We start from the raw sequence: 138,986 nt of genomic DNA, 5'->3' as shown, positions 1-138,986 counted from the left end.
TGAAGAGGGCTCAGATGATCTGCAAACACGGGATGGAAACTCAACAGTCCGTGCCCACCTTAAAGTCCACCGTCACTTATACTATCTGCCCTAGGAAAGAAATGTCCCTAAAATAACCTCTTACTCTGTCAACCAACCAACCGAGTAGAGGATTTCCTCATTGACTGAGAACCATGATCCTCCTCTGCCCTAAAAGCGGAGCTTCTGAATCGGTTCTGAGCCTTTGAAGAATGAAAATCAAGAAGAGCGGAGCTTGGCCAGTCCTTGCCCAGCCGCCCGTTTCTTGCCAGAATGCCAGCAAAAGGTGGAGACGATGGACGATGGCCCTGCGTTTGAGTCTCTGCCAGGCAGTTTTCATTCCATGCTGCCACCCCTTCTAGTTGGGTCAGCCTCCTTCTTCCCCTGTACAGGACCAGCAGAGCTTTTGGGGTGCTCATCATGCGCCGTGTGGGTGGAGGCTGAAGACAAGGGTGAAATGGGAGCCAGAGGGCCCAAGGCTCCAGGGGTTCACCTCTCCCCACTCCCAAACATTTGCTGGACTCTTCTCAGGCCGACCCCGTTTGTTCTCCCCTCCACTCCCACAACCTTCCTTTGGAAACAAAAATATGCCAAATAAATTCTGGACGCTTTTGCTTTGCTGCACTAACTCAAATTATTTTTATAAATGATTTTCTGAGCAGCGGTTCAGGCCTTTGATAAGGCTGAAGAGGATGAGCGCTTGGTTTCTGGTCTTTATTTTAAGGCTGTTCATGTTCATGTTTTACATCTATGCCTTTGTCAGCCAACCAGAATCACTTCGGATAGCATATAAATTGCATAAACCAATCCACAAGAGCTGTACCTGGTGCGATTCATCGACAGATCCCCAGCCAGAACAGGAACCGGCCGTCACTCTAAAGTGGCCCACCCGTCACCTTCTTCGGAATCTGCCCAAATCCTCGTGCAGGAAGAGAGATCTGCGGGTGCCTCTGAGGAAGGAGCCTGGGCCGCATCAGGACCAACTGGAGCTCCGTGCCCAAGAAGAGCAGGGTCCCCTCATCCTTCTGCTCTCGCTCGCCTTGCCGCCCTCTGCCCCATCGCTCTCTCTGTGTGTGTGTTGTCACTTGCACCCCCAGCACCACGGCTTTGTTCCAAGAATACACGAAAACAAAGGAGAGGAAACAGCTCCCCATTGTTTGGCCTGGCAAACAGGGCAACACCCAGCAAACAAGCCTGCCTTTATGGAAGAAGAATTCAGACGAACCATCAACACCCTTCTGATGCTGGGTTGGGGACCTACAAGGACCAAGGACCAGTGCAGGGATGCTGAAAGCCCTAGAGAGTTTCCCATAATGCACCAGCTTCAGCCACTTTCAGCCCCCAGCTACAGAAGCTGTTTTCCTTGAAGCCTCCGCATTCAGGCACCTGATGCCGCAGCCTCTGGCCCTTCTCCGTTGCCCAGTGTCCACCATTTGGGTGTGGGGTTTCAAAACCAACCTTTGGGCCCTTCTCCAGTTCTCGGATTCAAACCCCCTTTAGAGGTTTCTCTCTTCCCTTTTGCAAACCAAGCACCCCCTCCCCCCGCTTGGAGCCCCCTTCCAAGGCTCACTTTCCATGATTTCTGTGCTCCTGGGAGGCGGGTCTCCTCACGCCAGTTTCTCCCTTCTGCCCCTGTTCAAGTGTGGTGCTTAAAATGATGCGTGACTCCAAGGGTGATTTGAATCCCTGGCATCCAATGGAAGGTTCCTCTAATGTGGACCCAACTCACCTCTTGGTGCAGCCAGAACTTCTGGCCTTTTAAAACTCTCCCTGTTTAGGTAGCCAGTTGCCAGGAGTTGCAAGCTGTGAGTGAGAAAGGAAAGTCAAGAACGTTTGTTTCTCAGATCTCCAGAAAGCTTCTAAAATATATCTGGAACTCAGCAATAGGTGGCTTCTCTCTCCTCCTCCTCCTGATCCTCTTAGCCCGGCCCTCGGCCTCCTTGGCCAGATAACAGGAGGGGACCACCTAATCTGACTCCAGCCAAAGCCCATCGTAACCCAACATTTGGTTCCTAGTAGTGGCCAAGAAGATGGTCCTGGGCGTATTTGCGCATATGAAAACCAATTCATCTTTATACCTTGTTCCTCTAGTTTTTGCATAGATCCCATAGATTTTTGCATAGATTCATTCAATATTTCCCCATATCTAACTGTTTGTTCCTTCTTGTATATTATAGGATAGGAAAATGCTTCAATAGTCGATAGCCAGACTGGAATTTTCAAATAACATTGTCTTTTAATCTTCTCCCAATTTAACCACAAAGACTCCCGTATATGATGTCTTCTAAAATACCTCTGTATTTTAGTTCCCTTGTACCATAAAAAAGCGTGCCACCCCAACTATAAGTCATGTCCTTCTAATGTCAACAATCTAGTATTTCTTAATGTTATCCATTCCTTGACCCACATCAAGTTTGTGGCTTGGTAGTACAGCTCCCAATTAGGCAAACCAAATCCTCCTCTAATTCTAGCATCTTGCAAAAGTTTTAACTTTATTCTCGCTTTCTTACCTTGCCATATATATTTCAACACAATTTTATTTAAATCTTCAAAATAGTCTTTTCCGAGCCTAATTGGGATTGTTTGGGACAAATATAAAACCAGGCAGGGGCAATTGGAGATGCAACGGTCTGTGGGAATATCCTTGGGGGATAGGATGAGGGAGCCACAACCGGGCAACGGTCAGCTTAGAGGCACCTCAGTCCACAGATGAATGGCGGTGGGGAGCGTCTCAGAAGGAAACACGCACACACACACACACACACGTACGGTTCCTAAAAGCAAGTTGGGGGAGAGAAGCTTTCAGCCTTGCAAGGTTCAGTTACTGTGTTTGAATCATCCAGCAAAGGCAGCGATGGCCTTTGTTGTTTGGTTCCTCGTCTGTCGAAGGGCTGGCAGTGCCCAGCAGGAGAAAGAGGGCTGGTGAAATGGTGCCCATCCAATGCAGGGCTCCAAATGCCCCTTCAGACCAGGCTGCATCCTCTGTGGCTGGAGTCCGGCAGGAAAGGGAGCAAAATCCCTGGGTCTAAAGGCCTCCGCTCCCTTCACTGCTCCGGATCAGAAAAAGCCACAAGGGACAGCCAGGGAGCTGGTGGGTTAGGGTCCCTTGCAAAGGGGGCAAGGGAGGAAGGATGCCACCCCCTCTATGTGGGGCCAGGAGAATCGGGCCATTGTTTCACAGTCCTGGCTGCATGTGATGAGGCACCAAAGCCCAGAACGCTTTGTTCTCTCCAGCGCAAACAAACCACTGTTTGTGTGAGAGTCCATCATCTGCTGCTGTGCATCTGATGGGTTCCTGCTCTGCAAAAGGCAGCCTCATGGTCTCCGTAGTGACTGCCACATGATGGGCCTCTCTTTCCTGCTCATTTTGGCCCAGGTTTGCCATGGGGAATACCTGGCTAAAAGATGGCTTGTTGCCCCGGACCAGAGGTCTCCAAACTTGGCCACTTTAAGGCTTGTGGACTTCAACTCCCAGAATTCTCCAGCCAGCTGGCTAGAGAATTCTGGGAGTTGAAGTCCACAAGTCGACAAGTCCTAAAGCGGCCAAGTTTGGGGGGCCCTGCCCTGGACTTTCCAAGGACACTCGTGTCAACCCACTTGCCAGCTCTTTGCTCGTTCCCTTCCCGCTGGACCTTGCCCAGGTCAGAAGCCCTGGCGAAAGCCTCAGAGCTTAGGAGCATTGGGAGAAGAACCAGGAGGTCCGAAGAAGCCACCCCTTCCCCATCGTGGGGGTTGTGGGACAGTCACACTCTTGGCAAGGGGCCCCAGTCGGCAAAGGCAGGGGTAGCTCAGGCATCGTGGGGCCAGAAAGGAGACCCTCATGCCCTCATGCCCACTTCCGTCGAATCTCCTCTTTTCTCAAGAATAGCCCAGTCCAGAAAGCAGCGGATTCTTTTCGCAACATCTTGCTGGGACGTCCTCTTCCTAAACTCTTAAACAGCACTTGGCCACTTAGTGAGAAGCCGTTGTTCAACAGCCACGGAGGTTACCGCTGAATTAACCTCCCCTTTTTCCTCTTCTGCCTGGGCCTCTTTCTCAGCTCAGCTGCACTGAAAATCTTGAATCTGAAGAAAGTAGGGAAGAAGTTAAACTTTACGGACTCTTTTTAAATAGAATTTGATGTATGTAATTGTGATTGCAGTAAACACAGGTGGCATTTTCTCCCACCTTTTTACATCTACCTGGGCCTGTCACATGCCTTTCTTCGTCCTGTTCAACTCTCTGCCCTCAAATACGTGGTGTCAGCTGCCCCCAAGCAGAAATGGGGCCAGGGAGCTTTAGACTACTCCAAGGAAGCCTTTCAAAGGTTTCAACCTCAAGAGTTGGGAGGTTAAATAGGAAGAAACCCACCTGCCACATTCGAGAAGCAGAAGGAAACTTCCTCTGACTTTGGGACTCTGCAAAGACTTTATTTGGAAGGTTCCTGAGCTTTCGAGGTGGCTTCTCAGTTGTTTCCGCTCTGGTGAGGAGAAAGGTCAGTCCTGTTGTTGGAAATTGAAGGAGGTGACAGCGCCACAAAGTTGGAGAATCTCCGTCTTTTTCATGTGGTTGGGATTCGTTCTGTTGTTTTTAATCCCTGTTGAACTAGGACAAGTTTCTTAAAAGATACTTGGTGCTTTGTGCTTATCAACTGCTTGGACTGAAGAGCTAACACAATGAAATGGGACTTTCTTGCCCTGAGAAATCCTGGCTCCAAACTCTGGGAGGGGCCAGTTGACTTGGGGGGGGGGGCAAAGATGGCGGTTCTGCAAACATTCAACAACCACTGAAAGTCCCAGCAAAACTTCCCTTAATTGGCAGGAAGGGCAGCAGGTTTAAGCCAACGTGGACGTAGTGCAATTATCAATACTGGGCCCTTGGCCTCCTCCCCCCCAAGGTGGCCTGAGTATCCCTGGACTCTAGGACTGCAGAGATGGCCTCCTCTGCCAGATCTCCCCCCCCCAATCTCCCCATGAGTGGAACCCCTACGGGGAGGGACGTGGCTTCTTCCATGCAGTGCATCCATGGGGCACAGCTTAGCCCTGCCACGCTCGGCCCGGGGGCCCAGGCTCAGGAAGGGGGGAGGGAGGACCTGCTAAGGGCCTCAGGCAGGGCCTCCCAGGAGCAGAGCAGAGACCACCGCAAGGAGAGGTTGCAAAACCTTGAAACAACCTGTCCCAGATGAGGAGTAAAGATAAACAGACCCCAGCGGCAGGCTTAATGGTTAACCAAGTAACGCACTTCATCTGCTTGGATGCCCTTTGCTTCCCAATCGGGGCAAAAGGCGGCACCTGCCTGCTGTGGGAGCAAGGAGAAAGGCTGCGGGGGAGGCAGCGGTGAGGGAGCCAAGGGGGCAGCGTCCCCAGGGCCCTCTCTGCCCTGCGAAGGGGCCACCCACAGGACCTGACCTGCCCAGCAAAGCGGGAGAGGCTGCTGGGGGCGTGAAGGAGCCCCGCAGGTGGCAGTTGGAGCCCAAATCTGGGCTGGCTCCGGCTGCTTTTGCCCCCTCGGAGGAGGAGGAGGGGGCACCGTGGCTGCTGACCTGGCTGGCACTGCTGGAGATTGGCAGAGCCTCATTGGAGCAGCGCCTGCCCACCTGGTGGAAACGGTGGTCGTTGTGGGGACCAGAACCCCCACTGGCATCAGAAACGGAGGCACGGGGGCTGTTGTGGGTGGGGGGCAGCGAAGGGAGGGCTCCTTGGCCTGCCCGCTGCTCTTCTCCCCAAGAAGACAACCCTTTGTGGCTGTTTTCTCTCCGTGGACAAGCCGGGGCTGGTTTTTGGGGAAAGGCTCCCGGCCTCCTTATCTCTTGGCAGCTTCCTGCCTTGCCCCTCCCTGACAAACCCCAGGGGAGGGAAGCCATGGGGAGCCCTTGGCACCATCCCGATTGGGGAGGGGCCACCTTCCTTCGAGACCACTTGGGTTGAGAGCGGGGGGCCCCCATCAGACACTCCTGGGATGCCAAGGTGAGCCTGCTTCCTTCGCCCTTTGGCAGACGGGAAGGCCCCTCACCTGGCTGGGGCGCTCCAGTGACTCCCCTCCCTGCCCGCCCGCCCCACCCTCCCCAGCCGGCCCGCCCCAGAGCAGGTGGCTCCCGGCCAGGCTGAGCAGTGAGCAAACAGCCCAGGAGGATGCCTCCCCCTCCTCCTCCAGGAAAGCGGGACATTCGCTGGCTCTTCCTGCTGCTGCCCTCCCGGCTGGCTCTCCTCGGCGCGGCTCTCCCACCATGTCAGGCCACGCCACCAACCTGAGGGTGAAGCTGCCCCTGCTCTGCGCCCTCCTGCAGCTGGCTACGGTCCTCCTGTTCGCCTTTTTCGTCCAGTATGACAGCCAGACCAGCCCCGGCTGTGGCACGAAGAGGAGATGCAGCTGCACAGCAAAGGCCCCTGGACCACGACTTCTACCCACGCTACCCAAGTGAGTATCTCCGGTGCAGGAAATGCCCTCCTGCCAGGGTGCCCAGGTCCTGCCAGGGAGGCCCCCGGGAGCACAGGAGGAACGAGGGCCCAGGAAAAACGCCCCTCTTTCCGAAATCGGTGCCCCTTCCACCTGCTCTCGAGACTTCTTGCTTCACTGGTTTGGTTTCTGGAGGGGGGGGGGAGGAAATGGAAGCTTTGGAAATTCCCCGAGGATCCCTCCTGATTCCCTCTGAGGGCCAAGCGGCACCTGTAACCCCGAGGCAGGTTGCCATAGCCTCCATATGCTTTTGGAATGGTGTTTTTGAGTGCAGAACCCAGTTAAGTCCTGGCTTCTTGTTTGCCTTTGATTTCCTCCAGATGCCCTCCACAACTACTTCCCACCTGGTGGTCTCTTGGTGGCTTAACTCAGTCTTAACCCAAGACCGGCTACTGCCTCCACCTGGCAAACCACCATTTATGGATTTAATTTATGTACTCTTCAAAAAACAGCTCAATCTTGATTGGGTCGCATCGTTTCTGTAAAGGGCGTTTTTTTTAAAGGCCCTGCAGGAAGGAAAGGCTGAGACAGAAAAGCTGCCATAGGATCTCTGGCATTAACGAGCAACAAGATCCCCAAAGTTAGGCCAACAGAGCCATGATTTGATCAGGTCACGAGCACATTCACAAAATGGCTGCCCGAGAAGCCAATTCCCCCCCCCAAAAAAAAATCCTTTGCCTTTTGGGGTCCAGCTGGGTCCATTCTTCCTAGCTGGGAACCCCTCCCAAAAGGATACGACACCCCCTTCCCTTCCCAGTCTGTCCCTGAGGCTCCAGGTGCCCCAGGAGGCCAAAGAGCCCCGTTGGCTGCAGCTTCCGCCGTCCGTCCGTCCGTCCGTCCGTCCGTCTGGTGGGAGGTTTTGCTTCCCCTGGTGGGCAGCGAGGGCCCAAGAGAAGCTGCCCCTTCCCCAGGCTGTGCCAGCGGATCTTGTGGGGGGGAAAAACCCCAGGGCTGATGAGCTGCTGGTTCAGCAAAATGTTTGCTTGACAACTTTTTTTGGGAGGCAGCAAAGGAATTCTCTCCCTGCCCTTCCTTCTTCCCGTTGCTCTGTTCTTCAGGCTCCAGAGCCCCCGGATGGACCTCCTTGAGCCCCCTGGCCATTTGGGTCGTCCCTTTTGCAGCCATCAGCCCTTTTCTTTCTGACCCGCAGCTCCTGCCCTCCTCACCAGCATCTCCTCGGAATGGTCCTTGGGACCCCCAGCTCTTCCCCCGGAAGGCAGCCCACCCTGAGATGTAGCCGAGATGCAACGTGGTTGGGGAGCCAGGCCAGGTTTCTTAGCCTTCGCAACGTCAAGATCTTCTTCTTCGGCTGCGGAATTCCCCAGCCAGCCATGTTGCCTGGGGAATTCTGGGAGCTGAAGTCCACCCAAGGTTGAGAAACGCTGCCCTGCCCTGACCTAAGCAAAACCTGGTTGCTTTCACGCCATTGATAGTTTGGCCTCAGCCACTGCGGATTCCTGAGTGGATCCGGAACTCTAGAGCCTGACTGCGTGTCAGCCGCCGGCCTCGGGGTTCAGTGGAGGAGGAGCTGGCCATCCCACAGGCCATCATCCCTCCCAGCGCCCACTCAGCCGGCCGAGAGCGGCCGCAGCACAACCTCACTTGCCGAGCCGTTGACGGGCTCTGCCCTGCAGCTGCTACACACATTCGCTCTTATCAGCCGCATCTAATGAGGTCACTTTTTGAACCCAATTCTGCAGCTGCCTCCGTGTCCAACCTTGGAGCCCGGCTGATTAGCTGGAAGCCAGGGAGAAGTTTGACTAGCCAGGCCAGGCTCAGCGGGGCCACCACAGAGCCTATCTACTCGTGCCCTGCTGACCCGGCCCCTCGCTCTCCTGCAGGCTTCCAAGATGTCCACGTCATGGTTTTCCTTGGCTTTGGCTTCCTGATGACCTTCCTGAAACGCTACAGCTTCGGTGGGGTGGCTTTCAATTTCCTGATCGCTGCCTTCGCCCTCCAGTGGTCTATCCTCATCCAGGGATTTTTCCACACCTTTCGCAATGGCAAAATCCACGTGGGCATAGAAAGGTGAGCAAGCCAGGCCTGGCCTCCTTGAGCCTTAGCTTCAGCAGGGGCAGCGGAAGGACCGGAAGGTGGAGCCGGGCGGGGGCTGGCACGGCCCTGGGCATTTGAGATCACTCAACTGAACCTCAGCCTCCAAATATCCCATCGCCTTTTCTTGCCGACTTGGAGAAACCTCCCTCCTCCAGACAGAGGAAGGCAGGGAGGATCTGCAGGGTGTGGTTAAAAGCAAAAGATGAGGCCTGCCACTAAAGCGCCACCTCTGGATTGTTCTGACCACCCCCGCAGACCCCAAGGCAATGAAGGGGTGGCCCTGGCAATGGACGTCCAAATCAAGCAAGCAAGAGGCGTGGAGGCCGTCAGCCCTCTTGATCTCGGAGCTGCCCCTGACTGGACTCACTGGAGAGCAGTGAGGGGCTTTGGGGATGCGGGGAGGGGTGCTGTGCCACCAACCGTCTCTCCGAGCATCCCCGACCCTCCTGCTGGGTGGTCCTGCTCCTCCCCACAGGACCCCAAGCCAGCACAGCCCACCTGGCTTCAGCCTGTCCTATCGGCGCCTTCATCTCCAGCTCAGCCTGGGCAGCCTTGGGTGCCTTGTGCATAGGAAGGGGGCCTTCCTCCTGCAGGGAGGCTGGGGGGCAGGAAGGCTGGGGGAGCCTCTCTCCACTTCAGCCCCCGCAAACTCCCCATAAAGGGGAGGGGAGGTCAAGCATTTGAAGGGCAGGCTCTTTGGAAAGCCTTACTTAAACACAACCGAGATGAATGTGAAGGGAAAATCTCCCGCTAGCTTTTTCTCTCCCACTCACCCCCTCCCCCTCCCCCCCAGCATGATCAACGCGGACTTCTGTGCCGGCTCCGTCCTCATCTCCTTCGGGGCGCTGCTGGGCAAGACGAGCCCCGTTCAGTTGCTGCTGATGGCCGGGCTGGAAGTCACCCTCTTTGGCATCAACGAGTACATCCTGCTCAGCCTCCTTCAGGTGAATTGCTTGGGATGGGATGGGATGATGGGTGCAGGGCGAGAGATTGTAACCCAAAGCCGCTCAGAAGCTGCGTTCGCACAACCATTTAGACCCAGGATATGTGATATGTCTGGCACGGGAAACCAAGAAGGACGCCTAGAAATTCTAAAAGTGGTTTCTTGACTGCTTTGGGGCAAGATAGACCGAACCTTGCTGGACTAAAGCACCCTCTGCGTAATTCGCTGATAGATGCTGCGAAGAATTAGGGAGGGCCATTCTGCGCCACAGGACCGATTCGAGGCTGATGTGACTCTTTACTCCTCCATCTTGCAACTCAGCGCCGGATCCCACCCCCTGAATCCAGTTACATAAAGTGTGCAAAGTCCCTGGTTCCCAATCCTTTTGAGGGGGTGTGAGGGAGGGGCTAACCCATTCCTAATTTCACGATTGGCAGAACTCTGGCTTCCTGTCCTTGACTTCTGACCATGACGCTCGGCCCCAAAGAACGTCCCCCTCTCCCCCACCCACCCATGTTGCCCATTTCTCAGGGGGTGTCTTGGGACCACATTGGGTCTTCGCTCTGGCCCCCGTTTCCCTGTGCATGGGGCCCCGGAGGGCCTCCCGCCAAGCACCAGTCAGACCCCAGTCTTTACCCATGTCTGCCCCCTCGCGATGCCCCTTCATCAGACCTTAGCCTGGAGCCTTTCTTTTGCCCCGGCATTTGGGTCAAGGGGGTTGGTGAGCTCTGGGGGGCTTTCGGCTTCTGAGGAGTTTCCTTCACTGGGGGAACATGGGTTGCACTGAGAGCCACTTCCATGAGATGGACAGCTCCATAAACAATTGGAATCAACAATTAAAATTAACCCATCTCCAAATAGGGAATGGTGGGGGATAAAGCAGGCCTGGCAGGGGATTTCAAAGGACTTTGAAAAGTTGTTGGGGCTGAAAACGATATGCTGCCCCCCGTGGAAGCCGCCCCTCCTGCAGGCCTCGTTTCCTCCCGTCTGGCCCAGGTGAAAGACGCCGGGGGCTCTATGACCATCCACACTTTCGGGGCCTACTTCGGGCTGGTGGTGTCCCGGGTCCTTTTCCGGCCCCACCTGGACAAGAGCCGGCAGCGGGAAGGCTCCACCTACCACTCGGACCTCTTTGCTATGATTGGTGAGGCTCCCCAAAGGGGCGGCTGGCTCTGCACCTTTAGGAGAGAAGCTGAGGCGGGAGGGGCGCTGGTGGGCGGGGCAAGGGTGCCAAGGGGCGGGGCTAAGCGACAGGAGTTTCCTAGCTTTGCCTAGAATGATCTTCAGCCTCACTCGGTGGTTGCAGTGGCTACGTATAGAACAGGGGTGTCCAACCTTGGCCACTTTAAGACTCGTGGACTTCAACTCCCAGAATTCCACAAGTCTTAAAGTGGCCAAGGTTGGACACCCCTGGATAAAAAGGTTGCTGGTTTTTAGCGATTGTCCAAGATAGGCCTGAGGGAGGCCGAGGGTCTGCAGGGAAGGGTCTGGGGATGGACATGGCCTTGGTTCAGGAATGAGGGAGGGTTTCTTTATTGGTTTCTGGTGCATTATGGCTGCCCACGACCATCCCTGCTGCCCCAACAGGCAGTCTAAGCCTCTTGGAAACCGGCGGTGGGGAGGGGGCGGGCTTTCTAGCTTTTGAAAGGAGGGAGGACCACAGAAATTCTGCCCCCCCCCACCCGGTCTGTGTCCCTGGCAGGCACGCTCTTCCTGTGGGTCTTCTGGCCCAGCTTCAACTCAGCAGTGACCGCCCACGGGGATGACCAGCAACGGACGGTGATGAACACCTACTTCTCCTTGGCATCCAGCACCCTCGCCACCTTCGCCATCTCCGCCCTGGTGAACCGAGGAGGCCAGCTGGACATGGTGAGGCAGCCCCAGGCAGCTTTCAGAGGGAGGATCTGGTTTGTCACCCCCAGATGTTGGGGGGGCAGGGCTGGAAATCACGGAAGCCAGGGATCTGTGGGCCTCACTTTGCCAGATTCTGCAGCGGCTCCTCTGGTTTAAAAGCTGGCAGTTGGAGGGGGGGAATCTCTTCCATTACACCAACCGATGTTTTCTGTGGGTCACTCAAAGGAGCCCCTGCAGGGACCCTCGGCCAGGCTGGGCTCCTGGGCCCCTCCAGATGTTGCCTCCAAATCACAATTGAGGCAGGGGGCCATTAACGACAGGGAGCCTCATCCTTATTTTATTCTACCTTTTTATAAATATAAAACTCCAGGTAGTGAACACACCTAGTAATCCTGTCCCCCACTTTCCCATTTTATTTTTTTTTAAATGCTGTATTTCCATTGCATTAACTGAACGGAATTTCATTTTAAGTTAAACGCATGCAAAGTGAAATTCACTTCTAGCTCCAGACTCCAATTCCTGGGTCCTTTTCTTCTCTCGGCCCCCTTCCCCACCCCCCATCATCCTCCAGGTTCACATCCAGAATGCCGCCCTGGCTGGCGGAGTGATCGTTGGCACTTCGGCCGAGATGGCACTGACTCCCTTTGGGGCCCTGATCGCTGGATGCGTGGCTGGCCTGGTGGCCACCCTTGGCTTCCGGTTCCTCACGGTAGGCCAAGCTTCGCCTGCAGCCCGCTGGGGCCTCCTGCAGGAGCCTTTTTCCTTCCAAAGGAGGCGATTCGGCAGCAGAGCCCCAAAGGGGGTGGGTGGCCAGGGTGCCAGCCATGCAAGGACCCTCTCCCTCCTCTCTCTTGCCCAGCCCATCCTGGCTGCCAGGCTGAAAATCCAGGACACCTGCGGAATACACAACCTGCATGGGTTGCCCGGCGTGCTCGGTGCCCTCCTTGGCGCCCTGGTGGCCGCTCTGGCAACCCCAGATGCCTACGGAGAGGGGTAAGTTGTGACACGGGGGGAAGGGGGAGAGACAGAGGGTCAGGACTGGGAGTTCCTCCCTCTCTGGGCCCCCTCCCCAAAGAAGCTCTGCCAAGGGAGGCAGTTGGGGTCTCTCACTGGGGCCGCCTTGCTCCTGCAGGATGGCGGACGTCTTCCCCCTGGTGGCCTCTGGGCAGCGGAGCTCCACCCGGCAGAGTCTCTTCCAGCTGCTGGGCCTGCTGGTGTCGCTGGGCATGGCCATGGTCGGTGGCATCCTGGTGGGTGAGTGGAGGGCAGGGGGCAGACAAGCATTCCTGCAGTTCTTCCCACGCCTTTCACCTATGCAGGGGAGGTTTCTCCGCTTGGGTGCAACCTCGGGAGGGAGGGAGATGCCCTGCAGCCCTGGCATTTTTATTTATTTTTGAAGCGTCTCTGTCACCCATCTCACCAACTCTGGGAGGCTTACATCATCATAAAAAGAAGAAAATAAAAACCACAAACCCCTTAACATTAAACAAAAATTGGGTAAAGTAGGAGGCCATACCCAGATGGGATGGAGGTGAGATCTTCCCCTTCGTCCACTAGCCATGGCTCCCTCCCAGGAGGGCCAATCGGCAGAGGCCGAGCAGGTGGGGTGCATCTCACCTTGAGCGACCTGATGCTCCAGATGACAGAAGCCAAAGGGCTCTTCCTCTGAACCCCCCCCCCCCCCGCCAAGTGCCTGGGCTGACAGGGTCTGTAGTGGGCCCTGTTGGCATGGATGGGTGGGCCAATCCCATTTGGAAGTGGGACTCCCAGGAAAGGCCCCCCGGCTCCCACTGCGGTGCAGATCCCGCACTCCTCCTGGCTGGTCTCTCTTTCCTTTTTTTAGGGGCCATCCTGAAGATGCGATGCCTTGCGATGCCCCCAGACGGTCTGTGCTTCGAGGATGAAATCTATTGGGAGGTATTTGAAGGCTTCCTTGGGGTCAAAGCCGGCTGCCGTTTAACCTGCATCAGATGCCGCGGATTCCCCTGAGACCGGAGGATGATTGATTGATTGATTGATTGAGCTTTATAGCCTGCCTTTCCTCTGGGACCTCAGGGGAAGGAAATCCACCCCCCAATCCCAGCCCAAGTAGCTTAGCTAGCACCAGCTGCCCCAGAATGAAACCCAGGAGCTCGGGTCATACAAGAGGCTAGACTGAGCTAGGAAATGAGGCTGGGAAAATGGTGGTTCTGTTCGTAGTCTGAGCTCCTGGCGGGAAACGAAGGTGACTAAGCTTTGCTTAGACCTATTAGTTGGGTGCCGACACGACCACATGATTCAAGTCAGTAGAGAAAGGGCAAAAGGGTGCATGGGCAGAATGGCTCCGGGGGGGGGGGGAGACCTCTGGTCCTGCTGAGGCTGTGGGCCACATTAGGTCAATGTGGGCTGGAAGGGTCAGCTCAACCTCTGGAAGGCCAAAGACATCCTGGTTTCGGCAACCTTTCCTTTGGGAAGTACCAAAGGCCGGAAGAGGCTTTGAACTGGAATGCTTGCCTGACAGCATTGTGCGCCAGCATGGAGGACCCTTTTCTCAGTCCCCCTCCTCTTGGCCTCGCATAGGTGCCTGAGGAACACCATGATGGCTTCCAGGTGGTGGAAGCTCTGAGCACGGAGGAGGCAGGCAAGGCCACCCAGGCCTGACAGGCTCCACCGCGGATGCTGACCTCACCCTCACCATCCGTCCGTTTTGCCTGGGAGGAAGCGAGGAGGAACCTGTTGCGGGAGGAGCAGCTCCTGACCCTAACCCTGACCCCGCCAGGAATGGAGCCTGCCTGGAAGGTGGTTTGCAATGACCCAGGTGCACAAGTTCAAAAGCCCTGTTTCCCACGTGACTCTTTCAGGGGTCCCAGAGTTGGGCCATCATAAAAAACATCCCAGGGCCAACAGCAGCCAATGCTCTTTTTAAAGTAAGCGTGTTTTCTTTCACAACCACCCTTCCATTTACAGAATCCTATCTGCTTTTCGACATCAATCCCATAGTGCAAATCAGAAAGACAACCAAATGTCGGTGGTCCTCAAGTTACCACCACAACTGAGCCCAACGTTCCTGTTGCTAAGTGAAACGTTTGTTAAGTGAGTTTTGCCCCATTTTTCTTGGCACAGTTCTTAAGTGGATCACTGCATTGGTGACGTTAATAACCCTGTCGTTCAGTGAATCTGGCTTCCCTGTGTACTTTGCTCGTCACAGGAGTGGATCCCGTGACCTCAGGATCCTGCCACCGTCATAAATAGGAGCCGGTTGCCAAGCATCTGAATTTGGGTCGGTCTAGTGACCCTGGAGATGCTACAATGGTCGTGTGAAAAATGTTCACAAGTCACATTTTTCAGTGCCGTTATAACTTTGAATGGTCACTAAATGAACTCTTGTAAGTCGAGGACTACCTGGAACGGAGAGTGTGCAACAAGCTGCAACCTAGTAAAAGATGGTGACTAACAAGGCAGTCAAGCCCGACTGTTTAACCGGAGTTTTTCTGAATGTTGCAGTCAAGAGGTGGTTCTCCAACTCTACTGGCCCCATGAAAAGCCTCCCACAATGTCCCCAGCTTGGTTCTCTGGGGGAACGTGGGCCTGGTTTGGTTTTTTTTGCAAGTTTTCACTATTTCACATTATTGACAACATAAATAAAGTCAACTCAGGAAAAGTGATGGGATTTGGGAATAAAGTAGCTGTAGGACAAGATAAACGTGTTGCATCTTAAGATATATCTTTCTTTCCAAAACTGGCACCTTCAGCTGAAAAATTCTTTTATCATGTCTCCAATACATTTTGAAAAATTTGGAGCCATTTTAACAATTATAACTGAAGTAATAAAGCAATGAAAAATATTTACACCAAAAATTTAAGCATGCTATTTGAAGTAAAGTTAATATTACTTTAATATTGAGATTCTCATTGTTGGATATCAGTAGTATCCATTTTATGCATTTGTTTAATCACACAAACTTCAGCTTCAGAATCAAATTTTATCAATAGTTTATAATTAAATTCTAATAAATATTTAGACTCTTGTATTAAAATATTCTGAGTTCTATTAAGATTATTCTATTAAGAGTCCACTGGCTAATTCAAATGACAAAATACATTCAAATTAATAATAATAAGCATTTCATTAAGTGCTGCCATGCTGGTGTGTGAATGCTGAAGTCAGTCCATTCTTGAGTCATCTTCTCATTTCATTCTGATTTTATTGACCCCCAAATCTTGAAATCCATACAAATTACGAAGCATCCATTGATTAATCTTATTCTTTAAAGTGTTGCAGCCAATTGTGACAATCCAGGATTAAATCTGTTCCTAGGCTTTCCCCAAATTTTCATTAAACCATTTATAATAACGTAGTTTTTTAATCTCTTCCCATTGTTTCCACCCATAATATAAATACAGTATTTCATCTGCTGCATCTATTTTTATATATTTGTGAATGTATTTTTTTGATATACACTGAGAGCTTATGCACCAAAGACAAATTTTGTTGTGTTCCATTCACACTTGGCCAATAAAGAATTCTATCTTCTCCTTCCAGAGAAGTATTTCAAACTTTCAAAGCATTTGCACCATGAGGAATGTTCCTCCTCCTCCTCCTCCTCCTCCTCCTCCTCCTCCTCCTCCTCCTCCTCCTCCTCCCCCCCATCATTTATTCCAATAGCTATAAACTGAAATAGAAGATAGAAGATCTGGACGTCTCTGCCTAGACCAGGGGTGTCCAACCTTGCACTTTAAGACTTGTGGACTTCAACTCCCAGAAATCCTCAGCCAGCAAAGCTGGCTGAGGAATTCTGGGAGTTGAAGTCCACAAGTCTTAAAGTGGCCAAGGTTGGACACCCCTGGCCTAGACGGAACCACCGGAGCCGTTTCCCATTCTTGGCATGGGCGCCACCCAATGCGAGTTTGACCACTAGGTGGCATTGCTCTGCTTTTCTTCTCTGCCCAGCAGGTCCGCCTGGCGTTCAGTTGAGGATTGGGGGGGCGGGGGGGCTGGTTTGGGTTGCTGATTCGGCAGCAGCGAAGCTTCCAGGGAGGCTGCTAGACTGCAGCTTTGGGCCGCTCCCCTTGGAGGCCGCTCAGCAGCCGCCCTGGCTACACGGTTCACAGCCAAGACCCCCCCAACCATCTCCAGGTGGGTTCTCTCGGATGAAAACCGCCATTCTGGCCAAGGGTCTCTGGCGATGCTCCGTCCTCCTGGTTGTCCCCAAGGGGCAACTGGACTTTCTGGTTTTTCTTGAAGACGTTTCGCTTCTCATCCCAGGAGCTTCTTCGGCTCTGACGGGATGGTGGGGAAGAGAAGGGCTGATACCTCTTGAATATACATTTCTGTATGTCCTTCCATTCCCCACCATCCCGTCAGAGCTGAAGAAGCTTCTTGGATGAGAAGCGAAACGCCTTCAAAGAAACCAGAAAGTCCAGTTGCCTCTTGAAAAAGCCCCTTTGGGACCACCAACCCTCAGGTTCTATCCGCTCTGGTGCCACTCACTTGCACAGCCCGCACAGGTCCACTTTTGGATGGACTTTTTGGGGGGTGGGTGGGGAGGTCCTCCTCTTCCATGGAAGAACCTGCCAAGGCAGGAAGTGGGGGAGGGGGGGGAGCGGCGGGAGAGCCCAAGGCAGGAAGGGGGGAGGGGAGACTCAAGTTTAAGGCTAGGCGGCCTAGAGGGTGCCTGGCAGCCGCTTTTCTGCCCTGCTGCCACTGACTGCGGGGGGGGGGGGGGGGAGAAGCAAAGCTGCCTGGTCTGTGCGCATCTCCCTCCCTTCTCCTCGTTTGAAGAGAAATGCGCCTTCCATCCCTCCAAGCACCGCCGCCGCTTTGTCTGCGCTGGGTCCCAATGGGGCCCCTGAGCCTTTCGGGTTAGCAACAGGTGGCAGGTGAAACTGGGCTAGGCCGCTTCTGCTTCGGACAAGCCTCGAGCCGCTACACCCGCTTGGGCTTCAGGAAGCCTCCGAGCGCCGTCCGGATCGAGGCGATGAAGGGGCCTCTGGAAAAAGCGGGGAAAGGGCCCCGAAAGAGACCCCAGGCCCTTCTCAGGGAACAGAAGGGGGAGTCCGCAGGAGCAGCAGCCCAGCAAGGGTGGGACTGTCGACTGGGTGGAGCAGCAGGGTGGAGGGGAGCGGGGGAGAGAGACGGGGGCTTTTCCTCCCGGGAGCCTTTCTGGGCCGAGTGTTTTGGGGGTGCCGACTGAGACCCCCCAAGGGCAAGGGGGTCCATTGCACGCCGGAGCAGCGTCCCCATCCACGGGCCTCTCTTGCTCGCGCGCCCCGAGATGCCTGCAGGTGCTTCGGCGAGACGAAGACGCCTAATTAGCATTAAAGGCCGAGGCGCTTCCCGGCTAAGGAGCCCCGAGGGGGCGGGGGAGCCCCGAGAAAGGGCAGCCCACGCGGTCGCCGCCTCGGCCCTGACAAAGCGGGGAGCCGCCTTGGGTTGCTGGACACATCCGAGGCAGACGCGGAGCCCGAAGGAAGCGGGGAGAAAGGCCCGGCCGTCTCTTTCCCAAGCAGGAGGGGCGGCGGGGCGAAGAAGAGGAGGCGGGCGGGCGGGCGGGCGGGGCCGGCCTGGGAAGGGAAAGCCTCGCCCCGAGAAGGGCCGCCCCAGAAGAGCTGTCCGGAACCCCGGGCTGCGGGGGTCTGCCGGGGACGGCCGGGGCTTCTGCTAGAGGCGGCGGGGCGTATTGGTTCCAGAGCTCGCCTGCCGGCAGCCGCGAGGGTCGGCTCGCGCGTCCCGTGTCCGAAGGGCGCAAGAAGGGCGGGCAGGCTGGGTCGCCCTGCGCCCCTCGCTGGGGGTTGGGGAGCTGCGTTCCCAGACCTCGCTTCGGGCGGGGGTCCTAAATGACCTCGGAAGAGGGAGAGGCAGGTGGACCTGGGTTGGAGGAGCGCGGGGGGGTGGATGGGGGGTGGTCTTCTGGCGCCTTCTTTTGCTCCCGAGGCCCCTTCGGTCTCCTCCTCCGGAGAAAGGGAGCGCCCGGAGGCCCAGCCTGGAGCCCAGAGCCCGCGTCGGCCGCCTCCTTCCCCAAGGCTGCAAAGGGAGGCTGGGATGAACCGAGCCAGCCGTTTCCCACCTCCAGGAGGACTCTGATGCTTGGGGTGGTCGTCGGTTGTCAAGACACGCGTCTCCTTCCCGTCGAGGTTGGAACGCGCATCTTCTCCCTTCTCAGTCGAGGTTGACTTCCCTCCCCACGTTTGGCTCCCCTCAAAGCCAACCCGTCGGTTCTCCCGCTTTCCCGTTGGGGGAACTCCTCAGGCGACGGAGCCCTCGAGGGTCGCGTGTCTAACAGTGGGGCGAGTCGTCGGGGCTTCACCGCTCCAGGCGAAGGGAAGGGACGCCGAGCCGCCCCACGGCCACCGCCTCAGCCCGCAGGCGGGTCTTGCCGGGGCTTCCCGAGACCGGCTCCCCGAGGGCCAGCATGGCAGGCCGGGAGGGGAGGAAGGCGGGCAGCGCTTCGTCTCCAGGAAGGGCTTGGGCGGTGCCGCCTCCCTGCTGCTGCCTCGGTCGTCGGGGGATTGGCGGAGGGGGCGAATTCTGTGGAAGGGCTCCAAGGGGTCTCCCTTCCCCCAGGGGCGGGGTGGGGGGAGGACGCCTTGCGGGGGCGGGCCTCCGTCTGAGAGCAGCGCTGCCGGCGACGTCACCCCGCGCCGCCCCGGCTCTTCAAGAGGCGCGGAGGCGGCGCGGAGGCTTCACTCCCGGCTCCTCTTGGCGGCGGCGGCGGCGGCGGCGGCGCTACGGAGGCGGGCGAGGGGCTCCAGCGCGGATCTCCGAGGCGGGTAAGAAAGTCTCTCCGTTCCCCGCGAGGCCTGCATCCCCCGCGCGCCCCTCCGACGCCGCATCTCCCTTGGCTGCCCCCTGCCTGCTGCTGCGGCCACCGCGTCCGGGCTTGCCGGGCTGCACGGGAAAGGCGTGTCGAGCGGGTTTCTGACGAAGGTGGCCCGGGAAGCTCCTGGGAGCCGCGAGGGTTTGGGCGCTCTGAAGGGCGAGGGTTTGGGCGCTCCCCCCCGAGCTTTCCAGGGGCTTTGGGGCTGTTTGGCCGCCTTCAGCTCTGGGCACGCCGCTTGTGCCCGCCGAAAAGACCAAGCGAGGCCGGTCTGTGGTTCCAGGGGTTGTTGGCTGTTCCCGGGCAACCCCGCTCAGCGTTCGGGGGCCCAGTCCTGCTCCGAGGAGCCTTTGGTTGGGAGACCCCGGCCCGTCCGCTTCGGTGTCCCCGGGAGTTGCTTCCCGCCCCCTCCGCCCCTTCAAGGCTGGTCCGGTCGGCCAAGCTGGGCGCGGGGAGATCCCACTGCCCAAAACGCAGGGAGGAGGACTTCAGTTTAGTACCGGACCTGCGTCAAACAAAACCTATTGCGGCTTTCTGGAACTCGGTACGTTTCGATGTTTCGCAGCCCGAAACGAGGCGCTCGAGACGATTTCGAAGGCGTCTCGTGGCTCCTGATCGTTTCTTTCAGAGGCATTTTCCGGACTCCTAGGACAGATACGTTTGGCACCAGGAATCGATCTGGTTTGTTGGTTTGTTTTTTCATATTTTCCCCAGGATCTTCAATGCGACGGTTGTAACTTTGGGTGACTTTTTGGAAGTGTTTTCACGATTTCTTTTTAATTTCTTAGAGCTATTAAGGGAGTGGGCGGTAACAATATTAAACAGAATAAACCGTTCTCAGTTCAGTATTAAAGCAGCGTCGAACTTCATTTCTATGTGGCTTTAGATTTTTTTCATCTAATTATTATATCGTGTATACTTTGAAATGTAAGAAAGAAAGAATTTAAAGGAAAGAATTCAGACAGTGTGGGATTATTGGTGATTCTCCACCGATCCTGTACCCCGAATCTGAAATGCCACCCCAGGGCGAGGGCTGGGGGCAAGCGATATCAAAGGCGGGGGGGGGGGAGGAAAACGGGACCCCCGCGGAAAGATGACCATTCACTCGCCCGGCCTTCGGGGAGGATTCATGCCGGTCCCAGGCGGGGACCCTCGACCTTATATCATAGCCGGGCTCCGCGTTTAGGCCCCTCAGTGCGATTTATAGGTGTTTTCCTGGAGAAATTTTGCTCCGGAAAAATATGTTAACCAACAGATGGTTATTTTAATCAACTGAACTCCCAGCGTGTTTTTTTTCCCTTTAATGCATGGACTTTAAAAAAATAAACCGGGCTTGTCCACAATGGCACAGGCCGCCTGGGATCACCTTAGAGCAGGGGTCTCCAACCTTGGCCACTTTAAGCCTGGAGGACTTCAACTCCCAGAATTCCCCAGCCAGCTGGCTGGGGAATTCTGGGAGTTGAAGTCCTCCAGGCTTAAAGTGGCCAAGGTTGGAGACCCCTGCCTTAGAGGAAAGGCACAAAAATGGAATAAACAAAAAACTCCTTCTCGCCAAACCAAAGGGCCCGCCACCCCCCAATGCCCCTTCCGTGCTTAAACCAAACCCGCGCTCCTCCGGACCAAGACTCCATCCTAGGCCGGACCCGAGCCCGGAGCCCGGAAGGGACGGTTGGGAGCGCGAGGCCTCCAAAGCGTCCTTTGGCCCAGCAGCAGGAGCAGAAAGGCTTCCCTCGATGTGAAGGTGCCCCAGGAGGAGGGGAGGGGGGCCGGGCTGGCATCCCGACTGGCAGAGGGAGCGAGGAGGGGGTCTGCTGCCAGGCCAACAGGTCGGTCTCCCGCTGTGTTCAGGCCGAACTCTGCTTGAACCTGCATTGCAAAGGAGGCTCCGCTCTTGGGGTGCGCGCACTCCAGGGCTCCTTTTGGAGACACACACACCCCTTTCTACAGTTGGCGGGGGCACCTTTCTTGGTGTGCCGTGGCCCCTTCGCCTCTTCCTGCGCACGGGTGGGGGAAAAAACACACCTCAGGGCGCGGATCCATCTTTCCCAACAGCCGCTCCCCAAGCGGCGGCGCTCTCGGAGGACGGGGCTTTGCCCAGCCTGGAAATTGCTTCCAAAGCGCGGGGAGCAAAATGCTGGCGGGAGGCGGGGTCCCAGCCCACAAGGCCCCCCACTCCTCGGCCCCGGCAGCAGGAGAGGCCCAATAGGCGCGGAGCTTCTCTTGGCTCGGCTCCAGGCCAAAGAACCGGCGGTTGGCCGGTCGCGAAGCCATCCTGTCCGGTGGGGCCGGCCGTTGCGCGCCTTTCCAGCTCGCTCCCTTGTTCCGCTTGTCAGCCGCAGCCACGCAGCGCCTCCGCCATCGACTCCGGGCAGGAGCTTCTCTGGAGTCCCCGGGGCCAGACGGGCAAGCGAGCAAATCCAGAAGATTTGGCGCAACGGCGGCACGCAAAATCAAGAGGCGCGCGACCTCCTGGAGCAAACCTTCCGCCCCGCGAATCCCAGGTCCGCAGGGAGCTGACACGCCGAGCTTCCCCGGCTGCCCTTCCGACCCGGCCCGCCATTCGATTCGCCTGTTCCTGCCCGGCATCTTGAGGTTCAGCCATCGCGTTAAGCCTCTGGGCTGTGTGAATCCAGCCGCCCCTTTTTTGTGCTGTTTTATGCCTCTGATTGATTCTGTTCTGAGCCTCCTTGATTAGCCCGCTTGGACAGGAAAAGGTCTATGAGATTCAGGGAGGGAGAAATGTTTCAGGCGAGCTAAGAATTTGATGAATCAACAGATTAATTGTGGCTGGATCTTCAATGGATGCTGGTCAGTTTATAAAGGCCCCCGCCAGTGGCACAGCGTTAGCTGTGGACACGAGGGAGGCCATTACGCTAAACCTCTGCGGAAGGAGGTCTGTATCCGTCCTACTTGGGTTGGGAATAAAATGTCCCCCTAAAAGCAAAGGAGTTTCCACAGTGGGTGAAATTAGGAGGATACACCTCATCTTGTGCACATCTGAATTGTTTTGCCTGTGTATGAAACGTCCTGGTAGAGCCCAAAGCAGGCTCCCTGCTCAGCCCAGAGCTTGGGGGTTCCCCCGTCCAGCACAGGAGAAATAACCCCCCTCTGAGAAACCCAGGTGGGGGAGGGGCTCAGAAATGGCTGATAGTTTGATTGGGGGAATATGGAATTAAATGCCACCTCTGGGTAGATCTCATAATTTGCAAGTGATCTTGTGGGCAGAAATGAGGAGGGTCACCCATTGGTTTAAGGCTGTTGCCCCTCAAGGAAGAAGATATCAGTGAGGCCAAGAAAAAGGAGGAAAGAATGGGACACTCGGTTCAATTTTGAAGAATCGCCTTTGCATATGAAGCTACTGCAGTCACTCGTTGTATAACAGGTCCCGTTTTGTCCCCACGGTCTTTAAGCATGTCAGGGTCATTTGTCTAGCCAAGACCAACCTTCAGCAGGGGCGACATCTTCTGGTTCCCTGCAGGAGGCCCAGGCCAAGCCCCATTTATTCCCTGCCCACTTCAAGCTCCCCCATTTCTTCCCATGAGTCTGGAGTCTTCCTCCAAGCAGGATGTTCCAGGCCGGCCTAGAATGATCTGCATGCAGAATTCAGAGAGGCTGGCAGCCAACACCCACCAGCGCCCCTTCTCTGCCAGGTTCCTCCATTGTCTCCCCCACCCCAAACGGCCAGGGGGATCCATACTTCCTCAAGGGCGCAAAACCAGATGGGATCCAGGCAAAAACTATCCAGACAAAAACAAACATTGCCGAAAGACGCACTCAAAGATGTTTAGGATGAAGGCATTATTGACCAAGGATAACAATTATAAGTACTCTGTAATGGAGCAGAAAAACACCCATGGCTTCTGACGTGCTAAAGAACTTTATTATCATGATCAGCTTCCATGGTTCTTATGACTGCATTCCCCACTTTTAGAGAAACACTGACTCACAGGGGCTTTTCGTGGGGTTAGGCTTGACTCATCTTTCAGGAACATGAAAACGAGGGACGCTCCTGGCCTCTTAAAACTGAGGAATGTCCCCAGTGGCTCAAATCATCGGCTTCAGATTGGGGGCAAAATCTTGCTGTGGGCAGGCGGTTGCAGGACGGCTGAGGGCTCTGCTTGGGGACCGTGGGAAGGCCTGTCTTTGAAGTCAGCAGGCGCCCCCTCTGCAAAACCTCCCCCTCCTTTCCTATTGGTTTACGCCGTTACCATATAAACATGGCAACTAGGAGTAACCAATAAACCAAGTACATTTAACCAAGTACATTTTAATTCATTTCAAGCACCACATTTTCATCTGTGGGCACTGTGGATCTCAGGCATGGCTGCTCCCCCGCCCAGCTTATAATGCTTTGAAGGCGGAGGGGTTGTTAGTGAGAAGAACAAGAAGGAACAAAGTTGGAGAGAGCCGCTAAAATGGGCAGAGTCTGTGATGGCTCAGCGGGGCAAGGAATGCAAAAACTGGCTTTGGGGGCGGAAAAGTGGGGGGGAGCCCAAAGAGAATCTTACTTGGTGTTTATCCGTTTTTATCTGACTTCTTCCCTCCTACAAACCCACATACGCAGACTGCAAGGTAGACTAAAAGGGTGCAACTATCCATTGGTTGATCGCTGAAATGATGCCCCCTCCCTTTCCCCACCCCCACCCCCACCCCCACCCCTCCCCGGAATTGTAGACTACTTCGGGAGAGTAATCGGGCCTACTCTGCCGCCTGACTTTTACCACTTTAGGTTGTAGTCAGTTGTGAGCCTTCAGATAGTTCCTGTTTCCTTGCCGTGTTTTCATCATTCAGGACTGACCATCCCAGGTAACTGGGAGGCAGCCAACAGTTCCTGCAAGCCACCGATTGGCCAGGCTGCACATCTGCTGAGAATTTAGAGGGCAGTGAAAAAGTTGAGGATAAAATTTGTCAGATGTTGGTAGAAGATTAGGTGTGATTTGCATCGGCTGCAAAATGTGAGCTACTGGAGGTTGTTGTGTGTAAAACAGTTGTGAAATGGGGTGGGGTGGGGGGGTGGGGTTGGCCTGGCTGAAGAATGGCGGCAAGATTTTGTTCCCAGTGAACAGAAGAACCCTTGAGAGAGGGGGGCAGTCCAGGGAGAAATAAGTATGTATGGCACCCAAAATTGTTCCCAAACTATCATTTTTTTAATGATAGGGGAGATAATTAAATTCATAGAAAGTGACTCTATGAAACAAAAGGTCTGTGAAATCAAAATTTGTCTTTACTTTTATGCCAGCCTCAAGTACCTATTTTGGGGGAGGGAGCATCAGACCTAGATCAGCCATCCAAGTGTGACCCTTGCAGACAAATAACCGCACGTTCTTCTCATCCCATAAATTGAAACCAGTTATTTGGGTTTGTCTCCTGGTTTGAGAAGGAAAGAGAAAGGGGGAGGGGGGGCTATTGGCTAGACAGCTGTGGTGCAAAAAGGCGCCTTTGAGGACCTGAGGCCTGCTGGTCTTCAAAACACCTGTAGGACTGTTGTTATCCAGGTGGGTCTGCCCAAAAGGGCCGCCCTGAATGGCGATCCAAATGATGATCCAATCCTTCATTAGGCTATTGGTGGTGATGAATGGCAGGCTTGGTCTCAGGTTCCGGATTGGGGCCTTTGGATTCCCTCCGCGCTATTAGAAGATGTTGTGGGAGGTGAGGGAAGTCCCTTAATCCATTTTTCCTTTTGGCTAAATCGGGAAGATTAAATATTCCTATTCCAGGAGATTGCTTTAAGAGCAAATCAGTTCTTAAAATATCGAAAGTCTGGAAAGAAGAGGTCAGGCTCAAATTAATCAATTGTTGCAAAAGGAAAGAAAGGGATTTGTAAATAGAAGCATTTTTCCCCCGGTTATAAACCAAAGAAAGGCGCTGAATTAGTGCAAAACCCACCTGGAATCGGGAGCTTGTAGGGGAAGCAGCACCAAACCCATTGGATCAAATCAAAGCAAGAAAGGCAGCGGCAGCTCGAAATAGACGGACGAACAGACTGGTTTAAAAAAGATTTCGAAAATCTTGTCATCCATTTCCAGTAGGAAAACCTGCTGCCAAAAGACGGGAGCGAGAGGGGGGTGTTTTCGGCGTTTTCCCTCTTAAGCCAACGGCCCTGGTGGGTCAAGCCAAGGGAGTTCTCTGCTGTAAGCCGGATAGATTTCGCTCCAATCTTAAAAGAGAGGCGTATTTTTGAGACCCGGTTCAGGTTGCGCACAACGAATGTCCCGGAATCATTTGGACTCCAAAAGTGACCCGGGACCGGGGTGCTCACCCGCGCCTGCTCAGCTGCCTTTGGGGGGGGGGGCAACGGTCTGAGATGCCCCCGCTGAAATTCCCCCAAGAGTGGCCGGGCGCGAAGGAAAACGGGGCTTGGGCGTTGCTGGTTCTCCCGCCGAGCCGCCTGGCGTCTCCTCCGTTCCTGGGCAGCAACGCTCCCTCCGCAGGGCACCAGCGCCGGCTGACTCCCTTTCGAGGCCGCCTGGTGCCCTCGAAGGCCGGATTCCCTTCAAGCCCCTCATTCGCCCGTCTCTGGGAGCGCCTCCTTCGCTCGCCGCTTGGGCCTCAGTTGAGGCTTCTTGGAAAGCAGACCGGGGGCGGGGGGCGGTAAGTTGCCTTCGAGGAGACTCCACGGGGCAAGAAGCCTCGCAGAGGAGGAGGGAGGAGGAGGAGGCGGCCTCGCTCGGGAGCCAACCCAGCCCCTCCTCGCTTGAACAGGAGAAAAGGGAACCCCAGAAATTGGGCGGAGAGGAACCGGCGCCCTCCTCTCCGCCCATCCTAAAGCGGGGGGAGGTCTCGCCCGGTGCTTAGTCCAAAGGTGAGAAAAGCGGCGAGGGCGGCGAGGGCCCCGGAGCCCCGGGCGGCGCCTCCTCTCCCGGCGCTGGAGAGAAAGAACTCCAGCGGGCGGGTGGCAGAAGCGATCGGAGGGGATCCGTTGGCTCCTCCTTCGCGCCCGATCCCCCTCCAGGACCTTCCCGACCGGCTCAGCTCATCCTAGCCAGGCAGCGCTGCCCCCGGGCTGAAGCGGGACGTGGGAACAGACACCGGAATAGACGCTTCCCCCCACCGGCAGCGCTCGCTCGACTCCCGGGTCGGAGCGGGAAGGGCCGGCTCCGGAGCGCTGACTGGGCCCGGCCTCGGCTCCCGTCCTCGAGCCCCGGGAGAGCCAGAGCCGCCCGCCGCCCGTCCCTCGGGAAGGAAGCTGCGGGCGGCGGAGCGGAGCGCATCGGGGAGGTGACGTCAGCGGCGGCGGGCGGTGCCGGAGACCGAGGGGGCCGGCCGCGGGGTCCCTCCGGGCTCCTTTCGCCGCCGGGCGGCCGGGGGTCGGAGCGGCCCGCCTGCCCCTCGCCCAGCCCGCGGCCCCTTCGGCGCTCGGCCTTCGGGAGGCTTTCCGGAGCGCTGGAGACGCCTGGCTCCTTCCGACGGGCCCGGGGCTCCCGCGGCGTCTCCTTCGGGGCTCCGGAGCTCCCAGCAATCCGGCAATCCTGCGGAGGCGCCCCGCGCCTGCTCCCGGAAGGCCGGCCGCTCCTGAAGGGCCGGCGAGGCTCCCTGCCCAGGGACTCCGGCCGCCCAGCCCAGCCTGCCTTCCGGCCACCCCGACGCCCTCGGCCGCAAGGGACGCCGCCGCGGGCGGAGCCGCCGCCGGGAGAAGCGGGCCCGGGCTGGGGCCTCCGGCGGGGCTCGTGAAGCGGCCAGGCGGGGGCCGGCTCCGAGGCCCGGCTTGCGTTGAAGCCAGCGCTGCCCGGCCGGTCCTTTCCTGCCTCCTCCCCGCGAGGGTGGTGAGCGCCAGGCGCCTCTGCAGGAGAGGCGGCCGGGCGGGGGCTTGTACCTGAGCCGCTCCGGCAGCGAACCCCCTCCCTCCCCCGGGCTTTGGAGGGAACCGTCCAGACCTCCGTCCACCCCCGAGGGTGATCCGGGCCGGCCTGGAGACTCCGCCGGCTTCCCTCCTGGCCTCTTGCGAAGGGGGGGGTATCAGTCCCCCTCAGCCTCGCCTCGCCCTAACCCCCCACCCCAACCCAAGCCTTGCCTGAGGACCGGCGGAGGCCCGCGCCACCTGCCGGGCCCAGCGGCCTCCTTCCCGGCCTCGGAGGGGAGCGCGGCGGCGGCGGCGGCGGAATCCCGGCTTCTCTCCCGGACCCAGCGGGAAAGGCAGCTGCCTCCAGGGGTTGGTTGTTATCTTTGGTTATCTAGCTGTATGAGTGGGCTCCAGTCTTCATAAAGCTAGATAACCGAAAGTAAAAATAACCCCATTACACGCCTGAGGAAGAGGAGCAAGAAGGCCGGAGCCGCGTCTGGAGAGGGGCCGAGACCGGCCTGCTTTGGCGGGCGACTGCGGGGAATCGGCGGGCGGGCGGCGCGGGGTCTCTGGTCAGGCGCAGCCAGGCAGGCAGAGGGAGACCTCCGCGCCTCGGAAGGGGCGGCCGCTCCGTCTGGTTTGTCGCCGCCGTCAGCCCGAACTGGAAGTGAGCGCCTTGGGGCGGAGAGGCGGGAGCGCTGCTGCCCGGCTTCCCGGTTGTGCCTTTGCCCGTTGAGATAGCTGGCCTCGGAGACCCGGGCCCCGGCGCAGCGCTCCCTCGAACCGGGGTTTCCCGTCACCGTTTCCTTCCCCGTCGCGTCACGTGCGAAGAGGACACTAGCTAGCCAGGTCAATGTTGCCCACACTGGCGATCCCTAAGAAGCTTCGTTTACTCGTATCGGGTCTCAGGAAGAGTTTTGTCAGCATTAGGTCTGCATCCTTAATTTGGTGACTAAATGAACTAATTTTCCCAGTTTGTACAGAACTGTCAACGAACCATAAACGAAGTGATGAATTGGGTTCACCTCCACCTTGCGGTCTTTGTTGGTGCTTCCTGACTGGCTCCTGGATATTTGGACCTTACTCCTACCTGGGGATCCTTCGCGTATTGCCCCAGATTGGTTGCTAGAGTTAAGCTCAAATTTCCATTGACTGAGTTTGTTTTATTGATTCTTTATAAAGAGAATCGGCAAATAAGTCTTATTGGTCAACCTTATATTGAAAAACTTTAGTGCCATGGGACTACATTTCCATAACCCACTAGATTACTCTCACCCTTGAATGGTAAAGGTGGGCAGCGTATACATGTCACAAATAAATAAATTAAATATTAAGCTGAATGCATCTACATGGATTATTTTGTTACATTTCTCCTATTGCAGCTACAGAATCCTTTCCTAGATAGAAAGAATCCTTTCCAAACATTCATTCATTTTTTTGGAAATAACCCCATTATTCTCTTCCTCACATTGATTAACGCCTTACAGGTTGAGATAAATTGTCCAGTATTTTGTAGTGGCAGAATCGTTGTTCTGGTTTGGAAGGAGGACCCGGCCCCAGGCTGGGAGCCACGGACTGCTGGGGTCAGACGTGGCATCTGGTGAAACCCCCCTCCCCCACCCCCGGTTTCTCTGGGGACTTCTTCCCTTTCCAAATGACACGCTGGGGGCGGGGGGGGGCTGCCATGGCTGCCTCAGCCCTGGGCAGGAAACCAGGAGGGGCCTTGGCGACTCAGAAGCCCAGAGATTCTAGAACCGCCTGGCGGGAAAGAGGAGGAAGAGTCGGAGCTGCTGCGTGTTTGTGGGAGGCATGGAAGAATTCCCCCCCCTCCCCAAATAGGTTCCCTTTCCTTCTTGGGTTCCTTTGTTGCATCCAGGTACGGTCGGAGGCAGCCTGCAAACCTCCACTGGCCAAGAGGAAGGGAAAAGGGCAGGGATGCACCTCCTCTGCGCACAAAATACAGCACAAAGCACGGCCATCGCGGGGGAGGGGGAGCTCGTGGCCGGTTCTGGAACGGCCTGCTTGTTTCCCATCGCTCTGCTTTTTTGGATGGGCTCGCTTCTCCCTGCCCCCGCTCTCTCTCACGCATGCGCCAACATTGTTCTTTGGGGGAGAAATGGCTTTCCTGGGAGTTGCTATTCTTAGGGGGTAGAGTTCCCCCCCCCCCCCGCCCCCAATCCTATTTCTGCGGAATTGAGATGTTCAAAGCAATAACATTTTGAGTTGGAGCTCTCTTGGAATTTTAATGTTAAACGTCCCGTCCCCCAAAACAACACAAAACTTTCTCCAGCACAGCGTCCCTCCAGCACCTTAGAGATGAGTCGATTACAAAATTGGGTGGGTAGAAATGGATTGTTTTGTTACATTTCTCATATTGCAGCTAAAGAGTCCTTTCCTCGATTCACGGTTGGGAAAGAAAGACGTTCCGTCTGCTGGGCCTGGAGAAACGACGGGAATGTGGGGATAGTCAGCCCTGTCCCGATTTTTTAAAAAAGGAGAACATCCCCCCTTCTTTCCCCAGAAAAAGCGGGATCAAAATCAAGGGGAACAAATTGCCCCAATCCTTGGTGGGCGATCGTTCTAACCACAGCAGCGACGCATCGAAGTTAGTTCGTGGGATGAGGAGGGACGGAGGGAAGATGGCGAAGGTAGCAAAGCCCGGCGGCCTTTCGGGCGGATTCTCTGTCCACAGTGCTGAAATGTTGGGCACGCTTGGGTGGAAAGGCAGCTCCGTTTCCAAGGCTCTTTGAGCTGGGGGCATCGGGGTGGGGGCTGGGGGGTGTCTCAGAAGCCCCTCCAAGAGTGAAAAGAGGGGAAGGGCCTTTTCTCTCCTGGGGAATCTTGGGGTGCCCCTCTCTGGGGTGTCTGCAAGGCAAAAGAGAGACACAAACACTCTTTCCAATTTCTTGTAATCTGGGCATATATATTTATGTTTGGGGGTTGTTGTTGTTTTGAATGAGAAGATACCACTCACACCTCAAACAAAATAGCTCCTTAATTCAAGAGGATGGAGCTTTCCAGGAAGTAGTGGAGGTTTTACATTCCGTTGTCTCTGAAGTTCTTCAATCGCACAATTCAGGCAGGTCCTGCCTCCCTCGTCCTCTTTGCCAGGCCTGGCGATTTTCCCCCTGCCAAATATTTCTTTTCTTGCATTGGCGTCAGGTCTCCTTTCCACCTTTCTCTTCAGAGGGGTCTCACTGACTGCTGGGTCTGGGGCTTGCCAGACAGGGCAGAAACACCTGCTCAGCTGCAGCTTCTAATATTTTTGCAGCCCCAAAGCCTGTGTGTTTGTGTGAGAGAGTGGGGAGGAGGAGAAAGGGAGAGCGCTGGCTAAGTATTTAGTATTTATTTGATTTGTCAATCAGTTACAAGATACAGGTATAAGAATAAACATAGTTTTGAATACATGAGATAGATACTTATGAGAAAAATTAAAAAAACAACAACAATAGGACAGGGACGGTAGGCATGATTGGGTGCGCTTATGCACACCCCCTACAGGCCTCTTAGGAAGGGGGGGGGTGAGGTGAGTTGGAGGACCTGCCCCTGGAAACCTTGAAAGGCTTTTTGCACGGTGGTGCGTGAACCAAGAACCTTGGGGAAACGAACGCGGCTCTTTTCAGCAGTTCAAGTTCTTCCTATCACAGAAGTCAGAAACACAGCACTGGGTGGCATCTGGGTGGCACAACGTTTGAGGGCCCCTTCCTTTCCCAGAATGGTTGTTTCATAATGGCACCTCCCCCCCCCCAAATTTCTTTAAAAACTAAGCTTCTCTTTGCCCATTTGATGGGGGGGGGGTATCAGCAATTATTCAGGTCAACTGATGCTGAAATCAATGAATAATAAGAACATTTCCTTAAACAGGTGTTGGCTGTTTCCAGACTTTGCCCTGTGTGGGCTTGAACTGAACTTGGCATGTAACTCACTTTCCTTACCCCAGAATTACCTTAAGAAAAACAGCCTCACAGAATCCTGGCGGAGTAAAATATCTGAGAAACCTCCAAAGGCGCTGACTGCCTTTCCCCCCTGCTGCAGCCTAGGGAGGAAGGCTGCCTTCTGGCAAACCAAACGGGCTGGTGTGTAAAATGCACTGAGCTATGAAAGGCCTAAACCAACTTAAGGCTGATCTGGAGGAGTGAGTTGTGTGAATGAAGTTGTGAGGTCAATGAATGGAGCTGGGGGGGGGGGGGGGGTGTTTGCAAGAGGCTCCCCAGTGTGGTTTTCCCCAGTGTGATTCTCTGCATGACACATGAGCCCAGGAACAAGAGGCTGACACTTTCATCCTTGCTCAGGAATTAAGTGACAGAGCCCACAAACTAGGAAAAGCCAAATCCAATAAATTCAAAACCTGGAATTAAACGTTAATGCCAGTCAAGAATGACTGTGAGATTCTCCTTTGGCTCTTTGGGTGTCCTGGGCAGGTGCTGCGCCCAGGAGGCCTGGGAGAAATTGCTACAGGGAGAAACTGCTAAACTTGACCTTGGTCTAGTTGGGGGTAAAGGGCTTTTTACTTCTCTGGAGGCGAAAGGAAGGGTTGGAGAATCTCTTCTGCATTAGATAGCACTGAGTTACTGATTCCTTTCGAGGGGAAGCCAGCAAGGGGGCAGAGGAAATCAGAGGATTCCTGCCACAAACCACAGAGGAATTTTGAAGTGCCACTTTCTCTACCCATCCACCCCCCACCCCAGTCCCCAATAGCTGCAGGAATAGTCCCACCAGGGAGAGATTGGGGTGGGGGGGGTCAGTCCAAGACTGATTGCTCAAGGGAGGCCCAGGCACAACTCAGTGGACTAAAGCTGAGATCCAGTACTTGCCTTAGCCACAGCTCCCCCCTTCCCAAATGTTTGAGGGGATGTCGCATCAAGCAACACCCCAATCTGGCCTGTCTTGTCCCTGGCACAGCCTGGGAAGTGTGTAGTTGAAGCAGCTGTGGCCTTGTATTTTCAGACACCAGGATGGCTTTTCCATATTCCAGATCCCCCGAAACAAATGGGATCCCCTAGAGCAGAGGTCTCCAACCATGGCAACTTTAAGACTTGTGGACTTCAACTCCCAGAATTCTCCAGCCAGCTCTGGAGAAGTCTTAAAGTTGCCAAGGTTGGAGACCTCTGCCCTAGAGCGCTCCGTGTTTGGGAAAGCACTGCAAAATCAGGTTGGTTCTCTGGATCTCTCCCCCCACTTTTCTCTCCCCACCACACCGTCTTTGACACAACTGATCACCATGAATTGTGATTAACTAACTAAATTAGTGCAGGAAATGAAAGAAGGAGCCGATTAAGCTGCAGCTTAAATTAGTCTCAGGGTGGAAGTGAGGCCATCAATGCTTTGTTCCTGAGGAACAGATTTGGGGTCTCTGAAGCCCACCTGACATTTTAAAAATAGTATACGTCATTAAGGATGAAGGACATCTAGGAAGATTAAAAAGCAAATTCTAAAGTTAAGGAACAAGTAAATGGACATGGAATCCAAATGTCATGGATTGCAAATACTTGTATCATCATTATATATTGTATTTCTAATAGATAATTATATATTTTATTTCTAATATATTATAATTATTTATATTGTATAATCAGACTAACAAATTATATGAATTAATTGTACATATTCCTAAAAATATGAAATACGTTATAGCACTTTTCAAAGGAGAAATTAAAAATCACTCTTAATTCTTTTAAACTAAGAATACCTGCTGAACTCTCCACCAGATCTTAATGTTCAAATGAACAATGAGTTCATAGAATGTGATAATTAACTGAGGGAATGATTAATCCTTATGAAAGGAATCTAGTGACTTTCGTTCCAAGCTTCCCTGGTTTGGAATGGATTTCCACGGGGAATGAAACGTTTCTGAGCTGCCGCCGCCGCCGCCGCCCAGAAACCTCGCCAGGAAACGGGGGCCGCGAGGACAGATGTGCACCGTCTCCCGCGCAGACGCCCCCGCTGCTGCAGCGCGCCCAGAGCCCCGGCCTCCACAGGAGCCAAGGCCGGCCGAAGGGCCCCTTCCCTGGAGGCCCCCGGCGGGAAGAGGCCCTCGGAGCCCCGGCGTCGCTCCTGGGGAGGGTTTAGCCGCTTCAACGGCTGTGATCCGGGCTTCAATGCCGGGCGGCTTCGTGCCAGCCTGGCTCCCCCGGCCCCGCCGCTTCCTTGCGCTTCGCCCCCGCGCGCTTGGCAGCACCCATTTTCCTGCGCCAGCTCCGGCGGGGAGGGGGGGTTCTCCCGCTCATGGCCAGCCTGTTCCAGCTGGGGAGTGGCCGGGGGGAGCGGAGCGGCTCTGGGAGGGCGAGGGACGGTGGGAATACTCGAGGAGTAATTAATAAGCCCAGCCCGGGTCTCCGCCGCCCCCGCCGGAGGCAAACCCCGCCGCCTTTCAACCTCCCCCCGCGGCAGACTGCAAAGGGACGTTTCATTAGGGATGCGGAGGCTCCTCTTTTCGAGTTAACCTTGATTTGCATCCATTTGCATAATGAACCTCATTTGCATTCCCGATTGTTGGCTCCCTCTGTGGGAAAAGTCAAAGCGGGCGACTTGGGGAGGGGGCTCCGGCAAAGACAAAAGGGACGGTCCCAGTTCCCCGGGGCGGGCCTCCGCCTCCCCGCCATCCCAGGCCCTTAGCACGCAACGGCTTTTCTTTCGGGCGGCGGAGACAGAGGGGCCTTTCAGCCGCCCTGCCTTCCCCGCCGCTTCTTCCTCCCAGCTGCTTCCCCTCCTTGTGACCCCCACCCCCACCCCGTCTTCCCCTCGGAAGCGGCGGGGCGAAGGGAGCGCGGAGGCAGGCAGGCCGCCTCGGCAAAATGGCCGACCCTTCAGGGCAGGTCGGGCCGGGCCCCGCCAGGGCCCCCCCCTCAGGGCCCCCGCCTGAGCCCGGGGACCGGTGGAGGCCGAGCCGCTCCTGGGGGGCTCTGCTCTGCTCTCCAGGGGCCTGAGTGGGCCCAGCCGGTAGCCCCAGCCGTTGGCTCCCCGGCCGTTGCTGGGGGGTTTCCTGTGGGGTCTGGACACAAGCAGCAGCAGCAGAGGCGTTTCCAGGTGGCACTGCCCACAAGACCTAGGCTGGCAATGCCTCCACCCCAGTGTTATTGGCAAAGACCCCCCTCCGCGGTTGCCTTGGCACAGGCCCTGGACGAGTGCAAAAGGGAGCTGGTGACTGGGAGTCAGTCCATTGTCCTAGCCGGCTGGATGGAGGAGGCCATCTTGTGACGCTGTGGGTTCTACAACCCAAATGATGGTGGTGGATGGGCATCTCTCATGGGTCGGCCCTTGGGGGAGAACCTCACCACCCCGGGAGAAGTCATGGTTAGGAAATCCCCCCTTATTTCAACTTTGGTCTCCTTCCACCCAGCCCTTCTTGGATGCATGGAGAGTACTTCCCCGCCCACCCACCCCTTCAAGCAGTGGAAGATTTCCCTCCTGTTTCCCTTCCCCGCTCTTCCTATAATTTCACTTCCAGGCCTCCGCGGGCCACATTTGTTGCTCTTCTCTGCACCTTTTTGGGGTTGCAAGAGAGGAGCCCTATTTAAGAAAGTTGTAGGGTTCCCAGCCCTAGCTGGGGTCCTTCCCCTGCCTTTCCAGCTAGTTCTTCCTCTGATGTTCCACGGGGCCAATGGCAAACGAACCAGAGTCATGGTCCTTGTCTGAATGTTTTCACAACTTCTTGCATTGGTCTGCCCTGTGGCGGTGAGATTTCAAACCTCCCCAGTTTTGTGGGCTGTATAAGACTTTTGCATACAAATGTGCATACAAAATTTCGACAAAAGGAGGCAAATGGATCTCAGTTCTTCTGGCCTGACACTGGTGAGATTTCTTCTCTGCGGATTTGTCTAATCCCAATGGATGATCTAACACCGTGATGGCACACACAGTGGCACACACAGCCATTTGTGCTGGCACGCGAGCCGCAGGCAAATTTACCTCACTGTGCATGTGCATACCTCACAGCTGGTTTTTCAGCTCGTTTGGGGCTTTTTCCCCAGAGGCTTGGAAAAAGCCTCTGCAAGGCTTTTCAGGATGAATTGTAGGCCCGTTTCATCACTTCCTGTAATACCAGAAGTGATGAAATGGGCCTACAATTTGGACTGAAAAGCCCCGCAGAGGCTTTTTCCAAGCCTCTGGAGGCTGAAAAAGGCCTCAAACCAGCCAAAAAAATCAGCTGTGAGGTGCAGTACAGGTAAGGGGGTGGCGGGGGGAGGATTGCACGCGCATGCACAGGGGGTGTGGGGAGGGGGCGCGTATTGCATTCTGGGTGCTGGCATGTGCAATTTTTAGCACAGGAGCCCCAAAAGGTTCGCCACCACTGATCTAACACAATGTGAGCGGTGCATTTTTCAGTCTCTTGCAGAGATTTTACTTTTTCACCAGACAGACTCCCATTAGTCTTAGGCCAAGGAGCAGCTGAACTGTTCTTCGGCGTTGCTTTTCTTTCAGGGGTGGGATGCAAATATTTTTACTACTGGTTCTGTGGGTGTGGCTAGGACGGCATGGCTAGGTGGGTGTGGCCAGTGAGCGTGGCTTCTTTTTGCAGCAGCACACCTACCCTTGCGCTCCATTTTTTGCCTCCTGGGCCTCAGGGAAGCCTCCCGTTTTTTGCTCCCAGAAGACTTGCCTGAGGCCCAGGAGGCAAAAATGGAGGGCGGGGGTGGGGGTGGGATGGGGGTGAAACAGTAGGACAGTGGGGGGATCCGGCACAGCCGATTGTCGGGAGGGGCAAGAAAGACCGGTTTGGCCAAACCGGTAGCTGTTTTTTTACTACTGTTTTGCCCTAACCGGTAGATTACCACCACTGAGTTCTTTCCACAAAGACCTGAAAAAGCACTCGAGACCTTTGGGACCAACCTCTGGCCAGGGCAAGAGTCCACATTTATGTATACTTAGGCCATTTAATTAATTTAATATAATTTAATTTAATATCACTCTGTAAAGCCTTAGTAAGGCCACACCTAGAGTCCTGCATCCAGTTTTGGTGGTCACATTATAAAAAAGATGTTGAAACTCTAGAAAAAGTGCAGAAAAGAGCAACCAGGATAATTAGGGGACTGTAGGCTAAAATATGAAGAACGGTTACAGAACTGGGCCTGGCTAGTCTAGGGAAGAGAAGGACCAGGGGAGACAGGAGAGCATCTTCCAATATTTGAGAGGCTGCCCCAGAGAGGAGAAAGGGGTCAAGCTGTTTTCCAAAGCACCTGAAAGCCAGACATGAAATAATGGATGGAAACTGACAAAGGAGAGATTCAACCTGGAAATAAGGAGGAATTTTATGACAGGGAGAACCTTCAACCCATGGAACAGAAGTTGCCTTCAGAAGTTGTGGGAGCTTCATCCCTGGAGGCTTTCAAGAAGAGACTGGACTCCCCTCTGTCAGAAATGGCGTAGGGTCCCCTGCTTGGGCGGTGGGGGGGTTGGATTAGATTGACCTACAAGTCCCTTCCAACTCTCTTAATCTAATTTAATCAATCCTGGTCAATGGTTGTCCAGCCTACACTTTAAGAAATCCATTGAAGGTGAAGGGGTCTTCAAACTCGACAGCTTTAAGACTTGTGGACTTCAACTCCTAGAATTCCTCCTCCAGTCATGTTAGCTCAGGAATTCTGGGAGTGGAAGTCCACAAGTTTTAAAAAACTTGCCAAGTTTGAAGACCCTTGGCCTAGTCATTGCAGTCAGTCGCTGCTTTCCCTTACCCTAACATTTATCCCGAGTAACCCCTGATCACTCAGACAGTTACTTGGCACATGAGCTGGTCCCAGGAAACACTTTCAGAAGACCGGTGCCCTCTCGAAGACCTCCACTATTTTTCAAATGTGGGTTTCTCTGCCTTGAAATTGTTGCACTGAGGCAGTTTCTGTAAAAATTCATCCAGCGATCCAAAGACAACAGAAGCGGCTGGTGAAGAGGCAGATCCATGTATGGGGTGGGGTGTTGAAGAAATAAAGCGAAAACACCAGTCATGGTCCCCCAAAAAAAAAACCCAGGAGCTTCCTTTGATGTCAGGAGCTCCTTCTGGGCCGCTGCCTGGCAAGATAACGGGGTCAGTCTGTTGTTCTGTTTGGAAAAGGGCTCTTTTTTATACCCGTTTGATGCCAGCCCTCACAACAGCAGCCCCCAGACTCAATTGCCCAGGTGGCAGCCAGGAGAGCAGCTGCAGTGGAGAAGAGGGGACCGGTTGTCATGGGAGAGAGGGGAGAGCTGTGGGGGCCAAGAGAGGCACCCAGGCTGGAAGTCCTTTGGGGGTTGCCCTGCTGCCCATTTTGCCAGCTTCTAGAGAACGTTCACACTCTCCCACACGCAGTTATGAAAACCAGCAAGTGCTGTGTGTGTGTGTGTGTTTTTGTGTATAGAGTTATTCCGAGGCTCCCCACCAGCCCCACTGGAAGCTTGTCAAAGGCTGCGGGGTGCAGAAGGTTAGTGGTGGGGGGGGAGATGCGAACAGGACAGCACATTTATTAATGAAGCCCAGCAAAGCGGCTCCTTTGCTAGTGACCTGCTTCACTCATTGTTTCAGAGCTGGCTCCATATTTCCCCCCCCCCCTCCTTCCTCATACAAAGATATAATTGTGTTGGGCACAGAATGGTAACGATGGCGGCATTGTTGTTTGGGCCTTAAAGTGGTGGTGGTGGTGGAGGGGAGAGATTGCAGAAAGCAAGCAAGCCAGTAATGGGCCAAGGAGGCTCTGGAGAAGGTGAAGAGGTTTAAATCAGCTTAGTTCAAATGCCAATTAAAAGTGAAGTGGATTAGCTTCCATGATCCACAGAATAGAGCAGCATTGTGTCCCTGGGGCTGAGTGAAAACTACTTTTCCTCTTCCACAAATTGGCTAAACCTAGGCTTTCTCTGTCTGTGCCCCCCACCCCCCACTTCTCTTTTCATCCCAGGTGGTGCTTAACTCTTGAGACCAGCCCTGAACCCAGAGAGTTCGGTCCCATGCAGGAGGGGCCCCTCGTTTCTCTAAATCCTCCCATTTCTCCTTGATTTTGGCCATGGGGATCAAGGAACTGTAAACTTTAGAAGACTGATAGCACGAGATTGTGAACGGGCGCGTGTGTGCATTTCCTCTTGATTTGGGACATTTTTTTCCAAATAATGAGAGAAACATCCCATGGATAAAAGCCATGATTTGTCACAATATAATCGATGATGATTCCGTTGCCAGAGCCTTAGTGGTCTCCTCCTTCCACCCCTTGCGAGCTCCGGGCAGGAGCTCTTCCTCCGTCATGGACAAATGGCCAAGGCCCAACCTTGGTTGGAAAAGCTCCCCTGAGGACAGCCCGGTCCCCTGCTTAAGAGCTCTCATGGCCAGCCTCCTTGCCCTGAGTGTGGATCCACCTGGTGGTTCTGGCCCCACCCTTGGGCAGTACAGGAAATACGTCCAGGCTTCGCTTGGAGAAAGACCCCGCTTGCATCAAGAACCTTCTCTCCTTCAGGCCAGATGTGTCCTTTGACCTTTTGGGGTGGGTTTTGCCTCCAAGCCCCGCCCCATCTCCAGTGCAGTCTCTGCAGTGGCCTCATCTTGCCCCAAAGCCACTGTGGCAGCTGTCAGCCACACCTGCAGCCCAGGAATCCAGGTGAGAAAGTTTCACTCTCCTAGGTTCGGAGTTCAGTTGCTGGTTTTACCCAGAAAGGGAAATCTTGGGGTGGAGACCTTTTTCCCAGCCTTGCTTGACCCCTGAGCTGGCTTGGCTGGAGGTGGGAACTTAGAAAGCTGCCTTAAAATCTTTGGCTTCCCCCTCCAAAGGGCAGCAGGAAATCTTTCACAGCAAACACCGTTTTTGTGCAAAACAAGATGGCGTTTGCATTCCAGCCCCGCAGAAGAGGCCGGGCGGAGAGTCGCTGGCAGCTCAGCTTGATGGCAGCCCAGAGCCGGGGGCGGGTGGGTGGGTGGGCAGGGTTCCCCAAAAGGGGCAAGGGCTGTGCCACCGAGGAGCGGTTCTCCCCTCGGCCGCTGGTCTCCGTCTCTCTCCCCAGATTTTGCTGCGAGGTTGCCAGGGCACCTGCTCCGCATCTTTGGGCAATGCCGGGAGGTTTGGCCCATCTGGAGCTCCGGCCCCAGGGAAGGCCTGGAAATGGGGCTTTCAGACTCCCCCCAAGTTCAGGGCCATCCGAGGCCTCCTTCGGTTCTCAAGGCCGAGTCGAGGGGAGGGGGCGGCCAGTTGCCTTCCTCAGATCTTCTGGGCCTTTTTCCCAGCCTGCCCTTCATCTCCTGGCTCGCAGGCGGATCCTCCCAGCCTATTCTCCTCCTGACATAAATAAATGGCCCCCACAGTCTGCGCTTGGTCAGACAATCAGCCCCCAAATTCCATTCAGCCCCAAAGGGGCCTCTTTCTTCCAGACATGAAAGCCACAGAATGGCTTGCAAGGGGTCCCACCACTCTGTCAAACTGTAAATAAGATGCTAATAACAATTATCATAAAACCGGGTGCAAGGAGGGAGGGCGGTTGGGCGGGGGTGGGTGGGTGGGGGTGGGGGAGAAAGGGGAAAACAGGAAAGGAACAAAACAGGGGACTTTTGCTGGCCGCCGCAGCAACCAAATGAATCTGTAATGACTGAACTGTGTACAAACTGGAAGATAATATAATGGCCAGCCTCTCAGCGGGTCTCTGCATTACGGGCACTCCATCCATTGAGGTTTGGGCTGTATCCATGTCCCTTTGCTTATCCTCCCCTTGGCAAAGCCTGGCCCGCCACCTCAGAATCCGAGGAGGAGGAGGCTACTTCAGAACCAACCCTCAGGGATACCTGAAGGAGGCCAACGTGGACAGTCACCACGTCACTGAGCCTGGATTCCCCCTGTTGAGTCATCGGGCCTCCTTCTCCAAGGGTCTTGAGGGGTCCAGGGTGAGAGTCTGTGAGTTAAACCCTCTTTGGGGGATGAGTATCTCTTCAGAAACACCCCCCCGCCCCGGTGTCTCAATCTAGACCTTCTCACACATTTGCCCCTGGGACAAATTCGCCTCTGGGAGGAGACCTCCGGGCCCCACCCTGGAGAGGCAGCCCTCCCTCCCAAGAGTCACTGCCTCCCTGTTCTCCCGTGGGAGGAAAGGAGCCCAGTTTGACCCCTTCCCAAGCCCCCTCAGACATGAGCCAGCAGCTTCTGCAGTAAATTCATGCACGCCCATGCCCCAAGTGACACCCAGGCCTGTCAGCAAATCATGCCCATGGCTGAACCCCATTTCTTGGTGGGGACCCCTCCAGGAGCCAGGCAAGCTCTCTCTGGTGTGAAAATGTTCCACGTTCTGCTTTAGCCAGTGATTGTGTAACCAAATCTATACCCTGGGACCTAGAACACAGCAATGTAGTCTTCATAAGTGCACACGCCTCAGTGAAGGAGGTTGCTGAAGCCACTCTCCAATGGTGGCCTCGGTGCCCTTGGCTTCATGGCATCAGGGCAGCTTCACTCTGGTTTTGGTGCAGGACATTTTAATACTCCATAAATGTAAAAGAATTCCTAAACATTATTCCTAAATATAATTTACGAATGATATGGAACTGCACTGAATGAGGAGACAATAATTCAGAATATGCCATTTGAATGTGTGAATCAACACCGTGGAAGCTGGGATGGATGGCACAATCCCAGTACTTGCCGTCATCTGGGCAAAAAGGGAAAAACCAAGAGAGCAGGCAGAAAATTTACCTGAACAAAAACCATTTTTGTTTCTTGAGATATTTATGAGCAAGAAAATGGTGGATATACTGGTAATCTGCCAAAACATGTACAATGGAATAAAAAGTTAAAAAAAACCCTATTTTAGCTCAATGTCTGAATTCTAAAGAAAGTTAAACATTTTTATTATCTTAAAATGAGGCGTCATTCATTGACATCATTATTTTTCATGTTAGTTACAGCTTACTAGGTGTTTAGGAAGGACAAACGTAAGGAAGAGGGGTTTGGGGTTTTGACAGGGCAAGTCACCAGCATATATAAAATGAGAGCAGACCCTCATGATGATGCCTAATTGATGATGATGATGATGCAAGAAAATATCCAAGCTGAGAGAGCACCGGTGGTCCTGCCTCCAACTCTAGGATGTGGTGATTCTATCCATAAATAATACCCTGGGGAAAATCTTCGTAGAATCGTAGGCCTGGAAAGGAGGAGTCTTAACACCGCCCCAGTCGAATGGCTGTCCAGTCTAGTTTTGAAAATCTCCAGGGATAGAACACCCGCAACTCTGGGGCACAAGCATTGATTCATTGTTGTCAAAAAAATTTCTTCTTCTGTGTTGTAGTTCTCTTTATGAGCTTCCACCAACTTTGTAAAGCTTGCCCTATGAATGCCTCTAAAATTGGAATCACTGGGTTGGCAATTAAGTCCAGAACAGGAAACAAGAAGGGCTCCTTCACCCAACACAGCTAGCATGCGCCGAGGTTGGCCATTATCAACCCCAAATCAATATTAAGGCCATTCTTGCATTGCACCGATTCAAAGCTGACGGACTCGATTTAACTTTTCTGCTCCATTCATCTTTTTCAACTACAGAAACATGGCTAGATGGGATGGTGGATCTCACACCATATCCAGTCTTATCCTAATTGGCAGTATGGCAATTTGGTTCTTTTGTGTGCACAAGGGATGTTGATTAATGGTAGAAAAGCAAGGAAGTTGGTTGCTCCTTTTGGAAAGAGAAGTTTGACAGTTTCCATTTGCAGAACGAAGTTACTTTTCTGTGGATGGAGAATGGCGCTTCCGCTGGCCAAGAGGAGCTGGGGTACTCAAGGCAGTCAGGTGAGGCCTTGCTCTCTCGGTGGGAGAACTTGGAATAAAACCCTCTTCTACAGGCTGATTACTTCTAAGCAGATTATAGGATTTGAAAATACTTTGAATTCTCCAAAGGCGGCCATGGACTTCCTCGTTGACACCCCTGCCTTTATAAACCCTCCAGGAGCTGGGCTTTGGCATAGAAGACGGAGAGGTCTGGGTGAGGGAAAGGGTGGGGGTGCTGGGATGCTGGGGGGGGGTGGGGGTGGGGAGACACCATCTGTGCAGCGCCATCCCAGCCACCTTCCACTGTCAACTGGGCAACCAGCAGACAGTATCTCAGGGAATTCAGCTAAAATTCCCAGAGTCTGCTGCTGTCCAGGGAGGGGGCACCAAAAGGAGCAGGGAGCATTTTCTAAGATTAATCAAGCCGGTTGCTCGGGTGCCCCCCTTTCTTCATGCAAAGGCAAGGGAATTTGGGGGGGTGGGGGGGGGGCAGCTTTGTCTCCTGCAAGTCGGCTCCAAATGGTTAATTAAGACAATGGAACAACTCAGGCTCAGCCGTCTAGACTCTATAGAGGAAACTGCACGTTCCCCCCAGAATGTTAACAGGATCGGTTGCCTACCCCCTCCCCCTCCTGGGAACCCCCCCCCCCTCTAGCTTCTTTGGCCTTGCCCCGAAACAATCATGGGCTTCTGAAAGCATCCTGGTTGCACCTTGTGGGAGGCAAAAGGCGTCCCTCTTCCTTCCCAGGCGGTTTCTTTCATGCACAAGAATATTGGAATGCACAAAATAAAAACTCTACGCTGAGCCAATTCTACGTTTGTGTTTTATCAGTGTGTACCGTGTGTTTGCACAATGTAGGGCAAGAGGAAAGAGCCTGTCCTTGGATGCCCAGGGGTCTCTCTTAGAAATAAAAAAAATGGGCCATTAGCAGATTCACAGGACGTTCATTTCTGCCTCGGGATTCAGCCTAACCAACTCGGGAACACAGGCAGGAAATTGGGTTAGGAGGGCCTAATCCCTGGACTGCTCCCAAATCCCTCTTCTCTGGTCTTCCTTGGAAAACCACGTGAAGCTGAAATTTTTAAAACATAAATTTATAGCCAGGCCAGTTATGGTAATGTGAATTATTCAATTATTCTGTCTTCGGCTTCCTCCCATGTTATTATTGCAGTTTAAACTTTAATCTCTCTGGAACAGAAATTGAGCTACAACTCTTACATAAGACGCCTCTCTTGGGAGGACGGCTAAAGAACAAGATTTTGAGCAGCTCTGGGTGAATTTGACCTTCCTGAAAAGCGGAAGCGCTTGAGGGAGCAAAGGGCCAGCCAGGCTCCTCAAAGGAAGAGATCCATCCTCATCAGCAGAGCTTTGGAGGGTGACCGGAGGGGGTGCAAGAGAGATCCACGGAGACCCCCCCAAAAGTAGGAGAGGGGCATCTTCTCCGTATCAGTTGATTTCCGGAGGGCAGCTGAGGACAGAGAGAGGCCACAACAAGGAACTCTCCGACTTGGCCAGTGGAAGATCTATGGGAGCCATGCTAGATGGTGTCCAGTGGTGGCTGGATGATCCTGACCTTTGACCTCAGCTGAGTGAACGTATTTCTTTTTTGCAATGTTCCCAATGGCACTTAGGGGAGAATATCATATTGATTCAGTACAAAATGGAAAGAAAGGTGGAAGACACCTAATGGTAAATACCATTTTCTTCTTAAAACCAAGGACAGGCTCAGAAAACTATTGACTTTAGGTGAAACAGTAGAAAAAGAGAAATTTTGATAAAAGGAATCTGTATCTCTCTTGCGCAGAGTTAAGCTCTGCATTTAGCAGCAGAGGGCCGGTGTGTGTGTGTGTGTGTTGTCCTAGCTCAGCAGGGAGACGTGGGAATTCCTAGGTGAGGAGGTGATTCTACACAAAGTTATAAACGAGATGAGCAGTTTGGGGTGATCCCAGGGGCCCCCTGTCTGCCACCACCAATCCAGGGGGTGGGAGGCCAGAGGATATTCTACAGAAAGCTGTTTTTTGCTACCGGTAGTAGATTCTGGGAGGCTTTACAAAACACAGATTATTTAGTGTCAGGCTATTAAATTTACTTTATTGATTATTTAAATCTATACGCTGCCCACCTCCCAATCCACTCAATGTGGAGGTGGCTCCTAGTTGATCCAAAGCCATGTTTCGATTGCTGGTGGGCTGGGCGGATCCAAGGGTGGGGTGGGGGGCGGGGCTGCTCTTCTCTAGGGATCTGCTCTGCACTGAAGGACAGCCTGCCTCTCCCCCCCCCCCTCACTGAGACCGGCACTGAAAGCGCTCACCTACATGCCCCCACCCCACCCACCCAATCCTCTACATCAGGGGTGTCCAACCTTGGCCACTTTAAGACTTGTGGACTTCAACTCCCAGAATTCCTCAGCCAGCAAAGCTGGCTGAGGAATTCTGGGAGTTGAAGTCCACAAGTCTTAAAGTGGCCAAGGTTGGACACCCCTGCTCTACACAGTCCCGGGAACCCTGGGCTTGGGCTGGTGGGAAAGTCAGACGGAGGAGCGTAATTCCAGCCGAAGGGCATCTGAGGGGGATTAAAGGATTACCATTAAGCCCTTTTCTGGGAGCAGCGTTCTTTGGGGGCTGTATTTGCAGATCACCCCCCAGCCCCAGGTGTGGATTCATGGGAAAAAGCTTCCCTCTCTCCTCCACCCTCTTTCTCTTGGCCAGCCCCCATCCCCCAAATTCCCCAATGGGACCCTGGACCCCCAGCAATTTCCCACAGTGACTCACCCTTCCCTGAAAAGCCGTTTCATTCCACGACTCTCCCCATTGACAATGGAGGGTAGACAATGCACACAAAGACATTTACTTGGTGGGGGGACATATATTCCTAATGTCCCTGCCATGACTGCCCCGGTGGGTCTGGGGTAGGGTCCAGATGACCCACCCAAAGGCCCCTTCTCTGCCCATCTTTGGATCTGCCTTGTGGGAATCACTCAGCGACCTTGAATTGCAGATTATTGCAGAAACCGTGGCAGCTGGTCTAGGGCCCCAGCGGGCTGGCACCACTTTTTAAAACCAGAAAGGTGTCCCACCCTCAACCTCTCAAGGTTTGGCTCCTGTTCACCTCTCCAACCCCTCAGCCAGCTCCTCTCTGGCCTGGGTGGGCTAGAAGGCAAAGAGGGGGACCCCGGGCTCTCCTGCCCCCTCCGCCCCCCCCCCCAGTCTCAGCCACTGAGGCAGGTGCACCACAGCTCACAGGTTGTCGTGGCCGGCCAGCAAAGCCGGTGGGGCCACCCGTGTGGGAAGGGAGAGGGGTGAGCCAAAAGGAGCTGCTCCTTGGAGCGACTCGTTCAATGGCCGTTGGGGAGACCGGGAGGTGCAGCTCGAGCCAAACCGAGGAGGGGTACGTGGTCGGCGGGCCATCTCCTCCCGCCCATCGGTCCACCGGCGACCGGCTCCGGAGCGCTTCCGAGCGGGGCTGCAGCAGAAGGGCGAAGGCTGAGCCGCGCTGCCCCCGCCCCACAGCGGAGGGGAGAGGGGACCCCGGGCTTTCCCCGTTGGGCGGGCGCGGGGGGGGTGGTTGTTGCAGAGGCAGCCGGGCCCCGACCAGCTCCTCCCGGGGTGCCTCGCAGGCCAAGGCCGGGCGTGAACCAGGAGGCGGCGGAGGCGGCGGCGGCGGCCCCGCCCTTGGAAAGGCAGGGAAGCCGGGCAGGAGCCGCTTGAAAGCCCCCAAGAATAGCCCCCCAGAGGCCCCGAGGGAGGTCGGGCAGCCGCCGAGCCCTTCCGAGCGACGCCCAGGCCGCCCCGCTCGCCGAGAGGCAGAAACCCAGGACGTCGGGACGGAGCGACCGCCTCGGAGACCGGCCCGCCCCGTCGGGCGCCCAGAGCGGCCTTTGGAGCGGGGGGGCGGGGCTGCAAGCGGACCGGGCAGCCCTGCTGGGCCCTTCCCGGGGGCTTCTGGGGGCTCTCCCGGAGCGACCAGCCACTCCTTCCGCCAGCCCGGCCTCACTCGGACGGAGGGGAGGCCCGGCTGGCTTCCCTTCTGCAAAAGCGTCGCAGGAGGGGGGGGGCAAGAAAAGGAGCGTGGTTTTCCACGGGGCTGCCTCCCCGCGAGGGCAGCGAAGGAGCGGGGGGCAGGGAGGGCCCAGGTGCCCGGGACGCGCCTCCCGCTCCTCAGGTGCGACCAGGTGTGTCTCCCCCCGCCGTCGGACGCCTTAGCGGAGGCTCCAGCGCCCAGCGGGTCGACCCAACCCGGCCCCGCCGACGCCCCTCCGAGAACCCCCTGGGCGCCCCGATTTCGGGCAAGGAAAAGAGCGGAAACAGACTTTGGTTAAGTAACCAGGCTTTAGAAAGGAATATATCATTTTCTAAACATATCAGTGCATACTTCTTATAGGAAAATATACACTATTGTATTTCATTCTCAAAGAAAAAAAAAAAAAAAAGGAAACATTTAAAAACCAAAAGCCAAACACAATATATTAGCCGTTTTTGTAGTTTAAATTTTTTTTAACGCTACACTTTGTTCAGGTTACACTTTTTTGTCTTTTTTTGTCTTTTTTGTAAATGTTTTCATCTCATGCATTGTACACTTTTTGTAGCCTTTTGAGAATAAATAAGCTCCATTTTCCCCACATCTCTAAAAACTGCAGCATTTTCAACTAAAGTCATTTTAAATCGTGCAATTTTGTGTTTCGTTGCAACACCCCTTTTTAAAAATGGAAAATATATAATATATATATATATATATTTATATATATAGATAACTTTTTAAAACTAAAACCCTATACAAATGCCATTTTTTTTTCAAATTAAAAAAAATTATACACAATGTAACTGTCAACAGTACAGATGAACACGAGAAATAAAATTAAAAGCTCTTGAGAAATATATTTATAGAAATACAAACAAGGGGGTTGATTTTATAGATTGTCATTCTTTTGCTCGTCTTTCAAAAAATGAGGAGGTGGAGGAAAGGGGGGGGGCAGAGAGGCTGCAGGACCCCCACCCCAATGAAAGAAAGGACAGAGGGACCCTCAGCTGGACAGAAGCAAAGGGACAATCCTGGGCTTCCCCAAATGTCCTCGACCACCAACCCAGCAGCTGGACCAGGCCGGACCGTCTTCAGCCCCTTCTCTGGACATCGTGCCCCCACCCCACCCCCGTCCTGGCTCCTGCCGGCGGCCCAAGGCTCCAGGCAGTTAGCCAAGAGGCCAAACCCGTTTTCTGCACCCAAGGATAGTGCAATGAGGCTCACCCCCCAAAAGCCCTGCGTAAAGGCCATGGGCCTCGGGCACAGCCCCCCCGGGAAGCGTGTCTCTCTTTGTGTGACGGACAGAATTGGAGCTCATCACGTTCATTGGCTTCAACCCAACTCAGTCCCCTAAAGCCAAGGGGGGTCTTCTCCTGCCCCGCCCACTTCGGGGCCCATTGCTGGTGCCCGGGCCCCCAGGCCAAAGGGAATGGTTCATTCAATGCCTAGGTTGCAAGTGGGGAGGGCGGGGGAGGGCGAATGGCAGAAACATGGAAGCCAAGGCGGCGGCAGCCCCCCAAGGTCACACGGGGCTCGGGCGGGGGCCCACCTCTGCTCCCACCCTGCAACCAACCCTCTCGAAATCCCAAGACGCTCCAGGGCTCGAACCCTCTGGCCACCAGTGAAGGCCAACCAGGATGAACCAAAAGCAATGATGCACAAACCTAGATGGGATATGCTTCCCCTTGGGACTAAACCCCCCCGCTTCCTTTGGGGCTGGCGGCTCCCCCCCCAGCAGCTCCCCAACAGCCCTTCAACGACAACAACGAATGCAAGATTCCTGAGCGAACAAGCAGCCCCCCCTTCCCCCCTCAATCCCCACCCAGGGTTTTGCAAGCATCAGGGGGGGATAAAAGCCCCTCCCCACAGCTTTGCTCCCCTCCCCCTAATTGGGCCAGGCCCTTTTGCCCCGGGCGAGGGTGGGGAAGGGCTGGCGGCACAATCCCAGCCAGGCCTACTCGGGAAGCAGCCCAGGAGCCTCAAGCGGGGGGGGGTGTCTCCCCCGTGGGAAGGGCCCAGAGCCCCTTCCCCCTATTGTGTGGTCTGCATTTAAAGGGCTGGACTTTTAGCCACCATGATGAGCGGAGAACCTTCGTATCTGAGGAAAAGGGTCGCCCCCCCCCCCCCCCCCTCAGCGTAAGGCAGCATATATTTTTTTTAAAGTGATTTTTCCCCCCTAGAAATACAGACGCGAAATCTCCCTCCCTGCTTCCCCTCGGAGCAGGCCCCCCCCTTTCCTCTGGGGGGGCAGCAGGTTCTTGGTCCCAGCCGCTCCCTCCGCCCTCTTTCCTCTCCCACGGGGCTGCTCCTCCTTTCCATGCCGGGTTTATGGGGGCCCAGTTGGATCCATAGCTCAGAAGGGGAACAAGGGGAGCCTGTCACTGGGCCAAGAGGGGGGACGAGTGCGGGGGGGGGCTGAAAACCAGAGGGAAAGCTCCAACAGCTGCAGCATCTCGAGTGGGAGCCATGCAGTGTGTGAAAAGGTGCCCCAAGGCCCCCCCCCCATCCCTCCAGCAAGTGGGGGGCTCCCCCACCCTGCAATGGCGCCACCGCCCAGTTGCCCCTGCCGGCTCTCCTGGCAGCTGCCGGCCCTCAACCTGGGCCCAGCCCTGCCCCTCCCACCTGGGAAGGGCCTCCCTGGGCTGCCCCCCCCTTTTCATCCGAGGGGGTTTGGGGAAACCCTGTGCCCCAGATTATCAAAAGTTTGGAAAGAACGGACGAGGGAGATCTCCCCCCACCCAAATCCTCAAAAGCTATTGCATTTTTCTCCAGCCTCCACTGACCTCTCCTGGCTCAGAGCGACCGCTTGGGCTGTGGCCCGTCTCCCCCTTAGCCCCCCGGACACCCCAAGGCACTCTTCCTCTTCCAACCAGGACTAGGAGGGAGGCCTCCCCCGGCCCTCGCAGAGCCAGCCATCGCCGGGATCCCTAGACCAGGACGGGGCTCCTGCCGAGGGTCCCCGGGGCCCTTTTCGGACTGCATAAGGTTCTAGAACAGATGCCTACAAAATCCTAAAGCTATTTTTCAGGCAGTTGATAATAAGCCCCTCCCCCTCCCATGCCTCCCCTCCCCTCCTCCCCCTCCTTTCCCGCTGCCCTCCCTCCGACCCAACTGTGTGTGTGGTGGGGAGCCGAGAGCCCCCTGCAGGAAAAGGGGGGCCCACGTGGGGGGGACAGTTACGTGGCCCAGGCGTCCAGGCGCATGCGTTTGCTGGAGGCGTTCTCCCCCTCGGCCTCGGCGCTGGGTCTCAGGAGCCCGAGGGAGGAGCCGAAGTCGGGCCGGGAGGGGTCCTCCCGCTCGGGGGCCCCTCGTAGGAGCTGGCGTTGCTGCTGAGACTGTCCACGGGCGAGCGTCCGCTGGGCTCGTGGCGGGCCTGGTGGGGGTAGGAGGAGGAGGAGGAGAGCGGGGTGCCACTGCTGCGCTCCCGGCTGGGCGAGACGGGCTCCGACTTGATGCTGATGCTGGGACTGGTGTTCACGGTCAAGGTGGCGGCCGAGAGGGAGGTGGCCGTGTGCGGCAGGTGGCTTCCTTGTCTGGCAGAGAAAGGAAGAGAGGGAGGCGGGTGAGGGGCAAAAACCGGGCCCAGCCGGGTGGCGGGGTGGAGAGGGGGCAAGGAAGGCAGGGCTCCTTTCCCATCCGCTGGAAACGAGGCCTCTGGCCAAAGGGTCATGAACTCTGGTCGTGTGACAGCCGCCACAAATTCAGGCCGAGGGCCCAAGATGCAGTTTCTGGGGGGGCGGCCATTGGGGTTCAGAACCGGGCTCTAATGTTGAATGGTGACCTGTCACAAGCCGAGGACTCAGCCACTAATCCAGGGCTGTTCAACCTTGCCTTGAAGCCTGGCGGACTTCAACTCCCAGAATTCCCAGCCAGCAAAGCTGGCTGGGGAATTCTGGGAGTTGAAGTCCGCCAGGCTTCAAGGGCCAAGGTTGGACAACCCTGTACTAATCCACCTGCCAAACTAGAAGCGCTTGTGGGAAACGACCCGGAAGGGAAGCCTTCAAAAACACGCGTCCCTCCGTCCTCCTTGGTCTCAGGGACCCCCAAACAGGGGCAGCCCACGACGAACCCCCCGAGACTTTCCCATGAAACCAGCAGGGAGGGAGGGAGGGAGGGAGGGAAGAAGGAGGCGGCGGCTGCTCTTTTTGGACAAAACGCTTTTTAAATCCTACGTCGCAGAACGGAGTCTTCGATGAGGCAGAGGGTCCATTCGGTTTGTGCAATGGCTGCCAGTTCTGGCCAGCAAGGATCTTATAGCAACCCCTTTCAAGGCTTTTTTCCCTTGGAAACTTCACCTGAAGGTTCTCCCGTCATTTTAATTGTGATTTTAATTCCCGTCCCCTCGCATTTCGGGCCCTGCTGGAGGGGCAGCCCCAGGCCGAGGCTTTGGGAAAGCTAAGCAGGGTCAAACGGGGATCGTCCTGGGGTGGGAGACCACCAGGAGAAGCCAGGTTGGGGTGGGGTGGGGGGTCTGTCTGGAAAGTCCAACCAAACCGATGAGGGTAGTATTGTCCAGGGCAGAGGGGGTCCAGGATCAAGCCGGTTGGATGGCTCTGGGCCGGCTGCCTCCTCGTGAGCTTCCGGGATCCCTTTCGCCAGTCTTCACAGAGGCCCCCGGCCACCTTTCCGTGGCATGGCACAAAGGTGGGTGTGCCGGGCACGAAGGGGGGGGGGGGAGGTTTGCCAGGCAGAGCAAGGCGGTTGCCAGCAGCTGAGAATCTCGGCCTGAATTGGCTCAAAACCCAGACTCTGCCTTGGTCCTTCGGCCTGTTACGGACTATCCTAGCACAGCCCTGCCGTGGCTGCCCCCTGCCCTCCCCTTCCCTAGAGACGAGGACCTCCGCCCTGGGGGGTCAGGAGGCAACGGTTCAAGCCCATTTCAGAGAAAAGGATAAGCCTTTTTGCAATCAAGTTTGGTTTGTCTGGGGTGCCTCAAGAACATGGATTGTCCTGGGCCTTTGCAATCACTGAGAATATCTAGCCACATTCTTCTTTTCCCTTTTTTCGTCTTTTCCTCCCTCCCACTTTTCTCATACCTAATTCATTCCTTTCCTTTCCTTTCCTTTCCTTTCCTTTCCTTTCCTTTCCTTTCCTTTCCTTTCCTTTCCTTTCCTTCCTTCCTTTCCCCTTCCCCTTTCCTTTCCCCCCTTTCCTTTCCTTTCCTTTCCTTTCCTTTCCTTTTCCTTTCCTTTCCTTTCCTTTCTTTCTCCTTTCCTTTCCTCCTCCTTCCTTTCCTTTCTCCTTTCCTTTCCTTTCCTTTCCTTTCCTTTCCTTTCCTTTCCTTTCTCCTCTCCTCTCCTCTCCTTTCCTTTCCTTTCCTTTCCTTTCCTTTCCTTTCCTTTCCTTTCTCCTCTCCTTTCCTTTCCCCTTTCCTTTCTTTTCCTTTCCTTCCTTCCCCGCAGCTCAAAAGAGCAAAGGAAGGCATGTCTACAATATTCCAAAATCCCATTCAAGGCGTCACCTTCAGATAAGCCCCTGCCCTGCCCCAGTCAGGACCAACCCCCGGGCGGGAGTGGGGGGGGGAGCAGCCCCGCCCGGCTGGCCCAGGGGAGCCACTCACATGAGGTTGCTGAGGGAGACCGGGATCTGCTGCACCTGCTGCAGCTGTTGTGGCTGCGGCTGCCAGGCGGAGAGGCTGCCCAGAGACAGGTTGGTGGGCGAGCTGAACGCCGGGAGGGAGGACAGCTCCGCACTGCTCAGCTGGTAGTCTGAAAGGAAGCAGAGAGGTCAGGCCAAGCGCTCCCACGCCCAGGCTGCCTCACGCCCAGGCTGCACCGCTCGGCCGCTGCAAGATGCTGCTATAAGGAGCCGCCCTTGAAGGCTACCCAGGGAGTCCAACTGGCCCAGGACGGATGGCACCCCTTGCCTTCCTGGCACAGCAGGGCCTGCCTACTTACAGGACCCCTGCCTCCCGTCGTATCTGCCCGCTGGTTCAGCCTGGCCAGGTTGGCATATGCTCCCTCCAATGAAACGGTGCCATCTGTGGGGACCCTGGAGGTCCGTTTCTCTGCCACAGGCCCTGCCTGGCTTCAGGGGGTTTTATCCAGGGCCCTTTGGGGGGGAGAGGAGGGGGCACCTGTGCTTCGCTCCTATCCAATCGATCCGTTTAATTTTTTAAAACGGGAATTCCTGAACGTCCCTCGTTTTAAGCTGCCCAGGATCCCTGGGAATCTGGTAGCACAACGAATTGGACCAATGAAGTGAAAGAAGGGATAAGAGGGAAGAGTCCGGCTCCAGCCGTGGATGGAGCCACTTCATCGGCAGGAGGCCCCCAAGGGGATAGTCCTCACTGTGTGGCCATCTTGGGCTGGCTGGGCAATTCTGGGAGTTGAAAGCCAAAGCTTAGAGTTGTTCCAAGGTTGCCAAACCCGTCTCTAGATCATTTCCCAAATGACGGGCCGCTAGATGGCGCCCTCGGACCCCTCTTGGCTGCCCTCGCCACCATCCCTGCCCTCCCCCCCCCACAAGCAGAGCGCCTGGGCCTGGGCTGGGCTGCTCCACCTGATCGAGGTCAGCCGCCAGTTCCTTCCCGTCTGGCAGCTCCCCCACCAAAGGCGTTGTTCCGATTCCCAGCCGCCAACGGCTCAGCCCAGGGGAGCCAGGGGTGCCCCCTTTCTCGGCCGAGGGAGCCAGCCTGGTCTGTGGGCCTGTGGCCAGCATGCAACGCTGCTCCCTCCCCACCTGCTTGTCTTTAACCACTGAGCCGCCATCACGCCCAGCCCTGGATCTTATTTTTTTTTTTTTTGAATTTTTTTAAAACTGTTTTTAGACTTGTAAGCCGCACAGATTATTTGACCCTTGGAGATGAGATGAGAGGCTATAGAATTTGAATGGGGTGATTAACTGGATGAATGAATGATAATCAATCAATACAATTTCTTAGACTTCCTATCCCGTAGCTATAAGCCTAGCGCTGTCTTTAGAGCATCTCTGGAGGTTGGCAGGACAAGCCGGCCGCTTCTTAGGGACAAACCACATTTGGGCCAATAATATTTCTTGAAATCAGGAAACAGAAAAGGCCGGGAGCTTCACTGAGAAGGGAGACGACGTGAAAGAGGGTGGATTGGCTTCCCTCCCGAAGCTGTGCGGGCTCCATCCCTGGAGGTTTTCCAAGAAAGGACTGGCAGCCTTTTGCCCAGGAGGGCACTGGGCACATGGGGTTGGACTAGGTGACCTCCAAGGTCCCTTAGGTGCTACTATGTATCGCAGAGGCAGCTGGAGCTCCTGCCCCGAGCAGCAAAGAGGAGCCAAATCGACACAGAGGATCCCAGGGAGAGGAAACTGGCTGGTTTGCTTCCCTGCCTCCTCAGGGCGAAAGGAAACGCGAAAGAGGGACTGAGCCGCCGCCGCTCCTCTTTTCGGCACGAAATGGAGAATATATTTCCCCCCAGCCACCACCAATTGAGGAAAGGGAAAGGAGGAAGTTTGGGCCTGTTTTTCTGCATAACTCATTCTTTTTTCACTATCTATTCCACACCCGGCAGGCTCTGGGGTGGGAAGACTGAGCTGCGGACCTGTCACCGCTTGACATGAATGTCGACGCCTGAAGTTTCTCTCCACCACCTTGAAACTCCCGGGTGGGGGCGGCAGCAGCCTCCTGTCTTGATGGGGCTCCCCCCAGGAGAGAGGAAGGGTCCCAGCCAAGGGGTGAAGGACCTGAGGAGCCACATTGCTTGAAGAAGAAACCCCTCCAGGCAGGTTGGTGGCGGCTTCTCGGGGTGGAATCTGCTAATCCGAGGCCCTCAGAATACTTGGGGGCCTCTTGGCTGGGATGTCCTGCCCTCCCCTTCTCTTTGGGGGAGTCTGTAGTTTCTGAAACACACACACACACACACCCCCGTGTCTAATCCCCCCAAAGTCAAGGCTGAGCCAAGAATCCCCTGCTAGGTTCCCTTCCCAGCAGTGCAGCCAAAGGCAGCCGGAGGGCAGAGTTGTAGCTTGGGGGCTTCTCCCTTCCAGACACCGCCGTCCCTTAAGAGGCAGAGGAGGAGGAGGAGACCCTCCCCCTCCCAAACAGGAGCCGCTGGCCTACTTGGCAAGGCTCCTTCCCAGCCCCTGGGGGAGGGGGGCACCTGGAAGGAGGAGGAATGGCGCTGCTGTGTGAAGCCCTGCCAAGGGGCCCAGCAGGGCCAGAGGGAGCAGGAGGATGGTCACCCTCAGAGGGTCGTAAGTGCAGACTGACCCCTGACTGACACAAGTGAAGCCACGGGTCCCTGGCCAGCTGCAGAGCTTTCCCTTCGCCCCCCAACCCTCAGGCAGACCCTCCTTCCCTGCTGCGCTGGGCTTGCCTGTAGCCTCCCCCGAAAGGCCCAGCCCCTCAAAGCCCCCTCCCAGGATGGAGGAGGGGGGGGGGCAAAACTGCAGGTTGTTAAAAGTGGCCTTGCTTATTAAGCCCCCCCGTTTCCCCTCCTGAAAAAACGCCCCCCTCCTTCCCCTGAGGTCCCTTCGTAACTGGACGCCCTTGGCTTTTTCCTTGGAGACCTTTCGCTCCTCGTCCAAGAAGCTTCTTCAGAACTGAGGAGAAGCGAAACACCTTCAGGGGAAAAACGAAGCCCCTTTGGGGCAACCGTGGCCCGGATGGCTGAGGAGGGGTCCCCGGGGGTCCCTTCGCCACCTTATGGCTGCTATGGTCCTCCAACTACCATTTCCCGCTCCCAGAGCAGTCAGGCCTGCTTGTCAGAAAGGGGGCGGCTGGCCAACCCCTGCTTGGAGGGGGGTCTCTGTTCCTAGAGAACTTGGGCCTCCCCCTCCTCTTCCTCCTCCTCCCTCAACTCCGGCAGGGGCCTCACCTGTGTTGTATGCCGTGGGCATCGCTGAGAAGGGCAGCCCCTGGGTCAGCAGGCTTGGCGTGGCCACTGAAACGACCGGCGTGGTCAAAGAATGCGTGGCTTGAGACACCAGGAGTCTTTGTGTGTTCTGCTGAGGGAGAGAGAGAAAGAGAGAAGGAATGAGGCAGGGAATCTGAAAGAGGAGGAGGAGGCGGGGGGGGGGGAGGGGGCTCTCCGGCGTTTGGCCCCCTGGGGAAGCGGCCGTCCTCTGCATCGGAGCCTCACGCCACGGACAGCCGGGAGAGCCAGGGGCCCCCACGGCCGCTAGATGCGTTTCCTCCCAATGTGCCTCCTGAGGTCAGAGGTCTCTCCCCCCCCCACCCCGCAATGCTCCCCCCCTCCAGCAGGACCCGGTGCCACCCAGGGACGGCCTTGTTCGGCCGGCCCCATGAGAGCAGCCGCCCCTCGGCTGCAGCTGGGAACCCTGTGGATTGTGTCCTCTCTAGTGCAAAGACCCCCACAGCCCCCCGGGGGTCACCTTGAACCGCTCCACCCTTTCCTGCCACGGAGGCTCCGTGGCTCACCAGGGCCACACGGGGCTCAGGTTGGTGAGGCAAAACGCGCCTTTCCCAGCTTGACCGAGGCCCCAACCCTGCCAACCTCAAAGCTCCCTTGTCTTTTCTGGAGACGGAAAAGAAGGGGCGCCCAACCCCCCATGAGCTCCGGGGCAACGCGAAGGCGGCCTGGTTCTCCCCAGCCGCGAAACCCAAAGCCCCCCCCTCGGTGCCCCTTTCGCCCCCAATGCCCAAACCATCAGCCCCCTTCCGGCCTATCTCACCTTGTGCCAAGAGAAGGGCAGGATCCGGACAGGCCGAACCAAATGCCCAGTTTAGCTAAGAGAGGCCTGTTGGCCAAGGCAGCCAAGGAGGTGAAGGGGTGAATTTCCCCCACCCTCCCTCCCTCCCTCCTGTCCCACCCCAGGCTGCCCCCTCTGGAACCCCTCTTGACCCTCCGAGCGCCTTCTGCCTCCTGGCCCTCCGTGCCAAGCCCACCCACCCCGGCTGAGAGGTGGCGGCAGGCAGGGGTCCAAGGCAGCCCCGGAGGCGTTCTTGCTTCAAGGTCTACACTGGAGAAAGTCCTGCTTCCCTACAAGGCTCTCATTTATCCCAATGGACACACGATCCGTATCACCAATGCAGCCACCAAATGTCACCCCCGTTTCTCCTCCCGATGCTCCCAAGTGATGGTCTCTAGGAAACCACCCGGTGTGTACGGGGGAGCCCCACGGTTAAGGGTGGAGAAGACCCCAACGTCTCCCACCAGGAGCGGAGCCAACCCCATTCCGGGGCCAAGAGCACAGGGGACGCCTTGCCCAATGCCGCCTCCTTCCGTCTCAAGAGCCATCGGAGGCCCCGAGGCCAGAAGCGCCCCAGGGCTGTGAAGGGAAAAGCCCCCCGGCAGTGCCCCATGGCCTGGGGGGCCTTCACCTGGCAGCCCGGCCGTGCACGGAGCCCTCTTCTAGGGAGGCTGGCACACCTGGGCTCCTTCAGCACTGGGGGCCAGGAAGGGATGTCACGGAGGCTCAGAGGGGGCATCAACCCCAGGCCGGATCCAGTGGGCTGTGGGTGTGGGAATACTCAGCAGTGAAGAGAGGCAGCGCCCCAAGGACCCTGATGGAGCCATGCCACAAGGGGGTGCAGGGGGAGGATTCAGGGGACACCCCTTCCCCCTCCTCGCTAAGGAAGGGCAAGAGGGAATCTGGGCCAAAGAGGACCCTGTCTGTCTCAGGCCGAGAGGTGCCAGTCCTGGGGGGAGGCGGTGGGGAGGAGACAGGCAATGTATGCAGTTCGGAAGCATGCACCCCCCAGGAGGAAGGACACCCAGACCCCTCCGATGGGGCCAGAAGCCGGTGTGGGAGCCCCTGTTTCCGCTAGGGGACCCCCAACATCCCACTCACCATTTTAGAACAGTGGTTGACGAAAGACCCTTGTGTATGCACACACACACACACACACACGCAGAGGCACACCCATGCATAACTCACCAGATCCAACTGATCGTCCGTCTGGGTGCAGAATAAAAATGAAAGCAAAGGAAACTTATTACATTTAATTCCTAATTCCGATATTGCTTCCCACATTCACTGAGAATTCTGTGTCATTCGTGGACCTCAAAAAGAGTCACTGCTGGGCTAATTCGTCTCATGTCTGGGGAACTTCCAGGTGGAAAACACCAAAGCACCAATTAGTGGCCTTAACATTGGAACTGCCCGGGCTGCACCAAAACGGGCCCCGTGGGGATTGGCCCCTTCAGCAAAGCGTGCAAGGACAAGAGGGGTCCGACCCTGGCAAGTGGACTTGAACCCTCAGAATTCCTTAGCCAGCACTGCAGACTGATGCAATCTTGCAGATCGATGCCATTAATTAGGCAGACAAACAGATTAAAACCAAAGCGGAGCAGAGCAAAAGGCTTCCTTTCTGCAACTTTAAAACGAATAAGCAGAAAACAGAATTTGGCTTGCCGAGAGGCTGTTCCCACAAAACGCAGAGGGAAGGAGGGAGGGCGGACCCAGGCGGCCTGTAAGAAGGGTGTGTGTGTGTGGGTGTGTGTGTGTCAGACTGGAGTGGGGCATGAATGTTAACCAGCCCCGCCCCGTTTGCCGTCTCCAAAGGCTCCAAGGGCCTCGCCAACCGTCGCATCCTCCGACAACGACGAGGCTCTCGGCTAGGAGACGAGGGGTTGGGCCTCCCAAAGACGGACTGGAAAAGGGAAGGGAAGGACTCCCAGGGTCCGGACCCCTCAAAGGCCGGACTTTCCAAGCTGGACTCACCAGGTGCTGCATGAGGCCTTTCCCGCCCTGGGAGGTGATGACCCGGAGGTCCGGCTTGCGGAGGTTGCTGACCATGTGCTGGGGAGGCGGCGGGGGCGACTTCGCCTTGCCTAGGCTGCTTCCGTTGGAGACGGGGAGGAGGTTCGGGGAGGCCCTGGCGCTGCCGTAGCCGTTGCCTGCAGGGGAGCACAGAGCCATTCCAGGATTCCTTGCAATGTTGCGGGACGCGGGGCTGTCTCCCGCCTCCACTGCGGCCGGTGCAAATAAGCCCGGCGTTTCCCGCTGAAGCCATTTGGATGGGCAAGGACCACCAGCCCTAAGCTGGGAAGCCCCCTGAGCCGCTTGGGCCCACCCCAGAACCAAGCGGGCTTACCAAGCAGAGCCTGCCAGCCCCTTCCTCACCACGAGGCTGGGGTTCCCTCCTTTGGGTGGGTGCCAACGTGCCAGAGGCGGGCACTAGCCCCCAAACCTCACGGGGCCATCAGAGGCCTGGCGGTTGCCATCTTCCCAAAGGCCCCTGTGGGGCTTGTTCTGCACTCTTCCAGCCCCCAGCGAAGCCCTTCACCGGGCTCGGTAACCATGCTGGCTCTGCCTCCCCCAGCCGCTGCCCGGCTGCTGTGCAGGTTCCTCTGAGCCGCAGACCAGAAGCCCCCCAGCACGGTCCCCCCCAGGCAGCTTTCAAGGGGCCGAGGAATTCGGGGAATGGCGGGCTCAGCGGGGGCGGTTTGGGTCAGCCCAGAGTCCCTGTTGGCTTCTCAACCTGGGCCACTTTGAAATGGGCCAGACTTCAACTCCACGCCGGCTGGCAAGTCCTGGGAGTTTCGGTCCACCCATCTTAGAATGGCCAGAGGGGAGAAACGCCGCTTTAGAGTACGACAAAGAGCCAACGTTGGGGAGGGGAGGCAGAGGAAAGGGGGAGGGGGATGGAGCCAGGGCCCCTGCGGCCAGAGAGGGGGGAGCCCAGAGAAAGGGGTCCCGAGTGGCCCTCCCTGCTCCCGCTTTCCTGGAACGAGGGGAATGTTTTTGTGACGTCAAGGCTGACATTCAGGGTCCCTGCCAAGTTGCAAGCTGGAACAGCCGCTCGCAACAGCTGACGTGGGGGCTGCTCTGGAGAAGGAGGGAGAGGAGCCGGAGGGGGGCTAAGGCAGCAGCCTCTGCCCAGCAGACGGCCTTCCCGAAACCAGCAGAGCCCCCTTCCCGGGACCCTGCAGCCAGCTCCCCCTCTGAGACCGCCCCCCATCCTGGGGAGAGCCCCGGAAGGGCCAGGAAGGTGCCGCCGCTCTCGGCTGCCTCCCCGGGGCAGCTCCAACTGCTCGGGCCCCGGCTAAAACCAAACTTTTCAGTGTGTGGAGCCTCTTGGAAAACGGTAAAGCCCGCAGCGGGTGGGCTGCCTTCCAGGCTCCAGGGGGCTCAGCTGCCGAGCAGCCAACCCAGCGAAGAGAGGCGTTTGGGGGGGGGTCCAGGGCAACAGGGTGGGGGAAGAGCGAAGGGAGGAGGCTCCTGCCCGTGGGCTCTAACTGGCCAGGGCACCCCTAGGCTCAATGGCTCCCCTTCCCCCGCCACCGGGCACAGGCGGGCAAGGGGCAAGTCCCCAGCGCCCCAGAGAGGCTGGCTGAGGGCACACAGTGGGCCGCTTGGGCCAAGCAGAGCTGACCGAGAGCTGCCTCTCTGCCCGCAGACAGGGGCCTGGCCTCATGCCCGAAGCCACCCGGGATGGGCGTCCCATTCCAGGCAAGGGCTGGTTTTGAAACGGACGGGGACAAAGGAAGGCAAGGAAGCAAAACCTCTCCTTGAAACCCAGGCAGAGAAACTGGCTGGCCTGGTCCCCGCCAGTTTTGGGCTGCACCCAGCTCCCCTCCCGGGCAGGTTCTGGGAAGGAGGTTTGGCCTCAACGGGTTTGATTGGCAGGCTGGCAAAAGAGGAAGAAGGACCTCGGCGGGGGGGGCACAGAGCAGCCCCCTTGGTTAGGATGGCCTGTGTCTCCAGAAGGGGTGGGGGGAGGGGCCCTTAGAGACCAGGGGATGCACCTCCAAAGGGGGTATTTGGGGAGCCCCTCCCCCTTCCTATACTGTATAGAGGTATACACATGCGGGCACCATAAAAGAAGAATAAAAAAGAAAATGCTCCACCTTCAGGCCGGAGGCCGAGGGAACCCAATCCGGCATCGTCTGGCCCTCCCTCCTGTGAAATCCTGCCCCCCCCCCCCCGCTGACTTGCACTTTCTCAGTCTCAACCCCCACCTTCCTTCTCGGCCACCCCCAAAAAGGGGGTGAGGACAGCTGCTCCTCCCGCATCCGCTGACTCTCCTCTGGCTCAGCTGTCCAGCCGAAGGAGCCAAAACTGCGAGGGGGAGGGGAGTGGGGGGGCAGAAGTGGGGGATGAAGGCCACGGGGGGGGGGGACCTCTTCCCTTCTGGAGGGGCAGCTCCCGAGCTCCCTCGGCCCGGCGCTGCCGCGGCTACTCACCCACGGGGCTGGGACAGGCTCCGTTCGTGTTGCCCAGCTCCCCTCCGAGCATCGCCCCTAGGAAGAAGCCAAGAGGGTCAGTTGCATCCCCAGCCGCCTCCGGACAGGACGTCCCGCCAGAGATGCTTTCAGCCCCCAAGCCCTCCTGGCCACCGGACTAAATGTATGACGTCCTCCCCAAAACCCAGCACTTACTTCCAGTTTTTGGCCAAAGCGCCCCCCAGTGAACCATGAGTTCACATTTGCTTAATGTATTCACTTAATGACTGTGGCAATTTGCTTAATGACCACCACCACAAAGATCGTAAAATTGCACTGGTCATGGCATGACCTGCTCGATGGGCTTCACAGCCGACGACCGTGCTGGGCAGGCTCCATTGCAGTCATAAGTCGAGGACATTCGGTGCTTCTGTTATCTCCCCAAGAGGAACTTGTGGCTGCAGCCCCTTCTGCCCGTTTCCTCCGCCCAGGGACCCTCCGCAAACCTTTGCCTTAAGGCCAGGGGGCTCCTCCCATCGCATTTTGCTGCCCCTCTTTCCTTTGGCCGGCTGCTTTGGCCTTGCCCAAGAGGCCCCGAGGAGGAGCAGGAGGAGGAGGGGGAAGAGGAAGAGTGGGAGGAGGAGGAAGAGGAGGAGGAGGGGGGAGGAGGGGGGAGGAGGGGAGGGGAAGAGAAGGAGTAGAAGGAGGAGGAAGAGGAGCAGGAGGGGAGGAGGAAGAGAGGGGAGGAGGGGGAGGAAGAGGGAGAGGAGGAAGAGAGAAGGAAGAGGAAGAGGAGGAGGAAGAGGAGCAGGAGGGGGGAGGAGGAAGAGGAGGGGGAGGAGGGGGGAGGAAGAGGGAGAGGAGGAAGAGGAGCAGAAGGAAGAGGAAGAGGAGGAGGAAGAGGAGCAGGAGGAGGGGGAGGAAGAGGAAGAGGAGGAGGGAGAAGGCCGTACCTGCGCTGGCCGGCCTCTGCGGGAGAGCCGGGGAGACGGTGTTGCGCTGGAGGGCCGGCTGCTGCGGGGACAGCAACCGGGGGTCGGTCAAGGAGGAAGTCACCAGCGATGGGGTCACCAGGGAGCCCCCGGGGCTGCTGAACGGCAGGGCGCTCTGGTTGGTCACTGGCACCGTCACCGGCATGGCGAAGTTGGGAGCAGGAACGGAGGACTGTGGAGAAAAGGGGCAGGGGCGCAGCTGAGCCCTGGCGGCCGAGGGGAGGGGCTCCCCTGCCACCAGCACCACCCGAGCGAGCGGCGGGACCAGCCACGCAGCCACACAAGGAACCACGGAGCAGGGAGGTGCCCTGGACCAGGAGGAACGCTGGGATTCGGACACGATCTCTGACCGGTTCGGTCCTCCGAGAGCACCGTTCTCCTGCTTGGCAACTCCAAAGCGGGTGGGGAAACGCTGGGCGTGGGGGGCGAAGCTCACCCCCCCGAGCACAAACAACCCCCGAAAGAGTCGAACGCAGAGTTAGCAACCTCAGCCTGGCACAAACCGGGCAAGAACCAAGGGAACAGCCACTCAACTCCACACCCAGCGGGGCCAGGAGCCTCCGGGGTCTGCAGCCGCGCCCGAGATGCATTTGGGGCCCTAGCAAAGAGAGGCACGCAGGTGAGAGGAGCAAGCAGGGCAGTCGGGGAGGCGGGGGTCTTGGGGCGCCCCTAAAATTGTTAGTTCATTCTTAGGTGAGTTTACAAGCTGCCCAGCTCCAAAGGACTGAAAGAGTCGGGCATTTTAATCGGAGAGGGGAGCCCATTGCACAAGAGTTCCATGGCAAGAGAGGAAAGCAGCTTCTTCTTCTTCCTTCTTCCTTCTTCCTTCTTCTTCTTCTTCTTCTTCTTCTTCTTCTTCTTCTTCTTCTTCTTCTTCTTCTTCTTCCTCCTCCTCCCCTCCTCCTCCCCTCCTCCTCCTCCTCTTCTTCTTCTCCTCCTCCTCCCCTTCCTCCTCCTTCCTTCTTCCTCTTCCTCCTCCTGCTCTTTCTTCGCTAGCTGCCAGGGAGCCTCCGGGAGGGGCTGCCTTTGGGGGAGGGGCATCTAAGGGGTGGGGAGGGCTATTCGAAGGAAGGAAGGCTGTTAAGGGCAGGTCTCATGGAGGCCACGCGGCCCTCAAAGGGGCTTCCCTTCGGTGCGGGGGGCACCTTGGGGTCTCCTGCCCGCCAGGAGTAAAGTGAGCCTGATTGACAGATGATTTGCTGCTGCTGCTGCTGTTTTTGCACCGAGACCCTCAAACCGAAGGGAGTGAAAGGCGAGAGGAAGGCTGGCAAGCCGTGGAATGGAGTCGGTTGTTCCTAGAGGAGGGATTATTTTTCATGCAGTCACCTATGCGAGAGTTGGGCGGTCACATACGTTTGTTTAATAAATAAATACTACGTACATAAAGCCAGCCTGGCCTCAGGCCCAGCGGGCGGGGCGGCCTCCTCTGGACCTGTGTTTCCCTGGCAGGGTCCTTCCTCGGTCGCCTCAGGGGACCAAGCCCACCCCCCCAGGCCCTTGGCTCCCCCCTAGGCAGACGGGGCAGTCTTGGCAAGGCAAGCGGGTGTCGGGGAAGAGCGTCCACACGCGTGTTAATGCCTTGGGGGCGTGCAGGGCTGCCCCGCCCGGCAGCCGCCCCGCCCACGCGGAGGGGAGCGAGGGGGCTGCCCTGTTACTCACTGTGAGCCTGTAAGTCTGCATCATTTTATCAAACTCCTCATCAATCTTTTTATACTTTTCTTTGGTCTGGGGTGTCAGGGTAAAGATGTCCTCCCCGTCGGCGCTCTCGCCCTCTCTATGCTTCTTGTTCAGCGCCTGTCCGGCCAGGGCGGGAGGGAGGGAGGGAGGGGGGGGGGGTCGAATCCAACAAACAGATGAGAACGAGAGAGAGAGAGAGAGAGAGAGAGAGAGAGAGAGAGACGGTGAGGGGTTTCTGGCCGGCTGGGGGCGGCTACTTACGCCGTAGCGCTTGAAGAAGTTGTCCAGGTCCTCACTGGCTTTGCGGTACTTGTCCTCGGTCAGAGGGCTCTGGTCAACGGAGTCTTCCCCGTCGGGCTCTGGACTCTCGCAACCATTGAACCCCTTCTTTCGCAAGGTCTGAAAGCACAACGGGAGACGCTCAGGAGGGGCCTCGGGGGGCGGAGGGGACGGGAGGCCAGGCCCCCCCCGGCTCCGGTGGAGGAGATCCACGCAACCTCTCCCTCCGCCGCACAACGGCCCCCTCCTCCCCTGCCGTTCCACTGGGTCCCCCTCGTACACCTGCTGGGTCAGGGTGGCCCTCAGGCCAAGCCAGGCCGGATCTGGGGTCCCTGCAAGGCCCAGGGCCAGCAGGAAGTGGCTCTGCTTCCTGGAGACGACAAGGGCAGGTTGAACCCCAGAACTCGGTTCCAGGAAATAAAAGGAACTGGACAGAGATCCCAATGGATCTGGAGGAATCTTGGGGACCTGCTTGGCGGCTCCTGAGTGGCCCACAGGCCGATCTCTCCCCAGGCAGGAGAGAAGCGCCGGCACACTTCCTTCCCCGGCGTGTCAGGAAAACATCAAACGGCATGTTTACCAAGTATTTATTCCAGGCATGGCAGCTGATCTGAAGGCTGCCTTCCGCTGCCACACTTAATCATGGTGTTTTCAAAATACCAGAAGCAATTAGACCCCATTACGGAGCCCCCACTTGCCAATCCTTCTTGAAAGTCAACTTGTGGCAAGCTTGTGAAGAAGTCTTGATCTCTGGTTGGACTAATGAGAAATTGTGTGTGTTTGTGCACGTGCGAGAGACAGAGACGGAGGGAGGGAGGGAGGGAGGGGGGACAGGGAGAGGGAACAGAAGAGGGGGAGGGGAGGGAGAGAGGGAGAGGGAGACAGAGAGAGGGAGGGAGGGAGAGAGAGGGGAAGGGAGAGAGAGGAGGGGAGAGGAAGGGAGAAAGAGGGGGAGAGAGAGAGAGAGAAAGAGGAAATGGAAGAGGGGAGGGAGAGAGGGGGAGAGCACAGAGAGAGAGGGAGACAGAAAGGGGGAGAGAGAGAGAGAGAGAGGAAGGGAGAGAGAAAGGAGAGGAGAGGAAGGGAAAAAGAGGGAGAGGGAGAGAGGAAAGGAGGGAGAAAGAGAGAGAGAGATTCCAAAGGTCATTGGTCATTTCAGCCAAAAAAAGATAAGCTCTTCTGGATTAAATCCATGCCCCGAGCAGAGCAGCAGAGGGAAAAGACCCCAGGTGCAGAAATAAAGCTAAACAGGCATGGATTCCCAGAGCAAACATGGCTATTTCCCCCCAGTGGAAACTCATGGGCTGTGAGTGACCATGATTAATTCATGGAATTATAATTTTAGAAAGGAAGAGGAGGAAGAAGCCACTTTGGGAGAGAAAGAGCCAGAATGCAAGAGCGCCAACCTTTACCCTGAGCCAGGGGGCCAGAGGAGGCGGCCGGCACGTCTCCCCAGCTGTGATTCACACACTGGGCGAGGCTGAGAGCAGCTGTCCTCCCCCACACCCCTCCCCCTCTGAAGGGCAGCTGAGCCTCTTGCCCCACCTGCCCTTCTTCCCAGCTCCGGAGCGGCCCAGGAAGGCCAGAGGAAGAGGAAGGGGCTCTGGAGCCGGGAAGGCACCTTCCCACAGCCACCACAACGCGGCCGGAGTGAAGCGCCTCTCCGTGGCACAGACGTTTAATGAATAAATAAATGAGCAAACAAAATAAAAATAAGACTCCTGCTCATCACCAGCCTGCCAACCGCACTGGAAAAACTAACACAACGCACAGAAGGCAGCAACCGAGGGAGGGCACACAGCTCACCACTCGGCTCTGGGTCCACAGCACCCACCGGTTTGGGGGTGGCTGCGCCAGCCCAAATGACTCAGCTCTCTCCTTTAAGTCCCCAACTGAACTGTCGGGTATGTAATCAAGGTTGTTCAAAATATTCAAAATGCTACTCGAGGTTGTTAAAGGAATTTGGAAGAAAAATGCGCTTCCATTTGGATTCGGAAAGGGAGTGAAGGTCTCCCCAAAGAGGCACCTCCTGTAGGGAGACTGCCCTTCTGAAAGGCAGGGGTGATGAAGTCAATAAGTGGCAGGGACACACACACACACACCACACACACACACACACGCAGCCAGGCAGAGTGGCCAAGACCCCAGGGAAGGCAGACCTATCTAGGACAGCCTTAATCCTTCGTTCAGATTAGTTGCTTTCCCGGCTGCGGGGCCTCCCATCTTACCTGGATTAACCCATTTCGCTTCTCCTCTGCCCCAAGTGACTTCCTGGCAGCTTTGTGCCCAATGCCAAACAAGCCGGGGGCTTTCATCTGGAGAGAAGCCGGGGGCTGTGGAGGGGGGCCCAAGATGGGGGCTTTATCAGTGAGAGGAGCTTTTAGCTTAGCAGAGTCCTGCCACACTCCTCACGTTTCCTCACATGGGCAGACAGCCATGCCACCTGGAAAGGCTGCTCCGCCCAATAGGATGCTTGATAGGAAACAAGGAGAGGCCCTTTCCGGTTGGGGGCTGGGGGGTCAAGACGGCCGCGGATTCTCCTGCATGGGCTGCGGGAAGCTCATGCCAGAAGATCCTTCGCTCGGCCACGACGGCCATCCGGGGACGGGCCCCGAGTCCCCGCACTTCGCCAAAGGATTGCAATGAAGGGCCAACCGGGGCACTGCCAACAGAGCTGGGTGCAAGGGGAGAAGCTCAGGCCCATCCCACGGGTGACCCCAGCAAAGACCAGCCCCTCTCCAAAAAGCCTCACGCTCCCTGGCTGGCAGGGTCTCCAGCAGCCCTGTGGGGGAGACCTGTTTTGGTGGTGGGTGGCCTGGGGCAGAAAAGAGAGAAGGCAGGTCAGCCTCTTCCCACACCCCCCACCCACAAGCCCTCCTAGCCTCACGGTGGACTTTGAAAGGGCAGCCAAGGAAGGCTGGATGTTCCTAAACAGCTCAAGTGTTGTTCCCCACACGGGAAACGACTCTCAAAGTCCTAGACCTCTTTATATTTTGTTCCACTTGCAGTGACTCTGTGTGTGTGCGTGTGTGTGCGTGCGTGAACGTCCATGTGAGCGAGAGTGCAAGTGCATGCCTAAGTGTGCACCTGGCACAAAATCCCCACCCCCTCCCTGCAGAACGATCCCTCCCCCGTCCCTGGTCTCTCCCATCTCGAGCAGATAAATTGAATGACTAAAGGTTTTGTGTGCCTTAATTTCTGCTCGCTTGTAATGTCAATAATTACCCAGCCAAACCATTCATTTGTCTAGACCCTGCCAAGCGCAGAGGGAGAGCCACCCACGGGCAAATCCTCATTGAAAGGTGACAAAAGAAATGGCGGCAGTGGCGTGTCTCCCTGGGTCCCTCCTTGGGAAGCCATCCGAGGGGGCCGGAGGGAAAGGCCAGCCGGCCAGCCTCCCTCCCAGGACTCTCTCACTAAACCTCCGGCCAGCCCTCCCGAGCATGCAGGATCCACACCCTGCGTGGCCACAGTGGCGGCCCTGACCGTGGTCCCAGGCCGTTGACCAAGAACCACGCCACCTCGGAACAACCGCTGAAGGGTGTCCCCTGCGGGGCTGAATGGAGCCAGTTCCAGGTACTGTGGCTGGTGAGGGTTTGCCCATTTCCTGCGGCTTAGGATCCCGGGCACACCTGCTCAGCTCAACGGCCACGGAGCAAGGCTAAAATCCTACCCCGATTCTCCCCGGAGCCCCGGCAGGGATCAGATCCACCGAGCCAAGCCAGGCTCTCCAGCTGGTCTCCCGCACGGCTGGGCGGGTGGCTCTGCAGGCCGGCATGGAGGGTGAGCGCAGGCGTGGGACCCGCCCCCTCCCTTCCCGGGCAAGGACGGGGGCACACTACCTCGATGATGTCCGCGTTGGTCCGGCTCTCGTGGGGCTCGTTGTACTCGGTGTACTTCAGCAGCACCTTGTCCATGTCTGTGCTGGCGTACTGGAAGAGCTTGTTGGAGTGGTTGAAGATGATGAGGGCGATCTCGCAGTCGCACAGGACGCTCAGCTCGTAGGCCTTCTTCATCAGCCCAAACTTGCGCTTGGTAAACGTCACCTGCGGCAGACAGCAGAGCCGCCTCAGCGGGGGGAGAGGGGAGCCCCGAGGACGCGCCCACATCGGAAACCACCCAGATTCCACCCCTCCACACACACACACACCCTCCCCGGATTCGGAAGGCGGAATCGGGAGGAAACCTGGGAGAGGAGCTCAGTTCTCCGCCTTGGCCCCGACACCCCTTCCTTCCTTCCTTCCTTCTCTCTTCTCCCAAGATGGAGGCCGTGGCTGAGAAGTGACTCCGGAGGCCAGTTCCCTGGGGCTCCTTTTTTGACAAAATGAAGGGGCGGGGGGAAATGAAATAAATTCTATAACCATCCCTGGCACTATAGGATCGACCCTTCCTTCGGGAGGTAGGACACGCCCATATAAGGTAGATAAAATCTTTCTTTTCTTTTTTTAAAGGGATAGAATCTTTTTTTTTTTTTTTTAGCTTTAAGTGACATTCCCAACATTGAGTGATAAAAGAGATAAAAATGAAAATGTGTTCAAATATAATCACTTACAAGGATCTGGCAGGAATAAAGGTATTTAATTATGAGGAAACAAGGCAGATTATAAGATGGCGCTGGGTTTAAAAACCAACTCTGTCATCGAAAGATCCAAGCTGCACAAAATAGACGATTACTGAACTTGCACAGAGAGAATAAATACGAAAGTCCTTCAAAAAGTCCGTCCCCACCACCGACTCTACCAGCCCTGGGCTTTTCCTCCCGATCCCTGGCAATTAATTCTGCGGCTTCTGGAGACGTGGAATAAACCCCATTTCCTCTCCCCGTCTTGTTCCGAGCTTCTGCCCTGGTTTTTACAAAAAGCAAAAGGATTTTCTCCTTAGCATAGGTGGGGGGGGGGCTTTGGGGTCAGCCCTGCCCACCTGATCTCAGCCCACTGGATCATTGATCCTGCCCGTGACCCAGTTCACGTCCACCTTTCTCGGCTGAGGGCCTTCCTGCCTCTGAAGGGTCACAAGTCGAAAACCAGAACCAGCCCAATGGCACCCATGGGACCTTCCCGGATCCAGTGTCCCTTTGCCACACCAGCTGCAAGGGGGAGGGCCAGTTGGCCACCTTGGAGCAGAGTGTCGGGAAGGAGAAGGGCTCCGTCCCCCTTCGCTGTCTCTACGGCCAGCCGAGGCTGCAAAGTGGTTAATAAGATTGACTCCTAATCGCCTTTCATCCGCCCGGAGTGCTGAAGGACACACCACCAGGCCTCCCCCGCCAACCCCCAGGAAGTGGGATCACAGCTTCGCTCTTTCCTCTGCCCTGGGCAGAGTCACGTGGCCAGGCTCTGGGCTGGCAGAGCGCTAGGCAAGAGCGCTGGGAGGTCAGCGGCAGGCAGCCCCTTCTCTCCACCCGCCTGCCATCCCAGGGCAAGGCTGCTGACCGCCCCCCCTCCCCCCAATCCCCACAGGGCTGGCGCTGCAGCCAGGGGTGGGTTGAAGGGCGGGGGTACGCAGCTGACTTCCCAAATGCCGGGCAGGGGATTGGGCTGATGCCAGGCAACCCAGTGCCCACCCGGCTGGAAGCCGGCTTTCCTAGTGGTGGAGCAGGCCTCTTCTGAACCTGAACCCAGCACCCAAGACCCTGAGATCCTCTCTGCTCAAGCCAGGAAGCCTTGCCCTGGGATGTGTCCCGGGCAGCCTCTTTGTGTGCCCTGAAGCTGCCCACCGGAGTGAGGGTCTTGTGGGAAAGGAGAGAGAGGTGCTCTCCCCCAGTAAATGCCCGATGCCCCATTGCCAGGACGCGGCCTCCTTGTCAGGAGGAAGCTTCCGACTCCCCTGTGGAGCAGCTGCCAGATCTGAGGCAAGGGCTTCTCCCTCATCTGCCAGCCCCACAGCCCTCCTCGGCACCCTCCTCTGGCAGGGGAGAAGAGGCCCTTGCTCAGCCCGCCAGCCCAGCTGGGCTCCTCCAGGTGCTGGGACCGGCCGAGGAGAAATCCCTTTTCCTCCCGGGCACAGACTGGCCCTCAGGGACCCAGCAGCAGAGGGAAAGGCAGAGGGAGGGGGGCAGGGCAAGGAGACCCCTACCCAGAAAACCCAGAGGAGGCTGCTCCCCATAGGAGCCCCCTGGGGAATGGGTTGTCGCCCCCGGTCAGGTGAGACAGGGACCCCCTGCCCGTCCTTGGTCTCTGGGCTGACCTTGGGGTGTCTGTCCCACCCGATCTCCCTTGCAGGAGGCCCAATAAACCTGTCACCCCCCAAGGGCAGCTCTTGGGCCTCGTCCTCCGGAGGAGGCAGCCATGCCTGCCCCCAGCTTCCCTTGGCTGCTCATTGGGACAAGATCTGTACCTGCCACGGACCGGTGGGTTTCCTATGAGCAGCACTAGGGCACAAGGCCATGTCTGGGCAGAGGGACGTGGTGATGCCCCTCAGCTGCCCTTGGGGACCGTTTCGCCCCAGAGCCTCTCTCGGGTTGAGGGAGGGAGAGGCTGCCGCGGCTCCCCAGCCTTGAAACTGCCACACGGCTGGCTCTTATTTTAGGAGGAGGAGAATTAATTCCTCTGTTCGGCTCATTCTCTGCCCCCAAGTAGACTTTAAGGCCAAATGACAGGAGGAGGAGGAGGAAAGGAGGAGAGGAGAGGACGAGGAAGAAAGAAAAGAGAGGAGGAGGAAAAGAGGAGGGAAAAAAGGAAAAAAAATAAATAAAAAAGAAAAGAAAAGAAAAGAGGAGGAGGAAAAGAGGAGGAGGAGGAGGAGGAAGAGCAGCAGAAGGAAAATAAATAAAAAAAATAAAAAGAAAAGAAAAAAGAGGAGAAAAGAGGAGGAGGAGGAGGAAGGAAAATAAATAAAAAAAAAGAAAAAGAAAAGAGGAGGAGGAGGAAAGGGAGGAGGAGGAGGAGGAAGAGCAGCAGAAGGAAAAAAAAAAAAAAATAAAAAAGAAAAGAAAAGAGGAGGAGGAGGAGGAAAAGAGGAGGAGGAGGAAAAGGAGCAGAAGGAAAATAAATAAATAAAAAAAAAAGAAAAAAGAAAAGAGGAGGAGGAGGAGGAGGCTGGCTTTGGTCAGGGCTGGAATCAGTGACATCTGGAAGCTGCATCTGGCATGAATGTGCAGCAACCCAGGGAGTTCTGGCTTCCCCCTGGGACCCCCCTCCCAAATCAGCTCCTGGATGCCGGCTGTCCTTTTCAGAGCCTTCCTTGAAGACCCCCGAGACCCCACCAAGAGAAGAGCTTCTGCAGGACCTTTTCATTGGTGGCCTCCTCCCCAGAACAGCCGGCCCCCCAATATCCAGGACCCCTTCCCCACTGGAGCCACAACAACAGGGCTCTGCAGAGGGGAGCCTCCACACCAGCCTTGGCTGCTGCCAGCCATGGGGGCTTTGCTCGGCCTTTTGTCTCACTGCTTGGTTAAAGCTACTCGGAGCCATTAGCAACTGAGCCACTAACAAACCACCGCAAACAAATAAATAATAAACAAATGGGCGCACGGATGCCGCGAAGGGAGAAAAAACCCAACCACAAACATAATGTGGAGGCACAGATGTTTGTAGCAAGATTCTTTTCATCCGGTTCCCCCCCGCCCCCAACTGCCTAAGAACCCACCAGCACGTGCGTGGAAAGGCTGGGCAAAGGAGGCGAAGGGGCAGAGGGGCCCTGGGGGGCCCAAAGGGGCAGCGCCTGTCCCTGCAGGACGGAGCCCACGAGATAAAACCACCGACAGGAGGCATTTCCTCTTCAAATGGGCATGTATCTGCCTATGTGCAGAGTTTCCTGCACCCAAAGCGCTTCATGTACAGGCATGGCTGGAAACCCGACAGGCGGGCGCATGCACCAGGCCTCAACCACCTCACCCTGCAGATGTGGGCGGCAGTGGGCCGGGGGAGGGAAGGAGCCGGACTGGGACAGGAGGGGAAATCGGAAAAGGGGGCAGAGGCGATGCCCCGGGTAAGAAAATCCAGCTTCCATCCGTTTCATCCTCTCTCCAGTCCCTGCACCGTCCCTTCCACGCCTTCCCCCGTATTTGAGCAAATGGCGCTTTTTTTTCTTTCTGCTGTGAAAAGCCCGTCCGCTTGGCACCCACTTCCGGCTCCCGCCATGCCAGCAAGAAGGAAGAGAGCAGCGTCTCTAGTCAGTTGCACCAGCCAGAAGCCCACCTTCCCCCTACGGACAGCTGCGCAAACCGAGCCCCCAAACTCCTCCAAACATGGGCGGAAGGAAACAATCGGACCCTGAATGTTGCCGTGTCCCAGGAAAGCCGCATCTCTGTAGCACCAGCAAATGACCAGCAGCCTGACTGGTCAAAAATTCACAGCAAAAACTTGGAGGGGGGGGGGAAGCTTTCTATAACTGGTGGGAGGGGCTTTGGAGTGCTCGTGGCTGGTCACCTAAATATGAGCCAGCAGGGTGCTGCTGCAGCCCCAAAAGCCAATACAATCCTTGGCTGTATATACAGAGGCATAAGACCACGTGAAGTATTAGTACCTCTTTATAAAACCTTACTAAGAATAGCACATCCAGTTTTGGTCACCACATTACAAAATCTGGTAATGATCTGGTCTGCCCTCTGGGACCACGGAGTACCTGAACCGCTCACTGACTGGGTCCAAATGCTACATAAGAACACCAGCAGCCGAGCCGGGCTCCCCAACCGATTCCCGGTGGTGGTTGGCTCTGCACTGTCACCTCTTCTGTTGATATTGGTCATGGACACCATCACGTACCCAGGCGAAGGGCCACCCCTCCATGGTGGCTCCCTCCCTCTGGAACATCGCTCCCCCGGAGATTAGAACCGCCCCCACTCCAAATACTCTTCCGGAAGGCCCTGAAGACCTGGTTCTGCCAGCGGGCCTGGGGAACCCAGAGCAGGATGGAGTCCATCCAAGGGCTAGTATGATCTACTGTCACTGGGGCGGGAGGTGAGAATTGGGGAATAATTTTTTTTTTCCAGATTTTGTTCTGTTGTACTTTATTAATTTGATTCTTTTTGTTACTTTTTATTGTTTTTTATTTTTATTTTTCATTTTAAATATGGTTTTACATTGTGTAAGCTGCCTCAAGTTGCCATGGGCAAATAGGTGGCAATATAAATTAAATCAATCGATCAATCGATCAATCACGCGTGACCTGCAGCGGAAGACACCTGGACTCCATGCTCTAGGCGGATGGTGTTATGCTCGCTTCCACCACCAGGGGTGGGCTAAAAGCAGCAGGTTCAAACATGGGATGATCCCCTCAATCATTTCGGACTCCGCCTGAGTATCAAGAAAACGGAGTATTTAAAGACAGTCACCACCCCGGAACTCTTCAAATCAATGGAGAAAACCTAAAGAAGGTGGACATTTTTCGGTATCTGGGATCTCCACCTCCAAGGCCATGGTGACCTCAGTGGCGAGGTGTGAGCAAGGGTGAATGCAGCCTGGATGCATTTGGGAAAACTCCCCGGTGTGTTACGGGACGGACAAATGCCAACCTGTCTTAAATCTAAGTTTTACAAGACAACCTTCCCCCCTGTTGCACCATATGGCACTGAATGCTGGGCAGCAGCAACTGGGACCGAAAGCTCTCCCCATGCCATGGAAATGAAAAGGCTCCGTTGGATATCGGGCACCACCCTTCTTGGCCACATCACAAATGACACCATTCGGCAACATTTTGGTGTTTATTTATGAGAGAAGGCCGACTCCGGTGGTATGGACATGACCAGGGAGCAGCACCTCCCACTGTGGCCAAGACTGCCTACCAACTAGAAGTCAATGGCCGGCTACCTCATGGACATCTAAAAGAGAGATGGCAAGACACCATCTTGGAGGTGGAGGAGGAAATTACAAAAAAGACATTGAGACTCTGGAAAAAGTGCAGAGAAGAGCTACTGGGATGATTAGAGGCCTGGAGACGTAAAGATATGAAGAACAGATGCAGGAACTAGGTATGTTCAGCCCAAGGAAAAGAAGGACTAGGAGTGTCATGATAGCAATATTCCAGCATTTGAGGGGCTGCCACAAAGAAGAAGGGATCCAAAGTGCCAGAAAGCAAGACAAGAAACGGTGGGTGGAAGCAACCTGGAATTAAGGAGAAACTTCCTCACAGAACAATTAACCAGGGGAACAGCTTGACTCCAGAAGCTGCAGCTGCTCCATCACTAGAAGAGACTGGACAGCCACTTGTCTCAAATTGTGTAGGGTCTCCTGCTTGAGCAGGGGGTTGGACTAGAAGACCTCCAAGGTCCCTTCCAGCTCTATTCTGATTGATTCTGGTTGAAGTGGGGAGCTGGTGGCACAGAATAAGCCCTTTCCTACACACACACAGACACAGACACCCACAGAGGCAACCAATGGGATCCTGCACAGCTTGTCCTCCTCGCCAGCAGGCCATTCAGGGCAAGGGGGGGGGGCAAGGGATCTGCAGCCCTTTGGAGAAATCTCTTGAATGGGGGCAGGGGGGGCGGCAACGGGTGTGATTCCTGGCGAGGAGTGCAGCGTAAACGCACCAGCCAGCACAAGGCAAACCTTCAGCGCCCACTTGGGACATCTCCCGATATCACCAACCCTGCCCACCCGCCACCCCACCCCCCAAACTGAGAGGATGAGAAGAGGGCCCGAACCATTGCTCTCTTCCTCCCCGCTTCCCTTGTCAGGGTCACCTAGGCAGCAGTTCCACCTGGTTGAATCTCCTGGGTCCAGAGGGGAAGCCTGCTTTCCAGCTCTTGTCTTCTTTTGGGGCAGCACAACCGAATGAGCATGAGCGCTCTTCACCCCCAATTGCTGGAGGTTTCAAGGAAAGCTTGGACATCCCCTTGGTTGCACTAGATGATCTCTGAGGCCCCTTCAAGCCCTAAGATTCTAGGATTCTGATCAACCCCAAATTGCCCCTTGGGGGAGGCACCCATCACTCTCGCCACGCTAAATGGCAGGGCTGGGGATTCTGTGTTTGCCTGGAGAGGTGGGTGGACGGACAGCAGCGGCCGCATCCTTAGGTTCAGAGGCAGCCCGTGGCAGGTGGGCCAGTAGAAGAGATCCAGTAGATCCAGACAGGGCAGGAATTACAAAACAAACAAGACAGGTAGGAATGGCTTTCTGCAGGCAGCGTGAATGTACTGAATAGCCAAAAATGTTGCATTCAAATATTGTTTGGCTGGAACATTCAAGGCTTCAGAATGCATTACTTTCAAATTTATTTCTGCTTTGCAAATGGTTTGGGAGACAATGGCACGACTGAGCAGAGGAATGTGACGTTAAGGTGTTGCAAGTCCACAATCAACCGATCAAGAGGAGGAGGAGAAATAAGGCGCTTAAAAGCTATGCAATTCCAGCAACCAGCTTCTGGTGTGCTGCTGTCCCTATTTACGTCCTTGCAGCCACTCTCCCTTTCCCAATTCCATGACACAATAAAGTAATGGGTGAGCCAGGGAGACACCCCCCTCCCACCCCACACCCCTTGACATCACTGGAGTGTGGGCCCCAAAGGGTTTGGGGAGCGGAGCAGGGCCTCCCCTGGGGCAACATTCATGCGGTCTGGTTCTTTCGGTCACGGATTCCAGGAACAGCCAACCAATTGTGCAGCTCAGCCGGGAGGGAATTTGAGCCTGGCTCCTAGGGAGCTTCCTGCTCCTCTGCCTTTTGCTTTACAGGGAATTGTCCCTTCAGGTTAGCTGGGCTGGTTTTGAATTGGGCTTGAGGGCGGCCAGGGGGGTCTCTGTGACCCTGCCAGGGACTCTCCCTCCGCTGCCCTTTCAGCCAGGATAGGCTTCATCTGGCGGCATTAACCTTCTAAGTCTAAGAGGGCCGCCAAATCCTCTTCCACTAGGACATAAGCTCTTTGCCGGGGGGGGGGACGGCCACGGGTCCCAGCCTGGCACAGGCTGTGCCAAGGCCGACCGCAGGCAAATCTGCTGCCACAACATCCACTCTGCCATCGGGACGAGAGGCTCCAATGCTGTGGGCCTCTGTCCCCCCTCTCCCCCAGGAAAGGCCCATGGCTGCTCACTCCTCCAAGGCCTCCTTTCTGGGGGGGGGGGGATGCCAGCGGTGAGGACCTGCTGCAGCTCAGCCCCCTCTGGCTGAAGGGAGGATTAGACGCTAATCTTGCCAAGACGCCCACTGAAGCCAGGCTGTCCGTGCGATTGTTGCTGCCCTCCCAGGACATCCCGCTGCCGAGGCACCACCCTGAATCACCCAGACTGGTACGGAGGAGGCCAGTAGAGCCGAGCCCCCCCACCCCTGCTCTGCGGTGAGCGGGGAGATCAACCAGGGCAGCCACCTGCAGGACGGACATCTCCCTGGGAGGCAGGTGACCCCCTGCAAGGAGCAGCTGCTCCCCTGAAACCCAACACTCCTAGATGGGTGCCCCCAGAGCCCCCTTCCCTCCCCCCAGCTCTGCCCTGATGGGAAGAGAGGGGCTGACTGCAGGCAGGGGCCTCCCTTGGCCCTATTTCACGGGGGATCTCCACCCACCCCTCAGAACGTCCCAGCCTGCCAAGTATTTTCTCTGCTTTTCACAGCTCCCAGGAACTCTGCAAAGTTCTACTCGTTTCCTAACGGAAACTCAACTGCAAATACATTATTCTGGGTGCTGAATGAAGCAACCAGCAAAAGGCAGCCCAACCGTGATCCAACCTAACCATCCTGCATAAGCTTAGGGGCTGGACTAACAAGCCCTCCCACTCCTCAGAAGGTGGGCGATCAGTTATCGGTCCGACCCAGTGCAGGGAAAAACCGTCGTCGGGTGCTGTAAGGAGCTAAGAGGGCCAGAGCTGTCTCAGCCTCCAAGGGCGAAGAGCAGAGTCGCCTCCAAGTCCATCCCTTGACAGAGCCACCCAGGGGGAGGACGGCAGGGAGAGGGGCAGGCCTGTGGCCTCCGGGGCTTCAATTTCCACCCAGAAGGTTCCCAGGAGGCAGAAGCCTCCCACTGTCTCACTGCCTGCATGGCTGCTTTTGGGAAGGACCCTAAACCCTCATTCGGGGGCTTCATGGGGACGTTAAGCAAAGAGGGGGAAAGAGGGGAGCTCTGGGGCACTGGAGAAAGGCGGGACCTCCCTCCCATTCCCCACCTCACTGCTGGGGACCTTCTACCGCTGAACCAGAGAGAGTATCTTAACTCACTGCACCTCTGTATGGTTTGCCGCTTGCACGGGGGCAGATAGGAAAGCGTTCCAGAGGGTGAATGTCATTGCCCAGAGGATCATGGGTTGCCCTCTCCCCTCTTTGGAAGAGCTTTATAGCTCCCGCTGCCTTAAGAAAGTTCAGAACATCCTCACAGATCCATCTCATCCTGGGCACACCTTTTTTTGAACTATTACCATCGGGCAGATGGTACAGGATAATAAAAACAAGGACAAATAGGCTGAAAAACAGCTTCTATCCCAGGGCAGGAGCTCTTTTGAATTCTACTGTATAGTGCAGTATGAATGCAATATCAGGCGTTTTCAGTTCATTGTGTGGAGGGTGAAGGATGTGTGTTTGTGCTTATTTTCATGGTCATGATATGCACTGAGGATGGTGTTTGATTTCGTTGTACGAGGTGCAATGACAATAAAGTAAACGAACTAAGTTCACTAAAGAAAATGTGGCAAGAAAGTTCGTAAAATGGGGCAAAACCCCCACCCTTCACGGTGGACCAAGAGCCACAGAAACCGCTGGCCCCATGGAAAAGACCTGACTGTGAGCGAGGGCCCAAGGCCTGAGTTGTGGGTTGAAGGTTCTCCCTCTTAAAACCACACACCCTGCCAACCCTCCTTGGTTTCCAAGAACACCCTCCACCATCTGCCTTCTTTGCCTCGTGTGAAATGGGCCCCACCCTAGACAAGCCAGCGGTGGCGGCCGTTGGATTTAGCCAGCATCCTGCTAAGTCCAGCTTCCCAGCAGCCATGTGCTCAAGAGCCATCTGCCCTTAGCACCTCAAAGGGAGCCATGAAGGCCACAGCCGTAAGAAATGCAGGAACCCGTGAAGGCTCATCCTGAGCCTCAAACCCCATTTCCATCATTTGGGAAGCGCGTGTCCTCAAAACAGCCCCCAAAGCTGTGGCAACGTCTCTCCCCACAATAAAAGCTACTGCTGCTTCAAGTCAGGAAAGGGGGCCCTTCAAGGCTGCATTTGGCCCTGGAACATAAAAACAGTTCAAATTCAAAATATTCTGCACACTCCTACTCTAAATCGCTGCAGAATGCTGAGAAACACGATCGAGAACGTTCAGCCAGCCAGTCAGTCATGGGACTTTTGATTGATTCAAATCCACATCGTTTTGCACATGAATGTAGCATTTCTCCTCAAAATAACAGCGTTTCCCGCCCCTTCCATACTTCATATATTACAAGGTTGCTGTCAACTTGAAGAAAAATGTCACTAAGAATAAAGGGATGGTACCTCATCCCAAGGTTTACAAGCCAGGAGTCGGAATGGAGGCTCTTGGGAAATTGAAAAACACTCAGAAAAAAAAAAACCCGTGCCAAAAAACTCCCATTACTGCTGCCCAGAAACCCTCTCAGGGGTCTCCATGACATCACCGGAAGCCAGGCCGGCTCCCTTCCATGTCAAGCCAAGAAAAACAATATATATGGTCCACGTACAGCCGGCTGATTCATTGGAGCACCTTCTTGTACAGTTTATTTCGAAGATTTGTAAGGGCCTAAAATGGATGAGCAGCCGTGTCATTGCTTCTTCCCTCCCAGAGGGATGTGCAGGGGGGACGGGGACTGCAGCCTGTCCTTGCTCCATCCGGGGGTCCACAGAGCCTCTTTCCACCAATTATGCTCGGGGGAGAAGAGAGGCTGTGTGCTGTGTAACGGGGGGTTGGTGGTCATGATGGCAGCGGCCTCCTTCCTCTGCTCAACCCCCCACCCCCAAGGCAGTTTTCCTGGGAGTTCAGCTGCCCACTGAAATGGAGCCTCCAGAGGTTTGGGAAGCCAGGAGTTGCGGGGGGGTTTCAATGGGGGAAGGGAGGTTTGAGCTTCTGCTCAGATTCAAGACCGGCCACCTCGGGAGTCCAAGTGGATTGAAAGAGACTTCAGAGCACGGGCAAATAGGGGCACATCATACACAGGTGCTTGGGAGCCTCTATGAGCCGCCCCCACCCTCCCCCCGTCCAATTGCACAAGCATTCCTCTTTGATGGTCTCCCCCAGCCAGGGCCCCCCAGCCCCCCGGCTCCTCCCCACCTTGGCCCTCTGAGCAGACTCGGCCAGGAGAGGCTGAAGGAGGCTCTTCCTGCGTCCCCCTAATAGGATTTGCAGAGGGGACCAAGGGAGCAGATCGGCCGGGCGGCTGGAAATCCGAACAGGCCATCTGCCACCAGCGGGGTCACTCTCAGACCTCGGTCCCCAAAGGGCCGGGAAGGGTGTGGCTTAGCGGTCGGTCAGCGAAGCTGGCTGAGGCATTCTGGGAGTTGAAGTCCACAAGATTGCCACGGTTGGAGAGCCCTGGCTTAGGGGGGCCATAGCGTGTTATGCAAACACAAGAAGCGGGTGGATAAACTCGAGTTTAGGACTGCACCAACACAGCCCCTGCTAAGAGGTACCAGAGGCGGGGAAAACTCCTTCGCCAATGTCACTGCGTGGTGGCCCCCTTCTCTTCCCTACTTCTCCGTTGGCCCTCCAGTCATCCTCCGCGTTGCTTCAAGGGAGACGAAGGGAAGTCACGGGCTTCCTGGGAAGCGACGCTTTTTGCTTCCCAGGTCAACTTGGGAGTCTGTTTCCCCTTTAATACCAGGATAAGATGAATCCCCCCCCCACCCCACCCTGGGGAAATCCACGAATCCTCAGAAACCCAACAACTGCAAGGCCAGAATTTTCTCATTTACTTCAAAGCAGACACAGGGGAAGCTAAGTTTAGAACCACCCTATCATCTTCCCCACCCAGAGATTCCAAAAGACATCAGAAATGCTGGTTTAACTGTTGTTGGTTTAACTGTTGGAATTGGGGGAAGTTCCTTGCAAAGTCGGACATGAAGTTGGAAAAGGCAGCCTGTGTCAGTCATGACATCAAGCAGTCTCTCAAGTAACATAAAACGGAAACTGCTTCCTTGATCCTTATCCTAAATTTGGATGGATCCCCAGGAATTTTGAGGAAGAAGAAGCTGAAAACCCTGAAGGATCCCTTATTTATGAGCCAGAGGGACTTTCCGGTCCATATCCTTAAGCATCACCGCACTCAGGGGTCCAGCGCTTGGCAAAGCAGAAAAGAAAAAACAAGATTCTGAAGCCCATTTTATCACACTGGAAATATCCCAGGTATTTGCCTCTATTGATTTCATAGGTGAGAAGAAAAGTGAAACCCCTGGTCAGCTCTGGACTGAAGGCTTCGAAGGCTTCCAGACATCAGCAGAAGCCAGCCTCTGTCCCCCCCGGTGAGTTCTCCCTGGCTGAAGTCTAACCACTAGACTGTATGACCAACCAAACGGGAACCAGAGGACCGCAAGGGATGCAGTCAGAAGGATGAGGGTTGGGAAGCAGCTGCCAGACCCAGAAGTAGCAGGAAAAGAGCCTGGGTGGGTCTTCAAGGGGTCTGGCTCTAGACATCCCAGAACCCCATGACCCCAAAAATGCAGAGGCAGCCCCACCCCCTGAGCTGGTCCCTCTGGGTGCCTCGGAGCACCAGAAGCCCAGCAGGCACAGACAGGTACACCGAGGCCCACCGCTTCTGCTTCCCCATCAAGCAGGCACAGGCCTCTGTGAATCCACCGGGATCAGTTAAGGACACAGACAAATAAAGCCACTTCATGCCACTGACCTGCCGGTTCCTTTCATCCGTAATCCTCTGGATCTGGATCTTTTTCCTCCCCATCTTCTCGCAATACGAGGTGACTCAATTTTATTTCAAAAAAAAAGATTAAAAAGGAAAAAAAAAATCAGTGCGCGATCATCCAAAAAAAAAAAAAAAAAAGCAGCTTTCTTAAAAAAAGGAAAAAAATAGAAAAAAATTAAGAAGGGAAGAACGGATTTCTTCAGTTCATTATATTCCACTCGGGATAAATCCAGGTGGGGAGTCATAAAAACAAGAACGAAGGAGCCTGCAAGGAAACAGAAGGGAGGAGGGGTTAAAACCACGGCTTGGCTGGGGGGTGAGGGGATCTGGGGCTGCTTGACCTGCACCTCCCCCTCCCCCCGCATTCCTCCAAAATCAGCTGGGGATCCTGGTATACACACACACACACACACCAGGAAAAACACCATGGATGCGGTTCACCCCCATTTCTCCCTCCGACAATCTCGCAGCAGGTTCCTGACACCCCGGGAAGTAGAAAGGGGGCGTGGGGGGGGCACCCCACCCCAACATCTTCCAATTGCTACTTCTCTCGACAGGTTGCTTTTCCTTCTGATTCTCCCTAGAAATGCGACGATTTCGCCCCGGCCTCCCCTTTTCTCAGGAGGGCTGCTCTGGGTGATTGGCAGCGCAGCAGCGGAAGCGCCTTCCAAGCCCAAGGAAGGCCGCCTCTCTGCCATGACCCGACTTGCGTGCACAGATTATTATTTCTGTACAGCCGTGCTGCAGGACAACCTCCCGACGCCCACCTGTCCTTTTCAGAAGGCAACGGGGGGCAACAGGAGAGGAGAGTTTCTGGGTCCCCTGCCTGGAAAAAAGCCCCCCCAGCTCCACCCTTGGCCAAACCTCCATCAAGCCAGGCCTGACCTGGTTTCCTTCCCGAGCTTCGTGTTGACTTCTCAGCCTGAGATTTTTCTCTCATGCAGGTCCTAAACCCCACTCAATTCTTTTGAGGTCGGCCAAGGTCAGTCCAGGGCAACCAATGCATTCAGAAATGCAAAAAGATGCCTGCAGGCAAATAAAAAAAAGGACCGAATGGTTTAATAATCTATCGGAGATGGTCAAATGAAGGGGTTTAGACTTGATCACCTCTTAAGTCCCTTCAATCCATCCATCCATCCATCAATCAATCATATTTCCTTGCTCAATGAACAGCAAAATTTTAAAAAAACCAAAAGGAACAATTAAAGTACCAGTCAATAAATACAAGACGATACTGAGAGTTAGCAGAAGAAGTAAGAGGAGAGGTGAGCAGGGATTGGACGGGAGGGGTGTCTTAAGGCCCTCCGGACTCTATGATTCCCGGGAGGGCAGAGAGGCCTCTGAGAGGCCCCCATCCCTTTTCTCCTCCCCGGGAAGCAGAAGGGGAAGAAAAGTTTAAACCCCAGAGCAGCACAACAGGAAGTGCAAACTGCACACACCTGGCCTGTGCAGGCACAAAAGAGCCACAACCAACCATCAATTCGTGGTTTGTGATTCTTTGAAAACACTCTGTTTCCCACCTGGGCGCTTGGCACTCTGGAAGACCCAGAGGACGGAGAGCCAAACTCCAGGGGGTTCCAGAAGGACCCCCACCTCAAATGTACCAGGCCACCAGATCAGCTTCCCCTCTTCCTCAAAAGCCAACGCAACTGGCACTGCCTTCTTTCCCGCCTGGCGCTTTCTGGTCCAGCTGAGACGGGACCTCTGGTGGCACCCAAGCCTTTGGTTACGAGCCAAACAGACCCCCTCGGAAACCCGCGCCCCCATCATCTCCTCCATGTCTTGAATCCAGAACAAGCCTCTGCTTCCCACAAGCCCCAGTGTGGACTGTCCCGCTGCGTCTTGCTCTGCCCACCCACAGAAGTGCCCCGTCTCCCCCAAACGGGGGCTGGAATAAACCCTCCCAGCTGGGAAGGCTTCTTCGGTGCCCCTGGCTGGGAGCTGCCACGCATGGGAAGATCCAGTCAAGCCACAGATCACATTTGCCATGGGAAAAAGTACCACTTCATGTAGCAGATGCCACAAGGGGCTTTTGTGCCCAGCTGTCTGGGGAATGGCTGGCAGTCTGTGGGGCAAGCGAAGTGAGGCAGCTGGGAAGAGTTGTGCCAGGCCAGGCCCTTCTTCCCCTGCCTCAGAGGTGCCCACCTGCCAGCTGTGGGAGTGTCAGCTTCCAACAGAATCCCCACCTGAAAAGCCAGCCTGCCAGAAGAGGAGCACAATGACCCAGAACGGAAGGAGGCCTCTGGGGGGGGTGTTCACCACAATTACGGGCCTTTTCTGCATTGGCTCCTGGCAAGAGCAGAGAGCCTCACCGGGCGACCAAAGTCTTTAATGGGGAGGGGATTCTCAAGGGATTCCTTTCATGCCCAGAGCTGCCGGCTGCACCCAACCCAGGTCCCCCACAGAAGCTGCACCTGCTTCCACAGCACCCGACCAGTACAGGAAGGTGCAACTGGGGAGTCAGCAAGAGGCCACCCCGCCCCCTTCTGCCAACCCCAAGCAGCAGCTGAGCCCAGGCAAGATTTGCATACTCATTGGGGGGGGCTGCATCTCCTGTTTTGGGGGAGGGTGTTGGATATCTCCCACAATTCACCAGGCAACTAACACCCCTCCCCAGCTGACAGCAGCAGCAGGGCAGGGTCCCACTGATCACAATCTGTCCCCTATCGCAACACCAGAGCCCCCACCCCGCCCGGGGCTGCCCCCGCAGCTCCCCCAACCGACGACACCCCCGCCCGCCCCCCCGCCTCTGCTGAAATACCTCCAGCGAAGGAGAGCCTGCCGGCGTGCCCTGGGGGGAGCGGAGGCAGCTGCTTCCCTTGACTGGCCTAAGGGATCTTTTCTTGATGTCCAGCCAGAATGTGCTGCATTGCACTTCAACCCGCCGCCCTTGTCTTCCCTTCTGGAACAACTCTGAGCCAATCTGCCCCGTTGCCTGCATGGCAGCCCCGGAGAGGTCTGAAGACAGCCGAGTTGTCCTGGCAGACGCTTCCCTTCTTCAGGCTAAATCCTGACAGGGCCAGCCTCTCCGCCTTGCAAATGTTGTCCTCCCAGAGGTCTTGCCCTGCTCCTCCTCCAGGCCTGCCCCAGGGCATCAACCTCTTTCCTCAAATATGCTGCCCTAAACTGGACATGCTATTCGAGGGCCGGGTGGACCAGTGCAGAACCAAAAGGAACAACGGCTTTCCCTGAGCTGACTTTCGTGGCAGAGGCAGCCGAGGATTTGCCGTGGCATGACGCGGGTCAAATTGATCAACTTTCAATTTCCAAACATTAGGGATGCTCAAAAGGTATGACATGCCTTGGTTTTTTTTTACTTTAATATAGTTTAGATGTGCTTGGTAAGTAGACCTAAATATCGTAATTATTAAATGTTGTACCTGATGATTCTTGACTCTTAATGAATTTATGTACACTGAGAATATTTGCACCAAGACAAATTCTTTGTGTGTCCAATCACACTTGGCCAATAAAGAATTCTGTTTATTAACATTTTGCTTCATTTCTGACCTCCTCTGCCGCTTTAACCAACACTCCTAGGTCCTCTCTGGCTGCGGCCGAGGTATTTTCCACCGAAAGCAGAATCCGCTGGCTTAAGCAGTGGGGGGGGGGGGCTTCCTCCACTTGCTTGCACAGTCCCAGCCGAGGAGGGGGCCCTGCATTGCTTGCCAGAACCCTGAGAAGCAAAGACGACCAAGACTAGGTGCCCCCCCCCCTCCTTCCCAGCATTTGCTGAGCTTGGGCACCAAGTAAAGATTTGAGCCTCAAATGTTCAAGTTCTCAAAAAACTTCTTGCAAAGAACCAGATTGGCGATCTGCTTTCCATAATGAGAGAGATGGTAGACAGACACAATTGTCCCACGTTTGTAGGAAGTGCCTGGCTACGCTGGAACCTGGTTGGGGAGCCCTGCCGTTTCACACGGGGCTGGGAAAACCAGTGGTGCCCATTGGGTAAGCACAGGCCAGGCCCCGGAGCACCCCACAAGGCCCCGCAAGACCGGCTCCAGCGGCTGCCGAAGGGGCCCCGAGAGGCCTCCCGGAGGGGAAGCTCAGTCTGCTCAGCCACAGACGCAGGGCCCGCCGGCAGCAGAGAAGGAGGGAGGAGCGAAGGGGTGCCCAGAGGAACGCTTCCTTGGAAGAGGAAGACAAGCGTGCCAGGGGCGAGTTTGGCAGGCAGGAGGAAAGGCAGGTAGTGGAGAGCAGGGACGTTTTCCAGAAGAGAGGGAGGGCCTCCGCAGGCCCTTGCACATGTGGTGCTGCTCCGGAAGACGGGCAGAAAGCCTGACCTAGTTTGCAAAGAGAGATCTGGCTCACAAGGAGCTGCCCAGGTGGGGGGAGGGCAGAGGGGGAGTGGGTGGCAACTGGGAAGCCACCGGCCCCCGAGGCCACCCCCAAAGGGGCATCAGGTGCTATTTCCTGCTGGTGCCCTCAAGAGAGGGCCGAGAGCAAGAACTGGCACCTTGGCCACCTGTCCTCCCACGGCAGGCAGGCAGGCAGGCAGGCGCCCCTCCCCTCCTAACCCTTCTCTCTCTCTCAAATCTGTGGAGAGGCAGGGCCAAAGGAGGAACATCAGGCAGCCAGGATGCAAGGATGCAGAGGGAATGGTCTCCATGGCAACTATTACTATGCAACAGAGTTAGAGGTCCCCCCCCCTTCCCAAGCCCCCTCCCCCTGCTTGCAAGATAAGTAGGTAAGCAGAGGACAGGGATGGCCGCCATTTGCAGCAAACGGAGGGGAAAGCGAGCAGCAGGGCCAGGAGAGGGGGGCTTTGTCAGCCCCCAAGCTCACAGCTGTCGGCCCCCCCCCCTTTTCTGGGCCTGAGAAGATGGGGTTGCCTGAGCAGGCATAGCAGCAGATGTTTGGGGGCACCAGGCCCAAAAGTGCTGCTTCTAAACCTTGAGGGTGCAGAGAGAGAGAGAGAGAGAGAGACTAGAGGGCCGGAGCAAACCCCCCCCCAAGGGGAAGGACACCAGCCCAAAGGACGCAAATGCGGGTCCGGAGCCACAGAAAAGAGGATCGAGTTTCTTTCATTGCAAGATTGTAAGTTGCCTTTAACGCACCTGGGAAAGAACATCACCGCCAGTGTATCATTTGGCCATAAACAAACAGGGGTCCCGGCAGGGTCATTCAATCCCGTTGTTGGATTAAAATAAGAAACACATTTATAAGATCCATTAAGCTCCCCAAAGCTTCTGATGTGTATTTTTAAACCCTATAGTCCAGGTTATGTATTATTGTATTATATTGTGTTCATATTGTGTTATATTACATTAACAAGCCCTCGTCGTTTTAAAGCTTTTAAAGTTTTATTTGTTTGGCTGTAAAAAGCTGTCTGCGGTTTCTTAGGGTTAAGATAAGAGTTGAACAATTTTGCCATCCAAGACTGCAGATCTTGAGCACAAGGCCTGAACCATAAACTTACATTTGTTTTTTTATGTTTTTAAGTACCTTAATACAGGCTTCCCTTTTCACTATGTACAGTAGCTTTTTATAGATCATAATGTATCAGATTGTCCTTTGGAACTACAGTAGGAGGCCTTTTCTTCACAGAGCGGTTACACTGTTTTATTGCCATTTGTTATTTTGCTATTTAGTTTGTATATACTAAAAACTAACAGAGTTGCATTCTCACATGTTCTCCCCGACCCAGAAAAACAGAGAAGGACCAGCAACATCCCAAGCACCTGCCCCCCCCCCCCCGAATCTTCTGCCCCAAGAATTAGCCAGTAATTAGCCAGCTTCCCAGCTGCCTCAAAGCTAAGGGCCCCAGGGCTTAGTTCCCAACCGATTGCTCCAAATTGAAGAGGAAGAGAGGAGAAAGGAGGCCGGGGAAAATCCTAAGAGGGTTTAGAGGTATTTCTTAGGTTAGATTGTAGCCGGCCAGCCAGTTGCTCAACTCCAGCCCGTAGGTTTAATTTAGGATTCTGTGAATCCAGAAATAAGTTAGAATTTGGCTGGTGGTGCAAAGCCAGCCAAAAAGGGTGGGAAGGGAAGGGAATTAAAAGCTGCTGTCTTGAAATGTAGCCATCTTGAAATGGAGTCCTTGAAATGTACATCTTGAAATGGAGTCCTGCAAGATCAACCCAGTCACTCGGGCGGCGGAGACCAATGTTTCATCCGAGCCCCAGTAGAGTTAGCCCTCAACTTAGTACCGTAATGAAGCCTAAGCATAAAGGTGTGATGGCCATAAATACAGCATTGTGGTGGAGTGCCCAAAGGTCAGCCATGTGCCCATGGGGAGCGGGGAACCATCGGAACCTCCATATTTGGGTCCTCCGTATCCCCCGGGGAGGCCCGTTGTAACTTCCAATGGCGACTAAAGGACTGACGTTCTTCAGACTTTTTAAATCAGAAACATGTCCTGTGTCTCTCTAAACGAGTGAGAGCAAATAGCTCTGATCCCAACAGGGTCTCCAACCTTCCGCAGCCTCCAAGCTGGCTGGGGAATTCTGGGAGTTGAAGTCCGCCAGGGCTGGAGACCCCTGCTCCAGAAAAAGCGGGTGCCACCTAGAGCTCTCCGTGCCAACTGCCCTGCCACGGCATTCGGGAGGGGGCCAGGGCAATAATCCTCTGGGAACAATTCTCCAAGCGGAGGGAGATTTTCCCCTTCCTTCCTCTGCTTCCCAGGCCAGAAGATCCAGAGGCTGCCATGGCTTTTTGGAGGGGACTTTGCCGGTTTCAATGAATTCTGGTGTTTTCCATTCCTTGACGGCCAGCAAGAGGAGCTTGGCAGTGGGTGGCCACCTTGAAAACACAACAGGCTCCAAAACACGAATGTCACCCCTCTTGACCTCATTTTCTAGAGGTGCTCAGGAACTTTCTTTTTGCCTTTGGGGGGAGGGGGGAACCCCCACCCTGTCCTTTATCTTCCCCAAACTTCATAACTGATAATTTATTTCCAACGCTGCAAATTCTGGCTCTAAATGGCTCTGAAGAAATAAACACCGGTTTTATTAAAAAGACAGGGGAGAGAGACGGCAAACCCTCCTCCCTTGAACCTGGTCATCCGAAACCACACTGACCACAGGGGGGGAGAGAAACCCCCGCTCCCCTGGTTCACCACATGATCGCATGGCCCCTTCGACACCAGGTGGCTTTTGACCTCCTGGAAGACCCCCCACCCAATGCCTTCCTTTGAGGGCATTTGAGACAGTGGCCCTGGATCATTCTCCTGAATCTTTCCCAGCCTTTTTAAGAAAAGCTCTATTTGGAGCGAGTCCCAGACTCCGAGCTGCTCAGCGCCTGCTACCTGGGCCTGCCTCTGAGGGAAAGGAGGAGCGGAGAGGAGCAGGACGGATGCCAGAGAGGACCTGGTTGCTGCTCCGTTCACCTGAGCCTGCCTGCATCTCCAGGGCCACTGAATCCCCTGCTGGGGCACGGAAGGGACCCGTTGACCCCACTCACCAAATCTCGACCCCTTAAATCTGTGCAGGACCCCGTGGCTGGGATGCAGGAGGACCCAGCAAATAAGAGCAAGAAAAATTCTAGAGCACCTGGACAACCATGACGTGCTTGGCAAGAGCAGGCTAATCTTATCTCGTGGCTTGGACTGGCTGATTTCCTTAACGGACATGGGAGCCCTGTAGCCCTAAGGGGTCCTCTGGACGGGCAGGGGGGCCCAAACACTCTTCTACCAACACTCCTCCAAGGCCCTCCCCAAACTGGGGTGAGGCATCATGGCTGCCAGTTGGCCCAAGCCTAGTTTTACACCCTTAGTAGGAGCTGCATGAGGAGAGAGGGGGTGGGGTGGGTGGGAGAATGCACCTGGTCGGAAAACGGAGGGCAACAGAGATTGAAGCAGAAAGTCAGGCGTGTCATGAAACCTTGGAGGAGGTGCGGCCTATTCAGCCTGGCCAAAAGGTGGCTGAGAACTCTCCAAGGAGCCCAGGCACAGAAGGCCGAGGACCATCACTCCAGGACCGATTGAGGTTGCAGTCTGAGAGCCGCTTGAGGGTGAAGCCACGGAGCCATGAGCTCCTGCCCTTCAGCTGAGCTTAACAGGTTAACAGAGTTGGAAGGGACCTGGTAGGTCGTCTAGTCCAACCTCCCGCCCAAGCAGGAGACCCTACCCGGTTTCTTTCCATCGGTGGGAAAAGAGGAACCGAGTGGGACTTACAGGCCAACTTGAGAGTCTGGAATTCGAGGAGCCAAGCATCTCTTCAACTCTGCAAACAGACTTCTGGCCCAGCCCAGGCAGGGATGACAAGGACAGGGCAAAGCTCCCCCTTTCACCTGCCAGGAACCCTCTGCCCTCGGTCCAAAGGTAGCAGCGGCGGCAGCAATGTAGGTGATTTATGTCAGCTCAGAACAGCCGGTGCTGCGTGCAGCTTCCTCTCTAAGGGAAGCTCTGCTAACACCTGCAGACGCCCCTCCCCCACCCCCCCACCCCCCCCACCCCGCAGGGCCCTGCCCGGCATGAAATAACCAGCCACCACTTCCCCGCACTGAGGTGGGGCTGCCAGATACTTGGCTGTCGCTCCAGCCCTTGCAAAAGTTGGGATCCCTGATAAGGAGGCGCTCGAGGGGGGGCAGGCAAGAGGCCCCCTGGCTCCCCTCAGAAACCACCACAGGGAAAGTGGGAAGCCGGACTGGGACAGGAAACCCTCAGGGAGGCTGGGACTGGGCTGGCCGGTTCCCCCCTGGGAAGCCCCTTGAGGGGCAGCTTCGCACCAGGATCCAAGGGCTTGGATCCCCTCACCCCCATTTCCCAAGCGGCGACTGGCATACACACACACATACTTCTCGACTTATGACCATAATGGAGCCCAAAGTTTCTGCTGTTAAGCAAAGCAAGTGAGTGGTGCCCCATTTTTACAAGCTATTCGCCACGGTTGTTAAACAAATCGCTCCAGTTCTTAAGTGAACCAGGCGGTCCTTAAGAAAATCATGCTTCCCCCAGGAAAGCTGAGGAAGACAATCCCAGGGACGCCGCGACCCTCATAAATACCGACGCCTGGCCAGGTGACTGTGGGGATGCTGCCATGGCCCCAGGGGTGAGCCCTGGTCCGAAGCCACTTTCTCAAGTGCCCTTGGAACTCCGGATGTCTTTGTAAGTCAAGGACTCCCCGCGGATGCCTCCTCCGCCTTGCCCCGGGCCGTCCCGCCGAGTGGGAAGCCCATCTGCGATATCCCAAGGCTCAGAGGGCGCCTGGTGTTCAGCCGTCCCCTGTGGCTTCGGACCCTTTTTGGGCACAGCTATGAAGCCCCCCCCTGCTCTGCCCAAGGAGGCCACACCCCGAGGTAGTTGGGGGGGGGATAGAAAAAAAACAATCTGCCCTGGAGTCGAGTTGGAGAAGCAGCCCCTTGAAGGCCAACGACTAAATTCCCACCACACAACCCACCACCTGGGTCAAGCAAAGGGAGCCAAGCCAATGACCCAACGGGGGGCTCACGGGCCCTCTGACGGCAATCACAGGGCTCTTAAGATAGCCCACCTCAGCCTGAGAAACTGCTGTTCTGACCCAAACCTTCTTCCAGGTAAACAAACATGAAACAGAGATAATAAAAGCAAAACCTTTTAATGCCTGAGAATTCTGTTAATTCACGGTTAAAAGGCTATTAAAACTACTTGTCTCTGATAAGAATCAGCCTTGCCAAGGTGGTGCAAGGCTGCCAAGAACACTAGATAAAGTGACTAAGATATATTCCAAACACAAAGAGTCTCCAAACACCAACCAAGATACTCCGAACGTCCACAAGGCTTGAGTGCAAAAACTTCTTTGCTTCCTGCAAAGATCTCCAGTTTCTCAGCTGGCTTTTATCTTTTATGGGAGAGGCCAACACCTTGCAGCCTTACTCCCGAGTCACCCGTGCTGCTGCAGCTGCTCTTTCCTTCGAGCAGCCCTGGGCACAGGCTCCTCGGGGGTCTCTGCATCACTGCTGCCAGCCTCCACAATCTCCAAAGGCAGCACTCCCTGGTGGTCCTGGCCCCATCCCTGCCTCACATGCAAGTCCTCGCTCTCTGAGGCCTCAGCCACCCGCACCTGCTGCCGGCGAACCACAACAACTGCTGCCGTTTTGCCAGGTGGGCAAGAAGAGGGCTCACACCTTCACTCTCCAAGCTCTGGCTGGGGAGAAAAGGCAGCAGAAAGCGGTGTAGAGAAAGGAGGTTCCTGCTGAATTGCAGCCCTGAAGTGGACAACCTCGGGCACCAGGGCCCTTTGCCACAGGAACTGCTCCAAGGCCATGGCCGGCAGCTTGCCCTCCAAACCCGCCATCCCTCTGTGCGCAGAGGGGAACAGCAGGCGGACGAAGAAACGCCGCTGCCCACAACCAACGCACCCAAACCTGCAGCTTGACCCTGAGTGAGGGTGGGCAGGGCGCAAGATCTAGGAAGCCCACCCTGCAGCTCCACCAGCCTCCAAGCAAAACAATAACAACCAATCAAGATTCCTGGCTGAGTCAAGCGCAGGAGGGGGGCGGAAGTAAGGAGGGATGGGGGGGGGGAAACAGGCATCCCTCCCACGGGCAGGACCCCCTCCCCCACCATCCTTGGACCTACAGGATGAAGAGAGGGTGGCCGTGACATCCCTTGCTGGCTCTAAAGAGCAGCTGGGCAGGGACTGACAAATCCGGCAGCTAAGAGAAGGCACAGAAGGTTCTGCGCTCACCAAAGGCCTCTCAGAGTAGCCAGCACCACGACATCTATGTGACTGACACTCCAGGCACCTTCTGGACCCAATGCTGGGCCACCATCCCAGGCCAGCAGGGAAGAGAAAGCTGACTGGCTCGGCCACCTTCTGTCTCACTCTGTCCTGCCCCTGTTGGAATCGGATGCCAAGGGGGAGGCCGAGCAGCTGACAGGGAGTGAGAGTGTGGCTCCGGTGACTGTGGAGGAAACTGGGGAAGGGCACAGTCTGGCTGCCCCTCTTCATCCTAGGGCATGCAGGGAGGAACGGAGAAGGGACCAATGTGGCTTACGGGAGAGGAAAGGGCCCTGATTCCCTTCATTAGCTGCAGCTGGGAAAACAGGATTTAAACAAGGCGTTTGCGCACAGCACCTGGCTGGAAGCAAAGCGTGTGTTATCGTTGTTTGTCAAGTCTTATCTGGGTTCTGGCGTCCTCCCAACTGTGTGTGTTTTGTTATCTTTTGAAGTCTGCAATTCCTCAACCTGCCCTGTCTTGTTAATTGCTGTAGCGTGGTTTGTGTTGGTTTTTATTTATAATTTATATGAACTTTATATGGATGAATTTCTTCCCTTTAAAGACTGTTTTGGGGAGAGTTTTTTTCTCCAGCCGATGATAACTGGACGCTGGGGGCCAAGTTGGAGGAATTAAAGGGATTTTGCCTACTTTTGTGACTTTGTTGCTTTTGTGCCATGCCCCCTTGGGTCATCACATACTCGCAAGATCTGCCCCAGCGAGAGAAAGTGGGGGAAGGGGGTGCTAAGCCCCTTTCTGGTTCAGGAGAAACTGGATTGAGGGAGGTGGGTTGTAATCAAGGTGCTGGAGTGAAGGAAAAAGGTTAAGCTTCTTTCTTGAGGGCTACCGTCCTAATCCAATTATGGCTCTTTGCCCCAAAGGCATCCACTTGTTAAGCTTCTTAAGCCCTTGGACACGCTGAGCACCTGTTCCAGGGTTCCTCAACTCCCCAATTTCAGCCGTTTTCTGGAGAGACAAGCCCAGGCGGCCTACGGAAAGTCCCGGGGATGGAAGCCAGTGACCTTGGCTCACGAGGCTCACCCGGCTGCCTCCCTCCAGCTTGGCCAATGATGTTACGGGGGACCCACCGCACCTTCTCAGGGGTTTGTGACCACGGACGCTCACTTCCTGGCCATGAACACCCCAGTTCCGTACTGCCTTCTGAACAGCCCACAGCAAGAGGCGAATGCCCTGAGATGGGTTCATGGAAGGAAACACAACATGGCCCAGAAGCCAAAGAAACTTATCAACAATGCCAAACTCTCGAGTGAAAGACCAACCGCTGAAGGAGAGAGAGCCTGGCCACTGGCTTCCAGATTAATAATTCCATTCACCTCAGGAGTAGTTGCTGCCATTTATGTAGGTGCACCCAGACACCCCCAGCCCCCGAGAGAGTCAGGAGCCCCCCGGCCAAGCCCGGAGAATCCCCCCAGCCCCTCCACCGGGGCTTCGGAGCAGAGGCCGCGCGGCTCCTCTTTCCTTTGGAAGATCCAGCAGCAATTCAGACAGGAAGAGAAGCCCCCCCGCATGGGCCTCCAGCCTCTATTTTGGCGGTTTCCAGAAGAAAAAGAAAAAGGCAAAGGCGAAGAAGAAGACCGGGAAACGACGACGACGCCTCTGCTTGGCCCAGACTCCCCATCCGTGACCTGGCTTGAGCCGGTCCCGTTTCCCAAAACACAAGGCCAGGAGCTTTAAAAAGAAACAGAACCGCTGTGGCGGCTGAGCTCGGTTCAAACAATGCCCGTCCTTTAGGGAAAAGGGGGGGGGGGGGAGTCGCTAATTTTAGCTCTCCAGTGGAAAGAGTGAGGCAGCCCGCGGAGGCGCCGGGAAGACGGCCTCCTTACCCACTTCTCCCCAGCCCTGCATGCTGCGGGGAAGCCAGCCAGGCCCAGTGGGCACCTCGGCGGCTGGGCACGATGTTTTTCTACCCTGCTCTGCCTCGGCTTCCCCCTCGCAGGGCTCTGCGGGGCCCGATGACCCGCACATTGGACCGTTCCCCTTGCCTGGACTCCGGGGAATGGTCCGGTGCTAGTGCCCTGCTTGGACGACAGGGAGAAACCGTTATGACTGACTAAGGGAAGGAGCTGAGACCGAGGCCTGAGGGTGGGGGGGCTGCCCAAAGTCAGGCCAGAATGAAAGAAGCTGTGGGTGGGGGGGGGGGCTGTGGAGAAAGGCCGTCTCCCCATTTCAATGCTGCCTTCTGCCCCCTTGGTTGAGCCTCCCCCCCCACCCCGGGGCACCAGTCTGCCGCCTTGCCTTACCTTCCCTAACTTTTCCTGGGCATCAGGCGTCAAAGGAACATTTGTCTTTTCTACTATATTTGCCTCCAAAATACAAAATGCCAATCCGGACATTGCAGGCACCGAACAAGCAACCAGGCCGAGGTTCAACGGCTGGTTCAGGCAGGGCAATTTCCCTGAACTTGGAAGAACCAGGAATATATACATGGAGCTGGAGGCAAACCTGCAAATGAGTCCAACGGTCGTTTTTGTCTTTCATTGTCATTGCTAAGTTTTCCTCCTCACCCTTCACAGGCCCAAATCGCCCTGTCCTGGGTCAGCCAAAGAAGAGGGGAAAGCTTAGCTCCTGCAAGGGGCAAAGGAAAGGGGTCAATTGTACCCTTGGCAGGCTAAGAGCCAATTAAGAAACCAGGGTGAAGGATGAAACCAGTTTCGCAAAGTCCCGCTTCCCAGGTTCACACCACCAGGCTAGAGGGGGGAGTCAACCCCACCTTCCTCTGAGGAGAGCACATTAAGCTGCCTTGGGCTTTACTGGTGGGGGCATCAGGTAAGGCAGATGCAGGACTGCATCCTACTCAACCACCCAAATCTAGCCAAGCAAATCCACATCTAGTTCGCCAGACTTAGTTCAAAACCCCTCTTCTTTCCGCTGAAAACGATGCAGACGTGCCCAATTCTGTGGCTTCTTTTCCCATCGCGCCACCACCCACGGAAGCCTCCTCTAGCGAGCCCTCCGAGCCCAACGCAAATCCATCCTGGTCCCAGCCGTAAGCCGGCATGGTCCCAGCCCAGCCCCTGCGCCTCCCGGCAAGTCCCCATCCACCAAAGAGATCAGACTCCCCAGATCTGGCAGGGCTGCTTGACAAGGGGGAGCTTTTAACACGTGGCTTAGTTTTCTTGGATTTGGGGGTTCTTTTGGCTGCCACTTAAGAGACCGGCATCTTCCAGGAAACCGGCACCTCCTTTCCATGCAGCTGGTCCCTCCTTCTAAGCCCCCCCCCGCCCCTTCTGCCGGGGTCTGCGTCCTCAAGGTTGTGGCTGAGAGAGGCCAAGGCTGCTTCGTGCTCCAGCCAGCAAAGGCTCCCCCCTCCTCCCTTCCTCCCTGGGATATAAACCCTCCCCGCCTCCTCTGACCTTGGCAGGAACAGCTCTCGTTCTCTCAGGCGGGTGAGAAATTAAAGCACAAGTGCCTCCGTTTCTCATCCTATCCTTGGGAGAAACCCTCACAAAAATGACTTGGTGACCCATTTCCATGGCCAGCCTTCACACACCTTCAACTCCTTCCCATCCCGTGTCCTATGAAAAGGGCCACGATCCTTTTACTTCCCAAGAAAGACTCACAATGTCCGGCGCTGCATCTGTTTCCATTTTAAACTCTGATCCAAGTTTTTACCCAATAAAATACACATTACACCAAATGAAAGACCTTTATTAAATGAACAAATGAAAGCTTCCCCAAACTACTCTGCGTGCCACAACTTTCTCACGGGCAGAGAAGGAGCAACCCAAAAGCTCTAAGTTATGGGAACCATATAAGCACACACGGAGCCCCACTGCTCCAGCGACAGCGATGGGAGAAGCTCCTGGCCCCTCGCTTGCTGAGCTCGGCGGCCCACCAGGTGCCACTGGGGCCCAGCTGGGTCTAAACCCTCCACCCAGAGATTCTGCCCTTCTTGACCGGCTGAAGCCGGAAGAGCTGATCCGTGAGGTCCAAGGGAAAGGGGCTCAGAGAGTGGGGTGGCAATGCAGGTGGGCCAAGGTGGGACTCTTGGCGCAGGAGCCAATAAGACAAACACAACCTTCTTCCCTCTTGACTCTGCCCACCCCTCCACCCCCCACCCCGCCTCCGCCACAGACTTCACTCTTTGAGGGAGAGGGTGAGACCCACATCACTGGATTGGCGATGGTGCACCAGCCTGGCTTCACCGCAGCTCTCCTTCCCCTTGACCCCAAGAAGCGGCCTTTATTGAGTGCCTCCTTCCAGGCCCCTTGACATCCACCTGGAGGTCTTCTCCCAGTGGAAAAGAAAGACCAGCCTGCTGCCTCTGTCCAGGGAGAAGGGGAGACCCTCCACCAGGAGGACAGAGGTGGCCAACTTCTGACCTTGCCTCTGCTCCTGTGTGGGCCATACTCCCTCCCTCCTCCCTCCCTCTCTCACACACAATAGGCTGTTGAGTTGTTTTCCTGACCCACAGGTGACGCAGTGAGAACATCTCCTCAATTCCGGGGTCCAGCTATTCCTAAAGAACCATCTGAACCGCTTGATCTATTGAGTGGCTAAACCAGAAGCTGATAAATCGCCTTGCCAGGAAGTCAGAGATGCCACTATTTTCAGCACGAATCCTAAACTGTTTAGGGTGACAGTTTGATTCCTTGCCCATTTCTCTTGAAAAAGACTTAAAAGGGCAGATTTCCCCATCAGGGAGAAAGGACCCACAGGGGAGAGGAAGCCAGCCAGCCCCCCACCCCAAAGCCCCTCGACTCTTGGCAGTCTGTCTGTCTGCCTGTCTGCTCCCAGCAGCCTCAGCTGCCTTAGGAAGGTGATTGGGAGGCAGAGTTGTCCATCACACAACATGGGGGGCGGGGAAAGGGGGAGGCTGGGTGACCTGCCTGAAGCAGGCGGCCAGCCTGGCAGTTGGGTCCCTGCAGGACCGCCAACCCCTCCAAGGCTGCCTGGCACTTCAGGGCTGACCCCCAGCCTCCTCACACCCATCCTCCCCAGCCTCTTCACACCCATCATTCCGTTTTCCCACCGAGGGATAAAGAGCCAGCATCTCCAACGTCTTTTTGAGCAATTTAAAGCGAGGAATGGGCACACAAACCACACACAGCCTTGCTAGACCGTTTTCCTCTCTTGGTGTATTAACCCCCGCCCCCATCAGCTCATCTCCCCCACCAAGAACCAGCCAGGCTCTGTCTATGGAGATGCTCCATCATCCAGGTCACAGTTGTCCCAAAGGTGCTTTTTTTTTTCCAAGAGGCAACTGGACTTCGTTTTTCTTTTTGCTTCTCATCCAAGAAGCTTCTTCAGCTCTGACTGTCGGTGCCGAAGAAGCTTCTTGGGTGAGAAGCGAAATGTCTTCAAAGAAAAACAAGAAAGTCCAGTTGCCTCTTGAAAAGCCCCTTTGGGCGAAGCCAGGCTCCTTGCATGCTGCCCGGAACCTGTGGGCATCCGAAGGCTGGCGATGCTCTGGAAGCCAGAGGCCCCTGGGCAGAGCCCCGCAGAGAGATTCTGCAAGCTTTTCCGAGCAGAGGTTGCCCTCCGTTTATTTTATTTATTTAAAACATTTATACAGCCATCCATCTTCTGCATGGCTCCCAATCAAAAATTAAAGGACATATACAACCCCATTAAAACTATAAAACTCAACGGGCTGAAGATTAAAAACTACAAAAACCTGACACCAACATCAGTTCTAATATGGTTTTCCGTCTCTAGGTTTCTCTGAGAGTTGGAAGGCCTCTGCCGCCACTCACCCCCCCAAGATCACAGGCTGCCCTCCCACCCACCTCCACTCCTTCACCTGCCTCTCTCGCCTAATCACCTTCGCTCTCTATAAAGCCCCCCATGGGGGAGCCTGTGTTTGAGGGGGGCTGGCCGGGAGCTCCTTTCCCCCACCCGGCCCCCCTACTGACATCCAGAGGTGCATCATGGCCTCCCCCCCCATTTAAAAGCACTTCATGATGGGGGGTGGGGGGTGGAATCAGCTGAAGAAAACTGTTCTGTGATGAATGCTGCTTGTAAAATAAGAGTCAGTACACAGAGTCACGAAACTAGGCATGTCTTCCAGGGATCTCTCTGCTTTTTGGATCAGGCCCCCTGGGCCTCTTCCAAACCCTTTTGCAAGGGCCAATTTCTCCACATCCACCAGCCCTAAAGAGAAACCTCCTCCAGGTCTCACAGCTGCTGAGCTAAGCTTGTCCCTTGTCCAATATCTAATAAAATGAAATTCAATATAGAGAAAAGTAAAGTCCTACACTTGGGCAAGAAAAACCAAAAGGACACATACAGACTGGGTGAAATCAGGCTCAATAGCAGTAACTGGGAGAGGGATCACGGAGTCTTGGTGGACAACCAGCTAAATAGGAGCCAGCCGTGTGCAGCAGCAGCCAAAAAAGCCAATGCAATCCTGAATTGCATTAACAGAGGGATAAAATCAAGATCAAGGGAGGTACTAATACCACTCCATAAAGCCTTAGTAAGACCACACCTAGAGTAGTGCATCCAGTTTTGGTCACCACATTATTAAAAAAATGTTGAAACTCTAGAAAAAGTGCAGAATAGAGCAACCAGGATGATTAAGGGACTGGAGACTAAAACATACAACGATCAGTTGCAGGAACTGGGCTTGGCTACTCTAGTAAAGAGAAGGACCAGGGGAGACAGGAGAGCATCTTCCAATATTTGAGGGCTGCCATGGAGAGGAGGAAGGGTCAAGCGATTTTCCAAGACCAGACGAGGAACAATGGATGGAAACTGAACAAGGAGAGATTCAACCTGGAAATAAGGAGAAACTTTCTGACAGGGAGAACAATCAACCCGTGGAACAGAAGTTGCCCTCGGAAGTTGTGGGAGCGCCATCACTTGAGACTTTGAAGAGGAGACTGGACTGCCATTTGTCAGAAATGGTGTAGGGTCTCCCGCTTGGGCAGGGGGTTGGACTAGATGACCTACAAGGTCCCTTCCAACTCTGATTATCTGTATGTAACCCACTTCGGAAATCCCAGGAAATGGCCCTTGGGGGTGTCCTCCAAGAACTCCAGTTATTCATTTTCATCTTTGCCTTTTTAATCCTTTTTAGTTTCGACTGGGGGGGGGTGTAGCAAGAGAGCCTTCCCTGCCGCCACCTCTGCATTGTGGGACATCCTGTCCTCCTCAGAAGTCAGGAAAGCCCCTTGGTCTCTTGGCCTTCTGCAAGGGGCCCAAAACTCAGCTGTGTAGCCTTGCGTGGGACAGGGACCCCTGCAATCATGGAGCTGGCTGACCCCAGGAGATCCCCTCCACCTGTATTAAGAACTGTTAATTCTTCTGTCAACTAAAAAGAGACTCCTTTGGTCTTTTTAGCTGCCAGGAAAAGGGAGTGGGGGAAAACAAGGCATTCCTTAAATGCCTAAATAATCACCTTTGCAGCCCAAAGCTGCGGGAGCATAAGACGATTATTGGAGAACATGATGAATGACTCTTGGAGATGGATGTGTCCCATTGGAGAATATACATCCAGGGGGTGGAGGGGGAAGACCAGGGTCAAGGGGGAAATGTGCGATGTCATTTAGTATCAGCTGCATCCAGCTAATCACCAACGTGGCCACTTCTAATAAATCAATTTTATTTTCTCTGAGAGATGCGGCTGGAGACTTTTGCTTCGAATGAGGGTGGATTTGTTGGAGCCCTGACATCTTCACCTTTTCAATTTTTTATAAAGTTGCCTTAAAATTTTAAAAGGTTTAATTCAAAATTATTCTGATTTTATTGTTTAATTTTATTGATTCTATGGTACAATGCCCAGAGCCTCTCTCTCTCTCTCCGAGGAAGATGGTTGGTTAAGAAGCACGAAGTATAAATAAATAAAATATAAATAAATAAATCCTGCGTTTTTAATTCAATAGATCACAAGAAGCCATCGCCTCTTTGGGGGAGGGGGGGGAAACAGGTTTATTTGCTGTCACTTTCATCCTTGGTTAAGACGGTTTCGTTTTTCTAATCACGTTATTGATTTGATTTTTATCCCGCCTTTATTTCTTTGACCGTAACTCAACACAGCCGACATACCCAACATACTCCTTCCTCCTCCTGGTTTCCCCACAACCGCAACTCCGCGTGGTGGTTTGGGCGAGAGAGAAGGAGGACAGGCTCACCTAGCCAGCTTTCCCGCTTGAGGCAGGACTCGGCCTCCCGGTTTCTGGCTCCGACGATTCTCACTCAGAGGCCTCAAAAGCAGGGAAGCTTTCTGGATCAGCTCAGCCTCCCACCCCCCCGCTTCCCCACGGAACCAGGAACCTGGACCTCTGGGCCCTTTGGGAAAACCCAGCCGGCGTTGCATTCAGGGGATCTGCCGAACCGGCTGGGCCTCGGGAGTCTCCCGCCCACAAATCTTGGACGATGTACCGTTGGACAATCATTCCGTGGCTTCCCCAAATATATTCTTTCAATGAATAGAAAGTACGTCCTTTGGGCTGTGCTACCATTTAATAGGAAAAGCAGAACTCTTAGCCGGGGGTGAGCAGCAGGAGAGGGCTGGGCATTCGCTGGTTTGGGTTGTGACCACCTTCCGAGAAACACCGGGGAGAACTGGTCAGTTCAGGAAGGACAGAGGGGCAACGGGGTAGGCAGGACAACAACAGGATGCACAGGCAGAGTGTGTGTGTGTCTGTGTGTGTGCTCACCCTACAAAAGAATCCTAACCCATGTGGTGAACCAGAGAGCAATGTGGGGCTGTGACTGTTAGAACCACAAGTTTCAGTCTCACTGATCAACTTCCTTCTTGCCCAGGGAGAGACAGAAGTGAAACCAACAGCTGGAGAGAGGTTGGAGCAAGGAAAAACCAAATTGACCCCTCGGCTGCGGGTGGGGCTGCTCCGTGCCACTGAAGGGACCCCGAGGGGCGTCTCCTGAGAGCTTCCGCAGCCCCCCTGTGGTGCAAAGAAAGAAGCCCTGCCCCCCCAATCCCCCTCCGGGGTGACTTGCCTGCAAGTCCCAGGAGCCCCAGGATCGTGTCTCCTGAGCAAGTGGTCACTCGGCTGACTTCAGCAAACGGAAGGTGTGGGAGGGCCGGGACTCTGCAGGAAATCCTGGCAGCACAAAGAACCCAGCCTGGAGGCTCTTCGAGCAGGTCCTCTACTCCCTGAAGGCAGGAGGCCCACTTGCAGGGGAGGGGCGTTCAAGAGCCCTTCCTCTTCCTCCTCCTCCCTCCTGCACCACTAACACGCCACCTCAGCAAGCGACAGTGACCATCCTGGGCAGTGAGTTACAACAAGTTTGCTCCTGGGGAATCTGCCAGATCCACAGATCTCTAAAGGCCAATGGCACAGAAGTCAGCTACTTTTTAAAGCCCCAGGACTCCTGGGCAACATGTTATCCAGAGATCACCAAAGGGCCAGCAAATACTCCGGAGGGATGTTTCAAGGAAGAAAGGCCAGACTTTTAAACAGGGCCTGGAGCCAACCGCACCTAGAAGCAGATTGCCTGCAAAACTGTTCCAGTTCTCCCCCAGCTGTCCGTACCAAGAGACAGAGAAGGAATGCATTAACAAAATAACAGAGTTGGAAGGGACCTTGGAGATCATCTAGTGCAACCCCCTGCTCAGGCAGGAAACCCTGTACTAATCTCTTCTTAAAAAACACCCACAACTTCTGGAGGCGAGATTTCTCCTTGGTTTCCAGGTTGCTTCTCTCCTCGATTAGTTTCCATCCCTTCCTTCTTCTCCTGCCTTCTGGTGCTTTGGAGAATAGGCGGACACCCCCTCTTCTCTCTGGCAGCCCCTCAAATGTTGGAGGACTGAGATCCTGGCAAGAGTTGGCTTTAGGGGACTCTCCAACTCAACAAGCCTTGACAGGAACCTTCTGCTTTCTTCTTTTTTGTCCTCCGAGAGGAAGGCTCAAAGACTTTTGGGAGACAGGCATGGCAGCCTGAAGATGGCTCTGCAAAAGCGGCGCTGACCAATGACTATGGAAGCTGTTGGCAGACCATTCCGTGGAACCTTTCTGGATAAGGACAGGGTAGGAGATCGCCTACATGGGCTCTGGATAGCAGCTCCTCACAGGAGACTACAAGGACAGCAGTTTCCCATAAATTTGAGCACTGGAAGATACTGGAATCAGCCATCTCGTTTGCAGTCACAGCAGACTCTTAAAGCTCACTAAGTCCACAAACCTCAGATTCTAATCATTTTCCAGAATTTCCCTATTCTTAAAGCTATTAGAGACATTGAGAACAGCAAGCTTAAAAAGAGTTCATAGGATGATTTTATCTTCAAATCTGAACAAAAGTAAAATTAATTGCAAGCTTAAGAATTTGAAATAAAAACAACAAAAAACTAAATAAGATTTTAATAAAATAAAATTATAAATGAACGAATCCAGATAAATTTGGAACATTGATTTTTAGTATGAAATTTTGGAATTACCTGGCAATTGCAAGTTATAACAAAACATAAGTGACGATTTTAGAAAACGGACACTAGAGGGACGAAAGATTTTAAGCAGAAGAAAAAGGCTGGTGTCAGTTAATTCTGGGATTTATAGAATGATACAAAATGTTATAACATTGGAAATACTAAAGGAGACCTTTGTAGAATGGAGGCAGCAACTACAATGTCAACACTGCCAATAACCCTGCCTGCTTCTACGGGCAGACTCTGCCGAAGGAAGGACAGATGCAGAACAGATTTTATCTGATAAGGTAAAGTACAGGTTGTGGAACCACAAATAACAGGATAAGAGAATTAATTGGAAAAGGATGCTTTACTAGTTATTAAAAAAAAGGGGCGGTGGCTGAAGTTTTAAAAATTAAAAGGAAAATACAAGCAATAAACAAAGCACTTAGACTTACATACTGCTTTACAGAACTTTACAGCCCCCTCTAAACAGTTTTACAGAGTCAGCCTCTTGTCCCCAACAATCTGGCTCCTCATTTTACCCACCTCGGAAGGACGGAAGGCCGAGTCAACCTGGAGCCTGGTGGGATTCAATCTGCCAAGTTGCAAGCAAGCTGCAGTAGTCAGACGTAGCCTGCAATAGTGCATTCTAACCACTGCGCCACCACGGCTCATGTCCCCTTATATGTTTTCTTATTGAATTTACGAAAGAGGCTTGTTTAAGCCTTGAAGAAATGTATGCAATGGGATAAAATGAATGAAGAGAAATCAAATCCTACAACAATATGACATTTGATGAATGATTAGACTGTAAAAGGAACATAAAAGGAAGGAATATAACATTGGCTTATTTGATCAAGACATATTTTTGTAATCTAGCAACCTTTTATAGACCTTTTGCTGACACTAAGATTGAAAAGTTGATATTTTATGGATGTGCTTTTAGATAAGAGACAGGATGTGGCTTGAAGAGATACCCGTTTAACCTTTTAGGGGGTGAAGCATTATTAAATTTATTTATACTTGCAGTGAAGGTTGGAAGTCACTTCATTATATCTTCTATTTTTCTTTTTCTTTTTCCTTTTTTTTTCTTTTCTCGCACTTTTTTATTCTTTCTATTCTCTTCCCTTTCTCTAAATTAAATCCGTATTAGTTTTTACTACTGTACTTAAAATTCTTAATAAAAGTATATTTGAGAAGGACTATTCAAGATAGTCAGTGAAGGCTCAGCCTTTGCTCTCAGATGCAAATATTAAAACTGGTTTCAGTTAGAAGAATATTTGCAGCTCAGGGTTCAAATGAGGGGCCCCCGGTGCTCTCTGAGCTTGGCTGTTTTCTTGCAAACGTTTCATGACTCGAACCAGGGTAACATCATCAGCACTAGAACTGATTTTTATTCATTAAATTCCTCAATCCCAGACGTTTAAAAAATTTGCATATTGATTCTACACTGTAGGCCCTGCAATTATTTCATTTATGGCCTCCATATCACCACCTGATAAAGATAATCAAGGCTGCGTACAGCAAAATTAAAAAGAAAATAAATCTCCAAATCACATAAACATGAACGTAAACCCAAACCAGCAATGAAATAACTCCATATTTAAAAGCAGTGGGGACAGGGGGACAGGAGGCTCAGAGGCTTCTGTCCTTTTCTTGTGCTTTGCACATCCTGAAGAACAAACACAACATCTCCAACCAGCTAATGGAAAGAGGAATTTAAGGGGTCCGTGAGCTCTGCCCGCGAGATCCAAGGTTCTTGGCTTGGGGTCCTACCCTCAGAAGCAGATCCGTTCCCAAGACCCATTTCAAAGGCAAACCAGGCGCAGGCAGGCAACGGGCGTCCGCTGGCCAACTGGAAACTTCAGGAGGGATTTCCGTTCCTGTTACTTAATCTCCCCAAACAGAGTTTTTCTCCTTTGGAAAAATAAGGATGCGACTACTCAACATACGACCGCAGTTGGGACCAAAGTCTCTGTGGTTAAGCAAGGCAGTTATTGGGTGGTACCCGATTTTATGACCTTTTTTGCCCTGGTTGTTAAGTGAATCACTGAAACTGTTAAGAGGATTAAGACAGTCGTTAAGCAAATCCAGCTTCCCCAATTGACACCGAGAAGGTCTCCAATGGCTCTCAGGTGACCCCAAGATGGCTCAACCATCTGAATTATGTGCCGGCCGCCAAGCAGCCGCATTCGGATGGTGTAATGGTGGGGATGCTGTAGGTCACTTTTTTCAATACCGTTGTGACTTAAAAACAAAAACTTTATTGAATATACAACTAAAATAACGAACAAACACATACACAACATAGAAAAAAGGTGTCAAAAAACCCACAAAAAAATAAATAAAAACAAGCAATTCCGCTATCAACAGTTTGTGGTTCCTTATTTGTTATCATTACTGGTGTCATAATTACAAGTCTTAATGCGGATATGTCATTTACCGTTGTGACTTTAAACGGTCATTAAATGAATGGTTGTAAGTTAGGGGACTACCTGTAATCCAATTCTACCAAAGAGTGAAAGGCCGCTGGCTGGTCCCCTTAAAGCACTGATCTTGAAAAAGCAAAACTCAGGAGGACACTAAAAACTCCACACCCCTTTTCTCCGGTCTCTCCCACCGGCAGATCTCAGCCGAGCTGAGGCCGAAAGTGCCAAGAGCTGGCCAGTCCCTGGGGCAGCCGAGTTCCGGGAGCCCCACTGAGGTTGGGGGTTCGGCCCTGAGTCCACCTTCCCCTTGGGGGAGGATCTTCTTCTCCAGCAAAGGCAAGTGAGTCGAAGCGGCAGACACGCGCGTGAGATGGAAGCCCCGCCCCCTTTGCATGACAATGAGGTGGTGCGTGAAAAGAGGCGGGGCTTCTGCTGCAAGGCTGTGTGGCCACCCGCCTGGCCATGTTGACCCGTCCCTGCTTCAAATCACACCTGTCCAAGGATGCAGATTCTGCAAACAGAGGGGCAGGAAGGGCGCTAAGAGGTCATCCGCTCCAGGATTCACCCCAACAGGAGATTCTACAGCCTCTGCTTGAAAACCCCAGAGAAGGGGGGTTTCTCTGCCTGGAACTACGCTGACCCTAATCCTAGGCCCCCATGGCCTTTGTCACAAAAGGAAGGCAAAGCCGTCTCTGGGGGCCGCACAGCCCTTTTCTATCCAGGGGTCAGGAGAGGGGAGGGCCCACCAGGGGAGGGGGGGCTGGGAGCCTTGGAGAGGGGCGACCTCAAGGAATGACGGAGAACCGTCCATTTGCCCTGAGACAGGTAGGAAAAGGTAGAACCCTGGCAGAGAATTTCTCCCACCTGAAGCAGGAAGCCAGGCTCAAGTGGGGGGGGGGGAGGCTTTCAGCAAAGGCCCCGCCTCTCTCCAGGCGGGAGAGGCGCCCCCCCCCACTCCATCTCATTCCTGACCTACTTAGTGGCGAGTCAGCCAAAGCATTAATGATTGAAGAGCCTCTGGCTAATTGCTGGCCGGGAGAGGCTGCCGGGTAACATCATAATCCAGCTCTTTTCTGCCAGGCGCTGGCACCTCCGTGGGGACTGGCAGCCTCTGGACGCTGCTGCAGGGCAGGCTGGCTTTACAGATGGAGTCCCCTGGGGGAGGCGGAGGTGTCATTTCTCCCCTTGCTCTCAGGAAGCCTTCCTGCACAGAGGGAGGAGGCAGGGAGGACACAGAGCTCCCCCAGGAAGGGCCCGAGGGCCTGGGGAGGGGGCCGGCCCCAAAGCAGCCCTTGCTCAGAGCAAGGTGGCTTCAGGAACATCCGCACACACACACACACACACACACACACACACACACCCCATACACCTTCAGAACCTCTACCTTCCTCTTCCTCTTCCTCACCAGGGCCACTAAAGCCCTGCGGGGTCCCTGCAGATGCAGAGGCCTTCTCGGAAAGCTCTTCCCACGGCACGAGGCCAGCGGGGAAGAGGAGCCCCTGGCACAGCGTCCCCCTTGCAGAAGGGGCAGCTTGCGTGGCTTGGAAGCCGGCCATTGAAACTGAAGCCCACCCCCCCACCAGGCCTGCTGCCGCTGCTGTTCAAAAGGGACCTGCAGTGGGGAGCCGCCCCGTTGCTGCTGCAACCAGGTGTGTGTGTGTGTGTGTGTGTGTCTGGAAATCAGCAGAAGCACCTTTCTGTGCTCGGCCAGATGTGCAGCCGCTTCCCTGTGAGTCAGCAACCTGTGAGAAACACACCACCCCCACACCAACGCGCCACACGCAAGGTGGAATGACAGCCTGTCAACCTTCCCATGGCAATCCAGGTATGCGTCTTGTGTGCACACACACGCGCTTCCCTGGCCCCCAAAGAAAGATGTGAAGCCTGTACCTGAGCCCTTCCTCCTCCTCCCCCTCCTCCTCCCTTTCCCCCCTGGTACCCCATTGTGAAGCCTCCTCCTCCTCACTCCCCTCCTCCTCCCTTTCCCCCCTGGTACCCCATGACCAGGTCTCCATCTCTCATCCTTGCTCCTCTTCCCAGAGGGATAAGAACCTATTGGGATAAGGCAGTTTAGCTCTAGTTTAGTTTTAGTTCTTTCGTTCTAGCCCAGATATATTTAGGAGTCTTAGATTTTGTACAGATATTGAGCTTAGCATTTCTAAGGTGCACCTAATTTTACCTAGCCATACTTAAAAAGCTGACCTACCTACTTCCTGAGTGCAAGGTGAGAAATGACACCTCCGCCTCCCCCAGGGGACTCAATCTGTAAAGCCAGCCTCCACTAAGTACAAAGGAAGAGTCCAGTGGGCTAGAAATAAAGGCAATTCTAGCTGCATGGCGAAAAAGCATCAACCAACGCCTGCCTCTCTTACGCCTTGGCCAAATCTCACCGGATGCACAGACATGCAATCTAAGAAGACATTATTGATGGACGAGATTAGGTCCACAAGAGGTTGATGAGAAAAGGCGGAAAGAGAAACTTAAATCAATTTGGCAGGTAGAGACAGGAATTATTTTGCATTTGCTCCAAATCGGTGCTTTTCGGCCACTTTTAAGATGCACGGACTTCAACTCCCAGAATTCCACAGCCAGCATAGCTGAGTCCACAATTCTTAAAGTTGCCACAGTTGAGAAGTGCTACTCTACATGACAGAGGGACAGAGCTGAATGACAGAAAAAGGGAAGAATCCGAATTAAAAGGACTTCCTGAGAGGCAAACTAATCAGCCGTGGAGCAAACTGCCTCTGAATGCGTTGGAAGCTTCCATGGAGATTTCGTGGGGATCCACAACCGCCACCCATCCGGATGCTGCAGAGTGGATTCCGGGCCTCAGCAGGCTGGGGACTGGCTGACCTCTGGATCCCCTGCTGGCTTGGCAAGACGGCCAAGGCAGCCTCCTTCTGGATCTCGGCTGAAAGCTTTGACCCCGCCGGTTCAACGCAAGCCAAATTGAAACGTCCGATCAAATTGGCTGTTGATGCTCCCAGAGAATGAAATCACAGGAGGGGCGCATGAAGGTGGAGCGAGAGGAGAATCTGCTGGGGCGGAGCTATGAGTCACCCCAAAAGAGGTGAGATGCTCCAAGAACAAAAGGCAACCCCGAGAGGCATCAGCATGGAGGAAGCAAGGATGCCTTGCCACAGAAAGGCCTGCCACAGAAGTGGTCCCCGTGTCCCCCAAATCGAGCTCGTGAATGTCACGCTGACCTGGGAAGACCCTTTCTCCAAGTGAGCTCTGGCTAGCAAGAGAGTGATTACAACCGACCCGACCCTTTCTGTCCTACAGAGAGGGCCGCGTAAAGCATTGCGAAGCGGTATATAAGTCTAAATGCTACTGCTAGGCTGCGCTATTCTGCCTGTAATTGCACTTATCTCGACTTCCTGGATGTCCAGACGGCCATGGGAGAAAACGTTTATTGGTGTTGGCAGCCTCTTTCTTCCATACATGGGGATAATAACAGCAGCTATGCGCACCAAAGACGCCGCTTGCTCTCCCCTCCCGTTAAGAAGCCAGGAGAGGTTGAGGAAGGAGGGCCGGGGGGGGGGGGCCTCCAGAATGGCCTCAGACTGCCATATAGGCTTCCGAGTGATGGACACCTCCATGTGCTTCCGGGTCAAAGGTCTGGGTTCAAGAAACAAAAGAAAACGGGACATTCGGAAGCCGGCAGAAACTGACTTCTGCTCTGACACGCAAGGGAGGAGGAAGGCGCCCTCCTCACAACCACACCACGTCCCCAAAGCCTTGGCGGCAGCAGAAGACAGGAAGGGCCAGAAGGTTGGCAACCTTCTTTCTTCTGAGGGTACGGCACACACGAACAGTTGCAGAAACTGGGGATGTCCAGCCCAGAGGTCTCCAAATTTGGCAACTTTTAAGACTTGTGGTCTTTAACTCCCAGAATTCCTCAGCCAGCAATTCTGGGAGTTGAAGGCCACAAGTCTTAAAGTGGCCAAGTTTGGAGACCCCGGTTCCAGCCTAATGAAGAGAAGAGCTGGGCTGACATGAACAATTGATCCAGAACGGTGTAGGGTTTCCTGCCTTGAGCCGGGGGTTGGACTAGAAGACCTTCAGGGTCTTTGATATGCTGTTATGGTACTTGGATGTGGACTACTTAGGCGCAGGAATGGGTGGGAAAGGAGTTCCCTTCCGCGACTGCTCCTCTTCCAAACGTCCAAGCAATGAGGAGCTCCAACGAAGGGAAGCCACACAGCAGCGAACGGCAGAGGCAGAACCGCCTAAGCCGGCCATCTTGTCAGCACGTTGGTTTCTCGCCCGTCAGGCGGTTGCTGCAGGCGGCCATCTTGAGGAAGAGTTATGATGGGTCACAGGTTGGTCCAAGGAATGGCACCAATTCAACCAGGACAGTGTGGCTGAGGGACCCTTAGATACGCCGTTCCCGGCACAGGACCAACGCAGGGCCCCGAAAACGATCAAAAACGCCATTTCTACGGTTCAGTCCTTTCACCCACTCTTGAGGGGACATTTTGGACACGAGTTAGCTGACGCCCACTCCAACCACTGCCAGGAATGGACAAAGGCATGGCTCCCATGGGGGACGGAAAGCCAGTGAACCTGGCTCCCCAACACCAAAGGCAACCCCCTTGCTCCCCCCCCCCAAAGGCAAATTCTGCTGCTGGGGTCCACAGCCACCACCAGGACTCAAGAGCGGCTGCAGCCCTTCGCGATGCTCCCCGGGGTCATGGCCTGCTTGAAAGGCCGTATTTTTCCCACAGATGCTTCCCTCCTTCCTAGAATAAGCCCTGGCTCCGGGCCACTCAGGGCGGGGCCAGGCTCCCTGTGTGTAGACGGGGAAAGCGAAACTTTCCCAGCAGGGAAGAAGGCTCTGCTCACCTGCCTGTCCAGCAAAGGCCAGCCTTTCTACGAAAAGCCACCAAGGAGCTCAGCACGGCCTTCATAACAGACCCACCATCTATCATCGCAGTAACTCTTGATTGTCTCACTCTTGTAAAAGACGGGACAAAATTGCCTAGCCTCGTTCCAGAAGTTAGAGAAGCGAGAAGGGGGTGAAATGGAAGATTTCCGGGGGAGGGGGGGCTCCTGGAAAATGGCCTGTTCAGCAGAGGGTCAGCCGGGCTGAGGGAAGGCTTCCCTGGAGCCTTTAGGGCAGGGGTCTTCAAACTTGACAGCTCTTAAGACTTGTGGACTTCAACTCCCGGAATTCCTCATCCAGTCACATGTTAGCTCAGGAATTGTGGGAGTTGAAGTCTATAAGTCTTAAAAGCTGTCAAGTTTGAAAATCCTCGATCTATTCTATTCTATTCTATTCTATTCTATTCTATCCTATCCTATCCTATCCTATCCTATCTCTTTATCTATTCCATTTATCTGTTCTATCTTTCTCCCTCTCTCCCTCTATCTATTCTACCTATCTCTCTTTCTATCTATCTATTCTACCTCTCTTTCTCTATCTATTCATTCCAGGGGTCTTCAAACTCGACAGCTTTAAGACTTGTGGACTTCTTCAACTCCCAGAATTCCTCCTCCAATCATGTTATCATGTTAGCTCAGGAATTCTGGGAGTTGAAGTCCACAAGTCTTAAAAACTTGCCAAGTTTGCTTTAGGGAGAGCCTGGCTGGGCCTCATTGCTTGCTTCTGTATTTCCTGGGGCTGCTGGGAGCGAAGGAGTCCAGAACTGGGTTGAGGATTGGCTGGATCAGCTCCAAGATGAAGGTCAAGCCAACAAGATGGACCAGACCAAGAATGTACTCTAACTCCACAGGAAGGCAAAAACTATCTTTATTGAGCCTGGCTATAGGAACAGAACCTTGGAGGTCTACTTGTGCTGGAACCCTTCGCCCCCTTCTAGTCCTTAAATGAACTGGGGTGGGGGTCCTCTTGTGTCCCACTCCTTGTCAGTTCGGTAATGGAGCTCCCACAGCTCTTATCAAGACCTTCCTCCTTACTCCCTACAATAACTTCCAACCCTCACCATCTACGATTTCATGTGGGGCCAAAGCCATCCAGTATATGATTCACGTCTTGTTTATTAAACGACCTTCCAACATGCCAATGGCAACAAAGGTCGGATTCACACATCCAAAACCAAACCAAACACACTGTGACTGACTGAGTGGTCTTCACAAACCATACCAAGGATGGGTCAGAAAGTAAGGCCGCCCCTCTGCTCCCCTATATAAAAAGGGGTTCCAAGGAAGCTGCCATTTCTTAGAACTTATTGCTCAGAAAGGAAGGAAATCTTTGCTCAGGGAAGCCCTGGCTGTGAAATTCCAATGGGGGGGTTGGGGGGAGCGTTGCTAGCAGGCCAGGTTCTCAGGGAAGCCCCCGACCCCATCATCCAAGAGGGGAAGCTGGAGGGCTCTACCCCGTGAGGCATTTGGCCCAGCTGGCACACCTCCACCCAAGGCCACACCACTGCCTCCGGTGACGTTCGGACTGGCACTGCCTCGGCCTCGCTGGGGGAAGCGATTAGCTAATTTTATTACTACTCATCAAGAGGGCTACAACGAGGTAAAGAGCCAGGCGGAGCTGAGCAGCCCCTCTTAGGCTGAGGACCAAGGAGGGGCCTGTCTGCTAGCAGCTCCGGGTCTCCACCAGGTTTCTGTGGACTCTCCCAGTCCAGACCTCTCCCTTCTGGGCTGGGCGGGCACCTGTCCCACTGGAGGGGGGGGGGCTCCCAACAGCTGGCCTCCACAGCCAAAGGCTCCTTCTGTGCTTCCTGAGGTCAAGGAGCAGCAGGTAAAGAAGAGACAGGGAGAAATGTTTCAGCTCTCTGCAAGGGTGGCGAGCAGGTACGGTTGCACTTAAAGCTCCCACAACCCTGACCCACATCAGTGGTTTCCTAGGCTTTGGGATGCTTCGACCCTTTTGGCCTGGCGACCAGATGTGGGCCTGGGGCTTCTTCAGTGAGAGGGTCCACAGATGCCTGGGGCGGCTCTCATCCTCCACTTCAACCAGGTGCTTCACCTGAACTAAACCTTATCAGCTAAACCTGAAAGGGTCAGCAAGTGACCACCTAATGGAGGAGCTCCTGAGTGCAGCTGCTGTCTTCCCTGGGTGAGCATTCAAGAAATGGGTTAGGAAGGAAGGAAGGAAGGAAGGAAGGAAGGAAGGAAGGAAGGAAGGAAGGAAGGAAGGAAGGAAGGAAGGAAGGAAGGAACATTAAGAGGCAACTGGGAAATACTTTTTAGTAAACCCTTTGAATTCTGACCCTGGGACATCCAACAAGCTGTGCCCTTGGAATCTAGCTACATCACATGGGCTTTCACACCACCATTCCAACCCCTCAACCCTTTCGTTGCCTCCTCCGCTTGCACAAGATCCTTCGAGACAGCGAGAAGAAATCACGATGACCTGCAACGGGGCCGCCCTACAGATTTCATGTACTTCTGGTACGTGCGGTTTTTATGTTCTGAATCTTTCTTTTTTTTTTTTTTTTAAAACAAGTTTTATTAATTTTTAAAACACACAAATTATCATTATTCATTACATGTTTAAACCTTTTTCCATTGTAAATTTAACAAGTCAGATAAATTATGATTCTGTTTTAAACCATTTCCATATAATATACCAAAACCTCTTATTCAATTTCTCTTTACTTCTCTTTACTCTTATTCAATATCATTATTATTATTTCATCTGATTCTTTCTGACTTAGTTACCATTATTCTCATTCTATATTTCTACAAGTTTTTACCAATTCTCCCCCAAAAAGACATATACACACAACACACAAAACATAAAAAAATCTTTTGGAAAGTAACTTGGACCCAGGTGTCTCTCTCTTCATGGACTTCAATTATATTCATGCTCATCTTACATATCATTACTTATTTTATTTACCATTCTAAGCCTTCTATATTAACTTCTCCACATATTTCACACTTCTTAATTCTACCTTAATTAATCATCTTAGTTTAAATCATTATATTTGTATCTTTTGTCCATTTTTTTTCATCCCTTTGTCTCATCCCTTATGAAAAAAAAGAAAATCAGTTTCTCCTGAAATCATTAATCAGAGTATGATGCCTTTCTATCTCCCCCTAAGTTAATCAAATTAATCTTTAAAATAATATCTAATACCCAATCAGATTTTGCTTGGTACATTCTATCTAACTAATACATCCAACACAATTAAGTGCATAATTAGACAATAAATCCAAATATTAAAGAGAAATACTATAATAAAAATTTTATAATAACATCAATACCATAATTTTATTAAACTCTTTAATTAAAACAATATTCTAAACCTCTCCTATTATTAAGTTTTAAAACCAATCATTTTTAAACATTTTAACATTTTAATCTCTTATCAACTCTTAAACCATTGCAATACTACCATCTCATCTTATGTACCTTGCAAAATCTTTTTTTTTTTTTTAAAAAAATTATACTTTATCCATTATCCATAAAAATTCCTTTTTTCCATTTAATTTCAAAACATTGTAGCTTTTCTCCACCTTTTCCCTTTCTTTCTTTTCCCAACAAACCTTTCTACCCCCCTTCTTCTAGCCTCTGCCTTACCGGCTTCCCTTCTCTGTCGTATTTCTTTTCCCCTTTGTTTACAATCATCATATTGGTTTTGCACTTTATTTTTCCCTTTCTTAAATGTTTTTTTAGATCTTAAGTCCTTAAATCCTTTAGTTTTCTTCTTTTCTCTTCTTTTCTTTTCTTTCTCTCTTCCTTTTTCTGGATCAAATTCTGAGATTCATTAAAGATGGCTCCTTCCTTTCTTTCTTGTTCCTCTGCTGTCTTCATCTGTTGTAATGTTTGTTGATAATTAGTAAGCGCCATTTCTAAGAAAAGGAAAGCTTCTTCCACACCATTTCTTAGTTCCTCAACAGAAAGAGCCATTATAAATCTTTTCTTTTCTTTTCTCCTTCTTTCTTCTTACAACAACCAGAATATTCAAAAGAAAATAAAAAAATAAAACAGTCCCAAAGTTATCAATCAGTCCAAACCAAGGCAGAGTTCTCACTTTCTCCTTCTGGGTAATATCAATCAAAGAGAAAGAAAGTCCAAATCTGTTTAAAATCTTATTACAGTATATTCTAGTCTTCAAATCCTTAAGGCATCTGCTCCAACAAATCTTAGCATACAAATATTTTCTTTTTAATCCTCTCTCTTCCCACTCATCGCTTAAAACCAATTTCCACCTAAAAAAATAGGTTTCTTAATATCCAGTTATTTATTCCGTAGGAAAAGAGGGAAAGCTATCCTTTCAGCACCTTCAAGCAGCCGCTTTTTTTCCTCTTCTGGCAGGTATTATTCAGAAAGTCATACTTTTCAGGAATTTCATTAAATATGTCTTAGAGTCCTAGGAGCCAAGAAAAACTTTCTCCTCTCAATCACTTTCTCCACTTCCTCCTGCGCATTCTTACCCGGCTGCCAGCTTCTTTGTGGCGGCCATTACGGACCGCCGCTGCACCGTCCTGGGAAAAGGGGGTTCTGCCGGCCAGGAGGGGTCTGCAACACCCCCAGTCCCTTCTCCGGATCCCCTACCTTCAGCTGCCCCTGCAGGGCAGCCTAGCTCCGCCCGTGTGGGTCGGAGCCCCAAAACGCTAGCGCGGCAGGGATCGCGCAGCTTCGCAAATCCTGCCGCTCGCGGCCGACAAACCGGAAGTCCTGTTCTGAATCTTTCTTAAAGCACAGTCGAAATAACCAGTCTGGTTTCCATTTACTTAGCCTCTGATAGCTAATTGATATCAACAGCTACACAAAACCCAATGCCCATCTCTTGCCACTCCCCCTCCCTCAAAACAGGTGCCACCAAGAGTGAAAACAAGCAGGAAACATCTGCCTTTACAAGCAAACCCAGCTGGAGACGATCCAGCTGTTAGGTAGTGACACAGAGAGGCGCAGACATGATATTCTCAAAGGAGTTTATTTTTTCCTATCATCAAATCAGGACCCAGTTCTTCTTCTCTCAAGAACCACCGCCAAGGAACAAAACGAAAACCCTAAGGAAGTCAGAGGCAAAATGCAAAGAATCCAAGATTTGATTATTAGGGTGCCAGAGGCAGAACCATCTTATCCGAAAAAGCAGCTCTGTGGCATCGGATGAGCCGCTCACGGAGGAATCCAGAAGAAAAAGCCGTCGCTCGCAAGTCAGCCTGATGCCGCTCTCTCCCGTCCCTAAGGAAAGCTTCAAAAATGGAGGGGGAAATGGAAGGACATTGGGAGCAGGAAAGGTGGCTTTTGGACACACAGGGAACTTCCAGAGACCCTGACGAAGAAGAAGAAGAAGAAGAAGAAGAAGAAGAAGAAGAAGAAGAAGAAGAAGAAGAAGAAGAAGAAGAATAAGGAAGAAGAAGAAGAAGGAAGAAGAAGAAGAAGAAGAAGAAGAAGAAGAAGAAGAAGAAGAAGAAGAAGAAGAAGAAGAAGAAGAAGAAGAAGAAGAAGAAGAAGAGAATGACATCCTGGAGCTTGGGAAGGGAAAGGCCTGGAAAAGCCGAGTCCCAATGAAATGGGTTTGCCCACCAACTGGTTAAGCCATCAACCCAGGACGGAGCGGCTGCACTCACCAGGGGCTCCTTGGTACTTTCATGTGAGTCAGAGGTGTCCAACCTCGGTAACTTTAAGACCTATGGACTTCAACGCCCTGGATTCCCCAGCCAGCTCTGCAAAGCTTTGCTGGCTGGGGAATTTTGGGAGTTGAAGTCCACAAGTTTTAAAGCTGCCAAGGTTGGACCCCCCTGGTCCAGGCCTTCTGCTGTCCTTCACGTTGACAAATAAGGAATGATTTGGTGAAGGGATAAGAGGTTTCTGGCCCCTCTCAAAAAGTCCATCAACAGCCGCCCACCTTCATTTCGAATTTTGCTTGATGAGAAACCTGGGGACAACATAGGATCACACCGGGATGCATCGCTCAGGTATTGCCCTCTAGTTATTTCACTGTCTCTCAACACCCAGTTTGCATGAAATCCTCAGTAGCCAGAGCTGCTCTTGTGGGACAAGGAACCATCGGCCCAAGGAAGCAGATTCCACTAAAGGCAACTTGGCTGGAGAACTCCTGACCCCTTGGCTGGCACCTTCAAGGGGGGTGGCTCAAGCACCACCACCACCCCCCGCCCTTCCAGTCTACAGGCCTCTCTACAACTGAACCTGGGTCCTCCAGATGTTCCCTCCACACAATTTGCTTGGCTTCTCAAGGCGGGGTTTCCTCTGTGCTGGTGCCCAGTATATATATACAGGTGATACAGGTGATCCTCAACTTATGAGCACAGTTGAGCCCAAAATCTATATTGCTAAGTGAGAAATTTGTTGATGTTTGCCTCATTTTAGCACCTTTCTTGCCGCATTTAAGTGAATCGCTGCAGATGTTAAATGAGTAACACAATTGTTCTCCACCCACGGATCTGGCTTGTCCGAAGGTCGCAAAAGGGGGGATCACGTGAGCCCCCGGGGTACCGTGACTGTCAAGCATGATGTCAAGCATCCAAATATAAATCACGTGACCATGGGGGGGACGCAACGGCTACATGCGTGAGAAATGGACACAAGTCAGTTTTTTTCAGTGCCTTTGTTAACTTCATATTGTCACTAAATGAACCGTTGTAAGTCGAGGAATACCTCTAAGGCCTTCACTCTGTAATCTAAAGATCTGATTCTTGCATTGACACAGATTTGCTTCCTTTCTCTCCCGAGAAGGTGAGGAAGGTTCAAGGAGGCGTCTTCCCCTCTTGCTGTCCTGGGGGAGCAGGCTGGGCCCCCCTTGGATCATCCCTGCAGCAACAAGTACCGAAGGAGGATCAGCCGTCTGGATAAAAACAGCAGCTTTCCTTCTCCCTTCGAGAACGGAAGCCGGAGTGCGCAAACCGCAGCCGGGAGCTCAAACGCAGCCCAAGGCCAGAGCTGGACTCCAAGGGTGGCACGTTCCGCCCAGCGAGATCTCCCTCACTTTGGACTTCAAGGCAGGGGATTCAAGAGCACGAAGAGAAAGGAAGCTCGCGGGGAAAGCAGTTCACACAATCGTGAGCAATTCCAACCATTAAAAAAAAAAAAGGCAGAAAATGCCAGAAGATGCAACCCACCACCCAACAACTGTTTCCTCTAGACTGGAGGCGGCTGCGGTGGTCCCATTCCACAGGCCTTCCCTCCCCGAGTGCGAGGGTGGCCTCGCCCTCTCAACAGCGCCTCTCCAGTCCCTGGGAGCCCCGTTCCCTCCAGGACGTTCCCAGGAACACTTCTGCATTCCAGGCAGACCCCAGAGACATTTTCAAAAGTGGCCACTGGACGCAGTCCAGCGGTTTCTTCGCCAGCTCCAGAGAAAGTGACACGGAGTACCTTAAATAGCTTGTTTTTGGAAAACGGGTTTTTCGTGACAGGCAAGGCCTTTGGCGGCAGCCCTTCGGTGAGGCAACACACAAGCTACCTCCAGTTCCAGCTACGTCCCTGCCCCAAACTTTTGACAATGCTTTGCTCTACAAATGGGTGCCTATCAGGTTTCCACCTTGAGGATGGGGCACAACTGATTCTTCAAGAGTTGGCCAAGAGGGCACCGGCTGAGAAGCCACCTCCATCACTGCACCCAGCCACCAACTTCCCCTGCCCTGTTTGAAACGGCTGAGGCCACAGCCCAGGAATCGCCCCACCTGTTCGGTCTCAGTTCTTTCACACCTGCTGTGGACGGTGGTTTCTTCCAGTGGTTTTGCTGGAGCTCCACTCCGGGCAGAGACCTGCCCCACACTTATGGCCCCAAGAAGCCAGCAGGTTCCTCCTATCCCAAGAGGGCAGATCAGGGCAACCAAGTCTCTGCTGGTATTTTTAATCAAAGTACACAAAACAAACCCCAAAAAATGCCCGGCTTCTCTTAAAAGCCTATGAATATGCATTTAAGCTTCACGTGCTCTAAATTGAGAAAGGAGCAATGACACCTCTGGACTACGAAGGGAAAGTCTTGGTTTGCTTCATCAGAAACCTGGATTTTCACTCAAGCAGGACCCTCCCGAACTTGGATTCAGCGTGCTATAAATTTAGTTGGTTCTTTTGAAAACCTACCATTGTTTTCGGCTCTTGTGTGCAAGACCAATTATAAGCGGAGGAAAAGGCAGGGCAACTCTGACCTCAAAAACAGCTAACAAAATATTAAAAAGAAAAAAAATAAATAAGCCAGATACATCAGAACGAATTGTTTCATGTTCACTGCACACGTTCCTTCGGGCTCCGTAAAAGGACGATTCCGGAGGATTCTGGGAAAGGCAGCTTTGTGAGAACTGCCAAGATCAACTGGCTGGCCACAAAGGGGGCACGGGCGACTCTGCCTCCTGGGCAATAAACCCCAGGGGGCCTTTGGAGGGCATCTGCTATGCTGTGAAGGAGCCCTCTTGCGAAGCAAGAGAGACAGATGGAAAGGTGACTCTGCCCAGGTACTTACTGGAAAAGAGGTTGCAGGAGGAGGGAGTGCCAGTAGATTGTAGATTGATGCAAAACATCAGAAATCTGGTAGCTCCTCTTCCAAGAAGAATGAAAATGAATACTAACCACATTGATTCTGCTTCATAAAATGTGTTTTTCAGACTCTCTGAAAGAGCCAGATTCGCATTTGACTTTCTCTGCAGTGCAAAGAAAAGGGAAAAAGGGACGAACACAGAAAAAAAAAAAAAAAACAGGCGCTTTGCTACCCACAAGATCAGCTCTGGGATCACTCTGGGAAAAAAGCCCCTTGGAGCACCTGCCAGGAAGGACGAGGTCCATGGCTCTGAGGCCTGAGTTGCCTTGGGGGGACTCCCGCGCCCACCCCCCTCCAGACCCCCCAGTGGATGGGGTTGCCTGACTCAGAGCAAGAACCCCCAGGACGCCCCCCTCGCCTTTTCGGTGTAGAGGTGCAACCTGACACTTCATCCCTTCATTCATTCAAGGGAGGGAGGGAGGGAGAGAGAGAGAGATTTTAAAAAGACAAGAGGCTTAGGAGAGCTAGAAGACAAATGAGTCTCTAGGTCCAGGTTCACTTCAAGCATGAAATTGCTCATCTTCTAGCAAAAATTCCCACCCTGTCCTTAATGCTTGACCTCTGTCCAGAGGGCTGGAAAGGGGCCAATGTTATGCCATTATTATTATTATTATTATTATTTGCAAAAGAGAGCCACAAAAAATGAAGCGGTTATTACCGTTAAAGCTGTAAAAAGTCAAGCGTAGGAAAGTCAGTTTGGCACAGTGGTTAAGGCACCAGGCTGGAAACCAGGAGATAGTGAGTTCTAATCTTGCCTTGGGCATAATAGCCATCTGGGTGACTTGGGGCCAGCCGCTCTCTCTCAGCCCCCAGGAAGGAGGCAATGGCGAGCCACTTCGGGGAAAAACCTGGGCAAGAAAAGGGCAGGGACTTCTCCAGGCTGGGGCCAGAAGTCAAGACTGGCTCAGAGGCCCCACACCCCAATCCTACTTGGAAGGAAGCGTTGCAAAAGAGAAAGGATCAACGTTTGCTGGAAACTTCAGTTACGTCTTGCTAATCTCTTACCATTACCATGGGTGCACAGTTGCAGGCAATCTGAAGACTTTGTTGATTTGTATTTTTCGAATGCAAAAAAATACAACGGCAGCCTTTCTTAAGAGCTCCTGGGTAGACTAAAAGACCACTGGGTAAGAGGCCTCATTAAAAATCAGCAATGGACTAAAGCAGGGATCCCCAACCTTTTCGACGCCGCGGCCCGGTTCCGGCGTCAGCTGAGCGCCAGCGACCCGGTTCCCGGCGTCAGCTGGGCGCGCCATCTTTTTGACGAAAAATCACTTCCGGTGGCGTCACCAGAAGTGATTTTAGTCAAAAATGGCATAGCCAGCTCGATGAGCTTTTCAGGTAGAAATGGCTTTCTGCCGGAAAAGCTCACGAAGGCGCTAAGCGCCCGCCATCTTTTTGACGAAAAATTGCTTTTTTTACCAAAAAAGATGGCGGCGCCCAGCAACCAGCGGCCCGGTAAGGCTTGTTCCAGCGGCCCGGTACCGGTCCGCGGACCGGCGGTTGAGGGACCCTGGACTAAAGAACCAAATAGAGGTAAATAAGTATTTTTCCAAGAGGTCTGGCAAAAAAAGCAATGTTCCCATAGGGGCCGCGTTTTTGACAGTTCATAATGCTTAATATTTAAAGCGTTTTAATAATTTTTTGATCACGAGGAGCTGAGCGGGGAAGCTGATGGCATCGAATGATTGAGGAGTAAAATCCACCTTTCATGCGGATTTGTAACCAGTGAGAACCATCGCAGAGAGGAAGCGAGGCGGAAAGGAAGGTGGAGGAGGCCACATTCCAGGATGGGGCGTTAGGAAAGAACAGAGCTGGGGTCTCTTCAGACAGGTGGCCGAGCCAGGTAAGAAGAACCAGGAAGGACGATGCACAGGAGCGGTTCTGCCTGGGACAAGGCTATCGTGCCCTCTTGTTGGTGGAGCTATTCGAGAGCAAGTGGATCGGGCCAGCTGGCCTCTGGCCTTTGCAGAAAACCAACAAGGCCGGCTGGAGATAGAGCAGGGGTGTCCAACCTTGGCCACTTTAAGACTTGTGGACTTCAACTCCCAGAATTCCTCAGCCAGCAAAGCTGGCTGAGGAATTCTGGGAGTTGAAGTCCACAAGTCTTAAAGTGGCCAAGGTTGGACACCCCTGAAGACGATGGTGCCCCTGGATTCTGGGGGGCCTCCGTGGCCCCCTCTTTTGAGCAAGGCTGGCAAGTGACTTAGACCCAATTGAGGGGACCCTGCTCTGACCGCAGTGACTCTGTTGCTCAACACCCGAAAGTCACATCCAACTTGCCGCAGCTTTTCTTGGACCGCCTGCCCGATGGGGAACTCAATTCTAAACGCCGAAAAGACTGACAGAATCTTCCATTCTCATCCCCCTTTCGCATCTTTCCCACCGAAACTCGGACAAATTATTGTTTTTACCGAATATGTGACTGAAACGAAAATTGCTACAGAAACCATCAGGGGTCCTGTAAAATCAGCACCAGACATTTCTGCAGAAGGAGAAGAAGAGAGCCAGGATAGAAAAAGGTAAGAAGGAAAACTGGGGTGCTTTTATATGAACATTATGATCCCCGCAATCCCTCTTTAGGGATACAAAAGGGACACGGGTTGCAATTCCGCAAGAGGCTCCTAAGGGGCCGACTTCCTCCGACCTCTGTGGGAAAAAGGCCCCTCTGGCCAGCCAAGCTGAGAGCAAAGGGACGTGGGGAGACAAGGCCATCCCGGGTTTCTTCCTGCCTGCCTCCCTTGACAAGATCTCACCAAGCACCAGCCAGGCAGCCTTCTCGCCTCGGTGACTAAGACACCTTACATAAGAGAGCCAGGAAGGGCCTCTCACGGCATTCATACTGCCCAGCCCAGCCCAGGGCAAAAGCCTCTTTTGGCTGAAGTCACAACGCCTCTTGGGTTGAAGTTTGGGGGGGCCTGCTGCATTTGCCCGCGGGAGCAAAGTGCTTTGGACTCACAGCCCCCCGCCGGGTCTGGCCGAGACTTCCCAGAACTCCCCAGAACGAGAGATCCTCTCCCTCCATCCTGGGAGGAAGGAGGGCCGTGGCTTTGAGGTGAGGGGCCCTCGTCGGGAGCTTCGGTGGAAGCATCGGCCGGCCAGCACACAAGGGTGTGTGACACCCTATCCATTTGGCTCTCTTGACTTTCAACCCAGGAAGGAGGGACGGAAGCGCAGCTGCCCTCCCGGACTGAGGCTTCCCAGCCACAACGGGGCAGCCAAAGGGAGTAGGGATGCCGCCGTCCCCAAGGCCACCTAGCGAGATCCCACCCTTGGACTTGAGGGGGGCTTCTCTGCTTTTCCACCCCCGGGGCCCAAAGGCTCCCGAGTCCCAACGTTCCCCTGCAAAACAACAGAGTTTTTGACTTCCAAGCCCACCCCTGCTCCCAAGACCCCGGCCCCAGGGGGCTTTGGGACTCCGATTCAGAGTCTGGAGTGCCTGCTGTAGACCAAGCAAAGAAGGGGGACGCCTTAAACTGTCCGTCCCCCCCCCCCAACATTTAACCAGGGGGCATTTCTGGCCAGAGGCCTGACTATCGAAGGCAAATGGCAGATTCTACGGATTCCGGTTAGGTGGTGACATTGTTGGTCAACAGTCCTCCCCCCCCTCTCCCTCCCCCCCCCAATTAAAGCCCTCTGGGCGTGCGGGGGAGGGGTCCTCCGAGAGCCTCATTAAGCAGCAAGCCAGGTTGAAGCTGCTCCCCAAGGAAGGTCCCTCTGGGCCCCGAGAGACAGGTGTCCTTCGCCAGCCAAGCTCCTTAATGGAGAGGCCGGTTGTGGGGCCTGGGGAAGAGCCCGGCTTCTGCCTCCGGATAAGTGACAGCTCCGGTCTCTGGGGCACCATCAGTCGCGGCTCCCCAGGGCCCCCCGTTTGCATGCTGCCCTCAGGGCCGGTGACAGGGCTGACAGCCCAGGAGGACAGGTGTCCCTCAGGGGGGGGGAGAGGGGAGACCCCCTCGCGTTGGCCTGCGCTTGGCTCTCCTCCCAGGCTGCTTCGACCTGGCTGAGAGCCCCCCCCGGCCCCCCAGGAAACGGGGAGAGCAGAGCAAGGCCAGCGAGCAACCGGCTCCTCCTCTCTGCCCCCCTCGACATTCACCAGCCGGGCCCGGGGGGCTGTACGAAGGACCCTCGTGCCCTGGCAGTCTTCCCCAGGCTGAAAAGGCCCCTAGGGAGGGGGCTTCCCACGGGAGTCGCTTACGCGCAAGCAGCCCTGACCCACCAGAAAAAGGAAGTGGGGGGGAGCCCCCCCCACCAGTGTTGCTGTCCAGAGCCATTTAGTGCTGGCCCACCTGGAAGCCATCACAGATCCACTGTTAGACTCCTTGCAATCTGCCTACCGAGCAAATAGATCGACAGGTGATGCCGTTAATATGACTCTGCGTTACATCCTGCAACACCTTGAATCTCCAAAGACCTTTGCAAGGATCCTCTTTGTGACTTCAGCTCGGCATTCAATACCATCATTCCAGATATTATTCTAACTAAACTAAATCAGCTGGCTGTACCCAACCACACTTGTAAATGGCTCATAAGCTTCCTAACAGACAGGAAGCAGCAGGTGAAGCTCGGCAAAATCACATCAGATACCTGTACAATTAGCACAGTCCGTCCCCCCCCACCGGGCTTGCCTGTGTGCTCTCCCCCCCCTCTCTTTATACCAATGGCTGCATCTCAAAAGATCCCTCTGTTGAAGTACTGAAGTTTGCAGATTTTATTATTTATTGGATTTATATTGCTGCCTATTCGCCCATGGCGACCCAAGGCGGCTTACAGAATATAAACCACATTTAAAACAATAAAAACTAACCAAAAGAATCAAATAAACTAATATAGTACAATATATATATAACATATAACAAAATCATCCCCCACCTCCCACCCACCTCCGCATCGGTGACAGCAGATCCCAGGAGCCCTTTGATGGGATCCATCCCGCTCTGGGTTCCCCAGGCCCGCTGGCAGAACCAGGTCTTCTTCAGGGCCTTCCGGAAGAGTGTCAGAGCGGGGGCCTTTCTAATCTCTGGGGGGGGGGAACGGTGTTCCAGAGGGAGGGAGCCACCACAGAGAAGGCCCTTCTTCTGGGTCCCCCCAGGGGTATCTCCCTCAGGGATGGGACCCGCCACATTCCCTGCCTCCTTGCTCTGATGGGTCGGGGAGATGTGATGGCAAGCGACGGTCGTCCCTCAGATCACCTCAGATGATACCGTCGCAATTGGTCTCCTTCGTGACAACGATGAATCTTCATTCAGATGGGAGGTTAAACAACTAGTGTTGGCGCCAGGACAACCTTGAACTGAACATTCTCAAAATTGTAGAAATTACAGTAGATTTTAGGAGAAGCCCTCCTATTCGACCACCTCTTACAACACTAGGCAACACAGCATCAACAGCAGAGGCTTTCAAGTTTCTGGGTTCTATAATATCTCAAGACTTAAAATGGACACCATTCATCAAAAAAACAGAACGAAGAAATGTTCTTCCTGCGCCAACTCAGAAAGCTCAGGCTGCCCAAGGAGCTGCTAATAACAGTTCTACAAAGGAATTATTAAATCTATCATTTGCACCTCTATAACTGTCTAGTTTGGCCCAGCAACTAAACAGAACAGACTTCAACAAATAGTTTGGACTGCAGAAAAAACAACGGCTACCAGCCTGCCTTCCATGGAGGACCTGTATATCCTGCACGAGTCCAAAAGAGGGCTGTGAAAATACCTACACACCCCTCACATCCCGGACATAGACTGTTTCAACTCCTTCGCTCAAAACGAGGCTACAGAGCACTGCACACCAGACCAACTAGACACAAGTGCAGTTTTTCCCCGAATGCCATCACTCTGCTAAACAACTAATTTCCACAACACTGTCCAACTACTTAGTAAGACTGTATTACTGTTATTCTACCTCACCTCCTTATGGTTATAACTTTGTTGCTTGTATCTTACAATTTATATTGTTTAGTTGGTATCCTAGAATGATTTATGTTTGCTTATTTAGTATCTCATGACTATCACTAAGTGTTGTATCTTACGATTTACTATGTATTTTTATGATTACGATCATGATTTATCACTTGTTGCTTGTATGTACAGTGAGAGCTTATGCACCAGAGACAAATTCCTTGTGTGTCCAATCACACTTGGACAATAAACTCTCCTCTCCCTTCCCTTCAGCCTCCTTCCACAGAATAAACACTTCAGGCCTGTCATGGCTGACCAACCAGGATTGCGAATGTGTCATGGGGGGCTTTCAACAAAGGAAGGAAGGAAGGAAGGAAGGAAGGAAGGAAGGAAGGAAGGAAGGGAGGGAGGGAGGGAGGGAGGGACATTTAGCTCAAATTCTCCCAATTGGGGATAGCTGGACCAGATGTCTTTGTGTGACACGCTGACATACATTACAAGGCAAACTAAATTAAATAAATTTAAATAAATTAAATAAATTTAAATAAATTTAAATAAATAAGTTTTGAGGAAGCCAAGAGCCTTGACGAAACCCCATTAAAAAAAGCATGCCCATAATATCAGGCAGGGAACTGACGCCAGATGCAACCAACCCATTTGCCCAGGAGCCACAGCCTGGGTAAAGCTGCCGTTCCTCTTGGCAAAAGGCTACCAGAAGGGCACCGAGGCAGCTGGCAATTCCCACGGCGGCTCTGCAAAGGGTGCAGGGCCACCCCGGTGGAAATGCAGGCCGGCCCCTCCCTCTGGCCCAGAGCCCTTCCGGTTTCTTCCTTCCTTTCACTTCTCCAAGTCAGACGACTTTCTCCTTAAGGACAAACGAAGCAGCCCCCAGACTTTTCCAGGAAATAAAGAAGGTGGAATTACATTTTCCAGTTGGAGCTCAGATCCAAACAAGCTGTGCTAGGAACTGGTAGAGAGAAATTTTAAGCGTCTACATTTAACGCAGACGAAAGTACGAAGAAAGACGGAAGAAAGTACAGGTGGCCCTCAACTTACGACCATTGCCGCCAGGATTTCCATTTTTAAGCAAGATGGTTGTTAAGTGAATTGCACCGGGTGGGGGGTTGGACTAGATGACCTACAAGGTCCTTTCCACCTTTGTTAATCTGTTACATCTGTTACCCCATTTTCTAACCTTTTTTTTGGCTTGGTTAAGCAAGTCACTGGACTTGCTAAGCGAATGAGGCTTCCCCCACTGACTCTGCTTGTTGGGAGCTGGCTGGGAGGGGGGCAAATTGGGGGAGGGTGTGTGGGTGGGTGTCATATGACCCCAGGAAGCTGCATCCATCCTAAATTCATCCTAGTTGTTGAGCACCCGAATTCTGACCAGGGGATGCTGCAACAATCCTAAGAGTTGTAAGTTACTTTTCTCGGTGCCATTGTAACTTCAAGAGGTTGTTAAATGAATGGTTGTAAGTGAAGGACTACCTGTACTTAAGAAGTGTGTGTGCAATAAAGGAAAAAGAGCTTCAGCCAAAAATAAATGGGGAAACCCAAGAAACTGGCTGGCTGGAGGGGATGAGATCCTGAAAGAGCCCAGCGGGTTGCTATCAATTAGAGTTAATTGCATTTCCTTTTGTTCTTTCCTTACGACCGTTTGACTTGTAAAGTTTTGGGCCATATTATGTTGCACCCTGTTTCTCTGCTCCGTAGAACGGTGTTCCCCAGAAAAGGACGGGCACAGCTGTGTGCTCGCAGGCAAGACTGCCATCCACTCAACAGCAGGCGGCATCTACGGACCTGCTCTGGACTGGGACGCTAAGCAGAGCCGGGCCTGGTTCATTTTGGGTGGTGCTGGAGTCGAGGAAAGCAGCCGCCATTGTGCCACCGCCAAGAGGCGGGCACGGCCATCTCCGGAACTCCTTCCCGAGACGCTGGGCTTGAGGCGAGGCGGCCAGTCCAGGAGACGGGCCCAGCCGGCCTCTGGAGGGTGGCCTGGCTCTCAGCTTCCGAGACGTCAGCTGGAATTACTCGGATGAATATTTTACACTCCCTTTTCTTACTTTTAATAAAACGGACAAAGTGATCCCACCGCTATGTTCTCCTGTGGAAGAACACAATGCCTCCTCCTCCTCCTCTTCCTCGGGTTGCATCATGCCTGCTGCCTCCTTGCATTGATCTTGTCTGGACGGTGCTAAAGGCGGCAACAGCAGCAGTGAACACGCCTCACGACGGTGACCACAGCGACATGATGGGAAGCCAGCCCTGGGTGCGACGGGTGGCTATAGAAACGGGATTAATAGCGAAGGCAGTGAAATCTCGCCTTCAGACCCGTCCCTGGTGCATTCAAGTTCACCGTCTTGGCCTACTTTCAAAAGCGAAGCCTGAGCACCCAATAGCTGCGTCCCATGAGGGAGCGGAAATCGCCTGGGTGGAATGTTTGCCAACCTCGGGAACTTTAAGAAGTGTGGACTTTTCACCTCCCAGAATTCCTCTGCTAGCACAGCTGGCTGGGGAATTCTGGGAGTTACAATCCACCCACCTTAAAAGTTCCCGAGGTTGGGAAACCCGGCTGTGGTGGAGCACTTGTCGTGTCTTTGGATTTCGGGCGGTTGCTGCCCAGGACGGAGCCCGACGCAGACATTCAGGCCAACGACGATGCCTCCAGTGCAAAGGGCACGATAACATCCCTCCTGGCCTCCCTCGGCCTCATTCTCCACCCAAGCTCAGCTGGTGAACTGGGCACCCAGCATCCTTGGGCTCAAGGGGGAAGAAGAGACCCCTGAGGCTGAACGCTGCCCTGCGCAGACAGAACTTGGCGTCGGCTTTGCCAGGAGAACAGCAGCGCTTCAAGCCTGAGCCAGCTGCCCCAGCGGCTCGTGGTAAAGAAACGGCTTGACCGACCAGCTCCTTTGCCAAGAATGCAGGCAAGCTGATTGACAGCAGCTTCCTGACCAAGCAGCTCTCCACAAAGCCCGGGGGGGGCTGGTGGGGGCTGCTAAGGTGCTAATTTCTCCCCAGCCTTACCAAGACTCCTGCCGGGCTGACTCACCTGAACTTCTGGAAAACTGGAATGACTCCGTGCTTCCCAGCGGCACTTACGATGGAGATTTGCCATGGGCTGGCATCCACCCAACGCTCCCCCAAGACAGCAGGTGTGGACCATGGGGCTTGGTGTCCCTGCATACCCACCCGCCCATCTGGGAGCCATCAACACCCATTAGCTCCTTCGCCAGTGGGAAATTCAGCGCCTGGTACAAACTTTTACAATCTAGGCAGGATAGCACAGAAGTAGGGTCACTTGAATCTGTATGGTGGGGAGACAAGAGGTTTTTTTGGCAAAATATAGTTCACACGTGCAGAATTTGTGGCTGCCCAAAGTGACCAAAGCCCTCCATTTCTTCTGTTTAGGAAGCCCACAGCTACACAAACCCCCCCAAAGAGGAGGGGCTAAACAGGAATCCCAGCTTGTGGGATGGACGGATAAACGGAGCTTCCGAAGGACCCATGGCTTTTCTTTCTCCAGAGCTACAAGGAGAGAAACCCCAAACTCCGGTAATCCAGATTTTTTTCGGGGGGGAGGGAAGGATTGCAACATCAAGGAACGAGGTAGCATTACTGTGGTTTTATCACACCACATCCAGATTTGCTAATGTTGTGGATGGTTTTGTTGAAACTGTTCAGAGATTCCTCTTTCTGCACTCCTCTTGTGGAGACTTCTGAACCACGTTGGCCTGTCTAGCTAGATAAAAAAAAAGTTGGGCTCCAGAAGGCCCCGGTGGAGTTTACCTTCCACATCTCCTGGCTGGCCAACAATTTCAGGTCTTGGAGAAGTTCCTCTCCGGCTTCCCAGCACACTTCAAGCCACTGTGTGATTTGCACGCCTTTGGCCTGGCATATTTTGGGGGGGTTGCTGCCGCTGCTCCTACTGTTTTTAAAGCATGAATTCCAAAGCATTGTAACATTACACAAATCCAGCCAACTGTGGCTTATTAACTAAACTGTGATTAAACAAACTGACGTGGCAAGCCTGAGGTTGCTCTCTTTCGGGCACCGCGATTTGGATTTTCCTTTTAGCCTATTCTTCTGTCTACAGCGGTTATTTAGAATTGAACAACTGAAAAATGAATCAAACCGTTAAAAAGTAAAGCAGTTAAAACTGAACGGAAGCATTAAAAAAAGGGAAAATTATAGCTCACCATAAAAACAAAATAATGAACAGCAGCGACGAGCCCCAAACATTAATGGCCAGGGCACCAAAAGGCAAAATAGAAACCAGGGGCACAACCTAGGATTCCAAACGATGCTTTTGGGCAGCTGCCCGCAGAGTTGGGGCGATGGGCTTTTCAAGGACCAGGCCAAGCCAGATTGGGGTTCAGAGAGGTCCCTCGCCCCCGATCTGCCCCCCGGGCAGCCCTGCCCGTTCCAGAGGCGGCTGGGCCTCTCTCTCCAAAGGCAGCCTTCCTGGACACCACGAGAGAGGATGATTCCTCAGCCAGGCGGCAGAGTTAGAGGAGCAGAAGGCAGGGACACGCGGGCCAAATATCCCCATGAAGACTGAAGAAGAGATAAGCAGGAAAGTGGGCTGTCCGGGGGCGACAAGTCAGGAGGAGATGGGGTGTTTCTGACCTCCTTTTCCCCCTCCGTCTTCAGAGGAGAAGGCGGCTGGCAACACTGAGAGAGAGAAAGATCCGCCCTGCATGAAAGTGTTTCAAAACCAAACATGACAATAATGCAAATTGTCCAAATGCAACTAATGGCGCAGAGGAGGAGGAGGAGGAAGCGCAGAGGGATGCCAGGCAAAGGGTGCCAACCCAGGAAAGGGGCCCGGGGGGAACCCGGCGAGAGCCAGAGCGCCTGCCTCCACCTGCAGCAGAGCAGGCCGGCTTGGCTGAGGGTGCCCACACGCTCTGCCTGTCCAGGAAGACGGCAGCCAGGCTCTCTCCCAGGCCAGGCGGGGGCGGGGCATTGCCAGAATACTGAAAGCGACAACTGGGCAGGGGGGCAAATGGTGGGAGTGCCTGGGGGCGCATGTAAAACCCACCCAAACAAGGAGCTGGCCCAGGCACTTGGGGCCTGTGGGGGCGGGGAGAGAGGGGGGAGGGGAGGCCGCAGAGCAAAGGGCCAACGGGACCCCTTGAGACGTGGGGCAAGGATGGGGTTAGACAGGCAGGAGACTTGTAGCCCACAGCTAGGCCAGGATTTCTCTCCCCCTCAGGCCTTTACACCAAAAGGCCTTTCTACACCAGCACCTGAAATGGTCCAAAATCTCTTTCTTGTGCCTCAGCCAAAGGTTCCTTCCAATTGAAACCGCCGAGGCTTCTCCTGGGTGGCTGGATCTGAAATTCCGCCCCGGCACAAACCTCCAGCAGCCCCGGTCCACAGAGAAGCCTGAAAAGGGGGCGCTTACAAAGCCCTTTGAAAGAGGCCATTCGGGCGCGTATTTCAAGGAAGAGACCAAAAGGATGCAGGAGACGCCACGAGGCAGAAGGTGCCCTCCGAGCGAGTGGACTCTGGATCACAGGTGCCAAAAGATGCATCTCAACTGTTCTGCCGTCTTGCTTCCATTGTCGCAAGCAACGAGGCCACACTCGACATCAGATGATGGCTGACCTACCACCCGAGCACCTGAGCTCCGAACCACCGTTCACCAGTCTAGGCCTCGATGTATTCGGCCCCTGGTCTGTGTAGGCCCGACGGACCAGGGGCGGTCAAGCTAACAGCAAACGATGGGCAGTACTCTTCACATGCCTCAGCATTCGAGCGGTCCATATCGAAGTCATCGAATCTATGGATGCCTCTTGCTTCATCCACGCCCTGAGAAGGTTTCAAGGCCGCAGAGGCCCAGTCAAGGTATTCAGATCTGACTGTGGAACGAACTTTGTAGGCGCCTGTAAAGATCTACAAATTGAAGATGGCATTCGCCCTGACGCGCCACTCGACGGCTACCTTAAAGCCAACAAATGCACATGGATATTTAATCCTCCCCACGCACATCTCACGTGGGAGGAGCGTGGGGACGCATGATTGGAATAGCTCGTCGGATCCTTGATTCGATGCTGGCGAGAGCACCTAAACTGACACGTGAGACTCTATCTACCCTTATGGCAGAAGTCGCGGCCACCATAAATGGTCAACCTTTAGTTCCGGCCTCTTCAGACCCTGAGAATCCGACCATTCTCAATCCAGCTGCCTTGCTAGCTCAGAAGACGGGCGATTGGCCGTTAGGGAACTTTGAATCTAAGGACTTGTGCAAACAACAATGGAGACAAGTTCAACAGCTCGCCAACACCTTTTGGAACCGTTGGAAGCAAGAGTACCTATCTACCCTACAAGACCACCATAAATGGAAGACCAAAGAACCAAAGGAGGGAGACCTTGTCTTGCTGAAAGACAAGGGTGTGCATCGCAACGCGTGGCCTATGGGACTTGCGTCTCAAACCACGCCCAGCTCCGATGGACTTATCCGCAAAGTCAAGGTCCTGATGGCGAGGTCACTAGATTCCTCCTGCGACCATCAGACCTTTACCAAGAAGCAGATGGCCGGTCACTGACCTGGTGCTACTGCGGAGAAAGGCCGAACTTGAAGATTGAACCTCAAACTTTGCATGCTTTGCTTTGATGCTTCATTAATGTTTACTGTTTCTCTTAGTAACATAGCTAACTGTTTATCTCAGTTTATAGTTAATTTTCTCTCTCTCCTTTTAATAGTGGAATTTACAATTCCAGGCGGGGAGTGTGCTGTCCAGCCAGTCTATGGGAATTGGATAGTTAGGTAGCAATTGTGAGCTGTCCCCTTAAGGGAATGCCTCATGGTAAATGTAGTTAAGGTATCCTGGGAAATGTAGTCCATATCACGTGACCACATCTGTAATCCTGATTGGTCACTAAATTGACCCTCGAGGGGTTGGGGGAGGTTTTCCTCACTCTTGGCTGCTAGTGGTAACTCCTCTACTCCTACCGCTACAACATGGGGGGAAAAGGATAGAAGATAAATCATCTTTTTACCTACAAGGCAGATATGCAAAGGATTGGTCATTAAAGAAGAACTTTGTCACAAATGTGAGTTATGAGGATACCTGATGAACCAATAAACGTACTTTGTTATGGACATCTTGTTGAGTTTATCTATCTGCATCTGCACAGCTTCTGCAAATCCCAAAAACGTTAACCTTAGACTGTCTACTATTGACCTCACCCCTTTCCTAAGAGGTATGTCGGGGGCGTGCATAAGCGCACCAATGTGCCTACCGTCCCTGTCCTATTGTTTCTTTTATATTTTTATTTTTCTTATACGTATCCATATATTCATAACTATGTTTTTACTTGTACCTATTATCTTGTAAGCAATTGACAAAAATAAATCAATAAAAAATAAATAAATAAAAAGATGCAGCTGCCAGGTTAGAGAGAAGGCTGAATTTCACACAGCCTTGTTTTGCAAGGAACAGATCCAGAGACAACGGCAGAACCATTAAGTACTTACTCCTAGATGAAGGACTCTCTCTCCCTTCCTGGGAAGACACTGGCCCCAATTTAGGGGAGAGCAACCCAAAGAATGCCCCTCCCTCCATGCCCGTCGCTGGCTTGGTATTCAAGGATGCTCTCAGCAGCTGAGGCAACCGTTCCCATGGCACAGAGGGCTACAGAGTGTTCAGGTGCTGCGCAAACTCTCCACTTACATAACCAGAATACACGGTGCCATGCCAGCCACATCAAGCCATGGTTGACACAAGGCAATCAGACACTCAGCCTCCTCCTCCCCTGACCATAAGGATCAGCCCTCCTCAAAGACAGGTTCGTGCCCGTTTCTCTACAGAGGTGCCCCCCAGGAGAGGAGGGCCGCTGGTTCCAGTCAGGAAACTCACAAAAAGTGCAACATGGACTGTATTGACACAACATGTCTCAGTGGCTCAATGGGAGGCCTGGTGGCTACACTTCCACATGCTCAGCGTGGCTAATTTTAGTCCTGTGCAATTTGGTATGAAGCGCCTCCTTGCCCGGCTGAAGGTTCGGCATGTGGCGTTCATCCAGGAAGCAAGCTAAACAAGTGGTGGGAACTCGGCTAGGGGGACACAGTCCCTCCGGGGCCCCGTGAGAGCGCAAACACAGCACCGCTGTGCCAACCTGCGCCTGGGCAGCAGACAGGAAGGGCGAGGACAAAACCGTTGTGGCCGTCGGTCATTTTCCCCTGATCCAACGCACAAGTGAAGGCCCCCACTTGTGGAGCTCCTTGACCCTTTCGACTGCGGGACCTGCCGCCCTCCCTCCTCCCAGGTCCCCTGCTCCAAAACAAGCTTCATGCCAGCCCAGGGCTTGGAGTCCGCTGCCCACCAACGCCAGCTAATGATGCAAGTCTGAGCGGCACCGTTGGCTGGTTGGTCAGTCTGGCGGCAACTCTCATTGAGGCACCACCGGAGCCCAGCCCTCGCAGCTGACAGGCCAGACGCTGCCCGTCTGCCAGAGACCCACTGCCAGGGCGGCAGCAAGCAAGGTCTGGAATGCTGGCAGAAGGCCCCTCCAACTCAGGGGACAGGAGCGGCTACCTCCAGAAAGTGGAAGACGCACCCAACCCAGTGGCTGGTTTCACAACAGGCTTACTCATAATAAATTTGGCCACGGTTTAGGGAAATAATCCAGCAGGAATACACTGGCCAATTTTGCAGGCCATTCTGTCCTAAAATGGCATTGACCGGTGGTGGTTCAGTCCCTGTATCTGCATGGTACCCAAAACCAGCAACCCAGTTAGCCTGACATGTCAAACCAACCTGCGTGTTCTTTACGTAGATCAACATCACCCAAACTTATGAGAAATTCAATATGGGGAAAATTATATTAGCCGTGGATAAATATGGTACATAACAACCCAGAGAGGCAGCTTCAAAAAAAACCATCAGATTCAACAGAGAGAATAACAACATATACACAAACAGGCAGGGAAATTGTTAGAAAGCACCTAAGAAAATTCTATGAGAACCTGGATGCTTTCACATCAGAGGCTGGGTTCACACAGCCCGAATATTTACTCAATTGACCCAATTTGGGAGTTTGCATGACATACACCAGAATGCTAAATTAACCCCAACGGCTGTGGCTGGGCCAAAAGAACTCATCGAGATGCAAACGGAGAAATGTTCGCTTATTATGGGAATGGAGTCAAATGGGTCCCGAAGACAATAGGATCGATCCTGAACCATCAGATAGACGCCACAATTCTCACACCCCTGAAGGCGAATCCAAAGCAACCGCAGTATAACTTTGGCAGGTCGTGGGAAGGGAAAAGCAGCCGTCCGATCCCTCCGGGCACAACTCAATGCACCGAAGCGGTTCCCCTTCTTCGCCCAGCAGCTCCTGCCTTCCGAGCTCAGCCCAGGGCGGTTTCCTCGGGGAAATCGGGATTAAACAGGACCCCCCGTCTGAGGAGGACGACGACACCGGAGCCCAGGCCCGACGGAAGCATCTGCACAGCCCGCCGCCTCTCCCCCCAGACACGCACGGAAAGCAGCTCAGGGCCAGAACTGCAGCCCGTCTGTGCGGGGCGGGGGAATATGCCATGCCCCCCTCGGGAGCCTTCGCCTCGGCGGGCCCGGAGAAACCCCTCCGCATCCCGGGCGGCTCCGGGGCCGCAGACCCTCCCCGCAGCCGAAGCCCCCGCCCCGCCTGCCTTCCGCCCGGCGGGCCCCGAGCTCCTCTCCCCGGGAAAGCGGCCGGGCCGGGCGGGGGCCTGTTCCGCGGAGCCCCCGCAGCGCCCTCCTCGGGACGGCCGGTCAAGGGCGCGCCGCTGCCCGCCGCCCGGCCCCGCCGACTTCCGGCCGACCCTCCAGGCTGGCCCCCGCTCGCCCTCCCAGGCTGCCCTGCCCGGCGGGCGCTGCTCACCTGCGGGCTCCGGCCAGGCGCGCCGGGCGACGGCGGCCTCCTCCTCCTCCTGGAGCCTCGGGCGGCGGGGCTCCGGGCCGGCTCGGCTGGGCGCTGCTCTGCCGGGCTGCCTTCCGCGCTGGCTGCTCCGAGGCCGCCGCGGCCACTCAGCCCCTCCGGCAGCCAGCAGGGCGAGCCAGGCGGCCGAGGACGCGGGGCAGCTGCGGCGGGGAACCAATCGCCGCGCCGGGCAGGGAGGGAGGGAGGGAGGGAGGGCCGCCTCCTCCGCCGCCGCCCCCTCCCCCTCCCGCCGCCGCCGCCTCGCCCGTATCCCTCCGCCCTCCGCACCGGCCCGGGCCAGGCGGGGCGAGCCGGGGAGGCGCCTGGCCGAGGGCGAAGGGCGCCCAGAGGGGTCGCTCCGGCGGGGCCGCCGCGCGCGGAGCCCGGGAGCGGACCGGGCGGGCGGGGTCCCCGCGACCCTCTAGCCGGGCGCGGCGCTGGCGGGGTCGGGCTGGGAGCAGCGGGGCGCCCGAGCGGGAAGGGGCCGCGGGGAGCCGCCCTGCTTCGCCGGCCGGGCCGTCAGGAGCGGAACTCGGCGCTCAACCGGCAGCAGCGACTCGAGGGCTTTCTGGGGCGACGCGGGCCAAGCTTGGCGGCCGCATTTGCGCGACACGTGAAGCCCGAACCGGGTCGTGGGAATGCGCCGGGCGGGGGGGCAGCCGGGCGGGGACTACATTGCACGCGCGGCGGAGGGACACGGTGTTTACGAGAGGAGGCCGGATCTAGCCGGGACCTCGACGGAGGAGGACCTCGGCTCTGCCCCCTGGCGGCCGGCCGACGGCTGTGCGTGGCCCCGCCCCGCGGCATTGGCGTCATGCGTGCGTCACCGTCGTCTGCGCGACCAGACGGTGCTCTGCTTACGCCCCCTCGCGGGAGACGGCGGCCAAGCTCTCCCGGCTCCTCCTCTTCGGGACGCGCCTGCGCGGGGGACGCGCGAGGCCAGGCGGCCGGGGCGGGCGAGTCGTGGGAACCCGTGTTCAAAAGCGTGTTGCCTGCCATGTCTGACGGGGGGTGGGGGGGGGAAAGGGGAAGGCTACAGCGAGAAGGATGGTTGCCTCCCGGGAAATGGAGCCCTGAAACGTTTCCTTAATACGATGACTTTGTTTCCCTTTTTCTACCTCTACCAATTCCTTGGATGAAGTCGCTAGATTTTGCAAAATAAAAACACTGCATGAATTCGTTTATTTGCTCATACGACTCCCGCCCTCCCGAACAAAAAAACCAAACTAGGACGGAAACTTTAGGGTGGTCCCGGGGTCTGACTCCCCCCGGAGGCCACTTGCCCAGGTCTCTCCTGCCCCAGCCAGCCACTCTCTCGGCTCTCTTTGGAAAGGTCTTCCCACCCCACGAGCCCCCTCCCTCCCTCCCTTCCTGTGTCTCAGCTGGGGAATTCTGGGAGTTGAAGTCCTCCAGGCTTAAAGTGGCCAAGGTTGGGGGGCCTCTCTTGGGACCCTTATGGGCCGATGTCAACTCTCCTCTCCTGGGGACGGTTCGCTCCGAACTGGCCTTTTCCAGCCCCCTTCCCCTTTCAGGACCAAAGCCGCCTGCCTTCACAACTAGGCGAAACGGAGCAAAGGGCCCACCTTCTGGATTCATCCTGGCCCAAGTCCGTCTGTCTGTCTCTCTTGTGCTGCTGGCCCACTGCGGAAGAGACCCCCCTGGGCCCGCCCGGTTCAGGAGAGGCAGAATTTTAGGCCAAACTGTCCTGGGGATCCTAAGTATCCAGATAGTGCAAATGAACCTAAACGTGACTTCTAGAGGTGTATCTGCCCACCTTTTTCTGGCCTCGAGCGCTGTGACCTCAACTCCCAGGGCTGCCTTAGCTCTTTAAGCAGCCGGTGGAACCGTGATCGCCCCACTCCAATGGCAAGGAGGCGAATGAAGGCCATTCCTCTGCTGCTCTTTCCCCTCAAACCTCCTGTCCGCGTTCAGTAGACCTCAAGGCTATTTTTGGCCTGCTTAATTATAGGGGGGGAAATCCATCAGCACGCAGGACAGATGCCTTCACAGAGAAGCCTGCTCCCTCTCCACCAGCCGGCAGCGGCAGCCATTGGTGGAGAATCACTGTGAGGTGGCTGCACTTCCAAAGGCCTGAGAGAAAATAAATACAATTAAACATTGGTGGGGGCAGGGGGGCAAGGGTCAGCAAGATCTGCCTTATCTACTGCCTTTGGGGGATTTCTGTCTGCCGATCTATCCGACCCGCCTCTTACTTGGGGGAGAAGCCGCCGCCTCCACTCCAATCTCAGTATTACGTATCCTGTTACATTTATCCAACATTGTACTATCTGCTTATTTATTTATCCAACACATATGCTGCCAAATCATAAATGATTCACACTGGCTTACCACAAAATTAAACAAAATCAGCAGATCAAAATAAATAAAACACAATTGTAATATATAGGTAAATTAATTAACCAATAAATCCAGTTCTAGCAGGACTCACTCAGTTCACACACACACACACACACACACACACGAGTTCCCAAAATCACTCTGGAAGAGTTCAGGTTTCTCAAGCAATGAGGCCAGCTAGAATATGGGAGGAGAGAAAGAGAGAGAAAGGCGCCATTTCTGGCTCTGCCACCCCACAGAAAGCAGGAACTGCAAGCCCCAATGTCAGGGGGAAAAAAACACACACACACACACTCACACACACACACTAACCAGCAAACTGCAGCCATGAGATGAGACCCAAGTAATGAAAGGGGGAAAGGAAGCTCTAAAGAGGCCCTCCATGCCTTGGTCTCTTCCCTCCTAGATTACTGCAGCATCCTCTACACGGGGCAGCCTTTGAAGCCCCCCCCCCGAGTTACAACGGGCCCAGAATGTGGCAGCGCATGCAGTGAGGAGTTTCCCCATCTACCCATGTGGGTACATTACACCCCTGTTGTGTGAATTGGACAGGCTCCCAGTACCTTCCGGGTGCAATTCAAGATGCTGGCTACGACAGCAAAGTAGGAATCTCCAAACTTGGCAACTGTCAAGTTTGTGGACTTCAACTCCCAGAATTCCTGAACTGGCAAGCGAAGGAATTCTGGAAATTGAAATCCACAATTCACAAGTCAACGGCAGCTTTTATGACCTTCCTCTCGATGCCTTCCCGCTTCTCTGCAGGAGAGAAATGGGGAGAGGTAAGTTCCAGGTGCTTTACTGGACCCCCCCACCCAATTCCAGCACCTCAGCTTCCTATATTCAAACCCCCTCAGGAAACCCAGTTTTGCATGTGTCCCGTCTCTCAACACCCTTCATTCTTTCTACTCCTTTCTGCCACCAACTGTTTTTGGGGTTCTCTTGTATACCCTCACCTCTTGCAAAGTGGGCCAAAGCCGCCTCTGATACTCAGCCATTTTTACCTCTTTGCACGTGTATTTGTTGCTGGAAATGGCTTCATGCGCTATCCCATCCTTTATATACATACACTGTAAATGTAGGCGTGTGCTCTAGTTTCCACCATTTATGAATAATGTCCAGTTTCTTGCTTTATTTTTTGCTGGCAAACGCAGCTGCCTTGATCTTCCAGACATTCGTTTTCAAAGCTGCGGTTGCCACTTGCGCGGAATAAAACGGCTCCTCCGCCCACAGCACAACTTTGCCTTGCCTGCCTATGAAAGCGTGCACGCTTTCGCCTACGCAACCAGCAAAATTCTACCCTGCTCCCCTCTCTTACTGGTCAGAATGCTTCTTAATCTCATCCAGGTCAGGGTCAGCCCGGAGGGGAGCGAAAGAGGAAGCAGAAGGTCTTGAGGGAGGGGCCCCAGGGACTGAGAGAGGGCAAGGCTGAAGTGCCAGGAGGAGAGCGGGCAAAGGATGAGAAGCATTTGTAGAGAAGAGGCAACTTCAGGGAGACACCGAAGCTTCCAGAGCTAGTCTAGAAAATGGGGCCTGGTCGTTCAGATTGGTTCCAGAAGGCAGGACTCTCAGGACAGGGTGGAACTCCTTCCGTGGAGGGGCTTATACTGTTTTCCCATGGTGGGGGGTGGATTCCTGGGCAGACTGGATGGCCTCCAAGGTTCCCTCCAACCCTCATGTAAAATTGCACTATGATCTGCATAAATGCTAGAGCAGGGGTCTCCAACCTTGGCCACTTTAAGCCTGGAGGACTTCAACTCCCAGAATTCCCCAGCCAGCTTTGCTGGCTGGGGAATTCTGGGAGTTGAGGTCCTCCAGGCTTAAAGTGGCCAAGGTTGGAGACCCTGTGCTAGAGCAGGATGAGACGAAGGTGACTTCATCTTGGTCTCTTTCTGCTGCAATGAGAGGCAAGCCATAAAGAAAAGCCTCTTGTTTTCACCCAGACAGTCTCCACTTCGTGCTTCTTAGTAACACGGAGAATAAAGTCGAAATGGGTTTATGGCCAGTCACATCTGTGCTACTCAGGATCCTCTGCCGGTATGAAGGACTTTTGGCCACCATTTCAAAAAAGCCAGCAAGGTGATATTATTACCCCAAGCCCCCCCAAACTCTGTTCTAAGCAAGCCAGGATCTCTAAATGTCCAGAATAAGCCTGCATGCCCCAGTGCCTGACTTTTCATTAGCCAGGAAGGGGGCGTGGGGGGGGGGGCAAGGGGGCTTTGCATGACTTACATCAGTGGCGGCTGACCTTTTGGGGTTCCCATGCTGAAAACTGCACATGCGCACACTCGTGTGCCAGCCCCCACAAGGCAAGGCATGTGGGGTGGGGGGCACGCCCCCGTGCATGCATGTGCAACTCCCCCACGTGCCCTGCGTGTCTCAGTACATGCGTGCGCATCAGATCCCTGACGATCAGCTGTTGGGCGGGCATGCGCAGTGGGGCTCTTCCGGGTGGACCTCTCAAGTGGCTCTGCATGCCATAGGTCCGCCATCACAGACTGACATCATAAGCAACCGCTGAGCCCAATTTTGGGGAAGTGGAGGACACGCAGAGCCATGAATGAATTCCCCAGGTTGAACATGTCGGACCCCCCCAGGCTGGTTGGTCTGAGATCCCGCAGAAGCCTTGGCTGGCAAGGCCTCAGCCCAAGCCTGAATTAGTGGGGAACGAACGCCAGGCCTTTAAGCCCCTAGAGATGGAAGAGCCAGGCCAGCCTGGGGTTCGGGGGGAGCCATTCAAGCCCTGCTGGAGCGAAGTGAAGGAGGGGGGGGGGTCAGGCAAACGTGCCCCTCCACCTCCGCTCCTTCCTGCGATGCCCGTATGTTAAGTAGCCCCCTGGGAGGAGCCAAGAGAGGGAGAGAGGAAGAGGAAGGGTGGGGGCCAGCAGCTCTGGGCCTCGAACCTGCACTTGCCAATGGGTGGTATTCCATGCCCCCCCACTTCTTAACCCCCCACACTTCTCCCTCAGTTTGCAACATGACCCTTGATGAAACTCAGCTGCGGTTGCCAAGGCAATCGGATGTCGCCCTGGCAACCGTAACCACCTTATGTTCGTTAGTTTGAAGAAGGTTCACTGTCTAACAAAGGAAATTGCTTTGGGCAGTTGTGCCAGTATAGAAAGGGGGGGGGGCACCACCATCCCACCACCACAATGACCACGGGGCAAAGGACCGATACGGTGCTGCTCTGGCCAGTTTCAGGTCCTTCGTGCCAGAGATGGACGTTTCCAGCAGGGACCAGAGCAGGGCTGGGCAGGGTGTGCCAGGGCCTGTACAACAGGGCACCTCCTCTGCCCACAGAGGAGCCCATAGAGGGGAGGGAGGCGGAGCAAGGCCGCTCCATTGGGGACCAGCCGGCAGCTTCCGAAGAGCTTTTGCCAAGCGGCCATGGTCCTGAAGGCGCTCCGAGAGGCAGTGAACCGTCACCAGGGGAGTTGAGTGTGACTTGCAAGGCCGCAGCTTTTGAACGGAAGGCCAGGCTGCTGCCCGGGGGCCCCCCTGACTCCAGAAAGGACTTCCAACCGAGCTGACCCACTCCTCCGTTGCAAGGAGCTCAGCTCCAAGAGGGGAAGGAATCCTTCTGCTTGAATTCTTTCAGAAAAGGATCGGGGTGCCACCCCCCACCAAATATAAACAAACAGCCCAACCCCAGAAACGATGGGGGGAAAAATGGCAATTTAGCTCTCTCTGGCACCATTAATATCCCTAACCACGAAAGTACTAGGAGAAGCCACAGCTGTTTCTAGGGAAGGGGGGGTTGCAGCACCCATTTGTTCCCCCAGCTGGGTAGCAACCAGGGAGAGGGGGCTCCTTTGCAAAGGCCGCATCGCAGTTGTCTGCAGCCAGACCTGCCAGGGATGAAGCTTCCAACATAGCCGCCTTATTTCCTCACCTGGCAAGTGGGGGGTGTCCTTGCTCTCTGACCCTGCAGGAGCTTCCCTCCTCCAAAGAGGGGAGGGGGTGTCTCACTCTGCAAGGGCCACTTGGAGCGTCCTCGGGGAAGGAGTGGACGAAACACCCGTCGAGGCTGGTTGACCGTCTCAATGGCCAGCCTTTCCGGGACCAACGTCATGACCACCACACACACAAAGCTGCCCTTGCAGGCCACCCCTGGGACCCCTGAACTGAGCAGAGCCTCAGTGGGCCTCATCACCCCCCCATGTGGGGTTCCAAGCTTTGCTGGGGCCCCCCTCTTTTTCCCTGCTCTTCCCCTGCCCCTTCCGCTCCGGCTGCCCGAGCCACCCAGGCCACAGATGTCCTGCTTGGGCAGCCTTGGGCAGCCAAGGCACATGGAGGCCCAGCCAGCCAGCCGGGGGTTGAAGGGTGCCTCTGCTTCCTGGCCTGGCTCCCCTCCAGGCCCTACTCATCAGTAGGAAAGAATGGGGAGGGGCCTTCCAGGAAGCAGGATTGGGGCTTCCTCCACCCAGAATGTCCCTTGTGCTGTGTGGCTACAGCCCCCTCTGATCCTCCGAGGGGATCCGTGCAGCCAAAGGACAGGATCAGCCGCTCTTTGGTTTCTAAGACTTGCAAGCCCGGAAGGGCCAGCCAAGCCCCTCCTGCCCCGAGGGTGGCCAGAGGAAGTCCCAGACTGGCACAGTCCTAAGCAGGAAAGGCCTGTGCCAACCTCTGTGGTGGGATTCATCTTTTTTACTACCGGTTCTGTGAGCGTGGCTTGGTAGGTGTGGCTTG

General features: G+C 54.4%; 2 protein-coding genes across 3 annotated transcripts; one reads left to right on the top strand and one right to left on the bottom strand.

The window, feature by feature from the left end:
- The first annotated feature begins 5,946 nt into the window (after positions 1-5,946).
- On the top strand, positions 5,947-15,642 carry RHBG (Rh family B glycoprotein). Of its 2 annotated transcripts, XM_026685785.2 has the most exons (10): positions 5,947-6,414; positions 8,295-8,481; positions 9,302-9,452; positions 10,448-10,595; positions 11,154-11,320; positions 11,877-12,014; positions 12,165-12,298; positions 12,438-12,559; positions 13,149-13,222; positions 13,865-15,642. In XM_026685785.2, exons 1-10 carry the CDS (start codon positions 6,321-6,323, stop codon positions 13,943-13,945), a joined length of 1,296 nt encoding a protein of 431 aa, XP_026541570.2. In that variant the 5' UTR covers positions 5,947-6,320; the 3' UTR covers positions 13,946-15,642. The 2 variants fall into 2 exon arrangements, with proteins under 2 accessions (XP_026541570.2, XP_087799834.1); XM_087943708.1 differs by lacking the exon at positions 5,947-6,414.
- A 33,027-nt stretch (positions 15,643-48,669) lies between these two features.
- On the bottom strand, positions 48,670-132,107 carry MEF2D (myocyte enhancer factor 2D). Its single transcript, XM_087943719.1, is given in 13 exon segments — positions 48,670-48,896; positions 48,899-49,125; positions 51,153-51,300; positions 54,382-54,511; positions 56,405-56,425; positions 57,191-57,366; positions 59,656-59,712; positions 60,588-60,798; positions 62,565-62,702; positions 66,425-66,628; positions 79,283-79,562; positions 80,183-80,323; positions 131,904-132,107. Coding segments are annotated over 11 exon segments (1,494 nt in total). The 5' UTR covers positions 79,337-79,562; positions 80,183-80,323; positions 131,904-132,107; the 3' UTR covers positions 48,670-48,768.
- Between the last annotated feature and the right edge of the window lie 6,879 nt (positions 132,108-138,986).

The sequence above is a fragment of the Notechis scutatus genome, chromosome 14 (assembly GCF_049901735.1).
Source record: "Notechis scutatus isolate UNSWTSFEM ecotype Mainland chromosome 14, rNotScu1.2, whole genome shotgun sequence".
NCBI lineage: Eukaryota > Metazoa > Chordata > Lepidosauria > Squamata > Elapidae > Notechis > Notechis scutatus.
This window is presented reverse-complemented; position numbering and strand designations above follow the sequence as displayed.

Bases quoted from the DNA above. Each gene is read 5' to 3' on its own strand.
- RHBG (XM_026685785.2), top strand. From the start codon at position 6,321: ATGACAGCCAGACCAGCCCCGGCTGTGGCACGAAGAGGAGATGCAGCT. The intron at 9,453-10,447 runs GTGAATTGCTTG...CGTCTGGCCCAG, and splicing joins TCCTGCTCAGCCTCCTTCAG to GTGAAAGACGCCGGGGGCTC. The intron at 13,223-13,864 runs GTATTTGAAGGC...GGCCTCGCATAG, and splicing joins AGGATGAAATCTATTGGGAG to GTGCCTGAGGAACACCATGA.